The sequence below is a fragment of the Pieris brassicae genome, chromosome 5, assembly GCF_905147105.1.
Source record: "Pieris brassicae chromosome 5, ilPieBrab1.1, whole genome shotgun sequence".
Taxonomy (NCBI): Eukaryota; Metazoa; Arthropoda; class Insecta; order Lepidoptera; family Pieridae; genus Pieris; species Pieris brassicae.
The window spans coordinates 21,682,997-21,827,175 of record NC_059669.1 but is presented as its reverse complement, the minus strand read 5'-3'; the positions used below and the strand labels follow the sequence as shown (position 1 = coordinate 21,827,175).

General features: G+C 34.1%; 2 protein-coding genes across 5 annotated transcripts; both read left to right on the top strand.

Annotated features, from left to right (window-relative positions):
- Positions 1-61,440: 61,440 nt before the first annotated feature.
- On the top strand, positions 61,441-119,148 carry LOC123709382 (rho guanine nucleotide exchange factor 10-like protein). 4 transcript variants are annotated; one of them, XM_045660681.1, is made up of 14 exons: positions 61,441-61,905; positions 63,968-64,071; positions 78,671-78,773; positions 93,723-93,933; positions 100,980-101,156; positions 106,658-106,817; positions 107,723-107,952; positions 109,625-109,747; positions 111,621-111,767; positions 112,328-112,526; positions 113,448-113,656; positions 114,635-114,892; positions 115,849-116,025; positions 116,712-119,148. In XM_045660681.1, exons 2-14 carry the CDS (start codon positions 64,017-64,019, stop codon positions 118,311-118,313), a joined length of 3,651 nt encoding a protein of 1,216 aa, XP_045516637.1. In that variant the 5' UTR covers positions 61,441-61,905; positions 63,968-64,016; the 3' UTR covers positions 118,314-119,148. The 4 variants fall into 4 exon arrangements, with proteins under 4 accessions (XP_045516637.1, XP_045516635.1, XP_045516636.1 ...); XM_045660679.1 differs by lacking the exons at positions 61,441-61,905; positions 63,968-64,071 and adding an exon at positions 66,195-66,270; XM_045660680.1 differs by lacking the exons at positions 61,441-61,905; positions 63,968-64,071 and adding an exon at positions 76,407-76,525.
- A 7,730-nt stretch (positions 119,149-126,878) lies between these two features.
- On the top strand, positions 126,879-132,792 carry LOC123709565 (4-hydroxyphenylpyruvate dioxygenase-like). Its single transcript, XM_045660972.1, has 9 exons — positions 126,879-126,884; positions 128,303-128,386; positions 129,362-129,466; positions 130,022-130,237; positions 130,523-130,623; positions 131,081-131,185; positions 131,826-132,033; positions 132,375-132,614; positions 132,680-132,792. Exons 1-9 carry the CDS (start codon positions 126,879-126,881, stop codon positions 132,752-132,754), a joined length of 1,140 nt encoding a protein of 379 aa, XP_045516928.1. The 3' UTR covers positions 132,755-132,792.
- The last annotated feature ends 11,387 nt before the right edge of the window (positions 132,793-144,179 follow it).

Here is a 144,179-nt window from a genome sequence, read left to right as displayed (position 1 = left end):
ATGTAAAATTAGAAGCATTTTATATACATTCCTGTTTTTGACATAAGTGTACATTGTGTTACCTATGTGAATAAATGATTTTGAATTTTTGTATTCATCCCTTTGGAGTGGACTCTTAGGAATCAAGTGCACAGACGCTAATTAAAGATTTAAGTTGCCGCCTCGTAGATAGTACTGGTGACCCCAGAGCTGGTGCTTTCAGTGCTGCAGCGCATTTACTCCCATAAATCTGTTTTAGTTTTTCATTTATCAATTTTTAATTATTATAGGTTTAAAATATTGTAAATACTGTATATTTGTACGTATGTAGTTTTGTACTTACACTAATAATAAGCTTCTGATAAATGTGTAATGTCATCAACCGGACCTGTTTTGCCCTAGAATCGTGAACCTATGAGAAATTTCAAACTTATAAAAAAGTCCATTGAAAGAATTATGTAATTGGCCTAGTAATTCAATCACAATCCCGTAACGTTTTTATCATAGGCACCAAGGAGAAGAAGTAGTAGGGCGCCCTAAAAGGTGGATAGAAGAAATAGAAAGGTTGGTATCGAAAAGAGAAAATCGCCATGGACCTAGAAGGCTGGAGAAAGGTTTACCCGTGATGGTGATCCGCTAAAAGCCGGGATGTTAGAGAAAAAAATGTACACTGCAAATCGAAGGTGTATATTCTACTCTTGTTTAATGGAAAATGAACAGGATTTTATTATTATTAAATATTGTACTTGATTAATCGGGTTTGATAAAACTTGAAAAATACAATAGAAACACCTGCTATTCTCACACTCATTAGGTAGTTTATCAAGTACAATGCAGACTACTAGAATGGCGTGTTGAGAATGATTCACGTATTCACTATTTTCTAAGATTTTCTTCACATGTCTAGTTCTATTTTGTTGGCTGCCTGTTACACCGAACTTCGTTTGCCAAGTTCTTGTAAAACTTTCTTTTATTTGCATCGTTGATTTATTTAAATCTGGAATAGAGGATCTAATACAGTGAAGGTAGTGTTTTGAAATTTAGCGTGAAATATCAGTGATAGTTTTTTTTTTACATGGGGCATACGGACGCCGATGGCCATCCATGGACACTTTCATGAGAAATGGCTGAGTGAGTGCTTTGCCGGCCTTTGAGGAATTGGTACGATCTTTTCTTGAAGGACCCTAAGTCGAATTGGTAAGTAAATACTTCAGTGTGGAGTTGGTTGCAGTAGTGTAATATTGAGAAGATAAATTTAGGTAGTTATGTGAATTGGCATACCATTATGAGCTTAAGGTTCTATGAGTTAAAGGTGATCCATTATTATCCATGGGCAGCGGCCATCAATGTCGCTTGCAAAAAATACAACAGCTGTGCCACACAAATTAAACACTGTTATCACCGAGCTTTAAGCATTGAAAAAAAGTTTTACGTCGCCAAGTTGCTGACAGCATATCCCCTATGTGTGTATTTTAGGAATACAAAAAACTTTTGTGAAGAAAAGTATGTAAATTCCAATATTATTAATATGGGAAACAAAAGTTATAAAAATATACAAAGCTAATAAATCTTAACTTTACCGACTACACTTTTATCGCACTTCACAAGGAAGAGTGTGTCTAAAGCTTGAGGGAGCGGAAAGCGTTTAGACATCAACAAAATAACGCACTACAGTTATAGTTCTTAAAGAATTATAATACAAACTAAAATACATTTTGTAATTAGGTTGAAGTCACTTGAAAACACATCACAAGTTTTATTATCATAATATATATGCCTTACCCGTGATTTCGGCCACCTTCTTCGGTTTGTGAAACGCCCTCGGTGTTAACAACCACGAGATTTCTCCAAATTCTCATCACGTCTGCGCATTGTATGGCTGAATTATGATGAAATTCGTCGTCGGCATATGATAGACAGGTGAATCCGTAAGCAGAGTTAGGTACATATTGGTGGCCTAATTCTTGCCCGAGCACAATAAATACCATTAAATAACTTTGTATCTGGTTTTTTATTGATTACAAGTCTGATTATCAACCGATAATTTTAACAGAAATAGACAAATTTATATAAATTCAAAAATTTTAATAATATAGAATATAAAAAAAATCTTTTATTGGTAACTACTGCTTAACGAATTAAGTATATACGTTGAATCATAATTGTCCACTATTTACCAAGAGCCTTGGATCGATTGATGTATTTAATACGAACTTAAGTTTATTTTACAAAAAAAAGTAATGATATATAATACAGACTTATTGCAAACACATTAAACATATGAAATTCCCGCTACGCCAATTGCTGCGGTAGACTAACAGCAGCTTACGTTACAAGCTTCTCACAGACGCGAAACAAGACTCTAATGAACTGTCTCTAGACGGTTAAAGAAAAAACTGCTCATTCTCAAATTTTCTTTTATATTTAAATCTATATATTTAATATATTAAATAAAAAAAACAATTATCATATTGTGGTGTCGTTACCATAATAGTTATATGAGGTCTCTTTGCTATAATTATTAGTCTAATCTAATTATTAGTTCACTAATGCCAAACGAATTTGTATGAAAATGGTCACGTGACAAACCGTGAGCTTGTATTCAATTACTTATAATAATTACTAGTAAGAGCCCCACAAGTTTATAAATTAACAAATGCTATGGCTTGGCTACAGATATATTATATTAAACACCTTTCAACATTAGACTTGAAATATTCGCTTTTCTAGGAATTAGCATAACGATCGTACGATACTTAGTGGCAGATGACAACTGACATTGACATTTATAAAATGACTTCTATTGTTATGAATGTCAGAGTCATAGATGTTTACAAAATGAAAACTTACAATTAAGAAATGTACTTAGATATAAGTAGAAAACTAACTAACTAAACTAACGAAAATAAAAATAAATGAGCGTACCAATTCCTAAAACACCTTCGAGCCTTCTAGCCTTTTATAGACAAAAAATCATTTAAAGTTAATCACTATTACTATATATTTAATTAAAAGATATCATTCTTCAAACCCTTGTGGTTTTTTATTGCACCAACGGATGAATATTTAGTTCTCATATAACGATTAGAAACAATTAAATAATTTCGTATTGTAATTTATGTTTAGCAAAGCAGTTCTGTACGGTGTAAAGGAGATTAGATTCGCGTGTCAGTTGACGAATGGGCTGAGCTATGAATGCAGGATTAATGGTAGGAGTGTTGAGCGTGGACGTCACGAAACGGATTTCTGTCAAAGCTGTCGGCAACACTTGCGCGGGATGCTCACTGTGAATGAAGATTTATGAAAAAATATTGCTATCTTCGTTAACAACACTATGAAGTGATTTGTAAAGTGTACATACACTCGTTTTAGAAGTTTTCGTTAGGCATACGGAATTTTAAAGAAAATCCACGGTTGATATAATACTCAAAATAACTTTATTCATATAGGTAACTAAGTACACTCATGAACAGACAGAAAAGATGAAAAAATTATTTTAAATTTACATTTCCTACCAGTTAGCAAGTCAAGGGTGAACTGGAGCAAATCAATCCCAAGGATTAGAATCATATAATCGTCAAGTTTACAAAAAGCTTTATTGATTAATTTACGTTCAACGAGAGTTTTGAATTTATTCAGTGACAATTCTCTAATTTTGCTTGGCAGTTTGTTGTAAAAACGAGTACAATTTCCATATAAGTAGTAGTTTATCTTATGGAGCCTGGTTGGTCGTACGCTTAAATTAGTTCTGTTTCGAGTATTATACTGGTGAAAATGTTTTTTTAATATGTTTTATATTTAAGTTCTTTTAAGAATAGTACATTTTAATTGACATTTACTAAGACATTTCTGACCTTGAGTAACAGCTGAATAGTTACTTGTTGATATAAAATACTAATCTATGGTAATATCATACAGTTGAAGTTTCATAGCATTAATAATATTTTTTATCAGACGTCGAGGCATTCTCCCTTATCTGTGGTTCTGCAACTGAGCGATTTTTAAGGCAGTTTTTGCCACCACTATGTGGAACCGACTGCCCACTGGAGTACCTATTTTCGAAGCAATTCAAGTTAGGGTCTTTCAAGATAGGAGCGCACCAATTGCAGTGTTTTGCATGCAACACCAGGAACCTTCCAAGTTTATAGTCGGCTTTTAAAGAAGTGATACCTTTGTTTGTGAAGTCGTTACGGTTCGGAAGTACCTAAATGGGCAGGTAGTTCTAGTGATTGTACGCAGCAAGAAGTGTCTTAAAAAGCGCTATATAAACGAACGAACGAACAAAGGTGAATTTCGAATTATATACTGACTGATAAACTTTAATTTACACTTATAAAATATATGAATTAATTTTAACAGAAATAAATTCAAACTCGTCGTATTTTGATATTTATACTGAATTTCAAATAGCAATAAATAATGTATTTCTCGGCCGACATGTCTATGTTTGTAACTGTCCATTTAATCTATTTTCGTCTGCCCATTGACTAGTGTCTACCGGACCCAGAATCTGTGATCGTTTATCACGTAGCTGTCCAGAAAACCATCTATCAAGCTCATTGTCCTTAACCGCATTGGAAACAAAGTGTGTATAGCCAGACATATTTCTGGGTATGTTTTATTAACAATTGTTTATAAACAAGTTATTGTTTATAATTATAATATAGTGGATGGTCAGCCTTATGTACTTGATATGGTTTGCTTATCATTTTATTGTACTAGATTAACGAAATAATTCTCTCAAGTCGCATTTTCGTCTTGAGCAGTGTCCAATAATTCAAACTTCATATAAAAAATGCTTGACAACTGGATTCGATTGATTGGCATTCTAGAACGCGGGCTTAAGTATTTTATTAACGTAGGCAAAAGCCATGGTTCTAAAACTGGAATTATAAGTGCCTATTTATTATATGCGTTAAATAATATTAAATAGTGTTTTATTTGTACCAAAAGGAAATTATGTTTTAATTTTTATAAATCAATTTTAGATATTCTCGTAAATAGAGACATCTAGCGGCATGGTTTAACTCTACGTTACAAACTATTAGCTATGAGATAATAGTTCGTGATAAGTCATTATAGAGGCAAAAGATGGCGCTCTTATCAATCTATTTATGATTATTAAAATAAGAGTGTTTTTATGGTGTACTATATTCGTAATAGAGGTCGCTAGTAATTTTTAAAATAGGTTTAAAAAAATTGCGTATGTTTCTAGGGGCATATATTTTCACCATGTATTCGTTAAGGCAAAACAATTGTTCATAGTATTGTCGTTTGTTAAAATAGCTTTTACACATTAAGAAAAACACAAAACTTATAGTTATTTACATAATTCTAAATTTTAAATTTTTACCGACGTTTCGCGTACTTTTCGCGAAGTTTATTATAAGTTTTAAAAATAATACACAGCTTTAATCAATTCAAAAAGTGGTTTTCTTAAATCAATTGTTCTTAGGACAGTGACTGTTAGTATGATTGTTTTACGATATTAAACTCTAAGCTATGATGTTTGTTATAACTCATAAGAGAAATCGTATGCATATTTAAGTACTAATATACATACAAAAGTTTGCTTACATATGTATTAAACTGATCATTCGTAAAGTTAAAATCAATAAATATTAAATTCATTTCTAGTTTTGATTTATTATTTTTTAGAACGTTTTAAACTGTCAGTAGGCTTACATGATGCCGTCCATAAACACTCACTTTGCCAGAAGGAAGGAATTTTAATAACTGCTACGCTCTTTTCTTGTGGACCCTATGGCGAATTGGGTCGAAAATATAGTATTCTTTGGGTTCGTACTTTGCCTCGTCTTCGTCGTCGTTTGAAGCACACTATTAGTCCCTGTGATTAAAAATAGCAGTGAAATTCACAGTTAAATCACTGTGAAATTATTTGCCAGGCTGTGGTCACGGTAATTGGTTAATAGCCGTGACCGCCGCAATCTTAACCCGTTAAAATAGTTTTATTTTCCCTAACAATCGTGTTAATATCATAACTGTTTCAACGTTTTAAAGTTAATAATATTATGGAAATGCATAAGGGCTGTGCACACACACACAAAACTCAAAAAAACTTCAACTTTTTAAAAATAATGTTATACAAAAATATGGGGCAAAAGGGCAGGAGGCTCATCTGATGATAAGTAATACCTCAAATGGACACTTTCATTGCCAGAGGGCACGCAAGTGCGTTACCGGTCTCTTAAGAATTGGTATACGCTCCTTTTAAGCCCCTAAGTCGAAATGGTTCGGAAATATAACTGTTTTTAAAATTAGCAGTTATACAGCGCAGAATGATTTCATCTTGATTATTATAATATGTCCGTCCATAGTAAAATAATATGCCACTATTGGCAATAAATATGAGGCAATTCAACTTCTCGATACAACGGGAAAAATACTCCTAAAGAGAACTAAACCTTTTGAGATAATGAACCTAGTGTAGTGAATATAAGTGCAAGTGCGGTGTCTCGGACATACGAACATAGTGTCAAAACAATATAGAAGACTAAGACTTAAAGAACATAACTTTAGTTTAAGTTATTCACTGGTATTGTATAAAATTAAGTCAACATAATATTGCTTTAATTATCGTGATTGTTATTCATGTAAAGTCGCACTTATTATTGAAATTTATTCTAGAAAAAAAAACAGCACAAAATCATGATTTTAGTAAAAGATTATCGGTTAAAGATAAATTCGGTATTTTTAGCAATTTTCGGGGAAAAAAATCTACTAAAAATGGTTCTTACGAAAAATAAATATTAGTGTAAAAATAGTGTAAAAAAACATACCCCATTTGTGGGTCTATTATCTGTGGGATACCTAATGATCCTTTGTTCATTATCTCTTGACACTACCGAGAAATGCAATAAAAAATAATTAATGGTTCTCTTATCTGTGCTTGTTCACCGACTGTTATCTCTTGTCTGGTACAAGTTTTGATGCCTCATCAATACAGAAAGATGTATTTATTTATTTATTTATAAAACCTTGCCAAAGCTCGCGTAACGTAATACAATATATAATTAAATCGGAATACGGAAAATCGATTTCAAAGTCATGGGAGCAACTTTGGCTATCCAGCCTAGCCTGTTTATCAGAATGTTCAATCTGGATATGGGAAAGTTTCAAAACGCGTTCTTCTGAACGTAAGGACAAATGGGATGATGGGATGGCTGGGGTATCTAGAGGGTACACGAAAATTAAATTCAGTTGAGAGGTTAGGGCAATCATCATTGTTAAACATCTTAAATGCAAACGATATATTAATTTTCTACGATTCTCCAATGACAACATCCTAAAGTGCGCCAACGTGGTTTCGTCTGGTGGCAACTCAACAGTAAATATGACTTCATTCTAACCCGCTCATCTCATGAACTATTTCTTGATAGGTATATAATGTTGCACAAAAAGTTTTATTAATTTTTTAAAGGCTGGCAGCGTACGTGGGCGGGCGGTATCACTTATCACCAGAACCTCCTGCTCGTATAAAAAAAACCGAATGAACGGGAGTGAATCTATGCTTGTAATGCATGTTTTTCAAAGACAAAAGCGTAACACCACAGATTATAAAAAAGTTTGTTTCTAATTCTTGTAAGTTTAATTAGCTTTTTACAACATCTATCAATCAATCCAAAATCAATTTGTATGTTTCTGTTCTGGGCCATTGGCTTTCATCAACTAAATTATGTCAAACACATTTTAGGTTAAGTGCATCAGTCGTTTCGTTAAATTCCGAGTATTAATCATAATTGACAGTGACTACACTTGTACTCGATATAACTGGAAATGCTAATTAGAGTAAAATCACAAATAATTAAAGATAAATATACAATACTAAAAAAGTTCGTTATATTTGCCGCTAGATCGACAATGACATCGTAAATCTACGTTTAGGTATATTAATAATGATAATCCAGTTGAGTTGTAGCCCTGCAGTGTGACACACTTTTCGTGGCCAGTAGGAGCCATGTATATTAGTATTGGCAGTTAATAAAAATAAACCATTATAAGGGGAATAATTTGAAGTCATGCAGGCTAACTTAATAATTTATTGAAATGTCTTAATAAAATGTAATTTATATATCTAGAAAACACAGTTCAAATGTGTCACAAACTTAGGACATTTTAAGATTCCTTAGCTAAAAGGACCGTTTGTTAATTAAAAAATTGCGATTGTCGTCGTTACATCGAGGTTTGTTACATGCTGGAATGACGTGGAGTGAAGAGAGTTGTCCAAGACCGATTAGACTGATTTTCTACACTGGATGGATCTTTCTTCGACCCATAGATAAGTTGGCAACACATCAACTTTCATACGGGTTGCCTGACTAAGATCGCTTTTATTTTGACCGCCGGTTGCACTACGAATTTTATTCCAAGTCTTATTTTATTGTGTGTTACCAATACATCCGATGTATTGGTGTGGTGTATGTAACCACACCAATACATCGACTCAACTCCGCATACGGACTCGCCTGTCTACCTACGTACTGCGAAATGGAAAGCGATGCGAACTTGGAGAAACTGATCATGGTTGGTAACGGAGAAGGCATAAGCACGTGGGCGTTCACCAACCAGATGGACCGATAAAGTTTAAAACTCATCGTTCTCAAAACTGTACACTTTCATGAGAGAGGCCCTGGACAGAAATTGGTGGAAACAGATACTCCACTCCAGATGATTGTGATCATCACAATGCCCGGATAAGTAATAATAAATTTTACTATTAACTTCTCGTAACATACAATTTTTTTCGTTAATAATATGATGACATTGAAATGCAAAATTTATAGCAGGACAACCCACCCACAGGTAACCTTAAACAAAATTTACAAGTTATCCATGAGTTGACATGAAATCTTTTCTATCGTCTTCCGATGGTCAACACCTACTACATGACTCACAACTCACGGATATATTTTTGGATAGTTTGACCTTATAATAAAAATATTATAAACATCGAAGGACGAAATGTCCTAGAAGACGTAGGAGGATTGGACGAGACCTTTTCGAAATGTAGGCATACGAATAACGTCAACGAATATCTTAAACAGGACGACTTGCTATGATAAATACCAGATAAATTATTAGTTTCTGGAAGCACAGATAATTACCTATTTAGCTGCCAATTGGAGATGTGGCAAACTTTGTGTATCTTGTCTTAGAGGGTGAGATTCAGAAACGAGACTAAGCGTGAACTAATAGCGGTATGTCAAAACCTTATACATTTTTGACGTACGGGAAGAATGTTACCCTAAACGTACGACCCTGAGAGATTATTTATAAAAACTAAATATTATAACGAGAACATTGATCTTGTATTACTTTATCTAATACAGTGCCTTCTGTCACGACATCAACCGCATTGATTTGTCATCGCATGAATGATATAACAGAAAAAGATTTTTAAATTCGAACCAGTAGTAATATGTGTTAAAAAAAATAAACTCTCCTGCAAGCACCAATAAGCTGTTCATAATAAATTTTCATTTCATGGATATTATCATTTCGATGTGCAATTTTTTTGTATATGTTTCCAAAATTTACCTAATACAATCTTCACACATCAACACTCAATCCTCTGAGAATATTAATCAAAAGAAACTCAATTAAAAAAGTTAAGAAAATCGTAACTGGGTATATTTTATTGTTATGTTTAGATATTAATTAAATATATATTATATTCTCATAAGATGTTGGATTTAATAATGATTTTACAATACAATGATGCACATAGACAACACTAATTGTATTTGTACATTGACCTCAATAGCTTAATAACTATAACCCATGACACAATTAAGTGTATATCTCACATATATTATATAGGTATATATATACGTCCGGTAGTTCTGTCAGCACGTGCGAACCAAAATAACCGCCGCGATGCTGATCACGTCACGCGCCCATTCATGTTGACGTGATGTTAATGTTCTTATATAAGCTTATTAAAATTCGTGAACCTTTAACGGCTTTTTTGGCTGACGTAATGCCTTGACTTTGATCTTTGAGCGTACGTTTCTGTGCAGGGGAAGCAACATTAATAATAATAATTGTTAGTCAGTAAAACACTTAATAGTTTAGTGAGATAGACCACAAAATAAGTATAAAAAACAACCATAATTTAAAGGTCACAAACATTGTGACACATGTATCTTCGTGTCAGTACAGCAAAGGACAGTGTTTTGGGTTAATTGTAAGTTGGTGTTGGTGAAGCGTTGGTTTTTGTGACTGGAAAAACCTGGATAGTTAGTGTCATTATATTATAATAAATCATTAAGAAAGCAAATGCAAGTAAGTTTTTACATTTAGATCGATCAATTTATCGATCGATAGGCTTGAAACAATATATATTTTTTTACAAAAACGATTTTTAAATGGAGTATTTTCTTTTGTTAAAATAGCTTTTACACATTGAAGGAACACGGTTAAAAAGTGTTTTCTTTCGATTCTTAGATGTGTTTTAGTCGTATTAATGCGTAAAACAAAGTTTTTTTTTCTGCTGTTTAGTAGCAGAAACTAATAAATGAACTAACTAACAGGCGTATAAAATATTAAGAAAACATTATCACCTTTTCGATATTTTCATTATCCAGAGAATGATAGACCACAAGTGACCACTCTTAATTACTGAATAAGTTTATTATACCCACTCTCCTTTATGTAAATTTAATTTAGCTATTGTTTTCGTGGCCTACAACCTGCATGACTAAAGTTCCCATCTTTTCACTCAAAGTGAATGAACTGATTCATTGTAACTCTAGTTTACGAAGGCTTAAGAGGGGCAGGGGCCAGGGGGAATGATTCACCGAATAACGAATTTCATGTCAATGGAACAGGTCGCCCACTTGATACAGGTTATAGGTACTTATTTTTTGTTTAGTTTTTGAATGTACTGTATGCAAAGTTACTTTCTATAGCTTTATATACTACAAAATAAAGTCTGAAATTTTTGTTTTTTAGCATTTGCATTTGTTAGCATCTACTGATACACATATATTGATATAGTATAATTTCCGAGAAAGTTTTAAGTATATAATTTATTATGGTTTCAAATAAATTACCTGAAATATAACGATTATTCGGTGGCAATTTAAGACGCGGGCAAAGCTAATTAGCTATGTGTTCTGTATGTCAAAATCATATGTTTTGACATACGCCGTCATATTTAGCGTTGTTTCGATTTTGAATCTTGCACTTAGTTTGTATTTATCGTTTACATTTATTATTATGGATATAGCTCTTAATATTTGTACTTGTATATAGCTAGCCTACTGGCTTAAAAAATTAGAATCAAAACAGTGTATTAGATATAAGATAGTTACTTCACAAGGGTTTTGTTTAAAATTGATCACCTCAATGTACTGTTTAATCCGCTATATTCGCAAAGAATTCGAAAAAGAAGTGCCTGAACTCCTAGGTTGGTTATTGCAGACAGATTTTGGAAAATTCTGCTTCTGCCATTCTATTAGATTGATAAATGATCACGAAACAGGTACATAAATCTGAGGCTCAGACCTAAAAATGTGGTAGCGCTAGTTATGTAACCTAACATCTATTAAGTTACATATATATTTTAGTTATTAATTAGAAGCCAAATATTAGCAATCATCACACACTTGAAGCCAAAATGAGCCCTTTAGTTATCCCGCACTCATAAATTGTATTATAACATTCTCGATTCCGATTATGTCCTATAGGTCGACTACACTTATTTTCTTTACATGTAACAGAAACGTCACTTAGATTTAAGAACCCTTCAAGAAGTCAAGTTAGATTTTCTTCATTCAGCGTCGCAACCCAACGACCTATCTTATGTTAGTTATATGTTTTAAATGATTAAAGCCTGTTGACACCCAGCTTCAAACAAGGAGTTTCTTTTAACATACATTGGAACAGCCCAACAACAACCGCAGCTGCAGAAGAATATGCAACACATGGAAACGGTACAGGCCTCTAAAAGAAATAGTTAAAAATGAAACAATTCCCATGGCAATGAAAAGCAAATTATATAATACCGTTTATGGATGTCAAACTTGGCATGCGACGAGAAAACACAACCAAAAACTAGTAGTTTGTCAACGCAGCATGGAAATAAGTATGCTTTATATAGGACTATGGGATCGATGGACAACTTCAAAAATAAGAAAAAAAACGTTTTACAAAAAACAAATGGAACTGGACTGGACATATAATGAGGACTAACAATGAAAAATGGACAAAGGATGTAATAGAGTGGTACCCGAGGAAGGGCAAAAGAAAACGAGGAGGTCAAATTAAAAGATCTACCAAAAGGATGGAGAAGGCCTCCCAAGGATAGAGAGACGTGGAAACAATTGGGGGAGGCCTATGTCGACAGACAACCTGACCAAATTGGTTCATAATAAATTTAACCTCCAATGACCGTAACTCACTATTAATTTTTTTAATTTTTATAGAAATAATAAGCTTGTTCCATAACAATCGCTCTAAATACGTCAGTCGTTTGCTCTATCGAGACAGTCCGATTTGATTCGGTGAACAACTGGGTAGTTGAAATAGATTATAATATTTTACTTTTACCTGTCATCTGATAATTAAAATAAAAGTAATCGATTAATATCAATGATGAAATGAAAGTTGTATTAAAGGTAAGGTGTTAAAAGTATTAAGTGGTAACTTGTGTAAAAAATTACAATATAGAACATTCGGCTAGCGAAATTGCACCGGTGTCGTAAAGTAAAGAAAAACGTCGAGAAACAAGCCTTTGACCCAAAAATTGCCGCGTATGTCAGAAACAGAATGTTTACATAATTACCTATAATAGATAAACTAATCATGAACCAGATACAAATATTTACTGAAGTGTGTTGTGTAAATTGTGTGAAAAAATCGGTGATAAATAGACTTATTATTATTCGCTCGCATTAATCTCATCTTAGTTACTTTATTAAAGTATGTTTATTTAAATAAATACATCATACATTTTGACTCATACTGCCGATGATAATATTAAAAATACAACCAAACAATTTCTATGTATTCTTAGAGCTTCATTAATGAAACCATACAAAAATTGGTTAGTTAACATATATGGGTATTATAAGTTGTAATTTTTTTTGCGATCTAGTATTGTACATCCCCTTTATGGTAAAACCTTCCTATATATTTATTTTTATTATTTTCTGTGTTTTCTCAATGCATTGTGCAGACCTAATTGTCATGTTTTATTGTGAGTTATGTAACCCAACATTAGTTATGTTACATATATATTTTTGTTAAAAATTAGAAGCGTAAACAAATGTAAACATTCATCGCACACATCGGCCTATATAGTTTGTGTAGTATAATGTCATTTTGATTTACGAACTCTTAGATAAGCCAAGTTTAGTAATATTACTACCCTTAATTTTATGTTACTTTTAAGCTCATATATTAAACAATTAAAGTCAGCTGTTACCCATCAAACAAAGAGTTAGGTACATCTAAAAGCATCTCCATACAAAAACTGCCACCAAACTTCGTGGGGCGCCTATTAATTTCATTATTATTGTCCTGTTCTTGGTTCTTATATGTGGTAAAAATTTAATAAATAAATTCATATTAAACCTCTTTAAAGCGTCGTGACAAATCAATCACGACTTTCTAAAGTCAATACAAACCCAACCCTACGTGTGATTGTTCAATAATGTCCCATTTCCCGTCCTAAAATAGCGTTCCAGAAAGATGGGGTTATAACTAACAGTAAAAGCAAACGGTCTGAGAGATTCTTAAAACTATTACGGATGTAGACATAACGATCGGACACTTGTTTGTATTGTACATTTTAATGGAGTGCAGAGCAGTGTCAACGTAGTTACGCGATTTTCAACCCTGTGTTCTCCAACCCCTTATAGTTAAGATGGACATCGTCACAGCCATGAATTAGACTACGCGTGTCAAGCGTAAAAGCAAAAATATCAATGTAACTCTTAGAAAGCTGGTGCCATGAATCAGAAAGGGTTATAGCCCGTTCAATATTATTAATAATAATAAGACCTGTTTATTTCCAATTGTTTATATTTATATTTTCTTATTATCTACTCGTTGTCTAAACCTCTTCATTGATCTGAATCACATCTCCCTCTCCGACTTTCCCTTGGTCATCTCCATATAGTTATGTGCGAAGTCAATCTTTTATCTGTACTTCTATTATCTATTATTAATTGATAATAGTAAACTCTATTGAGTTCGAACATTCTGATATAACCAATTACAAATTTTTTCGTTCCATTTCATTCTCAATTCATGCCATCCCAACAAATCAGGGTCCTTCAAGAAAATAGGGTACCAATTCCTAAAAGGTCAGCAACGCAATGGCGGCGGTATCACGTAACATCAGGTGAGCGTCCTTGCCCGCTTGCACTTATAAAAAACATTTTAAAACACACTTGTTCTGTTAGTGCTTCTCGATTACTGGAGATTGGCCATCAGTCTCTTGAAGGGTGTCTTGTCCTGTGTCCACGCCCTTACGTTTCGAAGCCATGTTATCTTCCTTCTACACGCCATTTACCCTGGATTTTACCCATTATAATTAATTGAAGTAGGTGGCCCACGTACGCAACTTTTAAAACATACCATATGACTATACGAATGGGACTATAGACATAGGGCTTCGTGTACACGTTCATTTTTAAAACGAATAAAATTATATATGTATATATAATACTTCTTTTAATGATACTTTTGATTTTAGTGGTGGCAATTGCAAAAGTCATGTTTCTCTGTGGTTTTTGCTCGGCGTTGTTTTTAACTTTTACTATACAATATAATTTATGTATAAATTTAGAAAATGTCGACATGTTTCCTAAATAGTGCTTCACAGCGTGGGTAGCAGGACCTTGATATGAGAGAGGGCAATGTATGAATGATCTTACTGCATCAGATACTTAGTAGTCCTGTGTTCTATATCAGCCTTAGTGATATATATTATAGCTTGGTATGAAGAAGCCTTCAGACTTTAATTGATATGCACACTTAATAACAAAGACAGGTATTTCTAAGTCATAAAAATATGAAATATACGGTATTTACAATATGCTTAACCTACACAGTAATAATAAGTAAAAAATTAATAAATTAAAAATTAAAAGGTTTGGTCCCAGTGTATCTTGCGTCGCCGTATAGGGATACGTATTCGTTGAGCGTGGAAAGGATACAGGTGACCCCAGACTAGCTCTGAATTAAAAATATCTACTCTAAATATCGAAGAGAACAAAATCAAAGATGGAGGAAAGTCCGCCTGTTCTGTGGATTTAAATTAAGTCATTATTACAATTGTGTTTTATTTGGTATTGTATATAAATACTCAATTCCTTGTATATAAGTCCAATGCTAACATCTTAATGACATTATCATGTTATTTTTTAATTAATGTACATAGCAAAATGAACCGCATTGCGTGTATATTTACAAATGCGGATAAAATTCTTCCGTGGTCTAGTGGTCGAACATGCAACATAATATTAAAAACGTATTAACTTGTGAAAAATTATCACTGTAACTAATTGCAATATTTTAACTACTAAGAACTTTTTTGTCCCTTTCTGTCAAATTGTCTTTCTACTTAAGTACAAACGAGGCAATGAGATTGATATTTTAATGATACTTGGGTGAAATAGATAACTCTCAGTATAATTTTTTACCGTTATTCTTAAAATTATAGAGATTTTATTATACATTATTCTACAGTGACACTAATTTATATATCTGTTTATCATTATTTCTACATATACTTGTTATATAATATCTAAACAATTATATTATACACAAAAGCCAAAAACGGAATACACAAAAAAAACATAAAGTTAAAACACCATTAACAATTATTACTTATACTAAAAATAAATTTAAATAAAATATTACTATATTACTGACGTGGTATGAAAGCTGGACATTGATCGATTGTGGAAAGCCTGCTAGAGTCGATTTAAACTGTTTTCGCACTCTTTTACTGCTTCGTTTGGATTAAATTAAAACAATTGTAAAACTTTTCTTAGGCCTTGTGCGATGTGTGATCTTTTTATTGTCTATTTGTCTACCGTTCAGCTGTCCTGTTATAATTAATATAAAAGTCACACACTCGCTGACACACAAACACACCCACCCACATAGACACCGATATTTGTATATTATATTTTACTAGGGTAAGGCCTTGTTAATTTTGTTTAGGTTTTGTAATTTTAATAGAAGCTGTTGGCTACCTAAATAAAAGAAATAAATAAATTATTTGTACTGTTCTAGAATACACCTAACACTATAATTATATTTTGTTCATTTTCTCACTTGTTACTTATGTAATTCTTATATATAATACTTTATCTTCCTTGTTCAGATATTTTTTATATTCAGTTTATTCATGTATTTATGCAGAAATGTATAACGAGGAAGGCTATGCAACAAAATTTTCCACTCTAAGTCACACACGCAATAAAGGTAGACAAAAGAAAAGAAAAAGGTCTACTCCACAAATATGAGGCCCATGACGTTGGTAGGAGATAGGATGAAATGGGAAGCAAAGAGAGAAGAGACTAATTTTTGAGGCATCATCCTGCCCACTGAAGTATTTTCGAACCAATTCGACTTAGCAGCTTCAAACAACGTACCAATTCTTAAAATACAGTTAAAGCACTCGCGGGCGCTCTGGCATATGTCTAGTGTCAGATTCCTGAGTATAGAAGGAGGTGGTATCACCTAACATCAGGTGAGTATCATGCTGAATATAATATGTACCATGTTTGTTTTCATTAGATATAATGAACATAAGAAATGCTTGAGTAATGTCGTTTCTAAATAGGTTAAAGATGATTAACTCACGACAATGAATTACGACACGTTGGAACAACAAATTTAATTTTTAACTATGGAAACACGTATTGTTTATGGGTTTAGTGTCTATTATTAATAGTGGCACTACAATCGAAGGTTTTTGATATTTTTTCAAACAGTGAACACCCTGCGGTTGATTTTTAGATTTGAGATATGACAGTTTTCTCACTGCCCCAAGAAAGACAATTCCAGCTGTGATTTGAACGGACGACCCCAGGGTTGAGACTGGCTTAAGCCACTAGGTGTATATTCCTTAACTTACATCATCTCTTTTTTTGAATGACTTGAATCCGCGCTTTCTGTTCACTGAAACATCATTGACTATTACGATCTAGCCTAACTTAAGACTGATAAGTAGTCTAACCTAATTTACTAATGAAGAATATAGAATAAAATTATCTTCTTCCTTACATCATCAATATCATCATCATAATAATGAAATGGAAAGCGCATTCTTGCTGGGACTATGATACTACGTTCCGGACAATTACCAACGCCGGAAACATAACCTTTTTGCTGTGCATTAGACTCGTATTGTCCAGCCTCACCAAGCTCCCATTCCCAGGTTACTCTCGCAGCTTCGGTTTTCTCAACCCTTCGCCGGGGAGGGACCTTATAATGAAGCGTATTTTATGATTTAAGGGCATACTTAGGGAGGATTAATGGATAGCAAAATGATTTTGCAAAGGTGCCTTCATTATATATAAATTTTACAGAGGAATCTCGATAACTCAAAAGTCACGGGAACGGCAAAAAAATCGAGTTAACGCGTTTTCCACTGAACAAGAACATCCAAATACATATGATTTAACTGCTGAAATTTCGACTTACAAAGGCGCGACTTCTAAGTGTATTTTTTGGATTTGTGTTTTTTTCGACTAACTGAGGATTTCGACTTAACGAGTTTCGAGTTATCGAGATTACACATAATAATTTTCTCTTAAAATTTGGCCATGTATGGGCTGTAAATAATCAAAGCGCTGTGAGCGCAAAATTGAAAATTATTAAAAAAACATATATTGTAATGCATGTAAAGATAAATATAGAGAAAATCCGAAAATACATTTCGTTCAAAATAACTTACACTTTTATGAATCATATTTCTAAAGATGTCAACTGCGCAATTCCTAAAAGGCACATTCGTTTCCCCTCTTCCTATGGACAGGTACTTATAAACATGAATAGCGTGTGTCGGTCACGAAGTCCCCGGAACAAGGGGATATGGTTGACACAGCAAAAATAATCTAAATGAATACGGTAGATAATACAGTAGATGGCTATTTCCACTTATTACCTATTTTTTATCCACTTATTTACATTATTTTTTTCCACTGTAATATTATGTTCTGCAATTACTTAACTACGTTGAAGCACCTTTGAGCTTAAACCATTTATTGATATCTGTTTCTTACTTTACTACCCGATGGAAACTGCCCAACGTAGGAAGACAGTACATATTATGAGTTATCAGATTTTAGCCCACGTATTTGTTCATTTAAATTATTCTTCATACAAAATAATATTTTTCCCTTACTGTTTCTTTTGAAATATTTCTATTTGGATCGCATCTCCGGTTAAGGAGCTCTACTTCTCTCTTTGATCCTCTTTAAGCAGTAGTTTGGTATCTACTGTCATAACAGTAAGTTCCAGGCACTGGACTTGACCGACAAACCACGAATCCGACAAAGCTCTGTATGGCCACGATTACTCACGCCGTTCAACGTACACAGAATAATAATGACAATTTACAATGACTGCTAGTTATACAAAAATATTGAAAAAAGAACATCCACAGTTATTTGAAATTAGATGAATCTTACAGAAATGTTTTGAAGTCATTTAATATTACAACAATTCTATTTGCTAGATATATTAATAATGAGTGTGGCTTAATAAAAATAAATGGGCATTGTAGTAGGGGGACATCAATTCTTCAAAGGCCGGCAACGCCCTCGCGAGTCCTCTGGCATTGAGTGTCCCTGGGAGGTGTCCTGTTCTTTGCCCTCTGTTCTTTAAAAAAAATCATTAAAATCGATTAGTTTTTATAGTTTAATTTATTTTTATTATTTCTGCGTGTTTGTTATGTTCGACTATAAGAACTTGATACATTCAAAATTGTATTTACTTTTCTTGTACCAATGTATCAGTGTGCCAAGTGCTGGCAAGCTTTTATAAATAAATAAATTAGTAAATAGGTGAGCTAAGAATACTTGTTCGTACGTTCGACACCGGCATCTATACCTGCTGCCAAAGGATGTGGGCCAACGGTGGCGCTAAAATATCGGATATGTTTATACATCATACTGACCGTGGCGACGTGGCGTGGCTTTCGATCTGCGCATAATGCGACAAAAGATTGTTAGCCTGCCAATGTTCTCTCTCTCTCCATTACTGGAGGTGTTCTGGAGGCCTTCAGTGTAGTGAAGCGTATCGTTTTCTCCAGCTGAAAATGCTTTTTTCTATGTGGGGATATGCGTTACACATATCCTCTCGCAAATGCCTTGAGGTGGAGGGTTTTGTGGGACTCACTATTACCTACGTACTAAAACCTCACGGCACCAACATTCGCCCGAGGCAGGATATGGTAACAGCGGATCTTCTCCTCCCGCAACGTGCTAAGCCAATTCAGTTAGCCCAACGGGTACAGCGAAGACTCAAGAGTTGAAGACAAAGTTGAGGACAAGAAAGGTTGCATGTGAGAGTACGCATGTAACTTGATTACGTTATAAAATTTCTAAGTAAACTGTTGCTCGTAGTTATTAATGAATTAAGTAATAAATCTCCAAAAAGGGCTTATAATTTAAAGTCATAAACTTTATTTTTTACAAGCGTATAATAAACATTATACAGTAAGTACTTTCACTTGCTAATAAATTATAATCGAACGTGTCAAATCGTAAATTGATTGGAAAATTATTTTTATAATCTATCATTTGTTTAATGTCGTTTAATTCAGTTTCTAAAATTGTCACACTTTTACATCATCATGCATACATATTTTAAAAACAATATCCAGGTGTCCGTGTGCTCGGGATAAAATTTCTTTGCTGGATCTCATGGTATTTTATTTTTATTTTATTTATTTATTGTATAAGTGTTCTTAATATAAAGGAAGTTGATGTGGTGGAAACACAAACTGTGCATAGTTTTTCTATCCACCAGGACGTCGAACATTTAAATCATTAACATATATATATACTAAGGCCAGTGATATATAAACTGTAAATTTATAACAATCAAACCATTCAAACGATTTAAAATTGCACGTAAAACGTCATAAACAAATCTAAACACTGACGCGCCATAGATAGCCGATGCGAGAAGCCTGTTCTTGTCGAGAATTCTCATTCGCATACAGGAAGAGTTCCTATATTCGAATATGTATTAAATGACGTATATAGCATAATTTTTGTTATGCATAATTTATAAATGTAGTATTTTTTTTAATTTAAATTTAATATTGTTTCTTGTTATATTAGTAAGAAGTGTAGCTGGTATCGAGTTTATTAAATTTGGAATAATGTCTAATCTATCTAATGTTTAAAAAAAAAAACTATTATAGGACTGGTATTTTATTGGAAATTTGTACAACATAATAATAACATACATTTAAAACCAGTGACTCAAGTTTTAAACAGCTGATCGAATAAAGATACGAATTATGCAAAATACGTTTTCTAGTTCGCGTCTTCCCACATAATTAATGTTGTGACTCAGAGCTGAGGTCAAGAGCACGTCAACCTACCTGATGTGTTTGCGTGTGCCTTACAAAAATACCAACACATGAGTATTCCTGGCAAGACGCCTAAAGAATGCCGTTGTCCACAATTCCGTTGCAAATACATAAACTCCCTAATTAAAGATAAAACATTACTATATCAACTGTTAGAAATGGTAAATTTTTTTTAGTTTTAATGTCAAGTCGATTACATTTTATTCCTTTATTTACATGTTACACTAATTTAGAAATAAAATACAATTAAAATAATTAAAAAAAGGAGAGTTTCGGCTTTCGAGCAATCTCTTCGTAAGGAAAAGAAAAATATATTAGATGAGCGCAAAAAGTGAAAAACTACAAATGTCAGTGGCGCTACAACCTCGTTAGGCCTGGGCCTCAGATTTCTAAATCTGTTTCATGATTATTTTTCAATCTAATGAGCAAGTAGGTGATTAGCGTCCTGTGTCGACTTTTTGGGTCTAAGACCTGTCGGTTCACGATGTTTTCCTTTACCGTTCGAAAGAATGTTAAATGCGCACATAGAAAATCCATTGGTGCACAGCCGGGGAACGAACGAACGTACGACCTCAGGGATGAGAGTCACACGCTGAAGCCACTAAGCCAACACTGCAAAACTACATAAGGCATACAATTTCTTAGACAAAGCAATTAAAACATATACAGATATAAACAATAAAAGGGACTATAATAATGAACACATGAGAATTGATCCAATGCTTTCATTTGCTTACAAAATATTCAATATAAATATTAGAATTATACAATCTACAACACAACCAATATGCTAAATTATATGATTTGATATTATTACCGTACTCTCTGAAAACTGTAGTGAACTGGAACGAAGTTTGGCCCTAATTTTCTGATGTTAAGTGAGATTCAACCTATTGGAAGGCGTGATTCAAGAGCTGATGCTTAAATAAACCAAAATATAGGTGATTGAAGATGGCAATGACTTCCAGTCCTTCACTGTGTAGCTAAAGAATTAGCTAAGCTAAGCAAGTACATAAGAAAATATTATTTAGTAAAAAAATTTTTTTTTACATTTTTATGAATTCCTCATTATGTTTTGATGCACATAGAAATAAAATTCCTTATATTAAATAGGTTAAAGCATTCAACACGCACGAAACACGCTAAACATATAGTAATACTCTAAACTGTATAGTATTTGTTAGACATCCAAAATGCGTTTAAGTCTTTCTAGGTCCAACTAGCTAAAATCGATTTCAACCCACTAAAACAGTGTCGTTCTAGTTATCTTAAGTGCAGTATATTGTTAACTGTTAGTAACGGTTACAGCGTTAATTAACTTTAAAACTAAAATAATTATTAATTAAAATTTAATTGTTTCAATTTGCTTTAATTTAAAGACATGTACAATTTTAATACACACGATTAAAATCATAATAAACAGGAACATACACATAACATTGTGTAACTTCTATTTATAAGTTACAAACATTTAACAGATTGGGAAAACCGTCATATATGAACTAACAACAGCAGGTCAACACTGCTCTGTATTGTTACGTATAAAAGTAAAAAAAGTGTATTATATATTCCGTGGTGTACCTGAATATGTATATAAAAACAGTTCTTCAATTTTACTCCGAAAACATAAAAATATTTTCCTTTGGTTCTATTAACCTGGTTCTCAGATATCTCCATCGACAAATAGCTTTACTTTACTAACTTACTGAGTAAGTAGGTGATACTATGCCTGACACACGCCGTCGACTTTTTGGGTGTAAGGCAAGTTTCCTCAACGTACGATCGAAAATGCACAAAGACAGAAAGTTCATTGGTGCACAGCCGGGGATCGAACCTCATCGACCTCATGAGAGTCGCATGCTGAAGCCTCTAGGCCAATACTGCTCTTAAACAGTTACAAACTAAACTAAATTATTTTTTAAGACTGGCATCCCATCCCATGATATCAGCAGCTGAAAAAATTCAACTACCGAATTGTCAAACATGACAGTACGCGAGTCCAGCCAGCCAGCGAGCTCCGATTCCCACACTGCCCTGCTGCTTTTCTTCTCGGCCACATATCCGCCTGATGAGTACCTGATGGACGATGGAGGTACGTACGTAGGAATAGAAATAGTATGTTATCTACTTAATCAGTAATGGATATAATAAATTACAATTTCCTCCGTTAATTAAGCGGCAATTAGTGTGATCACAAAATGAAATAACGTTCGATTAATTTCGTTCATAAGCGATGTCAATTCTCACGGTATTTCGGCGCTCACCCACGCTTCAACTTTCATCTCGAGCCCAAAGCTGCACGTGAATAGGAAGACTTTGTAAATTCATGAATGTCAAACCAACCAACTAGTGGTTTCCAACTCGTATCGGGAAAATTGTTAAAGGCTGCATTAACCCTTGCATTTTGTCCTCCATAAAAAGTCCTACAGATTCTAATATCATCTAATAAGAAGAAATCCCTATTGTAATTATGGAGGAAGGCAGATTCGCAGTTCACGCATCTTTGTTGTACTATGATATGATGTTGTATTGTTCCCTTGAGTACCGTTTTCCTTGGTCTCCGATAACAGTTCACCTTATCCGCTGTGTGAATTGGACATTCCGGTCCTACAACGCAGTAGAGGTCCACAAATGTATCTACAATTTGCGCTGGTAATCGAAGCCGATACATTTAGCTCCGGCCGTCGTCGGCCCCTTCTATGCACGTGGGTTTACAGTTCAAACGATGGTGATTGCGAGAATCAGGGGTGAACCTCCGAAACTGGAGCGCCGAAGATTACGTCGCAAGATAATCAAATGTCGAAAGATTACTATGAAATACTGTTACAAATACCACATACATATGACATTATGAAACATAAATTATGTGACAAAATTGTGAGCTAGATAATTTTATAACTGAGGAATAGTTTCAACAATCTCTTTTCCGTATTTCAAGATAAGAATGCTGTTGTGTAAAAGTTGCTGTTGGGATTTAAGAGGAGAAACACTATGCTCATACTGAATCTTTATTAATCACTTCAATATTATTGGTTATAGAGAGACGGTTAAAGGACTGGCATTATGATCACACCTTACGCAGAGTTTGAGGTTCTCCTGGCATGTAGTGACACATTACACTCACCCATTGAGTCACATGCACCCACACAATCACGCGTGTTGAAAAAACAAACAATAATTTGTCACGGAAGACTAGGGAAGTTTTACGCAGTTAATAAGGAATAAACAAATTTTTATACAACTGATGCTGCCCATGATCCTGGTTGGATGACCAGGACTATTATCAACGTCAAGACCTACCATGCAGCATACCAATATACATATATAATTTACCTTTACATTTATGGTTACAACAATGAAAAATAATTTAAGGCGTCTTTTAAACAAATCTGTCTTGTTTTCATATATGTTTACTATTTTGACTGAAAGGGCCGAAAGAGGCGCCAGTTAAATGAGGCAAATACTGATTAATTTTATTAACTATACGATTTAACGTATAGTTTTTACCAAGTGCATCCATACGGCCAACAGTACTGTGGTGAACACAGTTTATTTATTTTATGTACAAATTTGTACCAATTGGTTTATTATACAGAAAATTGTTCATGTCAATTACGTACGATATTAAAACACCGAAACTTTCATAGTATTAGGTATACTATGAAAGTATTGTCTACTTCTATATTTATATATTTTTTCTAAACTTTTTTCGGTGTTTTAATATCGTAAGTAATTGACTGTTTTCGGTCTATTAATAAAACGCCGTAAATTCAAAGTAAATACAAAAAATATTCTATATATTTAATTAAATACCATTTCTCAAGAATATTTTAAGCACGTGCTAAACATTAAAAAACTTTCTCGCTTAAAATACTACTTGTGTATCGTTATTTATTGTTGACATAATAATTAATAAGATGAATAAATTTAAATAAATTCTCGATCGTAAATTAGTATCAATTTGATTAAAAGCAGCGTTTGAAAGAATATATTTTTTTTTATAAATGTATAAATAATACTGGTTACGCGAAAAAGCCTTCATGACCTAAGTATTAAAAAAATCATAAATATCCGTTGCACCATTTAAGAGGACTTGGACAGTTTTTTGAGATATTTTTTTTTGACATATTTTATATTTATAATGAAACCATAACTAGTATACAACAATTATTAAAAGTTTCGTCCCAGCTGCCTGAATGAAAGATACAGACACATAGTTTAAATATTCTATTTATCAATATTTTATGCCATGTGTTACATACGACTGCCAGACTCATTATCTCAGAAAGATCTTTAAAGTTGAGAACATTCCAAAGAGGAATGCAAAGAAGCATTGAGACGTCGCAAAAGAGCAGAAGACAAGAGATTAACGGCCAAATTTAAGAACATTATAAAGAAAAAAAAGGAAAATGAAAGGCTGCCGGACCAGGTACGTGAAGAGAGATAGCCGGTTGAAATGGACAAAAATTATGACATAATGATCCACGAGATGGAAAAATGAAAAGAGAAAGACAGTTCAAATTCAAAAAAAATCAAAAAATACTTGTAATAAAGAATTTAAGTGAAAGAGGAGATCAAGAAGAACATTAAAAAATAATGGAAGCAGCTAGTGTTACATTACACGCTGATGAGCAAACCGGCACCAATGTATTAGATTAAGCTAAGCTATGTAACTAAAACAAATGTATAGATATTATACTCGATGTCAGCAATAAAGGCTTAGTAATAATAATAACCATTATTATTATTAATGCTTTGTAGATTAAGAATATTGTAAATACCTTATACTCGTAAATTGATTATAATATATTCAACGGATTAAATATACTTTATTTTTTAATTAAATGTCTGATTATACTAACGGATAGACGTTACCTTGTCTTAACTATGAAAATTGATTACGAATTGGTATAATTAACTTAAAATGCTTTATGACATACAACATTCTTTGTTTGTTTTTCTGGCACGTATATAAATAGTTTTGTTGGTATTCCGACATGTAAAAAACATGGATTTTCAAGATTAATGCCACAAACAATTAGCGACTCTAATTATTTTATATGTATTATATTAATATAATAACTCCGATCGAAGATTTTTTTTTTTTGTTTGCATTCTGTCAATGTTATGTCAAACGGTCAAAGGTTACGTGAATAAAGTTTGAATTGTAAAAGCGCTATGCACTGAAATTAAATTGCTATTGTAACAAAAGTCATGATTACTTAATATGGTGGTTAAGTATTCTTAAATTTTTCTAATTTTACGTAACTATATTCTTATGTTTTTCTTTCATAACAACCTTCTGACAATAACAAACATAACAAAAAAAAAAGAATTAGCAAAATCGGTCGAGCCGATCACGTGATGATTACCAAGGGAAAAAAGGATTAATTTATATATATATATATAGATTACCTACCATTTTCTAAAAATAACAAATTTTAATTCATTTCAAAAATCCATTGAACAAACTGTTTGTAATATTTTTGAATGACTTTCTTGTAAGGGCAATGTGAAACCAGTTCGGCCACACATCACGTCTCGAGATATTTATACAATAACTAGTTTGAAGGACATTGATCAGTCTTATTGAGATGGTATGTTTGTTTTCGTTTTTTACTATGTTATTGTGGTCGAGACAAGTATTTCTTTGTTCACTTTCATCGAGCTTCCTCAGTAGAATATTAAATTATATTTAATGGTTTATTTATAGAACGATGCAAATTACAATTTCGTTCGGTTAATTTGGGATTTGATGGAGTAGTGATGGCCTGATTTGAGCGTGCGACTCCGATATCTGAGGTCGTAAATCCCCGGCTGTGCACCAATGGACTTTCTTTCTATGTGCTCACTTAACACTCGCTGGAACGGTGAAGAAAAACATCGTAAGGAAACCGGCTTGCCTTAGAGCCAAAAAGTTCGACGGCGTGTTATACAGGAGGCTGCCCTACTTGCCTATTATACTGCCAAATGATCATGAAACGTAAATATTTCTGAGGCGCAGACCTAAAAGGTTGTAGATTAATTTGAGGCTTAAGGAAACGTTTACATTAGGGAAACTTAATGTGTCTGGGTAGGTTCCATATCTATGTCAACATCCTTGTCTTCAAATATAGAACGCAAATATTATGCTAAATTATTACATGCAATCTGCCGCCATCTAAAATCAGGTCAGGTTGTATGCATCGATTGCTTCATTTGGAATATGTTGTAGACGAAGTATTTCTCTTGTAACAAATTTGAAATACAGCGTAAACTCCATGTACCGTCCCTGGATTTAATTAGAGTCGAAATCAATTGGGTTGGATGGTTTAGCTTGTCTTCTATACAATGATACACTCTACATAGCATTACACTTGCTCTCAATAACGACAACAATTGACTAATAAAGTACTTTTTATGTTGCTAAAATTAGTAAAAACTGCGCAGCTGTGTGCGTTCTTATGTCGCTTTATTATCCTAGCCCGCAATAAACTCGACTGTCGGCATCATGCATTCGAACTTTCTTAGGAATTCGTTCTTTTGTTTTCAAATTTGGCTTGCTTTCACGTGTAAACTGTTGTTGACTATGACTAATCAGTAGGAGTCATGGATTATCTATACGTTTTTCTTTTCTCCGTTTATCGCCAACTCTCTATAACGCCATAAAATGCACAATACCTCAAGTGTCGTTATATAGAGTTTACACTGTGTATACTAATTGTGAGTAATTTGTATTATGTTAAGCTTACGCAATGCCTCCCACGTGTTATTAAAGTGATTGTAAAACCACAGGTGTACCCAAAACAATGACGATAAGGTTATATTATATAAAAGTTATGGATTCACACGTAAGACCTAAAGAAAAGTAACGCTTGATTAAGTATACTTATAATTTACCTACAAGCATTGTCAAAAAGTCACTAATATTCACTATATTCAAGTAAAATAACGGTAATTAGAATAAACAGACATAAATCTGACACTTTTTATTGCTGCACCTATCCAGAACCTACGATTTACAAGGACATATAGGCGCTACACATGCCTGCTTCAGCAAGTCTCTCAGGGACTAAGGACTGTCTGTCTAGAACAGTTCTTTTCTATATTCTTTAAAGTCGCAATTCTAATGCTTTGAACTCCTACTGAACTGTTGAGTCATCATAGCATCAGCCTCTGTAGTATTCTCCCTTTATCACACACACATCCAGCCCTATAAAATTTTCTTAGACATCATTTTGATGATGAGATTGATAGAATGTTTTATAAGTTTCGTGGAAATATGAAATTTGCTTCGTAAACAATAGCGCGTAATACTTCAAAGATTTATCTGTACGAATTGATATCACTTTGTGTGCATACATATCTTATTTTATTCAGTTTTACAATTACTTTTCGTACAGACAATTGCCCACAAAAGTCAAACCTTTGGGTGATTCGTGAATCCTAAAGTTATAAAATTTTACAGAATGTATTATTAGCAGTTTCATTATTTGTATTCTGTCTTTTTTAAAGTGTTATATTGTATGTTATGATTAATAGTTTTAATCTAAAATAGCAACGCTCTCGTTGTCTGGGGACACTGCAAGCAAAAACGCGCCACGAACATACCATCCATTTTAACAAACAGTTTCGGCTATTTTCAACTCTTAACTTCGTTATGGATAATACTCTACCTTAGAATTAAAGCTAGCTATAGTTATAGCTAGTCGAACTTTCTTAAAATACTAAGTTACCGATCATCAAAACTCTAAGGTACTTTTAGCAGACAGACTTCTAGAAGCTTCAACTGCAACACTAACAATAAACAAAACAATAACTTAATTGTTATTAAACTTAATTGTTAGCTAAGGGGCTGTTCTAGTATTACTTTAGTAAATTTACAGTAAGCTCAGTAACAGTTCATAAACGTATTGTTTTGTCTCGAAAATGCATATCGTTTTCGAGCATAGGCAATGCGTAGGTAATATGTGTGAACGAATAAATAATTACTGTTGACGTAATCACAAAATACGAAAATCAAAGATCCCTCTATAGTGCTAACGTAATAATTAAACGGCCCTTAATTACGTGATAACATAAGACAGAAGACCACTTAAGTAGGGACGGAATAAATTAACCGACTTGGTATTACATGGATCGCACAAGTTATAGCGATAGAATTGAGCGATTTTTTTTTTAAATGTAATAGGAGGCAAACGGGCAGGAGGCAAACCTCATGTTAAGTAATACGCCGCCCATGGACCATGGCAGTTCTTTAAAAGTTGCGAGACTTAGTGGCTCCAGTTATGTTTACTTGTTACCCATTTAAGTTACCTTATTATACTGGAAGTATTGAAATAAATTCTTCTTTGGGTGCCTCTCTGATTTGGAAGATTTGTGCGTGAGAGGAGTCATTGTGTATTGTGGCATTCGCGTTTGGCGGGGGTAAGGATAGGGCTCAGCTGTTACCTGCCGTCGCCCTTGGGCGAGCTGAAGTCATCCGTCAGGTTTTAGTGGGTAGGGTTTATTAAGTCTGAGTATCACATAATCCCTGCTGGTGTAAAATACCGTAGGGATATGAAAAAAAAATCGGTGCCTCTCATGTCTTGTCTTGTACCAGATGCATCAACCCTACTGCCGTCGCAATATCCATCCACTCTCTACGAAGCCATGATTTTTCCTTCTACCAACACACCGGGATAACCGGTAACTCCAATAAATTAAAAATGTGTCCAGTAATCCTCCCTATAACCCAGCCCACGTTATAGGAAACCGGATTTTGGAAGAATTCTCGTAAAACCGTTTTTTTATAACAATTCAAAAATTGGGAAAACGAACTTTGAAGCAGGTGCAAATATATGCAAAATTAATTATGAAGTTGATAATTAATTATAAATTTCACACTACAGAAATATAACTTAAGAAATCTCCGCGATATATGGGTGAGGGAAAACGTGTTATTAGGGGGATTTACTGTATATTGCCACAATTTTCATTCACTTTCGTATTCACATGCTGAGACTCATCTCTTAAATTAACAAATGCACAATATGAAAGTCCATAAGTGGAATTCCTCAATCCAATCTCCGCAACAAGGACATATTGTACGAGTAATGTATTAGAAATTTTTCTCACAATACCTCCCACCGGTTAATCGTTTGATAAAATAAACTTGATGAATTGCCAGAAATTATGCAAACAGCGAGTAGGTTTAGTTCGCACACTTTCGCTGAGACAGTTTGTAGTTTCGTCATCACATGTGATACGCGACCAGTTTTAAAGAGCCTTCATCTCGCTATGTTTGATAGAGTTGTACGAGTATGTTAAATAGACACGGGTCTGATTATTATGGTCGGATGTTCGACCACCCAGAGCGGTCAACTCTACAGTATTAAATCAACTTACTTATTGTATCTTCTTTGTTTGGGCACTTTCGTTCAAAGATAATCATGGTTAATGAATCGCTATTGTGTATTCTTTAATAAATTTTAACTGAAGTCGACATTGTATCAATTTGTATAAGCGTAAAATCTCATGAAGAATTCATGAGATTTTAGGAAATAACACACATCATATCTCGAGATTGTAGATTTAAATGTTTCTTTTAAAATAACTATTAGTTTAATATAAAGTTATTAGTTACGAGCTCTTTCCACTTAACCGTATTCAATGTAGAATACCATCCGCATCCGTCGTTCCACAACTGAGCGTTTTGCTAAGATGACTGAAGTATTTTCAAACCAATTCGTCTTCAGGTGATTATAGAAAAGTGCTTACCAGTTTTTTAAAACGCCGGCAACATTTGCGAGCCTTGCGGCAATGTAAGTGCATCACTTAACATCAGATGAGCCTCCTGGCCAGTCAACCCCTAATAAATATAATATAAGATATATATATATAATACTCTAAAAGTCCGTGAGCTTATTTATCTATATTATATTTAATTCCTAATAAATCAATATTCCCTATTCCATTATTAAAATAAAAGACCACACAAAAACGTCAATGTTACACGGCGATGTCAATAAACATTCATCATTTAGCTTCACAACGTTCAAAATCACGATTTTATCATTTATTTTGACACGCAAGTGTTTGTATACGATGTTAAAATGTTTGTACAACGCTCTGCGAATATTCTGCTGTGCTAATGTTGATATATACAATGTGTGTGATAAAGCTGCTTGTTGGGTATCCTATGTTTCTTTAAATACACATATTAAAAAACATATCTATCTATCCAAATATAAAATAAAGTCAACTAGTTTTTTTTTTTTCATTTTTTAAAACTAATTATCATATAACTCTTCGCTACCAAGGAAGATGCTTATTATGCATATATGTACTTCAATCTTCTACGACTACATTCCATGAGATATAGAATTGTCTTTTGTTAAAAGCTATCGTTTTTACACATTAAGAAAACACTTTTTAAACGGATTGAAGCTATGTATTATTATTATAAACTTATAATTATTTGCATAATTTTAAATTTAAATTTTTCCGACGTTTCGCGTGCTTTATAGCGTGCGTTGTTCACCATGTTTTCTTATTTCCATGGGATACCAAACCACCTGGTGTCGCCGCAATCTCCAAAACTATTAAATTTTATTCGTATTGTAAGTAGCTGAACTATCCGTTCGCAAAGATTGTCCATGAACATCATGTGTTCGGGGTGTGTCATTGGGGAAATGAAGCTTCTGTCAGAGCCACGTTCGTACCTGGATGCCCAATACGCCGGACAGTCCAGCAGTATGTTTGTTCAGAGTTGTTATCGCAGGACCATGTTGCCCTGGCCGAAGTTTAAATCGTTTTAGGTATTGTGTAAACGAGCCGGTTCTTGTCATCATTTGGACCATTCTATGTATGTGTGTACATAGTCAAAACAAAATTTACGTCACGGCTAGAGGCTCCAATTAAGGCCTCATCTATCTTTGCATTAAAATGAATAAAAATAAGGCCAAGGTCAAAGCGTAACAAACTCATTTTCGCATGAATAATGCAAAGATTAATAGTTTAACTAAATATTGTTACATAAAACTTGTCGAAATACGAATACAGGCGTTCACAAATGATCGCGGGAATGTATCGAGACATGGACAAATAAATTCGAGGAGAAAGTAATTTTTTATGGAAAAAATATATTAAATGTTCTTTTTATACGTAGTGTGTGGAATGTGCTGCTTTTGTCCTGTTATATTATGTGTTACCGAGATAAAAATATGATGTATGAAACATGTTTTAGTGGTGCAACCTAATGTTAAAGTTCGCAAACTCTGCCACTGCATAATGGCGTGCAAATTTTTCTTAAATTGTAGAATAGTTAGTCAATTATATAATGAGTCATATTATTATAGTCAATTCTTATATTATTTTGACACAACACCATCACGTTATTAATATATATTATAACGTTATCAAATTTATATTAATTATAATGTTTCACGCAAATAATTATTAATAGAATAAAAAAAATATTTTGTTTATCGATTAATCGAAGACGCCTGGCCTGGTCATCTTTATCCAATGACGGAATTCCATAAGACTATATGGCATTTGACTATTTATTATAGCGACTTATGCATTCACACTCAGACTCCATACACATATACATATAACTATTACGCTTAAATACACCTTTAAATTTTAAAGTGATATATTGGTAGCTAAGTCTTTGTAACATAATTGGGTGTTAAACTGTTATAAATTTTGTATACATTAATAATAAAAAAAACCTTAATTAACAACAATTAATTGATTTAAAAAAGGCAGACTAACGGGGAACACACAACATACAAAAAACACAATGAAAGAAAGTATAACAATTATAAAAGAGAAAATATATAATAATATAGAAATAAATCACAAGAAACTATATTAATATCGATTAAGTACGTATCTATATAACTAATTCATGACTATATATAATTTATACAATAATATCTCAACTTAATGGCGACAACCGTGAAACAAGATATAAATATAATTCCAGTTAAATTTAAGTTAAGTAAATTAGCTAAGCTGACGTCAAATCCGCGCTCGCTTCATAAATTTAAAACAAAGGTATCAACTCCGACGTGGATTAAGTTCTAAAACGCCAGATAAAAAAATTATATTATTTGTGAACATATCGTGAGGAAAAAAGTTCTGAGATCTTAAAATTGACAGCGAATGTCAGACACAAAACAGTGACCTATTAACAGCTTAAGAGAAAACAAAGGGAAACAAATTTCGTACCTTCTATAAACTGAAACGCAAAATTGCTTACTTATTTGGAAGTTTTGATACTTAACTGTGTAAATTTTTTTTAAATAATTATTATGTCTTTAGAAAATATTATTTCATATGGTTTATATTTACAATTTACATAGTTATTTTCATTTGTAATTGTCGGCTTGCAGTACACGGTTGACTATTATTTATATTTTATTCGTGCATAATATTGTATTTACTTTTTGTTAATTTCATTAATATAAGTAACCAAGTAAAACAAAAATAACATCATACTGCTAACACAAATTAATATAACAAAAAACACCTAAAACCTAACTAACCTTAAAACATACCTATTATTAAGTCCCATTAGGCAAATATATATCCCCTTTAAATAGCTAGACTAATTCTTTGTCCGAGGTAGCTGCCAGCTCTCTGTGATGTCGACTAACCTTTTTGCTATTTCCATAAAAAGCCTTATAACTGGAACCCCACGGGCCAAGGGTTTCCATACCGAAAAGGACAAAATCATATTCAGAGCCCAGACCCCTGTATTTTCATACTTAACCTTTTTCATTGTATATTCGCGAATGCTTGGTGGTCTCATGTATTTCTTCGATACGAAGAGTTCCTCGTGAGTTGTGTTCTACGATATTGTGAGGAAGTTGCATGTATCTGGTAAGCGCTGTCATAAGTTCTCATGTCATTTTCACACGTGTATATCCTTTCTATAACATAGTTTCATAATTTCATTTTTGAGAGAAAAAATAATGTTTAATTCTTAAAATGATACGCGATTTTGAATGTAGAGTCGAGACTTCCTTTTACTGTGTAGAGATTTTATGGATGATAGCTAGCTGGTTATGGTAATGGAATGCAGTAATCAAGTTTTGTACCATATAACGCCCGCAGGTGAGTTGCGTCAGTCGTAAGACGTATGCGCCGGCGCACTACCTCTCACTTAGGGCCCATTCAACATTTAGAACATAATTATATGACGTATACAGTTTATATCTACAGTATTTACGTCTTTATAATTATGTTTTCATATTACCGGTTATTATATTTACTGTAAGGCTGTCTTAATAATTGAAGTTACTTTTTTATCCTATAATCACGGCAAAGGATAAATGTATCTGGTTAAATTGTACACAAAGTTGATTACTTTGAATTTTTTTTTATTTTGAACCTGTGAAGTATTATGAAGTCCTTGGTCATCAAAGAGATACTTTTTTTTAATGTTATAGAGGACAAACGGTCAGGAGTCTCACCTCATGTTAACTTATACCGCCGCCATGGCCTCCTGTCGGTTTTCCCCTTGTTATTTAACAACTAGGGCGGCAACGCACTTGCGAGCCCTCTGGCATTCAGTGTCCATGGGCGGCAGTATTACTTAACATCAGATGAGCCTCTTTGCCCATTTTCCCCCTGTTATATAACAACAACAAACATGCCGGTAACGCACCTGCGAGCTCTCTGGCATTGAGATATACTTAAAATTAGATTTTTATATAAAAAAAAATACTTAATTGTCTTTTACATACCGTAATTTCCGCTGTGAATTAATTAAATTTGTATATCATATATTGCTCTACTTAAATTATTAAGTCAAGGCCTATCCTTCCTTTGTACAAACTTTACATTGTTTAATTAAAATAATTGTTTACTCGACATTCTAAATAGCAGTTTATGATAAAGTAGATAAACTATATATATTTGTATTTTTTAAATAACTTTTTGCTGCAATAATATTTTACGTTAGTGTTGACTACTTTGTGATAGTCATAATTGCAAATCATTTGGCCAATCTTATTGCAAACGCTTTTAGGTTTTTCTTCAAAATCTGGCTGAGTTACGTGACATATGTTATTATTTAATCAACAGTACAATAAAGAACAAGATCAAGTGTTGTCACAAAATTTTTACTACTTTCTTCTCCCCAGAATTTCATCGGATGGGTCCCATCCAGTGATAGGAATTGGAGTCTGCAATTATCACTTATTCGGTGCAAATTGAAAATCGGCATGTATTGGCCCCTCGAATCATGACACATGTCAGTCAGTTGCTAATCTATAATATTAAAACGTAGTCAAAGATATAAAAGGCCAATAGTAATGTCCGCTGAAAATTCTCAGAAGTTTCCTGGGCAGTTTGCAGACTTCACGGAGCGACCTCGGAGAATTTCTGTTCGTTTGGAAGCCACAGCCACGCATTCTAGGACTAAATGGGTGACTGATTCCTCTGCGCTGAAACAGCCTCTGAACAAGAGACTCTCTATCGAGGCTAGGACAAAGAGATGTTCATTAAGAAGACAGAGGCTCGTAATTGTCTCTAATAAGCAATTACTATAATAATGCCGTAATTCCCGTTATAATAGGTCATTAAGACAAATGAAGAAATCACAATTACAGGTGTAGAACATATAAAAATGATAAATGTTTATCTTTCAATATTCGCTAGGCATCATTTAGCACATACGAAATTGTTTGCGAAGCTTCTTATGTTCGTATCTCCTGATCATTCAAGTAATGCTAAGAAACGATTGTTTCCAATGTTTATGGAAACGTGACGGAATTCACGTATTTTTAATTAAGAAAGTTGTTTGTATAATATAATTGATAATACTAAAAGCTTGTAAGCATTAAAATTAAATAGTTGGCCAGTATGGCGATGTTTCTGGTCAGTTCTCCGATTTACTCCCTTGGTTTGATAACTTTCATTTGTTTTTGAAGTAATACTTCTTTTGGCATCTTACGGAAAAATGGTGAGAGTATTTTTTTACGATTCGCGACACCGTCGCGACACCGTCACAAAAAACCGACACCCTGAAGTTAGCTATCGTCAACATTTTAGTTTCTTCTATTGTTAGTGTAGTTTTTTCTACAAACATAAATAAAACTTTTAAAAAGATTTTTGTCTCGTTACGCCAAAGAAGTGCGTACATAACACAAAAGTTTTTTTTTCTTCAGATTTTTATGATTCTACACATATATTTTCATGATTACAGCAATAGACATACAATAAATAAGTAGTAAAACATTTATTATTATGTATTAAAAGTAATTAAGATATGTCAATGAAAACCTTTCCTCAATTTGGTTATTTTTTTGTATTTGGTTTTACGCTTGTACTACATAAAACTGTATTTGCGGATATTAATGCGAATTTTTGACCTTGTTTTAATAGACTTCCGCTATAACCGTGGTAAAACATTTGAACGTCGTATTTAAATAAAAATCACAGTTATCAAGAGAAACTCATCAATAAAAATTGGGTGGCATAGAATTCTGACGGGGCTCATCATCAGGTTTGAGACGGTAAGTGATGGGTGGTGATATATTCCAACCACTTTTAAGTAGTAGAGCATTGCCAAGGAAATTTTAAAAATTATAATTTGGATAACAATCAAACTCCAGTCAACCACGGAGTCTAGGCTTGAAATTCGAGACATCCATGAATAAAGTCAATAAATTCATTTGTCCATGACACAAAAAGTTAATTTGCGTAGTATTAATGTCATATGCACGACAAAAGTCACTAAAGTAGGCTTACACGCCTTTTACCGTTACCTGACACAGTGCAATAGACAATAAACAGAAGCCTAATTAAAAATGTAAGTGTTACCTTGAAATAAACAATAGCTTAAGAGGCAAATACGTCGACAAGAATCGTAGAAAGTAATTGTCTTTGTTAATCTTTCGTACTAAACTTAGCAACCTGTTAGCAATATAACATTGGCTATAAGGGTGGCAGCCATCTTTGTTTGATAGTTATTTGTCAAGAGCTTTTATTGAATCACAAACACATGACACGATCTTTCTTTGTTATATGTTGTTGCTGCGCACGCACACGTGGAACCAGCTCCCCTACTAAAGTATTTCCAAACCAATTTGCCTTAGCGTCCTGCAAGAAAAGATGGTACAAATTCTTAAAGATCCGCACTTGTGAGCCATCTGGCTATGTGAGTGTCCATGGGCGTTTGCCTTCTATTACAATAAAAAAATGTGTGCGTGTACTAGTGTACACACACACACGTAAGAAGTGAAACTTCTTTATGATCTTATTTGTCGAAAAATGATTTACTATATGCAACTTTACAGAAATTGGTTAGATAAAGTTAAATGACGTAAAGTTTAACAAAAAGCTATGATAGACATGAAGACAAATAATACAATTATATCATTTTACCTTAGTAGTAACTACTAAGATTTTTTACAGAATTTCATTAATTGTAATAGATTTTTAACTATCATTCTTATCCTTAATATATGTTTTTGTTACTAATGGCTTCGAATCTCTTCGAATCAACCGTGGTAGGGCGTTTTCCAACACCGATAAAGAAGTTTCACATCAAAAAAATATTGTTATTATTTATTATTAAATGTATTTTTTCCAATCAATATGATCACAGATTGACCAAAAACTAGTTTGGGACTCATGCTGTCAAATTTAAAAGTTTCACAATAAGGCGGTTCTGGTGAGATTTCATCTCTGTGACATTGGTGGGTTTATTTATTTGTAACCTTGACCTTGGCGGCAGGTTTGCGCATTGCGAAAATTAAATCCACCATTTCGATGCACCCACTGATTCTGCGCGGGCGCCATTTTGATCGCGAATTGGGACACGCCTGACCTTTTTAGTGGCCTCTTTAAATTCAAACTATGATTTTATTACGGAGTTACGAAGTCGAATTTAATGTAAATTGTTTTCTCGTTACAGAATAAGCGATATTAAGAAAAATATTCATGGATAAGTACTTTATACATAAAATATTACTACAAACGATTTATTTATATTTCTAGGATTAATACCTGCCAAGTTTATTAATAGTATTTCTCAATATCTACATACATCATTAAAATACTAGTAAAACACCGAATGTACCAGGAGCGATGTAAAATGATTATTTCAATCCTGTTACATTTTTAACCCCCAGGTTGTAACTTCGCTATAATGTATGCGTGATCAGAAATTCCAGAGTAAATGGCGTGTTAGTAGAAGTAATCATGGCTTCGCAACGTTAGGGTGTAGAACGGTATTGCGACTGCGGAGAGGTTGCTACATTTGGCACAGGACCAGACACGAAACTGAAGGCCAATCTCCAGTAATGAAGAGGCACCAAAGCAAGTGATAGATCATAAACATTTGTTTTTTTTTATTTCCTAAAAATATGTAAATAAGTTTGAAGTTTATATAAATTTAATTACGACTGCGTACTAAACTGTTTCGTATTCAATAATTCATTTGACCCTGATTACACAACCTCCAAAACGTTCACTGTATTCAATTGATTGATAAATTGACACGAATTAATAAACAAAATCAATCAAGATAACATGATAGTGCTAACTGTTTAATAGTAACATATTTGAATTACCTAATTGTCTGTAATTGTGCCATGGCCAGACATGATCCTATACTGATCGTACCAAATGTTTAATTGATATTTGTCTGGCGGCCTTGTGTTGTATTTCCCGAAAAAGTTAACTTTAATAGCGTATTAAGAGATACTACTCTTGTAAACCGTATAAATGTCGGATAACTATTACTTTCTACTATACTTTAACGGCGGCTTGGGAAATAAAAAAGGACAAATTTACATAGACATAACATTTATGAAAGACACACACAAAATAATAATAATAATCAAAAAAGAGAAGTAAGAATTTTTCATAAGGAACAAGCTACATTATTAGTGTGTGAAATATGTGTGTTGTAAGTGGCCCTGGCTCAGCATTATGTTGTGGAGCAGACGTGTTCCACAGCGCTGGTCATCCTGCCAGAGACCACAAAAGTTATTTGGCGCCTCAGCCGCAAAAAACGTTGATTAAATTTTCATTCCAATATTTATCTTACCAGGGTCTATCTATATACGGAAATTATGTAATTATGGGTCTTCTGAAATTCAGGAACGGGACAGTGCGAACTATGATTCCCGTATGTAAATTTAATACATTTTAGACGTACTGGAGAGACATATCACTAAGTCTCGTTAAGTCTTAGGTTAAGAAATTGTTCAATCGAGTAAGACATTTTTTTTAATAGAACATGGATCAAACGGGGTGGAGGTTCAACTGATGTTAAGTGATACCATGGACAATCTCAATGCCATAGGTCTCGCGAGTACGAGCCTTTTAAAAACTGGAACGCTCTTTTCTTGGACGTTAAATTTGTATTGGTATAAATATTAATTCACAATTTTATTAAGCTTGTTAGTATAGGTATAATGTCTTATAATATAAGGATTAACTTTAACAAGAATATATATGAACAGGAAGAATTCGTACGGTAACTTTCGAACCTCAGTCGTTGTTCGGAAAATCTAGACTTTTTTCCCACAATTGTGACCAGTGCCAATTCAATAAAAAAAATTAAATAGCCCTACAACCTTTTTAGGTCTGGGCCTCACATTCCTATATCTGTTTCATGATCATTTTGTTAATCGAATAGGCAAGTAGGTTATCTGACGCACGCCGTCGACTTTTTCGGTCTAAGATGTTTTCCATCATCGTTCGAGCTAATGTTAAATGAAAGAAAGGTAAACATACATAGAGTAAATCCATTGGTGCACAGCCAGGGATCGAACCTACGACCTCAAACCAACACTGCTCTAATTAGGGAATGCAATCCCGATCTCGCGAGATCCCGTGTAATTTTTCGGGATCAATCCCGAAGCATAATATGACGAGATCCCATTCGAGATTGACGGGATTGGGCTGCAATGGTCAGCGATTCTACACACATCAGCTCGGGACGCTTCACGCGACATTGCATATTACATAGGGTACATTGTAATGGACATTAGATGCCGGTTAGCAGATAGCACTCTTGAGACACTTTAGAAGATACTCTTTTTTTAGAAGTTACTTTCAAAATCACCAATTTTAATCTCCTTGAGCTATACCTACTTTTGTTTTGATTATGTTCATGTAATTAAAATTAGTTGTTTAGTTCGTAATATTAAAGGATAAAGGCTTTTGTTTCCTTTCAAATAATATTTTATTTTAATTAACCTCACTATCGCAAACATGCAGTTTTCATCGTATTCAGTCACGTGAATTTTTTTTTAAACTATACGAGATCCCGAAAATTTCGGGATCCCGCTGGATTGATATTTCTAATCCCGCGGGATCTCGAATTCACGATCTCGAGTCGGGATTGCATTCCCTAGCTCTAATACAATTTTAAGTGTAAAAAAATTTATTGTAATTACGTATGTTACGTTAATTAAGGTCCTTTCGTTACAGCACCCTCCTACCGATAAAACAATAATATTACCATATCTTACATAACAGTCGAAAGTGGTCCCATTCTTATAGGCACTTGTTGTTTATCAAGATTCCGATTGAGAATGTAAAAAGTTGTCTCGATTCTCCTAATTTAACTTCGATTACATTTGGCAATGCTTCAATGAAAAATAAACAGTATATTGTTTATGTAACGGTTCATATTCGCTTATAACTAGTTACTATCGAACGGCTTTTTCATCAGCCGGTAGGACATGGTTACTTTGAATAAAGCTTTAATTTTAGTATTGTCTTTTGTTAAAATAGCTTTTACACATTAAGAAAGAGCTTTAATTTTTCTTGACCTAATTGTTTATTTATAAGCAATCTTGCAGCTAACACATATCCTTATAAATGAAACCGACAACATATAAAGACAAAACTATTAAACAAATGAAACATAAATCATATATGTATTTAAAATGTTTGAAACATCTCCCGTACTACTAACGAAATAATTGATGGTTGACACACCCTGATGATATGAACCTAATGACAAAGTAACGAGTATATCCGCAAATATGAAGTGGGTGACTGAATATTAAATGTAAACCAAGGGACAATAGCGACGCCAACTAAAAAATAAGTTGTAGGAGCAATCAAGATCACACTTGTAAGAAAAACTTCATAAGTTCTTCATAGCACTAAATAAAATCTGATTTATGTTTTAGAAAGAATTTGATATACGAAGGACAGCTGCTAATCATTGTTGTCGCCGCACCCAGTCTGCATCATGTGACGCTTTGTTTAGCAAAACAAGCGCCGAATTCGCTTTCAATCAACAATGATCGAAAGTTCGTCCTGACCTTGAAGTAACGAGAGTCAAACGTGACTAGATCATAAAAGTACACAATGAAATCATTCGCGAATATGTAGTGAATAAATAGTGAAAGTTAATTGCAATACAACGCCCACATTTTCTTATCACATATATGCATAAATAATATAAATTGCCGACATTTTATATCGCGATAACCACAGTCTAATCAAAAAGTAAAAGTGACATCCAATTGATTAATACTTGCGGTAGGTATCTATTAACTTTGTCAAAGTTTAGTTAATGAACTAAGATATGTCTTAAATTACAGAGGTTAATTTAAGACACCTGTTATTTCATTAACTAAACTTTAGATGGTCTTGAATTCTAGATAATCTATATATTAAGCTTAAATTTATTCCTTAACACTTTTCTTTTAAGAGCCAAAATACAGATAACCCAATGAAGAAAAATAAGTACATTTCATTTATTTAACAAAGGTAAAATTCATTACTAACGACTTTGTTTTAGCCTTAATTGTATACAATATTTAACTTTTATTTAAGTTATATTAATGCGCTCCACCCCTGAAGTCAGTAGTTATGGCAGATACACATAAGTTTGTTGTATAGCAATAAATTTGTTTAATATATCTTATATATATATACTTGCCTATCGTTTTCATTTCAAGGCTCCTTCTGACCATTACAGGTTAAGAATATTGTATATTATTAGATATATAAACAAATCATGAGCAGTGTTAGGTCATCCCAGAGGTCGTAGATTCGAACCCCAGCTGTATACCAATAGGTTTTCTTTCTATCTGCGCATTTAAAGCTTGAACAGTTAAGGAAAACATTGTGCGGCTTGCCTTAGACCCAAAAACCCACGGCGTGCGTCAGGCACAGAAGGCTGATCACCTACTTGCCTATTCAATTAACAAATTATCGTGAAACTGAAATCTGAGGCCCAGACCTAAATTGTAGCGCCACTGATTATTATTATATAAAAGAATATACATAATGTTACGTAAAAAAACCTATTTCAATCTAAAGGTTAATGACTCAAAATGTGGCCGTCATTGTTTATGAAACTCTCGCTACGAAGCCCTTCAACCAATGAAGCCATATGAAAGGATTTTCATCACGAAATCAAAAGCTCTCTGCTAATTGATTACGATAGATCCAGGGGGAATTTAATAGACGAACATCAATTGAAATTATTTATTTGTCTTCGAGCCTTCTGGCAATGTGGGTGTGTCCATGGGTAAAACTTAACACCAGGTGAGCCTCCTGCCCGTTTGCCTCCAATTACGAAAAAATAAACAGATGACACTAGGTGGCCTTTTAGACAAAAGTTCATATTAGAGCCTACAATTGGGGATTATATCAAATTTTTGATATGATTAACACAAAATACTGCTGTAGAAATGGACGGAAATGACGATTGTTTTACTAAACGGTTACTCTACGGCCTCATTCCGCTACAATGCTAGTTCTTGATGAGAAACTTCTCGCTCTGGACTTTGCCCTCAACACCAAGTTGTCACCGATTTGTAATCATGTATTCAATGCGAAATTTCATCACCATGTAAATTGTAAACTTTACACATCTTTGGCAATAAGCAACAATAGCTAACACTTAGGTATTACGAACAATGGAAAATATGTATGTGTAGATTTTAATTGCATATACAATTATAAGCATTTGTTTTTCTTGTAATTATCTGCTATTCAATTAAGTGGGGTTGTTTGCAATCTCGATAGATAATTAAAGTATTTATTTGTTCATTTCTTTTGTACCAATTCACCAACGAAGATTCATTTAATGGAAATTGCGTTAAAAATAAGAATATTAAAATTCAAAATCATTTATTCATTTAGGTAGTAACACAATTTACATTTATGAATGTCAATAAAGAAATATAAATAAAATGCTTCTAATTTTACATTTACTGCCAGTTCTCAAATAAAGGGCGTAGAACGGAGGAGAAGGACTGGCAATAAACTCTCCGCCACTCTTCTTGATCTCCGAGATCTTTGTTTTACAAAATGTTTGTTAGTGGCTGCTACAATTACGCCATATTCCACATGACTTAAGTAATTAATTAAAATAAAAATATAAACTAAAAAAAAATTTTTTTTCTCTATTTGGCTCTCTTGTTGGTTTCAATGCTTTAAGTATTTAACAAATAAAATTAAATACAATGGATTAAATAAAGTATGTAATAATAAAAAAAATCCAATTAATAATAAGATTAATTAAATAATAACTTTAACAGCTGCTTCAATACAATTAATATTAAATAATTTATTTTATATTCAATTTCTTATAATGCTAGATTATCCAGTGTACAGTGACTTCACTTATTTTTTTAATTTGCAATTTATTTAACAGTATAATAGTTTCCCTACTTATTAATAAGTAAGTAATCTCTATGACTATCTTAATTTATAATGATCGATTCAGCTTAAACGAAAAACTAATTTATAATCTAGGGGCCAGACTTGGCTTAACGCGACTGTATTTTTTAATAATCTAAAAAAAATATAGCCTATGTTACTAACGGCTTATGTAACATTCTGATAGTGACAGATGTCAAACAAGGCTCATGTAGAAGTTCGCTGGAGTTTCATGCCTTCGTCGTTGATAAACCCGCACTGCACAATTTGGATCGTAGTTTCTTGTAAAAGCAGCAAAAGATCGTAACTCTTCCCCTGCTTCCATCGTCCCTTGAAAATTTAATGTGGGTTCATTTAAGCGACCATTAATAGAATATCTCTTCACATTAGGTGGGATTGTGGCAAAATAAAGGAATTTTTGAAGTAGGTCCAGAAGCTTTCAATTTATTCGTAAGAAACAAAAAAAAAATGATTCCTCATTATAATGTTATAAATAGGCGATTCGACATATATACGAAATGGTTCAAACAGGTTTTTCCGATATATGCAAAAAAAAATAAGTTAGTATATACATCCAATTCTGCTTAAATTATTGCAGTGATTAAACCGTTTAAAACGCCGAAATTGTTTAAATTTGTGGAGCGTTTAGTCCGTGGTGTTTTCACACAAAATTTGTTTGATGATTTCTCATGGATCTATGACTATTAAGATCGATTTAATCAATTACGTGAGTAATAAAATAAATTGAGGTCGACGACCGACGTGTACATATACGTCGATCCTCGTAATCGAAAGAAAAACGCTCGGAGCCTTTTACCGCCTAAAGGCATATAGATAGAAATGATTTCTCCGTAACTTATTACGTAACATCATTTCAATTACGATTTTAATAGAAACAGATAAATACCAATTTGCTATTCTTTAAATTCGGTAACTTTTACAATTCACGTACGTCGTCGTCGAAAGTGAAATACTGAATATGTAATGAGGAAAGTGAATGAGATATTGTTTTTTTTTATACGGGCAGAAGGCTCACCTGATGTTGAGTGATACGCCGCTCATTGACACTCAATGCCAGAGGGCTCGAAAGTGTGATGCCGGTCTTTTAAGAATTGGTATGCTCTTTTCTTGAAGGACCCTAAGTCGCATTGGTTGAGAAATACTTCAGTTACCTGGCCACATAGCGGTGGTGCGCAGCAAAAAATTCCTTTTTTTTAACGTAACTACATATTTATTTATTTATTGTATAAGTGTTTTTAATATAAAGGAAGTTGGTGTGGTGGAAACACAAACTGTACACAGTTTTTCTATCCACCAGGACGTCGAACATATTTAAATCATTAACACACATATATATATACTAAGGCCAGTGACATATAAACTGTAAATTTATAACAATCAAACCATTCAAGCGATTTTAAATTTCACGTAAAACGTCATAAACAAATCTAAACACTGACGCGCCATAGATAGCCGATGCAAGAAACGTTTGAACAACTAAATGAAATTAGATGAATGCTTCACGTTAATTTTTTTTATTAGTGTTTACATGTCAGAGAGCAGCACAGTGCAGAGAGGAATGGCGGGATTTGTAGGCTTCCCAAAAAAGGGCACACATATACCTTATGTCAATCACGCCAAAGCTTACGTAGAAAGATAAATCAGTTTATGTGTAAATGTATCTGAAACAAAGGCTATTATTGTTATTAGTGTTAAAGAAGGCCTTTATAATAGGAAAAGATAGATACCAAAAGTATCTGAGTTAAGACTTTTATTATTATTATTAGTGTTCTAACAAAATTCGTCTGTCCGTTTAATTGCTTTCCTGTAGTGATTGAAAGAGATACATTTGTGCTTTAAATAAGGCTTAATAAGACCTAATTTAAAATTGTATCTATATTTGAAGCTCTGTTGCAGCTGCTGAACGCATCATCATCATCATCGAAGTTCACTCTAAGCCTGGTGAATCTAATATTAATAATGGAAAGAGCGTATTAATTATTAAAATGCCGTCAGCGTACTTGCGAGCCTTGAGTGTGTGCCCATGAGAGGCGGTATCAGCATCAAATGGACTCACTGCGCAGGTGTTTTAAAAGGCTCTAGAAGGCTTTCCCGCTTAAGTAGGATGTTAGTGATGAAAGAACAAGTTAATAAAAGTATTTTACTTTATTCACCAAGGTGGAAATGCCGTATAACTAGAGCTCATATCGGCAAAACTAAAGCTATAAGTTTTACCCATATTGTATAAGCGTTGTACAAGAAAAGGGTTTTTTTATTGGAAAGTGGGGCAAACGAGCTCGGTAGTCATCGCCCAATTTAGTGCGTGTGTTGCCCGCTATTGAGGGAGGAGTTCTAGGAGGAGTAAACAATTGGAGGTCTTATCCCCCAGGGAAGACCCCCACTGGGAGTCCATTACACATCAATATTTCGCAAATTAAATTTTATTTCCTCTATGTTGCAATAGCATATGAAACCTGTCACTTTCTAGGGTCCAGCCAGGATATACTCTTTCGTCAGAATAGCAATTTATCTCAAAGCCATCAACGTGAAGTCTATTTATCAACGCTGCCATGTCGACATGCTTGTATTCAAATTAGCGGATCGTGACCATCCTTAACAATAAATGTTGTGGCTTGAACTTTCACCTTAGACCTATTATTATACTATTGGTCTATCAGACCTATTTGCCTGGATGGTGCCAAGATAGCCCTTACGTAAGTTTGGTACGTAAGTACGGTTTGGTAAATGAAAAGTTTAAGTGAAAAGTGAGACAGGTGATTAGTATAAAACACTTGCTATTAGTTTAATAAATAAATAATTACTTTATTCATGACATATAGGTGTGACAAAATTCATGTATCGCTAGTCCACACTAGGGAGTCCCTGTGTTGTGGCTAACTAGATAACAATTATTCCATGCATATTTAAAACAGTTTTTCGAGAAAAAGTATTCTTAGTGTTACAACAACAATGTGTGGATGTGTGAATGGGTGCGTGTGCGCATGTATTTGAGAGTAGCTAAGACTTGTTATAAGTATGCGTTGTGTCTGTGTTAGTATTTGGCATCTTTATATAAGAAATATTGTAATTTTTTTTTATAGAACAGTAGTAAACCGGGTAGGAGGCTCACCTAATGTTCAATGATTCCGCCGCCCATGGACACTCACAATGCCAGAGGGCTCGCATTGACGGCCTTTTAAGAATTGGTACGCTCTTTTCTTGAAGGACCCTAAGTCGAATTGGTTCGGAAATACTTCATTGGGCAGCTGGTTCCACATAGCGGCATTCACATGGCTCCGTATTTATTAAGTATTGTATTCATATTAAGATCCTTGTGGATACTTTCATTTTTAATATGCCATGGTGTATGGACAATGTCCCGAAACCTTGTTCTGAATCCGTTGTATTATTACTAAATTGCTCTTCGCTGTACAGCCCCAAAGTTGAATGCTTTTAGTCCACACAGGCATTATCGCTTTACTTGAGCGAGAAATACGATAAAATAATTAAATTATCATTACAGTATCGAGACTTTTTGTCTACCAAATAGCGAAATTCCTATAACCAAGTACTTTCAGAGAGAGACAAAATCTCTTTGCGACGTGACCCACTAACGCCAAAGGAATTTGTATGGTCGCGTGTGTTAATATCGTTCCCATACAAATCAGTTTGTCTTTAGTAAGCCCTGCCGTAAACTTTTTCTCAGGCCTCAAAAACTAAAAATAATAAATAAATCAGGCGCTACAACCATTTTTAGGTCTGTGCCTCAAATTTATGTAGCTGTTTCATGATCATTTGTCAATCTAACAGGGAAGTAGGTGATCAGCCTCCTGTGCCTGAGACACGCCTTTTTGGGTCTAAGGCAAGCCGGTTCCCTCACGATTTCCTTCACAGTTCAAGCGATTGTTAAATGCGCACATAGAAAGAAAGTCTATTGGTGCACAGCCGGGGTTCGAAGTGGAAAGTCATTTGCAGTTTAGATTATTCAAATAAGATAATTAAATGCCGGCAACGCAATCGTTTCAGTTATGTCAATGGTCGTTAAATCTGTTTGGTTGTATATCTTATGTTTAACCATTAAGTACTAAGCCATCTTTCACCGTGAGCACGGTCTTCACTGTGTCAGTTTTTACTGTTAGAATGCTTCACCTAGTGACATTCACAAAACTGTTTTATGTGCAAAGGCAATTCTTTCTAGTAGTTTCCTTTACGACTACGTTAATGCAATATTGGAATTCGTGTTTCGTATGCAAAGGCAACGACCTTGTTATCTCCTTTCTAGCACGTAAAAGGTCTAACTAACTTGTGTAGGGATTACGTCACAAATATCACTCCTACTTACCATAAAATATAGTGGCGTTACCCATGGTCTTAGATATAAATCCAATCTGTTTCGTGATATTTTCTGTTACACGTTGTTGACTCTCTTTGTCTAAGGCATACTGTTGTTATGATGCCTTTCCTTAAGGCAGTTTTTGTCGTGCACCACCTCTATGTGAAACCAACTGCCCACTGAAGTATTTCAGCACTGCCGGGGTTCCCACGTTTAAGACACTAGGACATCACTGTTATCAGAAACCGAATCAGTATATAAACGTAAAATTACGTCATTAGAACAGATTGCCTGAGAATTACCGACTTGTTTAACTCGTAAATACATAATTTAGACGTTAAAATAAACAAGAACATTGCACTGATGTTACTTATACGTAACATGGGTTAGTAGGTTCAGGGTTATTTTTATTCAGACCGAATAGATACTTGACTCTATCGATCAAGTGGAGGAGGACCTGATGCAGCACAGCAATTGGCGGATGGTGGCACAGGGCAGGGAAGGACAGGCGCTGTAAGATTCTCATGTCGGAGGCGAGCTCACTTTTTGGGTAGCAGAGCCAGCGGTGTGAGTGAGGGTGAACATATACTTAGTAGGAATAAAACATGTATTTCATACCCAACATATCATGACAACAATCATGTCAATAATTATTTTTGACTTAAGCACTAGTTTGATGTCAGCAGAACGCAGATACGTTGAGAATGCTTTTTTGTTTCACTAGGCTACGACTGGAGTTCCTTTTCACAACTGAACCAACCAGTTAGGTATTCTATAGTAAATATTGGTTAGGTATTTCGAACACACAGCACATATGAGATCTGTCTAAATGGTTAATATGGTAATGAGGTGATTAGCGTTCTTTGCCAAAAGTCTTGTACCTATGTAAGCGAATTGAGTAACCGTCATTTAGCCACTGAGCTAACAACACGGCAGTGAGATGCCGTACTATCGTTACATTACGCTGTAACAGTACAGCTTTACTACTATTAAACACACACCTAATGTTTTACTTCGTTTAATGTCTGCCTAATTAAACACGAGGCAAGTTTCAAAAGCATACAACATTAACTTGCCTTTCCCGCAAATCAAATATCAACTTCTCATTTCTACGGTACAATACCAGTATATGACAGAAACGAACTTCAGCGAACTAGTATGTATCATATCATATGCTGTCATACACTTCCACGTATGCTCCTGGAAACTACCAGAACCAAGCTGCGGCAGAGCTGAAAATAAGGGCAAACAGTTTTGCGTCTAAAATTAAATCTAAATTATATACCAGAACCAAACTAATTCTGTTCTTGAGCTGGAGGCAACCCTGCAATTAAACTTGCAGATTACCGAAACAAACAGAGTACAAGCAAACTGGACTGAAAAAAAAACAAGGAGCGATCAGGATTGTATTCTGTATTCTAGATGAGGGATATTTTATTTTATATAACGCGGCAAACGGCTGGAGGATCACCCGATGTTAGTGTCCCAGAGACACTCTCAAAATCGCTCAGTGGAACGACGGACGTCGAGGTGATACTGGTGGAATTTCGTATTCTGCCTTAACGTCCGACTATGAAACTCGGCTGCAGTTGTAAATCCTAACAACTTCTTTGAACACTCTTCGTGATAAACCTACGTGGTAGGACCTGAAGTCAGTAAATCAATACATTATTAATCCCTCCACATCCTTCAGTCTTCTTGTTTAAGCTGCCGAATTCTTAAAGATTGTGCAATTTAAATATCGAATAAGCCTTGACAATGTCTTCTCATAATATTGCGTTTCTACACGATGCTTCGACCATCAAAAAACACCTAACGTAATAAACTAGAACCGTTAGGGTCTGCAATCAGTGTTACCATCTAATCTGAACGTTGACAGCCGGTACTTTAAAAACTTATCTCTGACGACGTGTGTGGCATTCCTCGCATTCCTTTCTAGGAATACTTTGATACGCACAAAATCTCCAATAGATTCAGAGCTCAGCAATTATGAGTGCAGTTAACGAGTTATAGGATATTACAAAACAGCTATCTAGACGGTGATTTTTATATTTTTTATTTTGTATAGAACAGGGAGCAAACGGGAAGAATGTTCAACGCCAGAGGGCTCGCGAGTGCGTTGCCGGCCTTTTAAGTTAGTACGCTTGAAGGACCCTAGGTCGAATTGGTTCGGAAATATTTCATTGGTTAGCTGGTTTTACATAGTGGTGGTGATCAGCAGAAACTGCTTTGAGAAACGCTCTGTTGTGGAACGACGGACGTCTGATAAAAAAAATAATTTAATATAAGCGCTGCTGGGACTCCAATGTCTTATATAAACCATGTATTACAAATCAGGGTATGCATTATTAAACGTTTTATACAAATAAAGCAATCAGAGATCTACATACTTATAGTATTGTACCTTAGAAACCATTTTTTTTATTTATCTTTTAGTAAGTAGTAACACTCAAAAGCACTATAACAGGTGTAAAAAGTATTTTTTAACACGTGCCACTAGTTATGTAACCTTACATTAGTTACATATATATATATTTTAGTAAATAATTAGAAGCGCAAACCAGAGACAATTATCTCACACTTGAGACCAAAAAGATTTAGCTTTCCCCACCCCTATAAATTGCAATATTACATTCTTGTTTCCAATACTGTCCTGATCGACTGTAGGTATATTCTTTATACGTTACATAAGTGTCACTTAGATTTATGAACCCTTGAATAAGTCAAGATTCTAGCGTCCCAACCCTACCCCTAATGGTATGTACTATCGTTAAACTTAACCATAACAATCAAATATACAGTAATTACAATTTTCTTAACGTATATAGTAATAAAAATAAAAAGTTTGGTCCCTGTGGAAGTGTACCTTCAACGCTGGCAGAATTTCCTCGCTATACTTATTCGTTGAGCGAGGAAAGCACCAGCTCTGGGGTCACCAGTACTATCTACCAGGCGCGAACTTAAATCTTTAATTAGCACCTGTGCACTTAATCCACACGGCCCAAGAGTCTCTACTCCAAAGGGAACAAAATCGAAAAAAAATATTTTACTTATAAGCTCAAATTTTAAACGATTTGAACATCCCTACAACCAGTATTACCTAACTTAACAGGATAATAAATAATTCAAAATTATAACAATCCTATTCATGGAAAATCGAAAGACAAAGATTGTCTTGCTCTGCTATTTATGAAATCTTTCACTGACCTTATCGGATCGTTCAATCATTCGATTTTTGTTTCACTTGTCAAAATACAAGTACAAATAAATTGCATGCAGCTTTCATTATTTTCTCCATACATTTAAGTATAGTGAAATTAATTATGCATTTTATATGTAGTTTCTTAATGTTTTGAGTTTATTATTATCCTAAAATCATTGATGTGTCAAATGGAAAAGACTAGTTGCCCACGACACAGGGACTCTTACTGTGCACTTTCTCTTTTAACTTATCTTTAATAATGTGTAATAAATATTCTTCTTCTACTCTTAGAAAGTCTGAACAAAGTCTTCTACAGGCGGCGGTACCACTTTATATCAGAGGGTTTTTGCCCGTTTGTTCGTAAGGAGGTTAACCTCTCGGGCACGTATTACACAATGTATGGAAATAATTAACGGACAGCATAGATTTACAGACATTTTTAATTGTCCGTTGATCTGAGAAAAGGTCTGCTTCATGTCAGTTCCAATACTGTAAGACAGTCTTTTTGTAAATATTTTAATCTTTTACTGTTAAACGTTGTGTTGATTTTTGTGTGTATATGATATAAATGTAAAATGTAGCTGTTGCATTACAGATTAATCTGATTACTAAGATACTTTGTTAAAAAAATGATTTTGTTTGATTATAGATAGGCAGACAACTCTTTTGCTTTAACCTATGTGTGAATTTTACCCGTCAAAAATAATTTATGGTAACAGCTGCGAATCTTGTGCATATTCACGTTGAACGTATCTACGACATTAAATTTTCGCTCGTTGTGAGCACGTTACAAGACAAATATTCGGTATGTCAGCAAGCACCGAGTGTCACTCGGCTGTCGGTTCTTTGGAGAATCCCATTGAATGTTATATTTTGAAGTTGGTCAATAAAATCGGCAGTCTCATAGTGTATGCCGATTTAATTGATAAGGTGCTAGATATAGGAGTATTATACGCATATTATTAACATTTACATCAAGCGAAAATACAATTTTAGTCGCCACATTTAAATGATTTCCTCATGATATTTACCATCAACAGATGCATAGCAATTATTTAAAACGCACGACAGTGAATAGCATTTATTTTGGTCAGCCCTTGGTTCGATTTTGGAACTTTTTAAAGAAATATATAAATGTAAAACCACGATTACACTTACATGAGTTTTAGAAGGCTTTTAATTAAAACCGGATATGCTGTAAACAACAAGTACCGCTTTTGGAAATCGCAATGAGCAAAAAATTGTCTTACGTCGATTACCGCAACTGACCTGCGCCGGTTGAAAGCAAAGAATACATCATAACCATAATCAAGCCATTGAACTTGCAAGCTTAAACAAGAATACTTTCACCTGGGATCAGGCTGTTCGGATATTTGACTATCAGATTTGTACTCTACAACTTCTAATACGAATTGTGTATACGGGTAATAGTTGAATGAAAAGTTTTGTGAGTTGAATTAAGTGATGTAATTATATTTTTTTACTCTTTTTACTCTTTAATGTATCTTTAATAATTTATTCCTGTTTAGTTTTGTTTTAATAACTGTGTATTACATGTATTTTGCACTACTTGCCTATCTTATTTAATACATTTATTTTTTTCTTTACTCACAGTGGTTGCCTGGAAGAGATCGCTCGTAAGCGATAAGGCCGCCAGTTGCCCTCCATTTGATTTAATTATGTTAATTTTTATTTTTATTTTGTAGTGTAACGAAGTGTAAATAAATAAATAAATATATATAAAAAACAATGGCTATCTTCTTAGGCCTTCGATTTTCTAATAGACCAGCAATATCAGTCTTCGCCGGTTACCTTACGACGCGAGGTTTTCTTTCCGACTCAGGTTTTATGAATGAGATGAAGAATATGATTAGAGTATCATTCTTGGTTTACCGAACAGTGTTGGCCTAGTCACTTCAGTGGGCGATTCTCATCTTTAAGATTCGAATCCCTGCTGTGCACCAAGACTTTCTAGTCTATGTGCGGTTAAGGAAAACATCGTGAGGAAACCTTGCCTTGTCGACGGCGTGTGTCAAACACAGAAGGCTCATCATCTACTCCCTTTTTAGATTGACAAATGATCATGAAACAGATACAGAAATCAGATGACATAAATGATTACAGCGCCACTGGATTTTTATTTTATCATTTTTCCAATACTATTACATCCTATACAAAAGCGGGAAAGAAAGTTATTTTTATCTCATTAGCAAATAACGATGGTGTTTCCGGTAAAACGTATACTCATTGTCTTAAGTTTCGTAACACCGACCCACGAACTTAAGTTATCTAATTGTTCTGACAGTGTACTTTTTTTGTTATTAGATAATATACTAACGTGTTTGTCAGCCATTCATAAAAAAATAGGCTTGTCGTCCAAACTCAAAATTTCTAAATTCTGAATCCATTGTTAATTGTTAATTTTCATTTATGAATGTGTTTTGCGTGAAGAGCATACTATAACTATATTATGGTATACAGGTCTGACTGGTCAGACTGGCAAACTATTGGCTAAGATCCAGAACATACATTCCAGAACATGGAAAGCGAGGAGACCTTCAGGCCAAGAGGGGTCCATATCCTAAGGCGACTACCGTATTACTACTAACATTTAGGATAATATTAATAATAGCCTTTATTGCTGTAAAATATTTATCCTAGTACATGAATTATTCATGTTATATTAATCGGCAAGCCGGTTAATTAATATTTTCCAGCTTGTTCTTGGACATAGGCCTCCTCTAACAGCTTCCACTCTTCTCGGTGTCTAGCTCTACGTGGCTACGTAGGGTACATAGGGCCTGGTACTCTACTTATATCATCTTCTCATTCTTAATTTGTCTTCCTCGTTTTTTTTAAGCGCAGAAGCCATTCCGTCGCTTTTTTCGTCCATGTATCTTTGTCTTCTGTCATAATATGTCCTGTCATTTCCATTTCAATCCTTTTTGGTTGGAACACTCATTTCTATTTTGACACACTCCTAGTTTGTTTTCTTGTTTATCAGTGAGTGATGAGGTTTGACATGCGTATATCAGACACGGTAATATACACGCATTAATAACTTTTCTCTTGTAAAATATTTAAGTTTCTATTATCCATTACTTCTGACAGTGACTAACATCACTACTAACTATATTTAAAATGGGAATTAAGGGTATGGAAATGAAAGAGGCTTTATTATTATTAAACTAGTTTTTTTAATGTATCACTATTTTATGATACTTTAAATTTCCATTTCAAAGGCATAATACCTTGTTACATAATAAAGTTGCCATCATAAAATTATAGTAATCTATAGCCGTAGCTAGCCTATTCTACAGATATTTATTAACCTTTGATATTCATAAATAATATTGTTATGATACATAATTATCATTACTTTAGAAATTTGTAGTAATAAATCATTAGAAAATTCTTTTTTATCGTTTCAACTTACCTGTGGTTTTAGACCGCTTAATAAATCTCATCAAAATTAGTCCAGCCGAATTATAAGAAAACTATTAAGATTTCTTTTTGATAGGACATAAGGGCAGGTGGCTCACCTGACGTTAAGTGATACCGCCAGCAATGGACACTCAATTCCAGAGGGCTAGCAAGTACGTTGCCGCCTTTTTAAGAATTGGTAAGTCGCTTTAAAAAACGCTCACTTGATATCGAGTCATAACGCTCAGACGAGTGGAATTGGTGGTGTATTCTACCGTCCGATGATGAAACTCAGCTGCAGAGCTTCTAGTCAATACTATGATAGGGTCGCAGATATCTGTATCTATTTCTTGATCATTTGTTTAACTAATAGGCAAGTAGGTGAAAAGTCTCCGGTGATGTTTTTCTTCACCGTACGAGCGAATGTTAAATGCGCACATAGAAAGAACGTTCATTGTTGCATAGTCGGGGATCGAACCTATTGTTTTAATATTTAATCTATTTCTTTGTTTTGTTAAAAGGTATTTATTAAAATGGATTAGTGATGTTGTGTTAGCCTTCATAGTTCGCGAATGTTGCCGTAGATCTGTAGCGGCTTCTATTGATATTGTATAAATTGTGATTTAACAATCAATTTCATGATTAATACGGTATCAGTAATTAATTGGCAACAATAATAACTTTATCTAGCTTTCTTGTTAAGCTCAACGATGCAATAAAAATTAATAGCGCGCTTTATGCTTTAATTGTACAATAATTGGTTTCTTAAAATGGTAATCTTGCTTAACATAATAAATTTTTACCGATAAGGTCTGAACATGCATACAACAATCAACAATATGTTTTCGTGTTCGGTATTAACATTGTAATTAATAATACATACGAAATTTTTCATTTTTGTATAGTGCAGAGAAATTAATTGTTTATCAACAGTCGGAGACGTCAAGTAGTGTCTAACAATCTTATTCTGTTTATTATCCAAATGTCATTTTCTTATATTAATTAACGAGTCTGGCCATAGTTACTATTACATAAAAACTTTTCTTTTTTCAACTTTTTAATTATTTTGAATTCGGAACACGTATATTATTTTAAAAACTTATGTCGATTTTGCGCCATTTCACATATTTTTTTTGTGTTCATTATCAAATTACAATATAGAATGCGAAGCGCTCACAGTTCTTAAGAATCTGCTGAAACGGTCGGAAAGGTTCAACGTGGTCATCATCCTGCGTCGGTGACGGTTTGGTGGGAGGAGTCACAAAACTACATTTTTGTGAAAAAGGAGTGAAATCTTCTGCCAAAATGTTTGAGGATACAGTCTTGGATCATGTTGTAAACCTCTCAGCAATACACTTTTTAAATATCCAAGATATTTTCCTGCAGAATCCTGCACCTGGTCATAAGGCACCGGCCAACGTACCGGGCTTTATAAGAGCTGAAGACTGGCACTCATTTAGCCCAGACCTTGACCTTAAAGCTTTAGACTCCAAATTATGATCAGTTTTAGAGGACATGGCCGGCACTAAACGACCGGCGACATTTAGTATCTTAAAATTTTTTTGGAGCAAGCACTGGCAAAAGTACTGACAGTACGTAAATCCATAGTTTTGTGGCCAAACAGATCAAAGGCCTTTATAAAATACAAAGGTGGCTTTTTCTAAAAGAATATTTTTGCTGAGACATTACAATACTTCATTAAAAAAAATGCTTTTCATTTGTAACAGAAGTTGTGGCTGGACTAGGTAAATATGGATGTTATTCATTATTTGATATGAAAATACTATCTATATGATGTTAGAATATATTAAAATTTTGGATGGCTTTCTAATATTTTAAACTATAAGTATAAAAACAAACGTCAGCTATTGACAGTATGCGCGCTGCATTATCAAAGACGCCTATGCATTAATATGCATTTATAGATATAGACACTTATGTTTTTGAATATTTAATTATATCAATTAGAATTCCATATTAAAAATGTTGCGACTAGAACTGAGTAAAACTAGGAAATTCCTTGAGAGATTTCGGATAGGAAAATATTTTCAAATAACCTGAGTAAATAAATAATATTTTTAATATTAACTAAAATGCAATTACATTAATTAGTAATTGCATACCTGAATGTTTAACTACAGTAAAGAAATACCAGTACATAACAAATTTCGTCAGAAAACCCTACAGGCGATATAACAGATACAAATGTTCCCTATATATTATATGTATGTTATACTTAAGTCTGTGTTTGGCTTTTAAACTTCCCGATTCCCTTGCCAGCGCGATCATAATAAAATCAATACAAAATCACTAAAACAACAATGAGAAAGGTGTATCGACCTTTCAGTTGATATTGTCAACATTATGTAGGGTTGCCATGATTTTATTATATCATAGTCTGTGGTTGAGATTATCTATATATTGAGGCAATCAAATCTATTGTAATAAAACATATTAATGTTTGAATCTGTATACATTGCCGTATCTAACGTTTATCTAACTAATCATTAATTACTGCATCTATTAACAATATTGGTAGATTAACGAAAAATATTGTACGTTAAGATTTATATCGATTTTTGTTTTTAAACCTTGACTGATCTATTGTCTTATAAAGTAGTGTTATTTCAGTTGAAATTAATTATTAATTTACCATTGAAAACTCGTTGCATTTTGCTTTTTTCGTCTATATTTATTCCTTTTAATCAAATTTATGGCAACACCGGATCAAATGAGCCGTATAGCCATAAACCTATAACAAATAACAATGCTCTCCCATTGATATACACCATTCAATTCGCTAAACTCCCTTTAATTGGCTCAATGATTTGTATCCGGTACAAATTGTCAGACTGAACTTCATTGAATTTGAATTTATAACACTTATCGTTATCATGTAACCGTAAAATCATTAAAAAAAAATTAACTGACACAAACGTGGATTGCATTATAAGTTTTAAGTAATTACCGCTAGACTACTCCATAAAATATTATCTCACACACTCACTCCGCTGCCTGCTGCTCACCTGCTGCAGCTGAATCTTAGCGATTGGCGGCAGGTGGGACAGGACAGGCGCTGGAAGATTTCTGATTTCGGTGGCCTAAAGACTTTTTGGGTCGCAATGCCAGCGGATTAAATGTGAAAATATTGTCTAGTAAAATTTTATGTTAGCATTATTAACTAGATTTCTTTCCACTCTACATTGCTAGTGTTACCAATAAACTCCCTTTAAATGACCTCAAAAGGCGTATTCTTTCGAGGAGCTTTCATGTGAACATTAGAAATTACCAATAGCCCAGCTCTACATTACGGTTTCAGAAACGACTCACCGCTACCATTGACTCCCGTACGTCAAGAAGATATTGGATATCTAGAGTCATAGTTTGCACTAAGTTGCGTTTTCTCAGAGTCGAATTACATACGGTCTTAGCTAAGTCTGACTGAAACTTATCCTAAAAGTATAGTATGACGCATAGTCAACGACGGTATAAAAATCTAAAATATTATTGATAATAGTATCCGTATTCTCAGAAAATCAATAAGGGAGATAAGAATCATATGAAAAAACTTTCAAAAGCAAGAAGCCGAAATCGTCAATTTTATGTTCAGACACAATACATTTGTATTATGTGCGTTATTGTCACTCAAAGTGTTCGGTTAAATATGCTAACAACAATAAATATACTATATATATTATATGTTACTCAGACATCTAACTTACATTACCTCTCAGAGTAAAATAATTGTTGGTTTAAAGACATTTATTCTCATAACAGACAATAGTCACTTACATGAGAACTTTTATACTAAAGATAAAATTGATCACGTCGTGGGTCATTGAAGAGCTTCAAGGATGAATTAGCGAAGTAGAACTTGGGTAGACTTTCATTTACGTAGAGAACTGGGATCACTCGAGAAATGGTCTTTTAGTCTTAATTTAAATATTGCCAGGCTGTCTGCACTTTTTATGTTTTGTCGAAGTTTATTATCAGCACTCTCTCAATGTTGTTTTTTTATCGTATTTGGTTCTTTACCTAGGAACGATTACAATATGAGGGAATTTTAGAAATCCGTCATGTTATGTTTGAGTTTAGCTCTTATAAATGTACAGAAATATATCCTGTTTATATTATAATACTCTCAGATCAAATGAGGCGAACGAAAAACACTAATTTCGTTTTATTCGACTGCTTAAAGTGAAGGTTAATTTCAATGTCTCTTTATTCACTAATCCGTAATTAATTGCACATAAAATGATTACACGAAATTAATGTTTCGCCAATTTTATTACGAATAAAGTTGTGAATAAATGACGTTCTAAAGTACTTAAGGTGTCAGTGAATCGGCGGAAGTTACAGACATTTTAAGCGTGACATTCGGTAACACTCAAAAACAAGACACAATTAGCTTACAATGACTATATTTCGTAGAGATTCAGCAGTCTGTGGCAAATTTTAGCATGTGGAAATAGATAGTGATAATGTAGCAACATTTTGATAGACTTCAATCATTATTATGAATTTTTTATCTGTCAACTTGACATGGGAATCTCACTAACCGTGGAAAATCATTAAAGACGTCAATTTTGTAAATACTATTATAAGTTTTTTAAAGTTTGATATGTAATTACAATAATGATCCCACCTTTATTTACCTAGCCAAATAGCTATATTTAAATAAAATTCTTTTTATAGTATGTTTAATTTTAACAAATCAAATTATAAACAATGGGTTTTAGATGTTGCCATCTTTAATCTAAGCACGTTCCCTGGAGGATATCCGTTAGAATTCAGAATACACTCGCGTGTTAATAGTGCTTAAAGCAAAATTCAAATATGGAACTTTTAACACAAATAATCGAAAATACAGAATAATCTGGTAATCATGATAACATCAGCATAACCTTGATGGTTTGAAGTCTCCGGCAGTTCGCTTCACAAGAAACTTTCTGTGGAATCGACTCCCAGTCGACATTTTCCCTAGGAGATACGTCCTCCAATTGCTTAAAGAAAGAGTATGTACCAGGAGCGGCTATTATTGTTTTCTGGGCGTGCCGTTGGCTCGTATGGCAATAAAAATAAAATAAATAACAATATGCGCGCTATTTGTACACCATTTAAAATAACGTAAAAAACCTGTGTTTTTATACTATTTTTGAGCTATTTACCTAAGTACCTAGTTGTTAAAACTGTAAGCAAATTCGAAGTCGCATTCAAGAATTAAATGAAACGTTCAGCGCTAGCTAAATAACATTATTAAATGACAAATAAACAAACAATAAATTACAGTGTATATTAAATGATAAATTGCTAAATACTCGGCCGAATCATATAGAATACATATGTAATATAAACATATCCAAATTATGAACATATGCAATTAAATTATTTGCAATATGGTTCATTAAGCCTACCTGTAGTGCAAGACAAAATGGATAATAATTTCCGGCGGCATTCATAAGCTCAAGGACGCACCCAGTCTGCGCCCCACTTCCGTTACTGAATCGGGGTAGAGCCGAGTTAAACAAAAACTCAAGCAGATGGGATGATACGAGCAAATCAGCTGTTTACAATATTTTTAAAGTATCTGTACATACCTTCATATTTTGTTGCATTCAGCATTCGTACAATTCGATCTGTTTTGTTTCTTTAATTACGTAGTTTATATACTCTGTGGCAGCCACAGAGTAGTTTATATACTATAAACAGAGTCTGTGCATGATTTTAATCTATACAAAGAGAAAATAACACAAAACAGTTTTTATACTAGTAGATTATTGGATTGTATTATTGTGCGGAACATAATTTTCTATTTTATTTTCTGTTGATCGTTGAAGTATTAACTGAAGTTGTGTAACGTGTCTGTAAATAGTACAAACAAATATATATTTTTTGTCTACAATATGGTATGATAGAATTATCAGAACTAGAAAACATTGTCAATGTAATACCGATTGTATGGTATCGAAAATGCGTAAACAGTATTATACTGTCGAGACGCCATTAATCGTCTCATTACTAAAGTAGGTAATATAGTTTATTGAAAGTAGAGTTTACAACACGGAATGCTTCCCGGTTCGTGGCCTGCAGTGGCGATACGCTATGATCAACCTGTCGCATTCTTCACTTTCACCAGAATTTCAAGCATTTACTCATCTTCCGACAAAGTGTATGTAATTACAGGGGTTGAGGCCTCCCTTTGCGGAGAAACCTTCCTTGATAGATCGATGATGAATGACTTTCTCGAAAATTGAACGAAAGTGTGTCGTGCGAAAACTCTTGTTTTTTGCATGGAATTCACTTGCAGATTTATGATCACGAGTGCACTTTCCTTTGAAGAAAATCATAACTAAAGGATTAACAAGATATGTTTGTAGATGAAGTTAATTTCGATGAACGAAAACGAGACTTGTACAAATAGGGTGTAGCTATGATACAAACAGTACCTAATATGTATTTCCAATATAAGACATTTAAAATAAAAAATAACTGCTTACAGTTTTAATATTCATTGATATTTAATAATTATTATTATATTGTTTTAAACGTTCGTCAAAAAATTTAAAATTTTACCCCTGTTTTTTATTTATTTAAATAAATAATAATACAATAAACTTAAAAAAAGCATGATGCAGCCATATTGTTACTAAGCTGTCTTACTAACACTCCACTAATTAAGAAAATCAGTATAAACAATGAAATGTAAGTGTTCATAAGTGCGTAATCGTATGTAATCTATAATAGAAAAAAAAAACATGCAAACTTAAATTCGCATACGTAAGACTTTCGGTGTTTAAAGATCATATCAAGTGAAGTGAGGTTAATTATTAGGTTACGACGTTATTAGTACATAGGTACATAGGTTTAACATGTAGTTTTGGACCTAATTAATTATGTAGTCCCAATCTTATATTGTCGAGACTTGACTTGCCCTCGAGTAATTAATTAAAGTCTGCTAATTTAAAGGTGTCGGTAGTAATTACACTAATTATAACTACCAATTTCTAAAAATATAGTAGGTACTTAGCACTAAAATTTAGTAGCGGTAAATATACACATCTATACATCCGGGCTTTTAAACCGTCTACATTTTTTGTTACATACCTACAACATCTACCGAACAAAGAAGTAAACATTTCTTAGTTTTGTATAAATTAAATGTACTTAATCGAAAAATAATGCACATTGCATTTTGAATCAAAGCAAGAAACGTAAAACAAATTACTGCACGTCGAGAATCGAGACAGCGACCGGGGGGCGCTGCAAGCGCGGCCCCTCTACCCGCCTGCTTCCCGCATCACACCCGTATTGAAGCGAGAGGCGATAGCTTGCCAGCTGCGCGTTCTTGCTTGTGTTTTTCGGATGTCGTAGTAGAATTGACGTTTCTTTCATAGTCTTTTGTGTAAAACAAACAAATAAAAGCGTTTTTACATACGCGTGTGAAAATTTCCCGATGACATTGTTTAAACATTTTGAATCAAAACATATTACCGTTGTGGACGTTTCCAACCGTACCAGTGTGCATTACTCGGATTCCCAGTGTATTTTGTCTCAGTGAATAAAACCAAGAGTGGTGCTATTTTGAGTTCCTGTCAGGTACCGTGGACACTAGTGATCAGTGATTGTTGTCGTGGCCGGTTTCCGTTGTGGAAACTTTCATAACGTGCATATTTCTGTGGGTAATGCTTTCCTAGCGAATGCGAGCCAAGCCTGCACGCATTCCTCAGGGAAGCAAGTGCCGGCAATAAGTATTTTACGGTGAGTAAAGCGCGCTTAAGTTCATCGTACTTTGACCCAATATTGTTGAACGTAACCTGTGGTTTGCATGTGAAACCGATGTTGATGTTGAATGCAGTTTGAAACGATCTTGGATAGAAAATTATAGGCAGGATATCTGGGACAAGATTTGATAGCAATCTATTATGATCAACCTTTGTAACAATTCCCCACTCCATTTGTGATAAAGGATATGCATACAGGAGTTTCTTTTGTACATATTGTTAAACTCATTTAAATGAAACAGAAATTAATGTCCTCCACATTATAAAACCTGAACAATCATCATTTTGTGCTTAGTTTGGAGGTCAATGTAACATAGAATGATGTTACTTAGATATCTCTAATTAATGATCTTATAATTAAATGCAAAGCAAAAAGTTAATAGTGACTAAAATTTTAATACCATAATTTTTAATTCAATATAATTCTGTAAATAATTTCTGTGATAATTAAAATCAGATATAATCTAAACTTGTGATACTCAATTATCTAATATATCATAAATCTCATTTTAAATTTGTATTTACATATATATACCTACTAAGGTATGATATGTATTAAAAAAATGCTGCCATAAATAACAAAATAGCTTTTGTAAATTACAACTTAGGTTTTCTAACTTTTGTTTTTGTAATTAGAAGGTTATGTGCATCCAATGTTATGTTGAGAAAAACATCTTAAAATAATAATTTATGACATATTTGATTAATCATCTTATAAACATATGTATATTGTTTATATTTATAAGTCAAATACAATCAGGGTTCACCTATTATGATCACAAATGTATATAATAGTCTTCTATGAATTAAACATGACAATCACTATTATATGTTCAGTATATTGTTATAGTTGATACACTTTATACTTCAATGATATTATTTGAAACAGAGTACATGAACTATTATCATAATAGGTCAAGGTAGTAAGAGTTAGAAGTTTTTGAATTTTTAAAATTTTAAGTAATTTTGGCATTTAAATATTTAAACAAAGTGAATGACTTACACCTACACAAAAAAAATTCAATATTAAGTAGCTCAACATTTCTATAATTTTGTAATTATTAATAAAATCACCAAAATCTATAGATAATTTTATATATAGATAAACATAATTAGAAGCAATATTTTTTAGTTCAATTTTCAAGATTTAACAAACTTTATAACTATTTCTTCTCAATTTTGCAAAAACTGTTTTTATATAGCCATTGTGTAGGTAAAATTCTACAAATTAAATATTAATTATATTTTTATGTCATTGATGAACTAAAATTCATGTAATTATGGTGTTGACATATTTTTAAAAGGGAATCATGATATTATTTCTTATAATTTTAATAATGAAATATCATTATATACTATTATCATAAAATATCATTAGGTTAACACTTCAGAAAACAAGCTTTCATACTATTCAAGGTTAAAGTTAATTTGGGTGTTATCTTGTTATAAGAGAGAGTAAATAAGAATCTAATTTGCATAGACATTTGTAGATCTCTTTCTCGTTAAAATAAATCAGCCTTATTGCACTGTTTAATTTATATACTTATATACTCATCTGTTATTTTTGTTACACACTATAAGTAAATTTTATAAAGAGAAAAATTTGTATATTAGTTAAAAGACTGCAATAATAAATTTGGAGGATTGTGTTGCAATTTATATAATGTAATGTTACTGTTTCAATTGCTGTTTTTTAACATTTACTACGACTTAAGAACTGAACTCCTGTAACCTGTATGGTTTTGTTTAATGAGCCATATTCATACATTTTCCTTTTTAATTAATTTTATTAATAATGATAATCATAGTGTGACATTTGGAATTATTGTGAATAACATCTGTTTTGTAGCAGGCAAATACTAACTGGCAGTGTCAGTGACAGAGATTAGATCTATGTGGAATATATCCAACAATATTAATTATACATTTCTTAAGTACTATAGTTATTATTATTTGTATTTTTTTTTAATTATTACACTTATGGCGACTTAAAAATAAAGTATATGTTTAGTTTTTGACAATGTACCGTTCTTTTACAGGGAAGCAGGAGGCGTGGGTGGCGGGGCCGGCAGCGGCGGGCTGCTGGCCATGAACGCCACCCAGGTGCAGTGCGAGCCACACGACTCGGTCGTACTTATAAAATGTAAGTGACATTTTTTCAGTTATAGTTAAGTTATAGTAAGTTACATATATTCAGTCTTTGTAAGCCTTTTTAACGTAAATAATTCGTCTAATTGTAAACCTCTTCTTTATCAACTGAGTTGTTTAAAAAAGTTTTAACTTGAAATAAACTTTGCTAGAATTCTGACAAGTGACTGATTTCCGCCATTTAATTAACACAAGGGCAGAATTTATGTCATATTACGGTTGGTTTACACATTGTGATTGTGATTTGTATGATTTCCTATATTTTACGATTTGTTTCTCTATTGTAACATGACAACGTTAGCTATATAATGTAATTAAAAAGCTTTATAATATGAAGCTTATGTAGCTAATGCTTTTTTTTATTGAAATTGATTTTTTTTTAATCTGTTCAGACTATACAGTATACACAGACATAGAATTATACAAAAGCGTGCATAAAACTACGAAATTAATACAGAAATATGCACTGCGAAGTGGATTAATTATACAATGATTTAAAAATTTCTCTTTAACTGTTAATTATTAAGTTAGTTGCACTTTCTGCGTTATCTAAGGCTAATAGCCATTAAATTTGTAAATTTTAGTAGGAAATTGAAAATATTATACCGTTTCATTAAGATCCAATTGCTAATCTGGAGAATCTGTGTATATATTTATATAATAAGTTGGAATTGGTGCTGGTTGATGCAATACGTGGAATGCTTCATATCTCGGGTAGGTACGAAAATATATCATTGCATAAACATTGCACATCAGGTATGATAAGGTTTTCGAATTTGTTAAATAATAAATTGCTTATTTACAAAGAAAGTTGTATATTAAAATTGTTATATTATATATAAAAAAACCGCACAAATATTCGCGCATTCAAATGTCATAACAATTATCACGATGTCATATGAAAAGTTAAGTTATTTATTTTTGTTGTATTCAGTTGTCAAAACTTACGGTCTAAATACTCTTTCACGCTATAAAGCCACATTCCCTTAAAAAATCTAATCCCCCCTTCCCCCTTCCTCTTATTAATTTGTTTGTTTAAATTGTGAACTCAATATTTCCGTGCTACTTCTTCTTCTACGCTCTTGATTTAAGAACTGGCGTTCAATGTAAATTAAGAGACATTAGACGTACAGTAGTGTCTAAAAGCATATGGATAATGATTTTTTAATACAGATACAAATTTTTGTTATAACCCATACTGATATAGATTAAAATGCAAGTGAGCGAAGGAGAAATAGAAGTATTATGGCGAAAAGGACAGTCAAGCCGGTAGAAATTAAGCCTTTGGTAAAACTCCCTGAGTATTTGTCGTGGCATTCATTTGTTTGAACAATGTTAGTTATGTGCGTTGTGTTCCTTGGGTAGAATGCCTGGCGAACCCCGAGGGCCCATCTTAAGGGCGTGTGAAGGGCTGAGGTGTTTTTAGTGGGTCGGGTCTCGCTACCCCACTGAATAGCAGAGGGATTTGAGTGTAGACCCAGCCCCACAGTCCCCGCGTCAAGCTCGATATCCTTGGCGCGGGCCTGCGCAAGCGCATTTTCACCTCATACAAAAAAAAATGTGCGTTGTGTTAATACTCTGTCAAACGTTTGAGCAAAGACTAAATGAATTTCATGATCGTAGTACGATAGCCATTTCCAGGAATAGTTGTTTATATTTGTCCTCGTATGCTCTCCCGTTGCGGCCGCGCATCAGCGGGAGTCGTGTTTACCATTAACGCTTATTTCGCACTACGGTACGAGCGCAATTTCATCGCGAGACATTAAATTCTGAATATCTCCTGCCAAAACGCGTTCTTCTGAAAGGAGGCAGTGTATGGCCAAGTCTAAGACAACCTTATTCGAAAACATGGACTAAAATAGATCATCGTAATTCTAAGAAGCTTTCCAAAGCTTATTAGTAAAGCGCTTTATTGCTGTAACAGTTTGAAGTTTATAATTATTATACGTTCCCTAAGGATTGTTCACGGATAACTGTTGTGTGGTAGACTTTTAATTGTCTCTTCCGCCAGCAGCAGGCACATTAATTGACGGAATTATGTTAATAAGCTTAGTTGAAAACGGTCTTTACAGCGGATTACACGTAATGCATTCCAGTGATAGTGTGTGAAAGTGTATTATGCAGTTTACGTTGGTGATCGTTGTAAACAGAGTTCAGCTATGCCCGCTCACGGAGGAACCGCTCAAACGTATAGGTCAGTCAGTATGAATGGAAATTTATGTAATACATATTTATTGTAATTCCAAGTGCATATGTTGTTAAGGAAAAGAGATTTTCCGTGACCAGTGAACTTTTTTGTTCCATGTCCCACCTTAGTCTTTCTAAAACCTTTGCCCTATGTAACATACATATTTTTTATTGTTATTTGTCATCGTTTCTTGAAGTATGTGCGAATGGAAATATATGGTGAAGTTGAGTAGTTTATGTATCCATTTTGAAAGATCGATTTAAATACCTTCGCTCGCTAAAAAAATCGAAACACGGCCAATTTTTGACACTTTGAATTCATTTTATGTCGAAAATGTATATAGAATATGATTTTGAAATTTACACAATATATTTTATCGCAAGCCAAGTAATGCATTTCAGAAAAAAAAATGATAAAATTACATTAATTTAATGTTCTAATAACCAATGTTATTACGAGCCGGCGCTCCTCAGCGCTCCAGCTCTCCATTGCGTACCGCAGTCCACCCCGAGACACTGACACAGTAATTCGTGCTGGGATAGGGTCTTACGACAAATAATAAATAAATAATATGTTAAAGGAAGAAATTATTTGGTAATTTTTAATAACGAAACACAATAAAAGGTAAAAGTTCAAAACAATTAAAAACTGAAATTCTAATTCCGCATAATTTTCATAAATTTTCAAATAGCCCCTTAACAATTAAATTGCCCCTGTGAGGTATGGTCCCTCGTTGGACATCACGGATATAGACAAACAGTTTTTTTTAAGAAAGTAAAAAACAAATTATATTAACTGTCTATTATATCTTTGGTTACTTTGTCGTTAAGTGTAACACTTCACTATACAGCACAAATTATACTCAATTATTGTTGTAATGTCTTGATAAACTAAATCTATTTTTACATTGTTAATAGTCGTGTTTTATATTCGTATAATAAGAATAAATCACTATCTTTTATACGTAACAAATTTTCACATTACAATAATTAATTTCAAAGGGTAGTGTGATAATTAAGAGATGCACTTAGATATTGCTCCATTATCACCAAATGGTAATGATTTATCTGTGGGCCGTTAGTGAAGTCACCGGGTTACAAACCCAGGACCCTAGTAATAATAAACGTAAATCGATGGCGCTACAAGCTTTTTTAGATCTGTGCCTCAGTTCCATATCTGATTCATGATCATTTATAAACCTCATAGGCAAGTAGGTGATCGGCCTCATGTGCCTGAAGCACGCCGTCAAATTTTTGGGTCTAAGGCAAGCCGGTTTCCTCACGATGTTTTCCTTCACACATTCTATGCGCATATATAAATAAATTCCATTGGTGCACAGCCAGATCGAACCTGCGACCTCAGGGATGTGGGTCGCCCGTTGGAGGCATTAGGCCAACACTGCTCATAATAAAAAGCCCATATAATTGCCATCATGACAAAGAAATAAGATTGTTTACATTTTATACATTAATTTTATTTTGTTATCCTAATCCAAGCTACCTTCAGTGCCGTCGATACCCCTTGCCCCGTATAGGCCTCCTCGAGCTTTTACCAACTGACTCTGTTTATGGCCTTTACATATACTTGTCTTTTTGGTAACGAACCCAGGACCTTAAACTAATTAAATGTACGTGACCAATTGAGCCACGGATATAGTTAATGTGTCAAGTAGTGTGTATTGTTTCTCTCAAAAGTGTTAGGAATAAGCTGGATTCAATAGGAACTTACTACGCAGAAAAAGTTTCAGTGTGAATATTACTCACGAATTTTGTTATTTTAGTAAAGTTTTTTTAACGATTATAACCTATAAGTGTTGAAATAATGGTAAACCTGTTCTAAAGCTATACAACTTAATATCAACCTCAATTAGTTAATGGCCTTTCTTTGTAATAAGTGTGAAAGCTGTCAATATGATTTACAATTTATGATAGTGAAAATGTGGATAATACCGATTGTTTTGTGAACGCATTGAGCAACCAATTATAACTTTATTATAAGTGACGGACTATATAAAGCTAATTGAACAATTTCCATCAACGATTGCCCTTTGCCTAGTCGACAGCAGCTGGAGTTGATTCAATTCAAGATAATAGTCACATCCATTGTCTTAAAATGTACATTATATATATACTTCATTACGCAATTATACATTGTGTATTGTGGTTGACGATCTGACTTATCAATCCTCTCGTGGGTACAGTGATGTTCTTGTTATTGCCGGACAATACACACAGGACAAAGATATGTTGGAGATCAAAGGAGGCAATTGCGCTTAATCCCTGTTCGCTTTTAGACCTAGTTAGAATGCTTAAGGGCTTGTAAGAGATATAGAACTTTTATTGGTGTTAAATCAATGACCCTCGTGATTAACCTCCTGTGCCTGAGACACACCGTCGAGTTTTTGGATCCCGGTTTACTCACTATGTTTTCCTTCACCATTCGAGAGAATGTTAAATGCGCACATAAAAAGAGAGTTCATTGGTGCACAGCCCGGGATTCCATCTACGACCCAGAGATGAGAGTCATAATTCTATTTCAAATGTTGTTATGATATGGACGAAGGCCTCCTGCAACCCTTTACAGATAGACTCAGGCTCTATTTTTGCCAATAGTCTGCCAGTGTTTCCTTCTATTTCTATTAAGCCATCAGCCCACCGTCTTTATGACCTGTCCACTCTACTTTTACCGCGCGGTCTATATGTCGCAGCCAGCTCACTAAAAGGCCATTATGAACCTAGCCTCTTAACTTAACAGCCTAGTTTAACCAGCGGCCTGAATGATATTCAGCCAGTGACGTTTCATTACTTGTCTAGTCTGTTAATTTAAATTTAGTTCCACATTCTGCCACTTAAAACGAAACACTTCAAACTGTCAATGTGGCGTCGGCACAATAACTTTGCTGGTGTTTTCCAAAGTTTCATTAAAAGACAATCTACGAAAGACAACTACAATGGAATTGTTGTGACAATAATAGCTGTGACTGACTTAAGCAATTTAATTTATAAAGAAATATTTTTTATGTCAGATGTTTCATCGTTTTTATATCTGCCACATGGTCATGTATCTGCCATATGCAGTCGAATGGCCTACGTATTAGCCAGACAGTTAAATATTGTTACAAACGCCACGTCTATATTTGTTTCAGGCCGCTAGTTAAACGGCGCTATTTAGTGAAAAGGCTAGGCTGTTAATTGAACGGCTTATTTAGCTTGCTACTTATATAGTGCGGCAAATAAATAAACATCAACTTGTGAGAATGCAGAATTTGAATTATTAACTTGGCAAATTGATAAATACGAGCCCTAAATAACTTGCCCTACTAATGAAAGGCGGTGCAAGATAAGATAAATATCCAAGTATGGATTGTAATCCTGTTTATGTCTTTACCTTCGCGTTCACCGTGACCCGTTTAACGTTCGCTTGAGGAATATAATCTATACTAATGTAGCTGAAGGATGACTGGGCGAATCTCCCAGTAATTTTCGATTTAATGTCGATAGTCCATTTATCGCGGAACACTGGTGGTTCTAGAACATAAGTTTATGAAATAATTACAGCGCGGGGCATTAGTAAGCGAAAACATATAAAAGTATTTGAACAGTATATATATTCTAGCAAAGTTGGCCACAGCGTGCGAGTCTCATACCTGAGGTCGTAGGTTCGATGCGCGGCTGTGCACCAACGGAATTTATTTCTTTGTGCGCATAGAATGTGTGAAGGAAAACATCCTAAGAAAACCGGCTTTGCCTTAGAAGAAGACGGCCTGCTTGCCTATTAGGTTAACGAATGATTATGAATCAGATACAGAAATCTGAGGCCCAGACCTAAAACGGTTGTAGCGCCACCGAATTATTTATGTTTTGTTTTTATAAATATATTTGAGTTTATTAATATGTATAGCTATTTAATTAAAAGCTTGTTGTAGCTGTGCTTTTCAGCGGTTGGCGGCGTTTGTTTGGTTAGTTATTTTTTTATTTTTTATCATCAACATCTGATCATAAGTGATACCGCCACAAATGGACACTCAGTACCAGAGGGCTCGCGAGTACGTTGCCAGTCTTAAGAATTGTTATGCTCTTTTCTTGAAGGACTCTAAGTCGAATTTTTCAGAAATACGTCTGTTGGCAACTGGCTATTAGCTAAACAGTGGCCATTCACGAACGTTGATAGGTTTAGAATAAAAAAAGTATTTGAATATCAAAAATGTTTTGTTAAAGTCTCGATAAAACCTAGTGACGTCAGTTCCTTTGTTTATAAAGCTTGCGTTTTTGTACGACCTAGTCGCGGATTGAATATATTTATTAAAATTACTACAATAGATACTTTATTTTACAGAATAATATAATAAAATCACAATATGTTTCATTAGAAAACCGCTGCTTAAATGCAATCATAACAGTATTGTTTAGGAACGCGACAAACAAAATCTTTTTTACTTTTATATGCAATAAAAGTAGTTTTTCAGTTTGATTTTTATGTTAGTTAACGTAAGGCTATCTGATAACTGACTGAATATACATTTATTAGCCGCGATACCTCAACGTTCTCTCGCCATATGCGTTGTTTGCTCTCGATGTACAGAGCCAGAGCCCAACTTGCTTTGCGTTTTTTACATCACCTTGAAAAAAGTTGTCATGGTTACGACTTTGGTGGTAGCCAAACACGCGAATTTTTTAAACATTACTTACGCTACTATTTTCAAGAATTAGGAGTGTAAAGATAATGAAAATGAATGAACATTTCCAAGTAATTACAAGACATTTGCGTTCAAGACCTTCCGCTAAATGTCGTCTATTCGTTGTGGTTGGACTTTGTGATGTGTTTTTATACAGACGTCATATACACGTCGAACGCAGTAAATGAGCAATAATGGTAATGTTGTTTGGGTAATTTTGTACATTTAGTTTTATACCTAAGGAAGGATAACTAAAATTACTTAGCACCGAACAATATTAGATTACAAGGCGTTTTGTCGTACTGGCCACATTCACCTCAAATATCTCCTCTTTAGTTAGGAATTCCAAATTCAAATTCTCACAGATTTTACTCGTGCATTTGTTTTTCGAAAACCATGATTCATTTCATTTCACGGGTAAAGTGTTTATATAGCAATGGTACATGCTTTGATTGATAAAATATTTTTAATCCAATCATTACAAAAGTAGAATATACAACTTAGATTGGTTTATAATTTTTTTCCTGTTATCCTAATATACTAGCTTCCTTCAGCACCATTAATCGGAACTCCGTCACGGGTAAAGGCCTCATCCAGCTTTTTCCAAATATCACTTTCCATGGTTTTCCTTCTCTATTCGCTTACTGCTAACGTCTGTTCTGAGTGAATGCTTTCTAAATTGAGTTGTTTTTTGTCCTTAAAGTAAAAGAATAAAGAAGACGTAAATGACGGTCCAGAATACAGATTTTGAATTTTTGAACTTTTGTTTATAATTTTCTGGCTGAAGTAAAATATTGGTGACTAACATGCCTGCTCATGACTCTCTTGTTTGCTCTTTTAATGTTCCTATGGTTATCTCGCTCTTACAACTTGATTACTAACATTATTGAAAATGTTGATATATTTAACAACAATCTTTCTACTTACCGTAATAGTTACGGTTTATCATGTTCTTAATGAGGTTATATAGTTTTCAGATTTTTAAATTCTAACGATTATGCTCTAATATCATTGATGTGTTTGTGTGACGTCATATTGCCTGTATCTTTTAATGATGCATAATATTTTTAAATTAATAAATATTAGTTTTATTTGGCGTTTAGTCGACAGCTGGAAAGCTTTTTCATAAATTTGTTCAATAGCTATTTGATACACGTTCCTGTTTCGTTCATAGCCTTAGGTTTTCATACATATGTATGAAAATTATGTATTTTCATTTTTCTATAGTTGTCTATGTGATTTTCTATATTTATTTTATTATCTAATTGACTTTATTTGATGTACATTATATAATTGTTATTTTTTTGTAGGATACATAATATGTTAATTTTCTATTAAAGTGATTTTAATTTTCTATTAAAGAAGTCTTGATATATTTAATATTTCTTAACTATTTGATTTTACTTGACTATCCCGCCTTGTGTCATGGTTCTATATAATTTGTCTATTGTGACACTGTTGTAGCATATATCAAATAGTCTTTGTTTGATCTGTCTTTTTGAAACAATTGATACATCTGTTTCCTGATCAAAATTTCCTATCCCTTGACATTATTTTCCGACAGTAGAATTGTATTATTATTAAAGCTTTTTTAACATACAACAATTGTTTAGTTGACATTACTAAGTATAGGTTTCCATTTCCCTTTGTCCTCAGCAACATTCGTCTAACTTTTCCCTGATAGTTTTTCCCTGCCGTACAAGTATACGTAAGTATTATAGGGGGGAAGGGAGAGGGTTTTTTGATTTCTTATTTGGTGATTACGTCAACAGTAATTATTTACTTTTTTTTACATATATTACCCACACATTGTCTATGCTTGATAACGAAATGAATTTTCGAGGATTTTACTAGGTCCTATTATTTACAGCTTTTATTACTTTTGCTGATAAGAGGAATTGGGGGGGGGGGATGATAATTTGCAGTAAATCTGCTTACGTAATACTTGAATGTTACGTTACGTTACGTCGTCCTATAGATTAAGGTTCAAAGATTGGTTGCTCCGTACTGTCTTACGGGACATTTGGTTTCTTTGAAACATTTAACCTATTACATTTATCGCTAACGGAATCATGTCAACGACATAAATCATGTCGGTTCATGGTTGCCCGCCCTATTTGCTGTATTCTTATCAGAAACTGCAACATTATGAATCATAAAGATCTCGAACAATGAGTGTATGAGTGACGGGGCGTGTTTGCGGTGCCTCTCATCTCGAACCGCTAACACAGAAAGATTGCTTGGGTTGATTCGTTGCTCCAACTGCATTTTACTTTCTGTATAAAATATGTGGGAAATACAGTTTAAGTAAAAATTAAATAATTTAAGTAAATTTGTTCAGAAGTTGAGTTGAGTTGTGGAAAGTGAGTAAATTGAATGAGATATATAACAATTATAGTAAATTTGTCGAATTACGGATCCACCTTAAACATCACCAAATTTTTTTTCCTCTCGGCAGTGGTGTACTATGCAATAATGTGGTATGCTCACACGAGTCACTCAGGCTGGCGCATGCTTTTTATCCATAGAATTGAATTAAAACATGATGACTTGTGAAATTAATGAAATAATGTAAAAAAAATTGGTCAAACCTAACCTTTCCTGATCACAAACGCCACTTAGATTTTTTTAAATCCTAACCTAACCTACTTCACTGGGACCCACTGGAAACTGGGACACTATCATTTACATCATGCATGTACTATTATCTTTTAATTTTTCTCAATAAGCAAGTAGGTGATTAGCCCACTGTACTTACGCCGTCAACATTGGGTTCTTTCATGTAATAGGAGGCAAACGGGCAGGAAGCTCATCTGTTGTTAAGTGATACTGCTGCGCATGGTCACTCACATTGCCAGAAGGCTCGAAAGTGCTCGAAACCTTTCAAGAATTGGTACGCTCTTTCATTCAAATACCCTTAGTCGAATTGCTTCGGAAATACTTCAGTGGGCAGCTGATTCCACATAGTGGTGGTGCGCGGCAAAAGCTGCATTAAGAAACGCTCAGTTGTGGAACAACGGACGTTGAGGTGATACGGATGGTAATTCGTATTCTGCCTGTAATGAAACTTTAGCTGCAAGTATTGTGAAATGCACATAGAACAATCCATCAGAGCACGCACTGAGAGCCTCAGAGTTTGAATATGAACGCTCCAGCCACGACTCAGTGATTGTTATCGATAAGATTCACTGAGAATCATTGTTGTCATAACATTGTACTTCTCGAAGATTCCACGAACACTTTTAAAACAAAACTACATGTAAGCGAGCTATTGGCTGTTGTAATATTTCGTACTGTACAGATAAATACATTAAGAATCAGCTTATTCGTACCAAGTTTCACTTTTCACCTGACCCACAGCGGGTGTGTTCATCTAATCAGGCTATCAGTGCTTGTATTAACGTGTGGCCTCGATGTTCCATATTGCCTTCAATGTTTCGAAATGATATTGATGTTAGGCTATCTTTGTATGATTCACTTTCATATTCCAACCATCATCTAGTGGTATTTGGTACAGTCGACTCTCGATAGTTTTAACGATTCTGGTCCTTTGAAAAATACTTGATAAAATAAAATTAATGTTAATCCTCTCTGTGATTTTCATGTCGAAGGAAAAGTATCTTACTTGCCAACATGCGATAAGCCTGGGCTTCTCTTTGCTGTAATTTGTGTTTATCATTTATCTGACACTTGTTTTTTTTATTCTTTGGACAATGATGGACTGATGATTACCGACATTTTTTTTAACATAACATTTATTACTAACGAAACAGAAAATAATAGTAATAGTCAAAAAAGCCTAGAAAAAGTTACATTTTAAGTGTGTATGTTTTGTGGTTGTAACTGGCCCTGGCTTAGCGTTATGCTGTGGAGCAGACGTGTTCCAGAGCGCTGGTCATTCTGTCAGAGACCACAACAGTTAGTTTTTTTTTTTAAATTATAATTCGTAAATTATTTTATTATTGTATTTAATTGTGATTACACAATAATATGGAAATAATAAATCACGAATTTTTACTATAACTCGTGGCTATTGAAACGCTTGTTATTTTTAACTCTTGGTAATTTGAAATTTATCTTCTGGATGAGTTTCACGCTGTCGAGTTACGACTGTATTTATAAATGAATAATTATAAATTTAGTTGTTTCATAATATTTACATAATATTTTTTCCTAATAGTAATAATTTATAGAACATCTTAATACATACAGCTCAACGTTAGGATGCGACTCAGAAACTTGACGCGAACTAGGACTTCCGTATGCCAAAATGCAATTATTGATGTACTGAAGCCAGACATAGCGTTATTCTGAATCTTACCGTTAATATTTCATTTGTGTTTATTATGGCCCATTTTTTAACTGTTTTTAACTACTGCTAAGGCACTTGACGGTCATCTTAAAGTATTAGTAATAAAAACTAAATCAATGTTATTGCATCCTTGAAGTCTTTTGTCTGTTTCCTTGAGGTAGTTGAGAGTTCTATAACGGTAAGTATTTATATGTGATGTGGCGGTGATTTAAAAAACATTCCAATTGCCTTGTAATTCATTCTAATTGCTTTCGTAATTCGAGTATTGATTCAGAAAGAACCTGATAAAAACGAGTAGTATGTGTGTACACATATATATTATCTATAAATAAATATATGCTTGTCAGTTACTGTAAATAAAATTGTGATATAGATAGTGGCGCTACCAAAATTCATTGTCAATATTACTAATTGGCCATTACTAAATATTATTTGCATAAATTTAATATTTGTTAAACTATTATGATAATTTTGCTTGCAAAAAAAGGGTTTTTAAATTTGTATTTAATGTGACTTATAGTTAAATAATTTAGTATATATATTTAATATATTTGTCAGGTTGAGAGAGTCATCCAAATGTAAATGTAATAAGTTGGAGCTTACCACGGCTGTATTTTTTATATTATTGGACTTTAGCTTATATACATTCTTGAACACACCCCACATACAGACCTTCATTACACCCTCACTCTCACATCATCACACGACACAGCTGAATACGTATAATTTATTATTATTACGTATTTAATCATTTTTATTGATTATTTCCTTTCGTAAATGATTGAACCTTTTTGTATATATTATGTGTTTCATATTTGGCTATATGTTTTGTTGTATATAATTTATGTAAAATTACAAATTATTTCTGATGATTTATTTTATTAAAACATACAAAAATACAATTTTTTCCTTCTATATATAATTGTATATTATGGTTATTTTTTCATATATATACGCCATTAAAAAATTATATAAGTAGAAATATATACAACTATTGAAACTATTAATTATATTACCGTAAAATAAATTTAACTACAAGTTTCCGAATGTTATCGCATTTGATGCTCATACATGTGATTGTGTGTCACCTACATGTGTGTGTTAAGATATTCGTTTAGTGATACATGCCGATGTTTAGAGTTAACATGTGTGTATTGTTCTGTGGAGTGTAGGTTATGAACTTAGGGGCAAAGTTGCGCAACAGATTGTAGAAATGAAAACCAGAAAATGGGATAGAATAAAATTTAGACATAGACTGATAAAGAAGTGGAAATGTATGTATTTGTTTTGTATGTACCTCTTATATATCTATTTACAATTATGTCCATGCTTTATGCGACTGCTATAGATGAACAATGACATTAATATAAACGCGAATTTATTATATATACGTTATATATGCTTTTAGCAATCGTCATAGTTTTGTATAAATTCCTGCGTGTATATTTTTTATATTCACGCGAGCATAGTATAGGTTAGACGGGGCCTTCGATTGTGTCGTTAATTATATGCAAAGTCATACATACTTTAGCGGATGTTAGGTATTGAGTGGTTGAAAATTATAATTGACTAATTTTGTATCACAAAATTTTTAGAAAACGTGAAGCGAAATCGTGATATGCCACCCACAGGCTGGTGTCAATGTTACAAAGCATATGTCATCATTAAATTATTATATTAACAATAAGAACTACATTACTGGATGAAGGTTATAATTTATTTAGCTTAACATAATTTAAAACTATATAATTATGTTTTAAACTTCACCGGCCGCTTTCTATACTCGATTTATATTCTAAAATTATTTTCAATCCAGATTTAAGACAGGCAATGGCTATCCCTAGTTTTGTGACGCTATCACAAGACAAGTTATGAGAAAACGATGAACAGAGAACGTTCGTTTCAAATCACAATGTAAACTGAATTTTTCATGAGACAAGCGGACTTTAACACTGTCGTAAGACTGATTTGGTTTTTATCACGTAGCAAGGTTATTTTAATTGCTTCAAACTTAAACCCAAAATAAGTACACTAATGAACGCAAGAAAATAATTTAAATTAATTGTAAATTAAAATTTACTACCAGTTTATAAGTCAAGGGCGTAGAGCGGTCAAGAAGACCCAAGAAACTTTGAGCCACTCTATTTAATCGCTAAGTTTTGAGTCATACAAATTGAGAGAAACAAAAAGTACAATTTTTTTTAAATATTTTATTAATCAAATTAAGTATGTACAATTGCTATCTATCTGTAAAATAAAAAAAAATGGCGGAGTGTTTATTGCCAGTTCTTCTCTTCTGTTCTACATTCTGGAGCAATCAATCCCAAGGATTAGGTTTTTAAATATTCGTCAAATTGATAAAAAGCTTTATTGATTAATTTGCGTTTAACGAGAATTTTGGCTTCCATCTTTAATATAATATATTCAAATGAATTTAAATGGTCTAATAACGAAATAGTAATATATATGTATGTTTTTCTTTAATGCTTCCAACGGTTAGGGTAAGTGTTTTTGTGATTGTCTTTGACATTTTATATGTCTCATATTCAATTATATCCATATGTATAATTCTATATTGTGTATATTTATTTGAACTCCTCTTAAACGGCTGGATCGATTTGAATGTTTTTTTTTTGTATTAATGACGCCCTAGATGGATTAGATTTACAACTTTCATACATAGTGTAATATTGTAATCGCTTGTAATATCACCCAGGACGTCTGTCGGTAGTATATATGTTTCATAATTGTTTATAATAGCACGAATTTTGAATTTAGGTATACAGCAATCCTCCCTATAACGCGGGGTAGACCCGGAGTGCGTTGTAGGCATATTCTCGTAAAACAGTTTTTTGAACAATTTAAAAAGGACTAGGACACGAATTTAATAATTTATTAATTCATTGACCCTTATAAATTTCAGATTACTGCATTTTACCTGCTTACATTTTGTTATGTCTATACGTTAGAATTTTATTTGTTAGAAATTATTGTTATTTAAACATCAGAAAACACTTATGTCTGATAAAGATGAATTTACGGTCGTTAATGTTAAGAAAATGGGGTCGAAGGTAGCTTGTCGAGTAAACAAAATAATTATGTAATATAAACGACCCCTGACGATAATAATAATTTATTGAAAATTACTGTAAACTATTTTCTATCTATTCAAAAGAAATAAAAAGAACCAAAGAACGAAACTGAAATACAAAAGGTATATGTATTGTTTCGTATATAATATACACTATAAGATGTATCTATCAACATCATATCTATTTGAAAACGTGATTTTTATTTAAGGACACGATCTTTACAAGGCAGTTGAAATTTTATATTTATTATTCATGCCAGCTCTTTTTAACCAGTCTGGTCTATGACTCAAACGATATAGAATACTGCTGATAGTCAAGTATTTTCAGATGAACATCGATCAGCGGGCGGCAGCTGGGAGGAGCCGGTGAGCGCTGTTAGGAACGCTCCTTTGAGACGCTCCCAACGGCTCAACTCCACGCTGGACTCAAGGTAAAGCATAATGTTAATGTTGGCAATATCTGGTTGGTGTGCAGAACTAGCATAATTACTTATATGGGGACTTGACTGAAAGACTAAACTGGTTCCATTGCATCGTTTTTCTGTCTCTTTCCATCACAGTAATAGTTGAATTAGTGTAGACTATTTTGTTTTTTTGTATGAGTTTGTTACGATTTTTGTTTGAAAGAAGGACTTCTTTCGTAGTAGATAACAAACTCGTCTTTAACAGCAAAGAAAAGATTATCATTTTAATATAAAGCTTAAAATATACATTCTTCAGATTCGAAATCAATTGTTATTAACGAAATATTGACAAACATTAATTAGTGTTTCGAAGAACTCAAAAATTTCAATTATCGGATGCCATCAAAATTTCGCCCGATCCGCCTTGACGTCTGGTATTCCACGACAGAGTACACACTTAAGGCACTTTTGTCATCACCTGGTAGTGGTGAAGGGCGTACTATGTATGACCTTAAAGGGCCGGCAATGTCCCGGTGTTGCAGTGACGGTAAATCTCTAACCAATCATTATATTTAAAACACAAAATATTTGTAATTTAATTTAAACAGGGACTGAATAAACTTCTACCTTAAACAACTGTTGTATAGAAGAACTGCGTTATGACAGGTTTTCAAGTTATGTTTTTGATGGTATTTACGTGAAATTCAATATAATTCACTGCATTTGTGAAACAAAAGAAGTTGACTAGTAACAGTTGAACTAAGTAAGATTGATGACTATTCCGAAATTAGAATCAATTGCTATAGGGGAGCTTAAGTGTTCCAACGTGCTGTATTTTTTGTATTTATTGTACTTGAATCCCCTTAGAAAGCGTGTGTTGTGTTAAAGTTCTGTCACGTAATAATAATCCAGTCGTGCAACCCTGTAACCAGGCCTCAGATTGTATTAGATCAGCCGTCTGTCTGGCACAAGACTTGGATTTGAGATGCTGACTTCCTGACCGTTTTCTTCACCGCCAGAGAAGTTAGATGCGCACATAGACTGAATGTCCATTAGCGTCTAGCTGGGCATAGAACCAACGCTGTTTCAGACCAGGTAGAATTCCCCAGGGCTTCTTAGGACTGACAGAACGACATATATAACTAAAAAAAAAAAATCATATAGCTAACACAATGTACATTTATGAACGGCAAACAAATATATTAGTTAATTTTACATTTACTGCCAATTCTCAAATCAAGGACAGAGAACGGAAGAGAAGAACTGGCAATAAACTCTCCGCTACTTTTTTAAATCGTCAAGTTTTTTTGTTTTACACAATGTTTGTAAGGAGTTCCACATGACATCTTAAGTAATTATTGATAATAAAATAAATTAAAAATAACGATTAGTCTCAGAATGTCAAAGATCCTCTATCAGCAGGAGGCATGGTGAAATAGGAGCACGCACTTACAATCTCGTGGGAACAACACGCAAATACATAGTCGAAATAACTAACATCTAAGAGACCTTATAATGGCAATGCTAATAACTGTTACCCCATAATGCGGAGGTAGAGGATAGATGATACGGTCTGCTCCAACCACCAGAACCACAACAGACGTGTTGCGAATACTTTGGAGTTGATACTTCGACTTGGAATCGTTCCATCCTTGGCGTCCATTTGCGGAACCGCTATCAGCGATCTCTAGAACTAGGCTAAAGAATTTTTTAACCAATACATTGTGGAGTTAATACAATTTTATATACGGCTCTCATATTCACGATTCAATTGATAAATTGAACAGTATTCCCGTAAAATGAAATAGTTACGAATAAAATGAAAATATGCAAGCCAAATGTACGTGTACGAAAGGTGATTATAGGATTGCCACACACGTATGAGATAAGCGTGGCTATATCTTAGTTGATATTATGGCTAAGCTCATAATCCTTGTGATATTTTAAGCTAATTCAAAAAGCGCTTCGTATCATTAGTGTTGGAATTTGTGTCGTCAGGGCTGGTACAAGTTTATTTTTAAGCTCAAAGCACGGTATTGTTCGGATGCATCTAAAATTAAAGTTAATGATCGTCACTTTTCGAAAGGTGATGGCAAAGAAAATATGTTTAAGCTCAATGCAAAAGCACTAAGTCGTTGTTCAGCAGCTTCGGGTCTTTTAAAAGAGCATACAAATTATTAAAAAGCCAGATGCACTCCTGAGCTTGCTGGCATTGAGAGTGTCCATTGGCGGTTGTAAAAGGTGTATCATCGCCAAGCTTCAAAAGATGGCAAAGTAGAATAGACATTTTTAAGCTCAAACACTGGATTTTATACTCTGTTATTAAGATAAAGCAAGAAACTTAAAAAGCTATATTGATGCGACTTTTTAGGGCTTGATAATGGAGGTTTATATGGTTAATTTGCGTATAATATTGCTCACAAGTAGAATTTTAAATTTGGAAAACAATTTCTCGGCTTATTTGAAAACGAAAAACCGTTGCCCAACCTTTTACTTGAAATTGGCATAAAGTTAAAATTATGCCATTAAAAAAGAAGAAAAAAAAACGAAAATACAAGTGGTAGCCCTGAAGTAGTGACACAACACACTTCCTCTGCTTTGTGGTGTGGTCCTGTCGCGCTCGACAATTATTAGCGGCCGTCGCGTCGCATAGTCAATTAACACAAATTTCCTGTGTACTGAGGGCACTGGCTTCCAGTGACACGACTCCGTGGAATACAGTAGTTTTCCTAGGAAATTCAGTAGATTTTTTCATTTTTAATCTGATTGCAACATAAAGCCTCTTATTCTCGGTGTAAACACATTTTGAAATTTCGAGTTAAAAGGCTGTTATCAGACTTATTCAGTTAAGTAAAGGATTGGAGTGGAGTGAAGGAAATTTTCTGTATGTATATTAACAACGCCAAGCTAAAACATATACCCCATAAATATGCCTTGAGTAGCATCGTCGAATATTCAACGCATCATCATCATTTTCATCCAGTGCGCTTTGCACTGGCCTCTATGATTCGACTTTTTAGGGGTCTGCGGACTGCGGGTCAATAAACACATACGAGAGAGATAATCTAAAACTTGTGATAGTCCGCCCAATATTGTATATGGAGAAGGGACAATCTCAAAATAACAGCCCAAAATAGGTATTTTTCGACAATCTGGGATGTGATTTCTTTTTAAGTAACTGTATGGTTGATCTACAGTAATAAAAATCGGTTTGGTGGTAAAAAAAACAGGAAACTGCTGTATTTGCTGTGGGTCTGAAAGCACTATGAATCCGCAAGTGAGCGTTCACCTCGGAACATCTAAGCCTATGTTAACACGCGCTATTGTTTTGCTTTCCAAGCACGTTTAATTTACTTAGAACTTTACCTTATAATTAACGGAATGTGTTAAGGCAAGATTTTCGTACGTCAAATGTATTTAAATACATATGAAAATGATGTTTTGTTTCCCAAAGACTAGGTTCCACACGATGCCCAGCTTACGTGTAAATTAACTATACCTATAGAAAACAAATATTGGTATTTGAACACACAACCTTAGGGTTGGGATTCCATTTACACCCATTACCAATAATTGCCATAAAACATTCCCCTGGAGTCTCCAATTAATGTCAAATATGAGACGACGTTCTTTGTAATTTATAACCCTATTCTTTTTGTTATGACATTTAAATTGATCTTATATTCCCTTGAAATATACCTATCATCATCGTCATAATTATCATCATCACCATCATCGTCTTCATCATTATTAATGGCTATAAAGCCCCTTGTAAATATATTTCTATTCTATCTTGTGGTTCTATCGTCAAACTTCGAAAATCAATTGTTTCAATGTCCTTGACAACTCCATCCAACCATCGCAGCTTCGGTCTACCGGCTTTTCTAATGCCACCAGATTCTGAGCTTATTAAGGATCTTGGGGTTCTGTATTCCGTTATTCGAATGTGTCCAGACCACTGGAGCCCGCTTTTTATGAATTGGATGGTGTTGGCGTCGTCAAACATGGCCAAAGAATGCTTCGAAAAATCTTCCTCTTTAAATAAGGAGATCAAGCTCGTCCTTTTTAATAAGGACCCAAGTTTCAGGAGAATAAATAAGAATTGGTCGCAGCAGAGTTTTGTACAGAACAAACTTGGTATTTCGGAGAAGTTACAATCGGAAATACTAAGGCCAGAATAGCAACGATTTTCTATATATTAGGTCCTTACATATGAAATTGGCGTTTTGTCGTACTGGCCACTTTGACCTTAAATACCTCCTCTTTGGTTAGGAATTTCAAATTCAAATTTGTACAGCTATTTACTCATGTATCTGTGCTTCGATGACCGTCATTCATTAGTTTTTTTTTTCTGTTTGCGTCACTCATTTTACAAAATGGGATTAAGTTTCCCATTTTCGCAGTATCGCATTATTTACGAGTACGAGTTCCGCCGTGGCACTAGTGCTGCGGTAACGACTCGAAGGGTGAATGATGTCTATGGCGGTCATGTTGCAAAAGAAAACACAGTTCGTTTTTGGTTCCAACGTTTTCGTTCTGGAAATTTCGACCAAGCAGAACAAGCCCCGTGGACGGCCTGACACCGTTGATAATGAAGTATTGAAGACTATAGTGGAAGCGGATCCATCGCGGGTCGTGTAAGACCTTAAGAATGCGTTAATATATTTGAGTCTGGCAGAGAGTTGTTATACAAATGTATCCGTGTTAGTATTTGGAACCCCAGTCATACCAAAGTATGACACAAAATAGTTGTAAAATCATAAAGCAATAAGCATAATTTTAATACGTTTTGTGTGTTTATATCTGAATTGTTTGACTATATAATATCACTAGTAGATACGTTTAACCATAGATCTATCTGATAGTCTCGTATCTGATCCACGCAGGATCTTAAGGCAAAGTCATAAAAGGCCATAAAAATTGTAGCGTTATTGGATGTGTTAGAGGACTAACGATGCTTGTTACTATGGTTACCATTCTTAGGTACCAAACACGGTGCCACCTAGTCCACGTTTTATAAGGTTTAAGATGACTCGCGATGAAAGTAATTCAACAAAGGGTGGTTCATTATTTACGCTTTCCACTTTGACCCATGAGTGTCATTTTGTATTGTAAAATTGTGAGTCAAATATTGACTATAGTGAAAGTGAAATTGATAAGTTGTGAGTAATACAGGAAAAAGATTTTTTTATTATATAATACGAGGAAATTATATTTAACTTTGTGTTATGAAAATTCTATTTATGTGAACATGTTTTGTTAAGTTTTATATAATTCACATACCATATTATTTGCAGGAGTAACTAATGTTTTTTTTTATTTTATATAGCTTATTTTGTCTAACATAAATTATGTGTTTAGAACATAAAAATAATAAAACTAAACACGTTAATAATCATTTATGAATGGTGTTGTGTGATGGTGTGAAAGTAAGGGTGTGTGTGTGGGGTGTGCTCATGATGCAGGTTATTTAGCGCTTTGCATATTCTTAATACAAGGAGCATAATATTTTCTAATAATTTAATAACACGATGTACGAATAACGTACCTTAATTTTTTTCAGTGTAGTGTAATACTTTGAGAAATAGTATTTTGTATAAGTCTTTGAACCTAATAAAATAAATATATAATAAAAAATACATTGTACCAATTTACCCAGAAGTCTCATGAATCATGCTATCACGTGTCAACTGTCAAGTTAGCTAATGAATAACGCAAGTATTATGAGAAAAATGTTTAACGTTAGAAAACGAAAATTTTACGAAATATGGTCATGTTATAAAACTAATAATATCAAAGCCACTTTAATTTCATATTATTCAAAATGACACACTTAGTCTACGTTAGTCGTGTTCTGTAGTAAGTTCTATTTGGTTCTTTTTTTGCTTCCTCCATCCATTTGTCCCCTAAATTCTTAACTATGTCGTCAGCCCATCGCTTTTGTGGTCTTTCCACATTTATTTTCAGGCAGTCCATCTCTATCTGTACTAACAGAAGATAATATTAGCTAATACAAATTATTAAAAGTTTATACGATGTTTAAAACGGTACAAAAATAAATTACTAAATGTTCACATTCTCATCTGGTGTTAAGTGAGATGTGGCCTGTTAAGGGTACGCCTGTCCAGGAGATGCTTTTTTTATCGCCGCTTAAATAAACCCACATGATACTGTATAGGAAAGATGGAAGGATGCCAGGAGTTCCACTCCGTTGCTGTTTTTATGATACGAGGAACTAAATCGTGCAGCGGCATCTAGAGATGTCGACAATGAAGCGGTGAAACTCCAGCGTGCTTCTAGATGAGCGTGTGCTGTTCTAGGGAGCATACTACGAAGTGAAATCTTTAGAAGACCGAAAGCCAGGCAGCTGATTGCTAAGGCGATGGTCAAGACTCTTGAGTTGAGATTCAACGGGTGAATCGACGTCTATAATTCACCTAGCCCGCTTCTTAATAGCATCCAAGGCAGTCCAGATGACATTTGGAAGCACCGCTACATATACTATATTCACTGTTTAATGTAAATAAATATTGCTAAAATTAAGTAAGGAGGTCTTATACAAGGGCAAACAACTACTATCACTGGTTTTAGTAAATTTATGCAAGAAAAAGAATGTCAAGGCAGTACGCGTGTTCTGATAATGACAATTTGTAGGTGCGGAGTCATTACTGGGCCCCCATTGTTACAATGTAGGCTGTAATTTTAAAGACGTAGGCAATGAGTGTGATACACTTTATTGTTGACTAAAACCTTATGAACTTGAACAGCTGTTGGAAGTCGTGTTTGAAAATGGAGTTAACACTGTCTAAAGTATATAATTTTTATTATTACTTACTACACTCGTTCATAGTCACAAAATGTTACATAAGATTTTTGTACCAAGGTTTGTTGAAGTATTTTATAATTTTTCGGACCTGTAGCTGATTTTCATCATCAGATTTCAAGGCAGAATACAAAATACCAATTTGACGTCCGTTGTTCCACAAATGAGCGTTTTCTAAGGCAGTTTTTTGCCGCGCATCACCACTATGTGGAACCAGCTGCCCAATGCAGCTGCTGAACCCATACCCAGACTTAGAACTTTCAAACAATTGAGGGTACCAATTCTTAAATGGCCGGCAGCGTGCTTGCCTTTTGACAGTGTGAGTGTCTATGGGCGGGGATATTACTTAACATCAGGTGAGCCTCCTGCCTATTTGCCTTCTTTTAGATAAAAATATATCTAAAGAGATATACAATATATGTTTCCGGAATGTTACTAATAGCAATCTTAGAGTGACGCATTTCATATAAAGTCAAGGAGGATGACCCCTATTTAAATGATAGTTAATACTAAAGCTTTGCTATTATTATTTGTTCTAAGGTCCTAACCTTTAAAATGTGTTTTAATTTTTCTTAACTATAAAGTCTTATTGTATGCCTTAATTATAAGTGTGGTTTATGTGACGGAGAGTATTGATTGAACTAACGGTAAATGTAAAATTTGAAACATTATGTTTTTATAGGTGTACATAGATGATATTTTAATTTAATCGTAATCTCTAATATTCAGAGAGATAATTATTAGGTACTAGGTAATGTTATTTAAATTAATTGTAATTATAATTAAAATACTAGAGAACATAAATATCGGTCATCTTGTTTGTACATAGGTTCCGAGGTTGAAACTTTGAATTTCATGTATACTCTGAATTCGGTGTTATTGGTGAAGCATTTTAAATATATATAGTTTAAAAGTCGAAAGTTGAGGCCAGATCGCAGTATCATATTTAATTATACGATAAAATAATATCATAAAGGCTATCATATTTCAGTTAAAGGTTCTTATTGATACGTACGTTTTAACGTGTATTATAATATATTTAATAATTTTATTAATGTGTATAACGAAACTCAAACGATGACGCGTTTCGACATTCAACTATAACTACATGATGTATTTGTTCAAAAAATCTTTGTTTTACCTATAATAGTTGTACGTATAGTTGTTAACTCTTTTTATTGATATAAGCTTGCCAACGTTGGTAACAATTTTTAATATGACAAGCAGTTAAAGGCAAACATTACGTACACGAAGAGACAATACAAACATTAAACAAAACAAATATTATCCAAACAAAATATTTAGAATTAATGAAACTTGCTAAATAACTAGTACATAAATGTATATTTTTAACAAATTAATAGTATTTTCGTCAGTCTTGTCTTTGAGACCGGTATGAGTCTGATGTTGAAATGTCAACCTAAAATTTAACATTGCAGGTTTAGTACTAAATTCCTAGTGCTAGTACACACGAAATTGTCCCTTATAAACCAAAGCACGCGGGCTATCAGCTATACAGAGTGCCTTTCTAAATATTTGTAAAAGCTAATAAGATTTTAATATGTAGGCGTGATTTAGATTGAACATTTCATTCCCAAATTCCGATTTCGTTATGACTAATGAATTACATCTGTGTTGTAACAGATGGTAAAGTTGACCGAATGAACTATAATAATAATAATAATGCCAATGTATGATAAACAAATGTTTGGCCCTCGTGTTGAAACGGATAATAGTAATTTAACGGTAGAAATTTCTAAAGATTGTCTGAAATTCTTAAAGATTTTAGGGAGTTTTGTAATGGTGCATAGACATATTATGTTGAGTTTAACGTTTATAAATTAATTACTGGAATATTAAATCTACAATACACGCCTTTTCCCCGAAGGCATAGGCCTTCGATCTCTACTTACTGCCAGTCATACCTCTCTCGTTTCATACTTTTGTCGGTTTTGACCTGTCCCTGGATTTGTTCCAGGTATAAAAAAGCCCTACCCGTCCTGACTTCACCATCCACGGTTGCCTTGTGTATCCCTCTGTAAGACGCTTCTAATTTATCCGTTCTACATCAAACCATCTAATCATTCTCTTTGGTATTCATGTCACTACGTTCTCCTTCTTAAATAAACGTCTAAAATATTATTTCCGTAATTTTATATGAAATATATAGTTAATACTAGTGAAATTTTATCCTTATGAAGCTAGAAGGTATCTCAGTTGTGTTCATCATCAATGGTGTGCGTATTTGAAACTTCAAAAGTAAATCTCAAACCGAGCAATTTGAGCGACTATCAGGACCTACCGAAATTGAGGATTGCCACAATTTTTGAATAATCGCAGGATTTATGAGATATGTTTGTTTATCAATTGTTACGTTACTGCCTGTTGTTTAGTACTGTCTGTTATCAGGAGTGGTTATAGGTGACACAGTTTAAATAAAGAGATGCGTTCATAGACAGTAAGACTCATAGACAGTTTTGTTTACTTCAGTTACTAATAAGTTCTAGATAGAGATATTTTCCACACCAATTTTTCTCTTTCCGCTACAAAACCCTTCAAATTTATCGTATTATTTATAACTCTTATACTTAAGGTCCTATAACACCAGATACACACTGAGGACGCAATCTACCCCAGCGTTGCGTCCTCAGCGTGTCCATCCTGGTCGGTATCGCCTCGTATTTCACCTAGCTCCAAGTCCTTCCGGCTCTTTTTTCTTTTCCAGTGTATGACCTGGATTATCCATTCACATTTGCGTCGCGTCATCTGATGGCTATTTCGAGTTTTATTATTACTCTACAGTCGTGCACTCTTTTCGCAGTTCGCGGTTATGATCCGGTCCGGTCCGGTTGATGAATTTTTCCTTTTCGTCTTATTCTCTCAAACTGTTATTACGCTGTGGTGAAAAGAGATATATGAGGGAGTGAAACGGTTGGTTAATGTTACGGATGGCAACGCCTAGGGCTTTTTTGTTGTATTATCAGATTTCCAACTATACATATAGTGATTTATTAATATACGCTTCAGTTTCATGTGGTGACCAAAATCAGCATATTTAATATTGGGAATATTAACATTTTTAACTAGTATTAAATCCGTGTTGGTGTGGTGGCTTCATTGTGGGACTCCCATCCTTGGGATCGTAGTGAACTTTCTGATTATGTGCGTATTTAACACTCGCTATGGTGAGGGAAAACATCGTGAGCTAACCCTTAAAACCAAAAAGTCGATGGCCTGTGTCTAGCTCAGAAAGTTGTTGATCACCCACTTGCCTATTAGAAATGACCACAGATACAGAAATCTGAGGCCCAGAACTAAAAGTGACAGACGTGAGACTTATCTTAAATTATCGTGATTTATGTGTCTTTTTTTTTACTTTCTATTTTTAATGTATCGTCTTAATAAATGTGTATAACATGTATTTTTGCACTACTTGCCTGTCTTATGTAATTTAATACATTTTTATTTTTTCTTTACTCACAGTGGTTGCCTGGAAGAGATCGCTCGTAAGCGAGAGGCCGCCAGTTGCCCTCCTTTTGATTTAATTATGTTCAATTTATTTGTTTATATCGTTGTGTAAATAAATAAATAAAAGGTATTGGTATATACGTGAAACATGGTAATAATTTTAGATAATTTATGTTCGATTTGAAGTTGGTATTTGGTATTTCGTGTGACATACCAATAGAGCGTGGGCGATTCACACCACTCAACAGTAACTGTTTTCTCAAGGTTTCACGAAACTTGCGACATAGAATTTATTAACCTGCCTCCAATTAACATTTGTGTTAACTTTGATAATGGTTCTGGGAACCTTTACAAGTATTTGTATCTAGATAGTTTTATTATTGATTTGATTGCAATACGATGTATAATTTGACCGTTCAAATCGTGATAATAGATAAAATCTGTTCAAATGTATTTATGTATATACGGAGATTGAATGAGATTTGACACAGGCAGAATTTGATGGGCAAACGGGACACCCAAAAGGTCAGTCACCGCAGCCCATGGACACCCATTGTAGTGGGAACGTTTCCGGCATGAGGGAGGACGGGTTTTTAAACAATAAAAATACCCCCCACTGGGATTCGATTGCACAGTTTGCTAGTACGAAAAAAGGAAATGTATAATGAAGCGAAATATATATATATATACAGATTTTCAGGGATTTTTGTGAATTAACTAGGAGAACGGCTGAATTATTTATAATTTATCTGGCTTAAAGCTATTTCTATTATTATCCGGTAAAAAAATTGTTTTCTTTCAATGTGTAAAAGCTATGTTAACCAAAGACAATACTAAAATTTATCTTTTCATTTAATTTATTAAAATAAAATTATCTGAGTACAGTATATTTATTTAAGTAAACTCTAACGTGAAATAATCCCAAATCGAGAGCGTAGACGAGAATTCCTGGTCACCTTATAAACTAATATACGTTAATAAAAATTTCTATCAATATACTTTTCACATAGGTTTATAAATGCACACCACACACACACACACATAAAACCGCTAAAATTTCTAGGAACTATAAGGAATATATATCGTTATAATACGTAATTCTTATTCCAGTCTCGTTTCACGCAGCTAGCAATATAACCTTGGATGATGTAATCCATCTGTAATGTCTCTACGATTTGATCAAATGACAAGAATGAATTCTGAAATATAGTAGAACATTACTCATATTGCATACAATTGTATATCGCCGGCACCGAATATATTCATAGACAACTGTTTGTGTCGTCTTTGTTTTGTGTAATTTTGTTTGATTGTCTTTTGTCAAATATTAGCTAATACGTCCTTGGTAAGTGCGGAGTGATCACATTGTTTGAAATCACTTCACACCTGAAGTCAGAATAAATATTGTTTATAATTGATTTATTTACAACATACGTTTACAATATTCTTAATATACAGCAGTAATAATAATAAATACAATTAGATATAACGTTATAGTGTTGTAAGCTCATTAATCTGTTCAGTTAGTTCTTGTATACGAATGTAGTTCTTAAAATAGTTTTTAATATACAATCCTTTGAACCTTTTTAGATATTAGTTAGAACCGAAATAAATTCCGAGCAATAATAATACTTGTTTTTTTTATTATATATGTATATAATACAAAAGTTACATGCTCTCATTGACTTTGTAGGGTCAGCGCTTCAAGCTGACAGCTTTTCAGAAGAAAAACACTTTTTGAACGGATTAAATCTATAAATACAGATAAAACAACTTTCTCTGCAGCTGTGATACTTTTGACATTCAACACCTTTTGTCTTCAGTCACCGTGACCAGGCACGCGAAACGTCGGAAAAAATTTAAAATTTAGAATTATGTAAATAATTATAAGTTTTAATAATAAAAGCTAAAAGCTAAAAGTAAACGCTATTTTAACAAAAGACAATAGCTTTTCAGAACTCAAACATATCTCGGGGAAAAGACCGGCAACACACTCGCGATCCCTCTGGTACTATGTCTATAGGCGGGGGTATTGCTTAACATCAGGTTAGCCTGCCCGTCCTACCCCTGTTCTGTAAAAAAGTCTGAAAAGGCAGCATTCGTGAGTCGGTCGAAGAAAACTTTTTTCGACTTTGCAAATATTATTACTAAAGTCCTTTCGTTTATTGGCTTTGGTTAATTCTTAAGAATTTTCAAAATCAGTTTACTCTACGCATCACACTCAAGAACTTTACCTCTTCATAATAGTATGGGTAAAAGTTTATAGTCCAGCTGTCCTTAGAGTCCCGAGGAGAGAAGAAAAAAGCGTACCAATTCTTAAAAGTGGCAACACTCGAGCACTATGGGCATTGAGTGTCCTTGGGCGGCGGTATCAAAAAAGTTACCTCGAAGCTTTAGTAAGATTTAAAAAATATTATCAGCTTAGTTCCAAGTTTTTTTTAATGTAATAGGAGGCTCAGCTGATGTTAAGTGATACCGCCGCCCAGGTACACTCATATTGCAAGAAGGCTCGCAAGTTTCCACTCCGTTATAGGGATTTATATATTTTTACGTAGTAACATTCACCCCTCTTAAGATTTATATAACATTAGCTGTCCCGGAAAACGTCTTATATATTATTTCCAGGGAACATTTTTTTTAGTTCAATTAAAATCTACTATAATAAAAAATAGGGGTTGATCGCAGTGTGGTGACAATTAAGGGTTGTATGTATTTTTGTATGATGTATTATAAAACAATGAAAAGAAAAAAAAATCTAAAAAATAAAACTTTTTTTTTGGTGTGGTCACCCCTTATCACTTAGGGGTTTGTAAGATAGATAGTAGCCGATTCTCAGACTTACTGAATATGCATAAAAAAATCATAATCATCGGTCGAGACGTCTCAGAGGAGTATGGGAACGAACATTGTGACACGAGAATTTTATACAGGGTGTCCCAAAAGTGGACGTCAAGTCGAAATTTTCTCATAGGTAATACCACACCAGTTATCAGAAAAATTAAAAAAATAAAATAAAATAAAATAAGTCATGTATTTTCGAAGTTATGGAAATTTTCCTTTTATTCCAGAAAATGCACACCATGTGACAGTTTTTTCATTCCTGTTGTTACAAATATTTACTTTTTGCCAATTTTTTTTCTCTTACGTCATCCCGAATAGTGTTTTATGATCCTAAACTCTGTGCTGATCACTCCAACTTTTAGAAAAATGTCATTTTATACCGTACCAAGTTTTCAAAATTAATTTTCGCACTACTTCAACTGATCGTCCTGAAAAAAAAATGTATCACTCCAGTTTGGCAAGTAGCTTTAAAAGTTAGTGCAGTTACCAAGGATTCTACAGTGGTATAACACTGAGTCCATTATTTCTTAGATTTTTTTTTTGTTAAACAAAGTCTGTTTTTAACAATATCTTTGAAATTACAACAAATGATTCTAGCGCACCCAAAACGTTCCTAATGACCACAGTGTGGTGTGACGCAAATGAGTAAAATAGACAGTTTCTTTTTTATGATTAGATTTATTACTTTTTTTATAAAAGATGTTCAAATTGCCGTCCTTCAGCTGCAATACAGGCTCGACATCTCCTTAAAAAAGTTCGTGAAATGAAGCGGGCAAATCGTCCATTATTCACAAATTCTACTGCTTCCGCTATTCTCTGTCTAAACTCTTCTACATTTTGAATCGACTTGGAATAGACTTTTCTAGTTTTAGAGCAATATTCACAATCCCAGGTTTAGATGAAGAACAAGAAAGTCTAACAATCCAGTTTCTTCAGTCGTACCGCTATAATTTATTTTGATTTCCAAGCTGAATTGATTTTCTTCCGCATTAATTGTCCATATCCTATCCATAATGATACATAATGAAGCATAATTCGTTTGCTTCGCTTCATTTGATGTTTGAAGCTTTCATAGGCGGATCCATTATTCCTTTTGAGATTTTCGCATTTTCTTTTCCACTTTCAATCAAGGTCGTTACGGTTAAACATGGATAGTTATGTTACATATGAAATAGAGAGTGGAGGGTTTCCATCCAGAGCACTCTCTAGATTTATACGACCCATTTAAGTTGCTATAGTATACGGTTCCTGGGCCATGGGAGGATTCTAGTTTTACTGCCAATATTAAGCACTCGCGTACAACAATAGAATATAAGGGAAAAAAGGTTAATTGTTATGAAACGAATAAATGCAAAGTAATAGTTGCAGAGAATGTCTACGTCTGGCTATACTCTCGGGGCGTAACTCAGACGCTTACCACACTATAAGGTTATATATAGATTTAGGAAATAGCCACGCTTATAAAATTAAGAAGAAAAGATGATCAAAATGTACAGCCTTGGCTCATACAATAGAGTAACGTTTTGAGATTTGTTGATACTCATGCCTTCCCCTAGCCGAATTCTGAGGTTCACGATTAGCCTGTGTTGGTTCCCGGGGTTGGTGTAGTTCCTGTTTTTTGCAGCAGAAGACAGGGCTTAAAGTGTTACCTATTTGGAGAAATATTTCGAAGTTTTAAAATTATATTTCAAATTATAGGCGTAAAACGCATGACCGATAATAAACTCTCTGCGTTGATGGCTAAGTTTTTTGTTCTACGGGATGCTTGTAAGAGTACAGCTCCTTATTTATATGTTTTATGGAGTACATAATATATTTATTTAATTTGCACTCCGTGGTTACAGAAGCACTGGACAGCTTCGGAATACGCTGAGCCGCGCTCGTGAGTTGTGCGAGCGATGGCGCAGTGGAAGCAGCGCGCCTTCGCCGCCCACGCCCGCCCCGGACGACGAAGGCGGAGGGCGGCTGGCGCGATGGTTCAGCGTACGACGGGGTTCTACACACCAATATGATATGCACACACATGAGACAGATAAAATGCCCAAGTTGCCAGAGGTATGTTTTTCATTATTTAAAGAAAATTAAATATTTGTTGATGTATTGTGAGGAAATGCTATGTAAGCTTTTAAGCTGGCTAAGGCACTACTTTAAAAAGATTGAAAATTATTAATCGAATCCATCATCTTTATAGTAACCTAATAATAATAATTTATTTATCCAAGCAGACAATCATAAGTCCATGTGCTTATTATTGTGTTAGTTACATTATTCTCCTAAATATTATATTAGTAGTCTAGCTATAATATATATTTAAAAAAAATGAACCAAATGTACTAGCAATACCAGAGCGCAAAAACGTATAATAATATTTTCTTTATATCTCATTATTTGCTGTATGTCATTTTTTACACAATTTGCTTGGTTGTAAATAACCAACGTGAACCATTCTGGACTTCATTCTTATTATTGGAAGCAGTTCGTGGCTATTTATAAAGACAGGTGTGAAATCTTTTTATAGAAACCCGGGAATAAGTTGTTTATTCTATAGGAATTTCTGGAATTTAACGTTTCAAAACCATGAGGTCGCAAGTTTGAACCCCAGTTTTGTACAAATTTTTACATCATATTGTGAAGAAAATGTGGCAACTGACATGTTCAAATTTTTACATCATATGGTGAAGAAAATGTGGAAATATTGCTGATGAAAATTTTTTTGAATTTAAATTTTAGAACTCTTTGGTAACCTAATGTATATACTGCATTGCATTCATTTGTCATTTGTTTTTGTGTATTGGCGGCAAATCTAAAACTCTTGTTAACCTAAGGAAGAATGGGCACACTGCTTTTCTCAGTGGTTCCATCGAATGTGACGTACACATCGTCATCGAGAGGAACGGAGATTACTTCGAAAAACAACAAATCTGGCCAGTTAGAAACATTGGTGATGAAAACTTTTTTGAATTTAAATTTTAGAACTCTTTGGTAACCTAATGTATACTGCATTGCATTCATTTGTCATTTGGCCCACTTGGGCCCACTGCTTTTCTCAGTGGTTCCATCGAATGTGACGATGTGTAGAGAGGAACGGATATTACTTCGAAAAACAACAAATCTGGCCAGTTAGAAACATTGCTGATGAAAACTTTTTTGAATTTAAATTTTAAAACTCTTTGGTATACTGCATTGCATTCATTGGTCAATTGGGCCCACTTGGGCCCACTGCTTTTCTCAGTGGTTCCATCGAATGTGGCGATGTGTAGAGAGGAACGGAGATTACTTGGAAAAACAAAAAAAAGTATTGGCAACTTTCTACATTAAGCCGTTTAGCCTAGGTACATCTCTGATTGCTCATTCACTCCGCCGGCTTTGCGACCCAAAAATTGAGTTAGCCTCGGAAATGAGAATCTTCCAGCGTTACCTCCCTGTCCTTGTGTTACTTCCCGCCAATTCCTGGCTTTAAGCTTCATCTCCCGATAAAATCATACAAATATCACATCATAACATACACATACAAAGATGAAGGAAAACATCGTGAGAAAGCCGGCGTGCCTTAAGTAGACGGTGCGTGTCAGGCACAGAAGGCCTACCTACTTGCCTATTTAAAAAAACAAATCATCGCGAAACAGACACAAATCGGAGACACAGACCTAAAAGGCACTGGTATTTTTTTATCCATCTTAAATAGTGTATGCCGTTGTAAATATCTAAGCATAATGTATGTACATAATAATTTAATTATATGCTGCATATAACAATAGATTTTTTTTAAATCTAAGTACCGACCTACATGGTATTCTCATATCAAAGCAATGTATACATAATATTGTAAAAACTATTTTAAAAGTATGGAGTTTTTTGCTCATTCTTCTCCATATCAAACCTTTGGGAAATATTTTTAACTTGTAATTTTTACATTCAAAAGTGTCTTTTTAATAGGCCTAATTGAAATAAATGATTTGACTTGAACATTAATGGATATAATTACAATATAATATCTGTAGGGTAACATTTTGAACGATAAATGTTAAATGTATGAAGCCAATATAAAGGGCTGTGGAGCAATACTCTTCAAAATTGTATAGGAACACTGCGCCTCTAAATTTAACTGGGCCGGTACATCCCACAGTTAAACTTGCATACCAAAGCTTGTGCTAGAAACGCATCAGGCAAAAACACTAAATATGAAATTTTCTTTTTAACAAGTTTCTTCGAACTGTCCAAGGGCGGCGGTATCACTTAACATCAGGTGAGCCTCCTGCCCGTTTGCCCCCAGTTATATAAAAAAAAAAATACTTTTGGCAATGGTAACTAAGGCAACTAGTATTTTTTTATGTTTTAATTTTGACTTCCAAAAGTGCTTTTAAATAGGCCTAACTGAAATAAATGATTTGAACCTTAGACCTTAATTCGTTCATTTACGCACAAAGCCACAAAGGTGATATATAATATATTTATATATGCAGTAACAGGTAGAAAATGGTCCGAATGCATCATCAGATAAAAATTCATAACATTGCACAGAATCGCGAAGCCGGTTCATGCATGACGGTAACAGGGTCTAATAAGACAAGATCAGCATTCTTCGAATAGATTTATATGTGCGAAGTTCATGCCGGTACTGTTAGTAATGGGATTGTTAATCTTATTAGATTACATGTAAAGGCTAAAAAATTTGTGATTTTTTACGGAGGACTTAGTTAGGAGGAGCTACATTTTAAATTATTATACCAATCGAAATTGTCGAATAGTCGTCGTAAAATATTGACTATTTGTTTTTAACTGTTGACTTGTTAATTGTAAATGGTTAGTGGTAAAAATAGTATACAAGAACAGAGTGTAAGTAGTATTATGTTACATATCCTTGTATGTAAATAAGGTTATTTAATTATATATTAGTCTCAAGTTGAGCTTTATCATAATGTTAAATTCTACAGAGATTATTTATAAAAAAAAGGCGAGTAGATCGTCGTGTAAACCTTGCGTAAAACAAATGACACTTTAACGCTGGTGGAACCAGCTGCGCATTGAAGTCTTTCCAAGCCAATTCCTTCAAGAAGAGACCGTACCTTAAAAGGCCGCCACTTGCAAGCCTTCTGGTAATGTGAGTGTTCATGGGCGGTGATATAATTTAACATCAGATCAGCCACCTAAAAATCTTCAATTCCATTACACATCTTATCATAAATTGTCGCTTAACTAATACACAATTTAAAATTACGATCTAGTCTAACTTAAAGCGAGATTTCGATGGCTAAAACCTCCGTCCCAAAGCGCGTTTAAACGGTATATCTCAATAAAGGTTGGTAACTGTTGTGCATATAGCATAACATTTTGCATTGAATTTAAAACAGATTCACCTTATTTTATTAACATTCGTAAAACCCTACGGTCGTTGGCATTTGAGACTCGTACGTCTTTTCAATTAAAATAGTATGATTCATTGAATGATCGCAGTCAATAAGATGCCGTGACGAGTCTGTGTAGTGTCCACTTCCACGCTACATGTACACAATTGTAATTTTTACATCAGTATATTTTTAGTTGTCATGTGTAACGTGCATGTGGTAAAGAGTGAACTATGTTTTGTGTTAGAATTCTTCATGACAAGGCACAGTATTCGATGCTGTTTGACGTAAGTCACTAGGGAGATGTGTTTGATAACAAATATTCATACAACTGTTTGATACTTACTAATGGTAATGGCGTCATGTACGTTGGGGGTTTTGAGTCGCTAGTTGCAGACTTTTAGACGCTTATAATCTGATACTAGAAGAGGATTGAAATGGAAATGTGTTTAAATGTAAATGTTTCTAAATTACAAATACGCATTTTTATAATTATAATTAAGCCTCATAAATTCCATGAAACATTAATCCATCATTACAAAACAAAAACATTTAATATACAGAAATAACTAAATATTTTTCCAAGTATCTATTAAAGATAGAGGCCTCCTCAAATTGGCTTCATATCTCCTCTATCTTGAGCAGTTTTCTTCCAATTTTCGTTGTTTATATTATGATGGCAGCATGTTTAATTCCTCCGACTTCAAGTCTGACTGCGATTGTGGTATTTCATAATACCGAATGACGTCAGGCACGGTTACGACCGGTTTATATGCATTAGTTACCTCGTGCCAACATTGAGAAAAATATTATCGAAGTATAGATTTTACGGTTAACATGCTCTTGTCTTGTTTGCAATTATAATTATTCTCAAGGCCGAGATGTAATCTTTCAACGATTGTGCATTCAATCTATTCTAAAATCTTATAACAAGCACAACTTGGTTATTTATTTAAAAGTTCTACACGTTGTATGAATCAATGATATCACATATTTTACACACACACATAAATTATATTAGAACATAAGCAAGAAAATACAAATAATAACTACAACTAAATAAAAAAATCCAACCTCGTGTAGACAAAATCAAGTTAAATAAAAATATTATTGTAACATATATCAATATTTTCATCAATGTTAGTAATCAGTTGTAAGAGTGAGAGAGCCTATCACTGGACCATTAAATGTAGCAGATAAGCGTTTGTATTTGTATTGTGTTTCTAATTAAATTATACAGAACTTTATTTGTAAGAGGCTGGAATCCCTGTGGTAACTGGTCACAAGCCTTCCATCGTGGATAGGAAAAGGAGAGTACATAATACAAGCATCCCCAGACATGGCGGTTTCCGAACTTTGACATATGGGTTATATGTCAAAAACCTACTGTCAAAATCTGCTACAACGACATCGAAGGGAAACTCATATTTGGTCGTAAAAACTAATAGTAGTAACAACCGATGACGTTGTTATTAAGTTCTTAAGATTTTGGTCAATATAACCGGTATATTGGCTGTATTAGATTTTGACATACACATGTCATGCTTAATGCTATGTGTTGAATTGTTCTTACTTAGAAATAAAGCATGCAGGATTTATATGACCGTTGGTTTATGCATGCACTACAAGTACAAAGTCTGCCGCATGATAAAACAATTATATTGATATATTACGAGTTAAATATTTGCGTGCTTAGCTACTTTCGCCATCAGGAGAGACTCAAATAGACTCGGCATGTTGGTAATGTTAAGGAGGAGTGATGGCTGGAGAAATCGGAGGTGATCGAGTACCCTTTGGTCAGACCAAATAAAGACAATTATTGGTCTCAACATCCAACAACATGGGTAAATCTTACGTAATTGAACGATACCCTCCTCGATTTAGAAAGAGGTTGTTTTTACATTTAAAATTGTGAATGAAAAATAGGACTATGTGTGTTAAGACAATATATTGATAAAAACATTCAGCCACACAAGAGAATTAGTCAACAATTATTCATGCGGTTACGATTTATAGGGAAACTAGATTCCATTGTCATTGTGGTCCGCAATTTTACGTACGACGCATGGCTATAATTTAGTGATGTCTCAATGGGAATTCGGTGACAATATTCAGTTTAATTGTGATTAGTGAATATTTTATACATGTATCAATTTTATATTGTGTTTAAAACTATTGTAAGTAATTTTTGTAGCTGTATGTTTTTATGTGTTGTCAATTTAGATGTTCGACTTTTCTGTTTGGGCATTATTGGTAATTAAGTCGGTTGGTATTAGTATTGTCTTTTGTTGACATAGCTTTTACACATTTAAAGAAAACACTTTTTTTCCGGATTGAAGCAATGTAAACTTATAATTATTTTACATAATTTTAATTTTTCGCGTGCTTTACAGCGTGCGTGGTCACGGTGACTGAAGACAAAAGGTGTTGAATGTCAAAAAGTATGACAGCTGTAGAGAAAGTTGTGTTATCTGTATTTATTTTTACCCGGAGTTGATATCAACTAAAAGATGACGGGTCTTTGCAGAAATGGCTCACGGTGTCCTCCATTTTCGCTGATTGTTGTCTTGGGGTCGGTTGATAATATTTATTTTCCTTTTACATACAAATACTAGGAATAAATGCTTAGTGTTAAAGAGTCTTTGAAATCGTTAAAAAAACCCAGTAGTTGTTGACGTGACGGCCAACTGTACTGTTTGTATCAACTAACAATTTTAATTTATTTTATTTTTCTTGTACCAATGTGTGACGAGCGTCGGAAAGCTTTTATACACACCTATAGCAATAAATGTATAAGCCAAGAATGACAAAAAAAGTTTTGAATTTGTTTCGTTACGAAATCTTTTGGAATATATAGATTACTGTTAAAATTACAACACTGTACTGGTACCGAAGCGTGGGACGTTTTTGATTTTTTTTTATATTTATAAAATTGTTATAATCGTTTATATAATTATTTTTAAATACGTGTTAAATACATGTAACGAGTACATCGTTACATGTATTTAACGCGCAAACACGTTTAATAATTACTACTAAAATATTATGTACACACGAAAAGTAATTAAATCTTTTAATTATAAGAAGGTAATCGCATTATATACAAATAGATACATTTCGGTGGAACGCACTCAAAGTTTCTCCATCCACCGAAGCGTCGACATTCATTACTGTAATGTTATAATAACGAAAAACTAAATCTCTACAATTAATGACACGAAATTCAATATCAAAATATGTCTTTGATCAAAATAAAATTTTCTTTAATTATTTAATAAATCCGTAAATGATATATGTTATATTGTTGTTTATAAACTATAACATAAATTATGAATAGGACACCTTACCGTAGAAGATGTGAGGAAATTTTAATAAACGCTGTGACTTTATTGGTAGTCGTATATTTTGTTTATCAATGTAGTCTGATTTAGCTTTGTCTATTGTTAAGTGTTTTCTTTTATATATCATGAAGTAAGAAAGTAAGTCTAAGATTACTTATGAATAAATAACTAATGAACACTTCATACAGACCTACTCTTATTGCTTCCATACTATGTATTATTTTAGTAAACGGTTATTTTTATTCGACTTTTGGACTACATCAATTCGATTATATTTATAGTATATGCATGTTTTGTCTGTTGGCAATATTTAAGACAAAACGGAAGTGTCTTGTCGGAACAAGCAGTTCTACCCTTAGGGACATTAATAAGACTCCCAAATGTCAAGCTCACGAAAAAATAATTCCTATTCCAGCTCGAGGAGGATATGTTCTCATGCGGGGGCGAACTGCGCGGCGGTCGGACACCGCCACCTACCCTGGGTCCACCTCCGGATTCCCTGACACCAGTGCAGCTCCGACGGCGTCACGTGGTAGCTGCTATTATACACAGCGAGAATTCGTATGTCGCCACACTTCAGAGACTTATCATTGTGAGTATATTTATGATTTTCACGTATCAGCCAAAAAAGTACCTACAGTTTCTTTCCATTTTTTGTCATCATTTCTTGAAGTATGGCAAATGGAAAAAATATATGGTGGAGTCGAGTAGTTTATGTATCCATTTTGAAACATCGATACAGGATTTAAATAACTTCGCTCGATAGAAAAAAACTCAAAACATAGCCAATTTTTGACACTTTGAATTCATTTTATGACGAAAATATATATAGAACATGATTTTGAAATTTACACAATATATTTTATCGCAAGCCAAGTAATCCATTTCAGAAAAAAAATTGCTAAAATTACATTAATTTAATGTTTTACATAACTAATTGTTATTACGAGCCGGCGCTCCTCAGCGCTCCAGCTCTCCATTGCGTACCGCAGTCCACCCCGAGACACTGACACAGCAATGCGTGCTGGGATAGGGACTTACGTAAAAACATTTAGAATAAAAATTTTGAATATCAAAAATGTATATACTAACCAAATTGTGCCTATGAGAAACCGAGAGCCGTTGGTAATCACTCAGAACGAATTTGCAGCGGAAGTACGCAGTGGTAATTATTCATGCTTTTTAATTGTTATGTAATTAACTAGAATTTTTTGACAAGGCATGATGGAATTGCGAAATACTTCACTAAAAACAACTTTATAAAAATGATTAATTTAACAACTATGCGGTATGAATGCTGATTATTATATAGGGTATAAAATCATTTAGATTTACGATAGTTTATAAGTGCCGAGTTCAAAAGTTCAGTGGATTGGCCTTCTGAATTTTGTTTTGTAATCAATATAAATAATGTTGCTGTTCGATCAGTTTTTATCTTTACAAAACAATATTGTTTTGTTACAATAATATATATATATATATATATATATATATATATAATATATATAACTGTCAATTAGAGTAAACATTATAGTAAAACTAAGTTTTGTGTATATTGTTTTATATTTTCTAAGAAAAACACTTTTTGAACGGATTAAAGCTATGTATTATTATTAAAACCGCCGCCGCGTGCTTTTCAGCATAACTGAAAAGAACTGAAAGCACTGAAAAGCTGAAAACTTAAAATTTAGAACTATGTAAATAACTATAAGTTTTAATAGCATAGCTTTAATCCGTTCAAAAAGTGTTTTTCTAAATGTGTAAAAGCTATTTTAACAAAAGACAATTACATTTTCTATTCAATTATTATATAACGGTTTTTCTTAATTTCCTTTTTGGCTATTATAATAATCTACTGGCACTACAGCCTTACTTAGGTCTTGACCTTAGATGGCTTTCATACCTTTAATATTTTTTTTATTTTATAGACAAATAACCTTGTCTGATACACGATATTTGGGTTTGAGACATGTTTCCTCGCGATGTTTGCCTTCACAGTAGGAGCACCTGCAAATTTCCATAAGTGCCGTGATTCGAATGCACGACTTTAGGGATGAGAGTCGCAAGTTTAAGCCACTAGACCGACACTACACTTGTTTATTCTGTAATTGTATTATTGTAACTAGCTTAAGGAATACTAAAAACAAATTGAAAACAATTTTTTCTTTGCTATAATCTAAGAGAGGTCAGCAGGTCTAATTACAAGTATAGCTAAGTTTTCTATTCTTTTGTTTTACGGGAAAGCTGCGTCAAAAAACAAACGAGACAAATGACCTACTTGAATTGTTCATAGATTTGCATATTAGGAAGTACATAGTAGCAACTGTGAGGTCGCCGTTTTATTAATTAGTGTCCTGTTTGCGCCGATAAACGCGTTATTATGCGGTGCATAAGGCAATCCGTTAGGTTTTATACGTGTTTTTTATATATCTGCCTTGTTGCCATGGCAACTCGTTATTGATTAATTTGGTCACTAATTTATAAATAAATGCGATTATTTTGTACACAGTGAGAATAGATGTGTTGCCATGGCAACTCGTTATTGATTAATTTGGTCACTAATTTATAAATAAATGCGATTATTTTGTACACAGCGAGAATAGATGTGTTGCCATGGCAACTCGTTATTGATTAATTTGGTCACTAATTTATAAATAAATGCGTTTATTTTGTACACAGTGAGAATAGATGTGTTGCCATGGCAACTCGTTATTGATTAATTTGGTCACTAATTTATAAATAAATGCGATTATTTTGTACACAGTGAGAATAGATGTGTTGCCATGGCAACTCGTTATTGATTAATTTGGTCACTAATTTATAAATAAATGCGTTTATTTTGTACACAGTGAGAATAGATGTGTTGCCATGGCAACTCGTTATTGATTAATTTGGTCACTAATTTATAAATAAATGCGATTATTTTGTACACAGCGAGAATAGATGTGTTGCCATGGCAACTCGTTATTGATTAATTTGGTCACTAATTTATAAATAAATGCGATTATTTTGTACACAGTGAGAATAGATGTGTTGCCATGGCAACTCGTTATTGATTAATTTGGTCACTAATTTATAAATAAATGCGATTATTTTGTACACAGCGAGAATAGATGTGTTGCCATGGCAACTCGTTATTGATTAATTTGGTCACTAATTTATAAATAAATGCGTTTATTTTGTACACAGTGAGAATAGATGTGTTGCCATGGCAACTCGTTATTGATTAATTTGGTCACTAATTTATAAATAAATGCGATTATTTTGTACACAGTGAGAATAGATGTGTTGCCATGGCAACTCGTTATTGATTAATTTGGTCACTAATTTATAAATAAATGCGTTTATTTTGTACACAGTGAGAATAGATGTGTTGCCATGGCAACTCGTTATTGATTAATGTGGTCACTAATTTATAAATAAATGCGTTTATTTTGTACACAGTGAGAATAGATGTGTTGCCATGGCAACTCGTTATTGATTAATTTGGTCACTAATTTATAAATAAATGCGTTTATTTTGTACACAGTGAGAATAGATGTGTTGCCATGGCAACTCGTTATTGATTAATTTGGTCACTAATTTATAAATAAATGCGTTTATTTTGTACACAGTGAGAATAGATGTGTTGCCATGGCAACTCGTTATTGATTAATTTGGTCACTAATTTATAAATAAATGCGATTATTTTGTACACAGTGAGAATAGATGTGTTGCCATGGCAACTCGTTATTGATTAATTTGGTCACTAATTTATAAATAAATGCGTTTATTTTGTACACAGTGAGAATAGATGTGTTGCCATGGCAACTCGTTATTGATTAATTTGGTCACTAATTTATAAATAAATGCGATTATTTTGTACACAGTGAGAATAAATGTGTTGCCATGGCAACTCGTTATTGATTAATTTGGTCACAGATTTATAAATAAATGCGATTATTTTGTACACAGCGAGAATAGATGTGTTGCCATGGCAACTCGTTATTGATTAATTTGGTCACAAATTTATAAATAAATGCGATTATTTTGTACACAGCGAGAATAGATGTGTTGCCATGGCAACTCGTTATTGATTAATTTGGTCACTAATTTATAAATAAATGCGATTATTTTGTACACAGTGAGAATAGATGTGTTGCCATGGCAACTCGTTATTGATTAATTTGGTCACAAATTTATAAATAAATGCGATTATTTTGTACACAGCGAGAATAGATGTGTTGCCATGGCAACTCGTTATTGATTAATTTGGTCACTAATTTATAAATAAATGCGACTATTTGGTACTATGTTTAAACAATTGGAATTATATCGGGGTCATCAATTTAGGTGTTTTAAATGTTGCGGGGTCACCTGGCAAAGGACTGTGTAATACTAATATAATATTTTATTGCGCGCGGCATGGAAGATCAGCGCTACCAACTACACACGCTGCATAGTCGAAATACAAAAATGACAACAAAGCCCTACATATATATATTCAAAATATTTCTATGTGTTTAGCACATTTTGCTCAACCATTTTTATGTCGCCACGAAAATGCAAAAAGTTAAGAAAAACAGTCTTGCGTTGCATTCCTTAGTGACATAGTCCATAGTGACACTTGACATTTGTCCGTAACCTGCGAAAGCATAAAAAGCCATAGATAATCTCTACGACAATAGACGTTCTATATTTGACCTTAAAATGTCAAAATACTGCTTCTTGCATAATGGTGTAAAGATAATTGGGTTAATAACTTGTGAAGTTGTTACTATAAAGTTTATAGACTTACGCAAATCAAGCCTGTGTACAAGAAATTCAATGTATTAATGGTTTTGTAGTAGTGGGCTGTTACGTAGCTGCCATCAAGTTAAAAGGCAACTCGAAACTAGTTTTGCTTCAGACAACAATCGTAGGGAATACAATTGTATCGGACGGGGAATTTTTGAAGTGAAACTTCTTTATCGGCGTTGGAAAAAATGTACCGTCACATTATTCCGTTACGCGTCACATTATTCCGTTACGCGTAACATTATTCCGTTACGCGTCACATTGTTACGTTACGCGTCCCATTATTCCGTTACGCATCACATTGTTCCGTTACGCATCACATTGTTCCGTTACGCAACACATTATTCCGTTACGCGTCACATTATTCCGTTACGCGTCACATTATTCCGTTATGCGTCACATTTTTCCCGTCCCTACTATTATATCTTTTGTCTAGTCCCTACCACGGTTGATTCAACATATTCGAAGCCATTATTAACAAAAATATATAATAACGATAACAATGATAGTAATAATTCTATTACAATTAATACAATTCTGTAATAATCTTAGTAGTAATAAGGTAAAATGAAATAATTTGTATTATTTGTATTCATGTCTATGATAATAAAAGCCTTTTGTTAAACTTTATCTAATTTAACTTTATTTAAGCAATTTTTGTATATAGTAGATCAATTTTCGAAAAATCAGACATCCGAGTGTGTTCCGGTTGTGGGATTGGTATACACTTCTTGAAGTCACATCGGGCTCACCAATTAATTTAATAAATTAATGTCTGAGTGATACGCAGAAATTTAAAAAAAGTTGTTAAAATAGTCGAACTATTACTCTAGGTAAAATTATTGGCTTGCAAATGTGTCGATTCCTTTTGTAGTAAATAAATTGAATGTTTGTAAATATATATATATATCCATGTTTACATAAATGAAATGAGCTATATTCAGAGATGACGCGTTGGCAAGTTTTTATTGCGTGTCAAATCTCTAATGTTATACGATTGTAAAATTCAAATAACATCTGTATGTATATGTCTGTTTTAAAATAATATATAATGTCTATGATAAATTACGAATATGTATGTATCTTTGTTTTGGTGGTTTGTTTGACAAACGTTGACATACACATGATGGTCGAACGTATAAGCCTACAATCAATTCATAATCGAATGTAGTTTCAACAGCATCACTAAATTACGACCATACCAAAATATATTAGCTTCTAAATATATTTACTTTTTTAGACGTTTTTTGTTACTTTGTATGTTATGTACAGTTCATATTTATAATTAATTAATAAAATTTTGAAATTTACTTTCAGGACTACAAGAAACCATTAGAGGAGAGCAGTCCAGCGATTCTAAATGCGAGCAAAATACAGACACTCTTTCACCGGCTTCCGGATATCCTGCAATGTCATTTACACTTCCGGACAGCACTTGCCGATTGCGCGCGGACATGGGACCGCGATGAAAAGATAGGTGAGGCTGAGATTTTAATATATAATCAATTATTGTGTATATAATATACTAGCTGACCTGGCAAACGCTGTTTTGCCATGTATATAATTTATAGGAAACATTTTTTTTTAGATCAATAAAAAATAATACTATAATTAAAAGTAGGGGTTGATCTTAGTGAGGTGTATGTATTTTTGTATGGTGTATCATAACATAATAAAAACAAAAAAATTACTTATCACTTAGGGGGTTGAAATATAGATAGTAGCCGATTCTCAGACTTACTGAATATGCATTAAAAATTTCATAAGAATCGGTCGAGCCGTTTCGGAGGAGTATGGGAACGAACATTGTGACACGAGATTTTTTTTAAACACTATGAAGTATTCACTGGTTGCTATTAGTAGGAAGATTACCTTTCAATTTAGATGTTCGACTTTTCTGTTTGGGCATTATTGGTAATTTAGTCGATTATTATTGATATTAGTATTGTTTTTAGTTGACATAGATTTTACACAATTAAAGAAAACACTTTTTTACCGGATTGAAGATATGTATTATTATAAACTTATAATTATTTTATATAATTTTAAATTTTAAATTTAACGACGATACGCGTGTATTTCTAAAGGATACAATTGCGTAATTGTCGCCCTTTGATGGAATATGTCAGAATGACACGTTTGTCAACTGTCACAGATTAGATATACCCATGTTTTGTTAATTGCAGACACAGATAACGTATCGTTAATCGGTTTTTGTGTGATGTCCATAATAATAAAACTTACAGTGAATGGAAACCAGCACATATATATACGTACGACGTTTGTTAGGCTCATATATTAACAGAGAAACGATCAAATGATATGAAGAAAGTAATTTGGAGGCAAAATTTTAAATTATTGTTTTTTTTTTTTTAATTTCAGGCGAGGTCTTCTTGAACGCGTTCTCAAAGGCAGTAGTGCTTGACGTTTATTCAGACTTTATAAACAACTTCTCCGTCGCTATGGAGTTGGCAAAAATGGAGTCGAAGAGGAAATCCGCTCTGGCTGACTTCTTCAAAGTGAAGCAGATCAGCGCACACGATAGACTCTCCTTCTTTGGGCTCATGGTGAAACCGGTGCAGCGGTTTCCGCAGTTCATCATGTTTTTACAGGTGAGCTTTTAATATAGCGCCATCTAGTTTAATAATGACGATACTATTTTGTTTAAAAGTCCTCACGAGGAATAATTTTGGCTGTTTTTTTTGGATATTAAGGCGAAAGGTGTTTTGTATATGAACAACTATTGTTTTTTTGGTAATGTAGCAATTATATAGTCATATGTGTTACCGCTAAGTTATGGGAAACATGAAGGGTAAATATGTTTATTTGGGTTGAGAGTTTCGTACATAAATGTTATATATATACATAGTATGTTGTGTAGTATATCAGTTATTATAAATAAAATAAACATTGTAAATATAACAACAAAAAAATGGCGAGTTTAGTTTGGAGGCGGCTGTAGATGTTAAATGAAAACTTCTGTTGAAGCTTTAATTGCTTAAAATAGTGAGAGGTAGTGGGGTTGCAACGCTGGATTAACAAAATCTAACTTGACTTATTGAAGGGTTCTTAAATCTATGTGACGTTTCTGTTATATATAAAGATTATAAGTGTAGTCGATATAACACACATACATACATAAAATTTATGAGTGTGGAAAAACTAAAGGCCTCATTTTGGCTTATCAAATGTTAGGTTACATAACTGGCGCTACAACCTTTGTAGGTCTGAGCCTTAGATTTCTGTATGTTTCGTGATAATTTGTTAATTTAATGGGCAAGTAGGTGATTCGTTTCCTATGACACACGCTGTCGAGGACTACGACAAGCCTGATTCCTCACTATATTATTCCTTCATCGTTTGAAAGCGAATGTTAAATACGCACTTCGGCAGAAGTCCATTGCACAGCCGGGGGATCGAATCTACGACCTCAGGGATGAGAGTCGCATGTTTATTTATTTATTCATTTAGGAAACAAAACCTACATCTCTAAAAGTATAAAACAAAAAAAAAAATTAACATATTGGATGTATCAACAAATAGTCTCACTGATAAAAAAAAAGATATAAAGCAAAACAATACAAATATGACAGCAGAATATTATTTAAGTAGACAATACAATACAAAATCTTTAACTAGACAATACAATACAAAATCTTTAAGTAGACAATACAATACAAAATCTTTAAGTAGACAATACAATACAAAATATTTAAGTAGACAATACAATACAAAATCTTTAAGTAGACAATACAATACAAAATCTTTAAGTAGACAATACAATACAAAATATTTAAGCAGACAATACAATACAAAATATTTAAGCAGACAATACATTACAAAATCTTTAAGTAGACAATACAATACAAAATATTTAAGCAGACAATACAATACAAAATCTTTAAGTAGACAATACAATACAAAATCTTTAAGCAGACAATACAATACAAAGTTTATAAATCAGGAGAACGACAAACATACTACTAGCCATAATAAAAACCTGTTCTTAAATAAAGCAGTAGAGGAGTAGCAGAATCCAAAGTAGAACACATCCTGTGAAGAGGCTCACGGAACCAAATGTTGGTTCCGGGAGTCGGAAGGTTAAAGGTTCTGTGCAGGCGTAGTGATCTGGTTTAAGCACTGTTCATTCTGTGAATAATTATCTAATAACGACTTAGCCGTGTATTAAACATTAAAAATTAAATTAAAAGCCATATTGGTGAATTATGTTCTTTAAGACAATTTTTTTGTCCAAATCTGACCACATACCATTGATTTTTTCAGGATCTCCTAAAACACACACCTCCCGGTCATGTAGACCGTGTAGCGCTACAACGCGCTTTGACGAGGCTCGAAGCGATGGCCGACGCCCTCAATGAGAGGAAACGGGAGGCTGAGAGGACTCAGGTAAGGATATTTTGTCATACGTAAAGGGTAGCTTTTGAAAAAGTATGGAAAGTATTCTAATACGTAGCTAATAATTTTAGATTCAATATTAAAGAATGCAATATAATATGTAGTTATTTTTATTTTATTAGCCTCAATATCCTGGGTCCGATTTGGTCAGGTCCGGCTAAAGCTTTTGTACCAAATTCGACCAAACGTTAATTTTTAATTCCTTTTAATAAAGTTTTGAATGTGAATGATTTATTATATTTTCTCGACTTTTCGGTCAACTGAACTTAACTATTTTTTGAACTGTTATTTAATTATCCGTTGATTGATGATTAGTTGAGTCACAGTCAAAGTCAAAAATCATTCATATAGGTAACACAATGTACACTAATGAACGTCAAAAAAAAAAAAACATTACATGCCTCTAATTTTACATTTAAAAAAAAAATTGTGTGACATAGACTGTCATTAAAAAAGTGTGTGCGTACAAAGTATACGTCATATGAATAGTGAAACTTTGAAAAATTAATTATTACTAAGGTAAAAGCTCCAATAGATTATCATGTACACAATATATGTATTTGTATATCTATATTCACACTGCTTACACGCTTTATACGTGCTAATGATAATATAAATAAATAAAAAATCTGCGTTTACTCCACAAGACAGAATTGCCATCTAAAGTACTAATATAACTACTAAACGAATACATCAACCAATAGCGTGTTAATTTCTCGATATCTCTTTCTCACTCTCTCTCTCAATCGCTCTCTCTCTCTTTTCATTGACAAAAACGCTGCACATATTCGTGACGTTTTCGTTAAAATTTTACGCGCCTTAAGAAATTTCACTTCAAAAAACAATTGGCCAGTTATTTCGTCATAACAGTACTAAAAACGTAAGACTTGTTACCAAATGGCCGGTAGTAATGATGTAATGGACACTACGATAGTTCGGCAGTTATAGGTTTGGCCCATTTGTATTGTCCATTTAGCTATTTCACTGATCTATGATCCATTTTACAATTTTACTACTCATTTTTGTCTACTAGCTAAGTTTTACTTGTTACTAAAACTAGTATATACAAGTTTATATAAATGCCTAAAATAGATGTACGAGCCAAAGCTGTACATTTTGCTCACTCAGGCTATCTTAGAATTATAAGCGTGATGATCCCTATGTACGTGCCAAGGTTCGTACATATCGATCACTTATAAGCGTGACGATTTCCCAAATCGTCGGAGTTACACCCCGAGAGCATAGCCAGACGTAGGCACTCTCTTCTACATACAGTTATTCGTTCATAGCGAATAACTAAATCATGGGAGTTACACCCCGAGAGCATAGCCAGACGTAGGCACTCTCTTCTACATACAGTTATTCGTTCATAGCGAATAACTAAATCATGGGAGTTACACCCCGAGAGCATAGCCAGACGTAGGCACTCTCTTCTACATACAGTTATTCGTTCATAGCGAATAACTAAATCATGGGAGTTACACCCCGAGAGCATAGCCAGACGTAGGCACTCTCTTCTACATACAGTTATTCGTTCATAGCGAATAACTAAATCATGGGAGTTACACCCCGAGAGCATAGCCCGACGCAGGCACTCTCTTCTACATACAGTTATTCGTTCATAGCGAATAACTAAATCATGGGAGTTACACCCCGAGAGCATAGCCAGACGCAGGCACTCTCATACATACATAGCAATTAGCACGTCATTATTTCGCTCATATTCTATTGTAACACGCGAGTGGTAAATATAGAGTAAATCAATAAATCTCTATTATTTGAAGCATCCCGTTGACCCAGGAACCGTACAATAGATTTGGATGCTTCCGTATTTTTGAAAATTAATATCTAAATTATTGTTTAGGCCTTTCGCGGTGCCCTCCGTCGCTTGACTCGCGGCGGTGTAGGGGCAGGTGGCGCTGGAGGCGCGGCCAGATTTGGGGCAGCGCGACTCCTCGCCTCGAGAGCCGATAAGCGACATCTGCTACGGCAGGACGATCTCTTACAACTGGTGAGTTTTTTTTTAAACTTTATACAGGAACTGGCCGGATCAATTGCTGCCATAAAAATCAAGTATTTTTACAACTCAAATCCTACAGAACATCATATGTATATCTTGTATGTCGCAGTAAAGTAGTTAAATCAGAGAGTTAATTGAATCTCTAGACAGTTAATTAAAAATCGATGTTCAATCAAGTCACTAGCATTTTGATTTAAATAAAGCATCGTCGATAACGTTTAACTATCTGTCTGACCGAAAGCCAGCGAGTTGATTAACAATGTAAACCAAGACTCCGCAATGATTATTTGATTTGTTATTTCGGTGTGATGATGAAGAACTGAGAGCTTGGAGTAAAATGGTTAGGTTAGGTTAGTCTTCTTGCGTAGGAACGTTTAGGAAATTCGTTTAACGTTTCGTTCTTCATTTAATTAACTGTCTAGATATTCAATTAACTCTCTGATTTAACTACTTTACTGCGACATATCTATGACAAGTGGACACGGCACACCTATGTTCGGTGATGATGCCGAGTTCACCGGGTCCTAAATAATATTTTTGCCGTTCAACAGGAATTCAATCAGTCGGGAACATTGACGAAATGCAAGCCGCGTCGCTTGCTTTTACTCAACGATCTGGTTGTTTGCGTGTCTGTGGGCGCTGGGGGAGAGGAAACGGAGAGACTTGGCCTCAAATGGGCGCACCCTGTGCAGGACGTCGAAGTACTCGATACGGGGACGTCGCCCACCCTCAGTCGAGTACTTGCTCAGGGTGAGTTTTATTTCATTTTTTTTGTGATCGTCAATTACGTCCCGTATACGTTTTCTGGTACGTATATATATATAGGTGTTGCCAGCTAGTGTAATGTGTGTTTAAATTTGATATTGAATATAATTTAATATTTGAATTTGACATGATATATAATACATATATTAAGGGCTTGTAAGAGTTTTCGCCGCTTTGAGAGGAAGCAAGAAATGAATATTATAAATTGAGCGTACAACTTCTTAAAAGGCCGGCAACGCATTCGCGAGCCCTCTGGCATTAAGAGAGTCCATGGGCGGTGGTATCCCGTTTGCCCATTTTATATACAAAAAAAATATGATAGCAATCTTCAAATTTTATGTATTGTTATAAAATATACAAACTCTTTCCTCAAAGCCCGGCAACGCACCCATTGGACATGAGTGCCTGGCCCTTAAATACTACTAACACATATGTACTCATACATAAAATTAATCTGGATTTTTTAAACTTTCAAGAGATCCACGGGAGTCTCTATGGGAGGAATGTCTCCCATAGGGACTCACATTTCCAGAAGGCTCGCTAGTGCGTCGCCGGCTTTTTAATTTTGTTTACAAAAATACATACTAACTCACTCATATGACTTAATGTCCTATAACCCCTAGATGGGGCAGTGGGCTTCCTCAGTGTGTCTCCATCGCGTTCGGTCTTGATCCTCATATTTCGATTTACCGCCTCCCGTCGTCTAACCAAACTTCCAGTACAAAATAATAACTTATATAATATTAAATACATAGTATACACAACATCTCTACTGTGAACTCACTCTGAGAACAATGCTCACAATGAACCCGAGTTCTTGGAGAACACTTGGCTCAGCTTGCTAGATGAAGCCAACTGAAGTCATCTTTTTTCCCAGTTTATATAAAAAAAACTAATTTCTCCCAGGCATGAATCGTAGCGGGAGTCTGCGTTCCAACTCCAGCAGCGGGACTAACGCCGGCGACTCGCTCTGCAATGAGATGTCGGCGTTGATGCACGACTACGAGACCGTATCGAGGATGGCCGATCTCGCTGCATCACTGAAGACGCCGTATGCTGAAGTTGCACCTGAAATGTTTAGGACGCTCCTGCAGAATATACAGCAGAGTATACAGGTTAGTTCAGAATAGCAGTTCACCCCTCTTTTTTTAGTTTTTTCCTTTATTAAGGTTGAACCTTGAAGAAGGCTGGTTAGCGATAAGGCTGTTCCATCGCTTATAATTTTCATGTTTTATGTTATTTGTTTTTATATAAAAGTAACGAAGTGTAAATAAATTAAAAATACTTCTCAGGCAGGTAAAACTGTGGGTAATTAAAAATAAATATAAAAAATTAATATTACTTTGCCCTATTGTCAATAGTTTAGCGTATGCCATTTTCACATTTTTATTCGTCTTTTTCACACCCTGTATATATCGTGCTTTTATATGGAAATATTAATTTTATATCGAACAAAAAACCACGTCATCAAAATCGGTCCAGCCATTTTAGAAGGAAATCAATTATATGTCCAGAATGAATCATATAATTCTTGTTCATATTTATTGTTAATTCTTTAAACACAGTTTTACCTGCCTGAGAAGTATTTTTAATTTAATTTATTTACACTTCGTTACCTTTATAAAAATCCAAATAACATAACATAAATCATACATTTTTCTTTATTTTTTTTCTTTACTCACAGTGGTTGCCTGGAAGACATGACTCGTAAGCGAGAGGCCGTCACTTGGCCTCCTTTTGATTTAATTATGTTTAATTTTTTTTATATAATTTATATTTTTATTTATTAACACTTCGTTGCAGTACGTAACGAAGTGTAAATAAATTAAATAACAATTTGGTTGCAGTACGTAACGAAGTGTTAATAAATAAATAAAATAAAATAAACTACTATAACGACATCGAAGGGCCTACTCATATTTGATCGTAAAAACCCATGACGTTGGTATTAAGTACCTGATACATAGAATTCATTTTGATTTAGGTCAATATCATATAAGTATGTTGTTCTAAACGATGTCGTAAAAGGCTTTGACTGTAATTTCCTTACGAACGAATGATTTGAGATGATACCAAGTTCTTTTTTATTCTAGAAAAAAGATGATGAGATGGCCTGGGTGGATTCCTGCTGCCTCCAACTCACAATCAGAGGTCGCGAGGAGCCAATCACATTCAGGGCCAACGAACCAGGGGCGAGGCGAGCTTGGGCGACTGAGTTGAGGTTGGCCCAGCTTGCGCAAGCGCGGGCCAACTGTCCAGCTTGGAGATTGCCGGCCAGTACCACCCCGCCTCATAAGATGCCCTTGTATGTGACAGCTGCGCCTGTTTACTCTTCGAATTCTCTTACCGAGGTAAGCTTTTATTAAATTAGTTTTTTTTTTAATTTATTTATTTATGTACACTTCGTTACACTACAAAATAAAAATAAAAATTAACATAATTAAATCAAAAGGAGGGCAACTGGCGGCCTTATCGCTTACGAGCGATCTCTTCCAGGCAACCAATGTGAGTAAAGAAAAAATAAATGTATTAAATAAGATAGGCAAGTAGTGCAAAATACATGTAATACACAGTTATTAAAACAAAAACTAAACAGGAATAAAATATTAAAGATACATTAAAGAGTAAATTACTTAGTTATCTATTATATTTATGTATTACAATTCACCGCATCATATAGAATGTTATATCTACAGTATATGTTACAGCTATTGTAAAATAAATTACAAATTTATTTAATTTCCCTAAAATCCTTTTAACATTACAAATAACATTGGAGTTTTAATTATAACGAGCAGCGGATTGAGGCCACATATATCAGTTTTAATCACAATCTTCTCAACCACAAATGACAGACCCAAGACCGTCCTACGTCTCATCACCAATGCTCCACTGTGCACCCAATCAGAACTATCCCGCGTACCTTGAATGCACCATCCAAATCCTCAAGTTGGGGCCACAACCACTTAAGGCATTTCCTCTGCTCTGATTGGTCGTACTTTTATTCGTTAATTAATGATTCCAAACTATGAAACGATTAAACAATAACATAACAAATCAAATCAAAATAAATGATAATTCATAATATCAATAGATTCTCAATAATTAAACCAAAGCAACAATAAAAATCAACAGTCATTTGACTCGATCAGAACCATTCCTGATAATCCGAGCATTTCCTGACACGTATCTATATCCCGTAAGTAAAATTATTTTGTATATAATATGTTTGGGTGATAGTCCTGTCATAAACCTGCGTCAAAAGCAATTTAGTACAATGATGTAACCTTAAAATAAATATTTGCAGGTGAAATGTGGCTGTTTCTACTCTAGTACGGGCTGCAGTAATGGTGGAACTCGTCGCCGAGCTAGATCTCTTCTGTGGGTCTGCGCAGGCGGCGGGAGTGACAGTCACGTTGCCGTGCTGACCCATCGGGCTGCTACGCTCAAAACGCTTGTCACGCTCGATCTGCCAGATATTAGGGTGAGTTTATTACAATGACTGTGTTCCAATCTCGCGAAACTATATGATGACTAGGATCAATTGGATGATTATTTTTTTAAAAGTATAAAAATTTATTTTGTTTTTACGATAATAATAATAATTATTTTTATTATGAAGATAAACAAACAACACACAGCTTTTACAGATTTGGAGAAATTACCTAACCGATTTTAAAAGAGTTCAAAGAGATTGCAATAATTCCACTTACCAGTCAACTACTACTTGGTTGGTGTAGGAGATAGTTCATTAGGGAATTTGTATCATATTTAGTAGTCTTATTTTAAAGAGTTACCCTTCAAATGTGTTCCTCACCACCACCTCCCCAATATTGCCTCTAATTTTAGCGCCATGTGTAAGCTTTTACTTGCCTCCTTCCTAAATCAATAAGGTAAAGCGTTTCCGTGGATCCCAAATGCTGTAGGCATAATTCAATGATCGCTCAATAAAAGAGCGTACCAATTGCTTAAAAGTCGGCAACGCGCTTGCTACCTTTTGGCAGTGAGAGTGTCCATCGGCGGCTTACTTATCAGTTGAGCCTCCTGCCCGTTTTCCTCCTGTAGCATTAAATAAAAGTCTTTTTCCGTGCATTCTGGTATCTCCTGCCTTCTCTACTAGTACTTACTAGTTAGTAAATGGTCATACTAATAATGTAATAACATTTGCAGGTATCATCAATAGAATACGCAAAAGGAGTGAGGCAAGTGACCACACTGTGCGGCGACACAGTCTGGCTCGGCACTGAGGACAAGAAAATCATCATATTCTCGGGTGTCGAACCCGAGAAGCAGGAGAAACTGAACGAGGTTCCCACGGTAGCGGCAGTCACGCAGATCCGGTACCACTGCGATTCGATGTTCGTGGGTCTTTCAAATGGAAGAATATCAGTGTTCAGAAGGAACCACGACGACTCCTGGGCGTTGCAAGAACCGATCGCAATAGAGCTCGGAGACCAACCGGTTCACTGCATTCTACCAGTCGATGGCATCATCTACGCGACCTGCGCCAAACGGGTCTTCGCCATCAACGCCCTGACAGCTGAAATCATGCGCATCATAGAGCTCAAAGGGGAAGGAGATCGCTCGGTCAAGTATTTGGCACATTCCGGAGTCGGTCTTTGGGCGGCTTTCTCAGATTCCACATACGTCAGCTTATACCACACGGAGACTCTGGAACATCTGCAGAATATAGACATAGCCGCCGATGTGGCCAAAACTATCGGAGCAAGAGAAGGCAGCAAACCGGCTCATGTGTCTTCCCTTTTGGCGGTTCAAGGTCTCCTATGGGTCGGAACCACCGCTGGTGTCAGCGTCACAGTGCCTCTACCAAAGTTAGAAGGTCTACCCTTAATCGGTGGCCACACCGCCGTCTCCTACCACGCCCACGCCGGTCCAGTTACATTCCTGCTCGCGCTGAACCCGGATGCAAAAGACGTTGACGTCAACGTCGTCAGACGAAACCTGTCGAATGCTCGCGCTCTAGCCGACACCGTCCACGAGTTCAAAGAAGAAGAGGAGAAGCACAAACTTGAACGGCGTATCTCCGAAGAAATGAGCCCGTATAGGCCGCAACGCGTCCAATCCGCTGTGATAAGAAGGAAGAAACCGGGCGACGTACGTCTGAGCAAAACTCTGCCAAAGTGCGCGAATCTCAATGCGTGTGATGTGTACGGACTTTTCGGTGATTTAATGTTTGTGAAGGACTGTGTGGGTGAATCTGACGTTAGCGGTTCTGGTGGGGAGACTTTACGACGGAGTGATCCTGAATTGGCGGCGATTCCATTCCGCGTCAGTACCTTGGACAGGCGGCTGCGAATGAGGGCGGGTAGACCGAGGAGTTTGGACTTATCCAGCTGGTCCGTTGACTCGCGGGCTTCAAGCCTATGCACGTCGTCCGGAAGTGAGGAATCAATGGCTCTACGGGGTGTGTCTCGAACTAGTTCTGGCGCATCCGGGGCAGCTAGCTTAGTGCCGTTGGCTGTGTCCACTCCGGACTCGGGAAAATCGAGCGCCTCAGAACGGTCAATTTCTAGAAGCGATTCGGCGAATCAGCCTGAGCTGAGAGCGAAGAAACCGGAAAGGAACGCCGTGAGGAGTTTACGTGGGACGGATTACATCGTGGAGAACAGCAGAAGATCGATAGTGACAATTATGGGTGGGAGAGGCTATGTTGACTGGAGGCAAACAGCTGATGCAGCAGAACGGCCAGTGCCGGCCGCGGATCCTAATCCCAAAGATGCTCATCTTATTATGTGGGAAATGCGCTTGTAATAATGAACACCATTTATAAACTTCATTCACGTAGAAAGCGTTCACCGATGACTCGTTTGAATGTATAGGGTGTTCAAAAAAGAAATTTTGACCTTACAAGTTATTTTTGATAATAACATGGAGATGGAATGTAAATAAATGGTTAATGTAGATAAATGTAAATATACTTCATTTCACAGACTGTAACGGCTGGCCTTACACACGAACAGTTAAATTAACCGTTGAAAAGTCAGTGAAAAGAGGATTCGAATGATTTTTTGTTTCCGCTAATTTTGAGTCGTTCCATACATTTGTGTTATTAAATGAAATATATGAAATGACTCGAATAAATATTTTCTCGGCTTAAAGGTTTGATAACGCCTCTGCGATTAGCTTTAAATTATTTTTCGATATTATTTAAGTCTAATTAATTGGTGCAGTTAGTTGTGATGGACTTAGCGATAATCATGTCACTTACATATATCAGTTGGGGTCTATTCTCGCGATTTAAGATAATCGTAGGATATTTGTCTTAACAAAATTTGATTTTGTATACAATTGAATTTAATATAATTGAGAATGAAGTGGGGAATTTTTAACACCATCTGGCAACACTGAGAATTTATAAAGGAACTGCATTTATGGAAACAACTTTAAAAAAATCACCACTTTATCTTGTTCTGTGGAATGTTTATGGGTATTTTTTTTTTAATGATAATCTTTCAAATTGTAGTGATTATTGTCATGAATTTGAATTTTCATTGGTTCGATTCCCGGGTGGTGTTAAAAAATTCCGCCTTATGTTTAAATCCAAATCGTTGCAACCGCCATATTAACATAGATTATTTACTGTTATTAATTACGGCCTTATTAGAAAACGTTGACTAAATATTGGTGTCGGCTGCCATGGCAACGGTTTTTAAATTGTTACCGTGGCAACGATCGGTATGTAATCCACGTTTTATAAGGATTAAGTTACTGTTATACAGCCCCTGGTTCACTGGCGCTTTAACGGCCTGTTTATATGAATTTAACTAACCGTTTAAGCGTTGGCAAGTTAACGGGCATTATTACGTTATAGTTAACTGTTAAATCAAGTTATTTAAAATCGTTGAACTGAGCACAAATTGATTCGAAATTCTATATCATCCGTCTCTTTCGTACTTAGTAAGAGTGAGGGAGACGGCTAGTGTCCTACACCTAGTGGCCTTATTTTTCAGTGTTATAGCATTTGTTTAAGCTAAATCGCTTTAAGAATTAGACTGATTTAAATTAAGCGTTTAAATTTAATATTTTACGAAAACGAAACGAGTTTTGTGACGTTGATTTTGCCAATCAAATGTGTGTTCGTTTGATCCGTGTATTTCTCATACAAATATTACACACTTTCTGTCAGGGCTTAATACTTTAATCTGGAACACAAATTCTAATATCTATTTATTCCTGAAATGTATAAAAAAATATTAAAATGAAAAAATCTCAATATTAAATTTCGTCTTCAGGTAAATGTACTTGATTTTTTAATAAAATCACAAAAAAATTCTTTGACTATGGCTTAGAGAGCGTTCATGTATTGCGTCACGCAGTTTTGGAGATTCTTGACCCCCCCCCCCCCCCCCATTAAACGTACCGTAACGTTTTCTGTATCCAATAGTAAAGCTCTTTATACCTAGAACTTACCATTATGTGGTGTAAGGTCCTGGAAAGTGGAAAATAATATTAACAATAACGCGGAATTCAATCCCCGCCCCGCATCGTAACGTTTTACCAAAGCCCCCCCCCCCCCCCCCCAAATTCGTTACGTAACACTTGAACGCTCCCTTATCCCCAATTCATGATCTTAAGATTCAATAATGTCATCTCTTTCTTTCAAATTGTGTTTACAATGAGACAAAAAGGGACAGACTTTAAGACATCGGAGGATGGAATCAGGTAATAATTAATCAAATAAATTGTTCACTAAATAATTATTCGCAACATGGGGATAGTAATACGAAAACAGTCGTATTGAAACGACGCGGTAAGCCTGCGCACGCGCAACTTTTAAGTTTTCTAAGTATTTGTAAAAATGTATAGGATGGATAGAAAATCGAAGAAAATGCATTACGTTTAAATTAAAAACAATTTTTAAATATTCATAAAAGCTGTTAAACACGCGATAATCGGAATTAAAAATGTTTTTAACTTAAAATCTCCGAGTCCGTGCCAAACTGTTCCGTTAATTCGAATGTAACATTCAAACATTGTTCAAATTTATGTCACAAAATAATTAAGGTGTAAATAAATTTAAGTTTATATGTATACACCGGTATATTGTCTTTTATTTTCTCCCACATAATATTTACAGCAATAAATAAGATTACGGTTAAGGTTTCCAAACTAGGTAAGAACCTGTGATATTCATAACCAGGATTCCATTCACAGCAAAGTCATATTGAGTGGTAACAAAAAGTACATACATAATTTATGGGTAGGCCAACAAATTTAACGTTTTAAATAAGGAAAGAAAAACAAAACAAAGCAGTCAACTAGTTAGAAGTTAGTGGAAATAAAGTTGTATGGGTGTGAGTTAGTGTTAGAAGGGTGTGTGTGGGTGTCAGGCAAACTATCTCCACCACGACTTGGAGCTCCCTACCATAGCCCAATGGATGAACTGATGAAATGATGGTGTCCACACGCCACTTTGACAAGGCTAAACACCATCCCAATCCGCTGGTGCGTAAAAGCATCAACTATTATCCCTTCCCGACAAAAAGGGCTCGTAGGAGGCCCCGACACGTTCTAACGGATCCGGACGATCCAATTACCGTAGCGCCCAAAAATAATAATAAAAATAGCCAATCACAGATTAGGGTAAAAAACCGCCTTCACCGGGGAAGGCGAGGACCTTTACTTCGCACTTCGCTCACTACAGTGAGCTTCCGTCCTGCCCTTCAGGCGATTGACCGCCCCGCGACGGCCCAAGCCGAGGTTCGAGTCTCACAGGAGACGCCCTTGCGCTAGCCGCGGGATAAAACGCCATTCTGGCCGAGCTACGCTCGCCAAAACAGCCCGAGCTGAGCTGTAAAGGCCCTTAAGGCCAACAGCGAGATTCCATTCTAAACAAAAAATCTGGCAAACGCCTGAGAACATATGTGAAAATATTTTAATACATCTAGCAGATTTTCCGTTTGGTCAAAGTTTTTACTTTGAAAATTTATGAACTATTTGCTCTACACTTTTAGTTTTAGGATGTATATTTAGAGTTTAGATAAGTTTGTATAACAAGTAAGGGCCCAGAAAAGGGAACGATCGCTGAGAAAAATTTGAAAAAGATGGGGTTGTACAAACGCTATATTTGCGACGTTTGTCCAACATAATTAAAAAAAATAATTAAAAAAAAGACAGTTACTCACCTAATCTGCTAATTATTATCTTAATATTTTTTGCTTGTAAATCTAGCACATTAGAAAAAAACTAGTAGAAGATGTTTAAAAATATATTTGCGCCTACATGCGTCATAGTTATTTGGAAATTCCTCGTCAACACCTATTTAAAATGCTTAATGACTTATTAATGATCATATCAAGCAACACCAAATTATAAGCAATAAGTTTCATTTGGCATATAAATAGTTAATCTAGTAATACATCATTCTGAAATCAACATTCGAGTTCACAACATGAAGACTATTGTAAGTAATATAGAATTACATGTAAATATAATATAATAGGTTGAAAAAGTTTCTTCGCATTTTTTAAGAAAATTCACAACATTTTTATATATAGTTTATTTACATTTAACTAAAGTATACTCTACATACTTTAGTTTAGGTTTAGGTTTTAGTTAGGCCCAATTTTTTTCTGACTGAATCTGACTACATATAACCCTTACAAGCAGTGGTGTAACTATACCATGTGGGGCCCGTGGCAATTTCTTTTGATGGGGCCCTATCAGTAATAATCGTCACGTTGTACTCAGTTTAATTTTAATAAACTTCGAGATTTTCAGCGTCAATGCCACAGTAATAACTCCTCTCGCCTAAAAGAGTTTTCTCTCCTCTCTAAGGTCTGTAGTCCGCCCGCTAGCCCAGTCCATAGAACATAATATCTCAATGCATTCATCATCTATTCGCTAGCTTTTCGGTGAAGGAAACGTGAAGAAACATGCATACATTTACAATGAAATAAACAATTTCTTGAGCTGGCGGCCTCTTGGGCAGGAGCCCTCTTGGGTCTGTGGCATTGCCAGCCCTGCCACCCTAATGTTACGCCACTGCTTACGAGTATTGTTAAGTAGGTATTATTAAACTTGTAAACAATTATTCGGAGTATGTTTGAAATGGAAATGGAAAAGATGGAAGTGGAGTTTTGTAAGAGCGGGTCGTCTAAAATAATATCACACTTTTTTAGATCCTTATCAATCTACTGTGCGCTGTGGCACTGAATGCTCAGATTTTGGGGTTGGGTCTAGGTTTGGGAAGACTAGGCATGGGTCTAGGGGAAATGGGAGGTTTTTCAAATGGCGGAGGATATGGAGGCCAAGGCTTTGGTAGTGGTGCCAGTGGGATTGGCAATCTGGGCTATCAGAATTCTGGTGTTGGCAATTATCATAATATTGCTCATAACAACAGAGTGTCTTCTGTAAGTTTTTCTTTTCTTTTCTGGTTACAGTTTTAGAATATAAAAACAATTTTTAAGAAATTAGGAATACAGAAGACCTGCAATTTTCATTTTATTTGATAAACCATTTTTGATACCTTGCTTTCCCCTGAGATTGCAAAAACCTAACCGAAATAGGTAAGCATTATTGAATATAAACATTATTTATAATTTTTAGATAAATCAAGTGGATAACTCAGGGTATCATAATATTGGCGGTGGATCAGCTGGGGCCAACGGTGGCTTCACCGGAAATGGTTTCAACGGATATCAAAATGGCGGATCGGGATTCGGAAATGGTTTTGGATCCGGATACATGGGGCAAGGGATGATGATATAGGATTGATCCCGATGATATTGACGAATATATTGTATCAAATAATTAAGAATAAAACAAAATATTATATATAATTATTATTATACTCGTTATAAAATAAACATATATTAATTTCAATGCAGTTAATTTTATTTGTATATAACCAACAACTAAATATTAAGATGCCAACGCCTATTCTCGCCATGGAGTAGAACTAAAGATGACATTCAGAACCGAGACTTAGCGCGAATCATGACGTGTGTATGTTAAAATACAATCAATTTTTAACGTACGGGAGTCTTACCTAAATATGAAACGATGCAATGCGATTCAACTGCTTTTTTGTCACAGCGTAAACACAGTTTAACAAACAAGGATTGCAGTATTTTACTTAAGATTAGACTGATAAATCTTTATAAATAGGGGGGAATACTTGAGTAACAATAACGAGACGAAGAGGCGCTTATTGGTCCAGATAACATAACAGATAAACAAGATTTTTTTGTGACGGTAGGCATACGTCCTGTAGCCTCATCTAATGTTAAATGATACCACCGCCCATTGGCACACATTGCCAGAAAGCACGCAAATGCGTTGCTAGCCTTTTATGAATTGGCACGCTTTTTTCTTAAAGGACGCTTTGTTCAATTGTATTATTGCTTGTATTTGTAATGCAATTGTATTATTATTATGTAAATATTATTCGTATACATTACGATAACTTTCCTTTTAAAAATCACATTTTCATAAAAGCTTATATTGCTTGGATCATGAAACTGATAGAAAAATCTGTAGCCCAGACCTTAAAGATGTTGTCGCACCAACGACAGTGCTTTTTCATAGTGCTTGATGTCGGCTTGAAATTGCAAGATAATGACTAAAATTGTTTTATAATATATACGTACAGAAACAATTCTGTTGTTGTGAGCTCCGAGATTATCCAACAAAGTGCTATTAAAACTCGTAGATTTCTTTTAACCCAAAACCAATATTTTATACACTTAATTCATAACACCATATTTACATTTCTTAAAATAGATCAGGCCAAAAAGGTTAGCGCACCTACTGACATTAAAAAGATAATTGGTAGGTAACAAATTTTCCTTATAAATTTAATAATTCAATATATCTGATTCTGCTTTCTTAAGCAGGTTTCATATGAAAGTGGAAACTGAAGGAATTCTTAATTATATAATTGAATCACTTGTTAAAACCCACTTATTATGTAAATATATGAAAAAATGTTTCAGCTTCCTCTAAACTAGGGTAACATTATGTAAATTACAATTTTCTTATATGTGATTGACCCTCTCCGGAAACGGCCAGAAATCCTATTTCAGTCTACTGAAAAGTTCTCTAAGACGTGGAAAAATCTAAAAACATTGCAGTCGACCCATCTTCGTTACAATATAATAAACATTATTTATTTATTGTATAATAGACCTTAATATAAAGGAAGCTGGTGTGGTGGAAACACAAACTGTACACAATTTTTCTGTCCACCAGGACGTCGAACATATTTAAATCATTAACATATATACTAAGGCCAGTGATATATAAACTGTAAATTTATAACAATTAAACCATTAAATTGCAACAAACATTGACGCGCCAAAGATAGCCGATGCAAGAAACCTGTTAATGTCTGATTAGCATAATTTTTGTTATGCATAATTTATAATTGTTTGATTTATGTAATAATTGCTACGCGAATAGTAAATTTTATTATAAATGGTTTGTTAGATACATTTCATTCGATCAACCAATTCATAAACCTCCTGTTTCAGCTGGACCTGACAATTGTTCAAGTTAAACTAATAGAAATAACAATTTTCAAATATAATGAAACACAAACTCTCTCTGTTCAATGATTATAAATGTGATACTTAAATATTATACAGGTCTTGACAATATAACAAAATGTACACAAGATTTCTGAAGTATTTCCGAACCAATTTGACTTCAAGCAAAAGCATACCTATTTTTAAAAGGCTAGCAACAAACTCACGTGCTCTCTGGCATTGAGAGTCTCCATTGGCGGTGAGATCACTTAACACCAGGTGAACCTCTTGCTTGTTTGCCAAAAATAACACAAAATTTGTAATCCCACTTACACCACCACCAAAGACTTGGCTTCAGAATCCTCCTCCACTGGCAAACCCGCCTATTCCTCCTAAACCCAATCCCAGCCATTAACATGTATGTGTGTATAAGACACACCATCGTTTTTTACGATACATAACTTAATCCTACTAGTTACAAACAAATACAATACTTTTAGGAACACACTCTACATCCAGGATTTGTCGACGACTCAACGAAGAGGTCGTGCGTGCTTCACATACTTCTCCAGCACTAGACACATCTAAGTCATTGTTTGATTTGATTTATGTATTTGTTATAGATTTTCTAAAAAAACTGAGTTGGACGTCCCGATCAACAATGACTTTAAATTCTATGACGTATGTCATGAGTTTACTGTATTTAATTTTTAATTTTTTTATCATCTGTCCTAAAAATCCACAATATTGAGTAGTTGACGGGAAGATCTCGTTCGACAGCGACAAGGCCGACAGCGCTGTTCTTTTAAATCAATTATGTCAATTTTGTTATGTTTTTACTACCCTTTGTTAATTAATTAAATAATGAAACAGGTATTATATATTATTTTTTATCTTAACGAGACCTTAAGCGAGGTCCTCTTAGCCCCAGCCCCATTTCAAATTATAAATATCGCATCTCAGTTGATACAGCTCCGTAATTCTGCTATCTTTTTATTTCTTAGTACCAAACTTCCGCAAACGTTGACATGAATTAGTTTTCTAATATTTACATGACTAAAGGAACAAAAATATACTTTTTGATAAATAATTCATTTTTATGTAACTAATAAACAATAATAGAAAAGTCTAATGTCCTTCCCTCGTGTAAAATACTATATATTTTTTTTATATTGTCATCATTCCGGATCCAAAACCATTTCCATATTGTGAACCACCGTTCTGAAATCCGTTAAATCCATTTCCACCATAACCGGCATTGTTCGTCGCTGATCCACCGCCGATGTTATTAAAACCAGAATTTTCAGCTTCGTTTATCTAAGATAAAAAAATTCTGTATAAGCATTAATTTCTACCAATTTTAAGATTAATGAGCCTTTTCAGCTGTTTTTTGCTAGATAACGTAAAGTAACTATTAATTCTACTTAAGGATGTAACTTTACTGTGGTGAGCACCAACGTTGTGATAGCCACCTGCTCCAGCGTTCTGGTAACCGTGGCTTCCGATACCACTTGCGCCACTGCCATAACCCGCACCGCCATAACCGCCACCTCTGGCGTAACCTCCTCCCATCCCTCCCATGCCGAGACCACCTAGACCTATTCCCTCCATGCCTAGACCACCTAGCCTACCTATGCCAAGGCCAGACCCTAAGCCTAGTCTTCCCAGACCAAGACCTACGCCAAATGTATGAGCATTTAGTGCTACAGCACAAGACAGAACGATGATTACCTGAAAGAATTATTTTTTAAAATCTTGATGTCATATTTCAGCATCAGTCTCATGACTAGAATAGACCATTGACTGTCGTAGGTACTGTTGTCCCTTCTTCAATTCTGAAGTTTTAAGCATGACGGTTTGTTTACAATGTTGATCTACACCGTACAAGCCGGTTTAATTTATTAATTAAGCCCATTATATTATTTGAAATTGGATTTATAATTTCGAATTGAATTTAGTTACGATACACTTCATGTTGTTAACTGTTGAGTAAATCTGCGTTAATCACATCATGAGGAAACCGGCTTGCCTTAGGCACAGAAGGCTGATGACAACTATTAGATTAACAAATGATCATGAAACAAATACAGAAATCTGAGACCCAGACCTAAAAAGGTTGTGGCGTCATTTATTTTTTTTATTATTTTTTAGCTGTAAGTTTACGAAATGAATAATATTTTGTAAACTTTTAGTCAATAAAACTATCCAAAATGTGTCGAATTATCGAACTATTTCTTCATTGAAAGATTATGTACGTATTTTGACTTCCGTAAGCTAAAACTCGACACCGTTTTGACGTACGGAAGTCAAACTTAGCGCTAAGTCTTAATATTAACACCCTTAGGCACATTATTATTACTTTTCTGTCTAATAGAGAAAATTATGTTGTGCAATAGATTTCTTTCTGTTAACAATTATATTAAAGTTAGGTGTTTACTCAAATATAATTTGTTTAATTTATTTTTATTATCTCTTCGTGTCTGTTATGTTTGGTTATAAGTGCTTGTCACATTAAAATTTGTATTTTATTTTTCATGTACCAATGTATCAATCAGACTGCCGAGCGATGGCAAGCTCTTATAAATAAATTAAAAAACTATAAATGTGCCAGTCGTTATCATATGGAAAAGAAAAATACAATTTGTAGTGTGATCTTTATATCGTGTTTTGTTAATAAAATTAACGTAATTTATATGCATAAATACCTGATTTCTGCATTTAATATAAAATCTTTTCCAAAATATTTTGACATTAGTTCAACCTCGACTTACGATCTATAAGGAATAGTGAATAAATAATATAGATTGTATTCGATATGGTGAGTTTTATGGTTTATAATTAAATAAATAAATGTTTATAATTAACTAGTTATAAATTAAAAAAAATCGTATGTTAAATATTAAGAAAGGCTTGCTTCTCTATCAAGACAGACAACTGTATTTCGATAATAAAATTTATATAATTCAACATAATACGAAAAACTTACTTTTAAAAATGCACATTTCCTAAAAGTTATATGTGTTTGTTTACTTTAGTTTTCACACAATTTACGGCATCTGTCTGATAAAGAGTTAATATGGGATGTATTTTTGTCAAATTGTATATACGCTATGATGAAAATGGGCAGATCTGTTGTTGCTTAAACAGTATTATTATATACGTATGAATGACGAAAGCAATGAACAAATATAATGCTCTTAAAAGATGTTAACCAACAAAATAACAGGAATTTAATTTCCATTTTTTTTATTTTAATAATATTAATATTTTCAGTTGCCATACAAAGGTAAAAAGCCTGAAAACGGTCGTTTCGTTGCATTTCATCACATCACATACTGGGTATCAAATGCCAAGCAAGTAAGTAACATGTAGTTCTTATTAATTAATAAGAGCATTATCCTCCAAGGTCGCCAATGGAGACACTGAAATGGGTGTCCATGACTGACCCTTCAACATCAGTAGCGGACAATCCGTTTCACCAGCTTTTTTCCAGCTCTTCTTATAACAGTGTATAGTTTTGAAAACGACGAGTCTTTCAATCGTCTGTCCTGTTTGATAAACCGCCACGTGATTTTGCCTTCTGTGTTATCAACTTCGATCAGTTTCTCCAAGTAAAAAATATATATATATTATTACTCTCTTGTAACGCAACTTATAGTGGTAGTGCTTAGTTAACAGTACCTTATGAATTGGTTTCTTTAAATCTGTATAACATTATCTATTTGAATCAAATCTTTATAATAAAGCACGTACTTATTGAATAGTATTAAACCACCAACGAAATGTTTAAACATTTGTTTCTATATTTTATTATGTATTTGTATATTTCAAAAGTAACTACGGAACTGCTTAAGTATTGTGGATGTCCGAATGGAAAACTAAAATGTAAAAAAATATTATAAGACATTTTGCTTTGGCTTGGAGTACATGTATATTGTATAAAATCGCGTAAAGTTGATAAAATTGTCGATAGCTACAGTAGACGATAGTGATCAGTTATATCACTTTTCAAAAAAGTTGTAATCGATTAATATCTGGGCCTGAGAATTCTTCATCTATCTGTGATCATTTATATCTAATAAGCCAGTAGGTGATCCTTCTTACTCGCTTGACACACGCCGTTAACAATTTGATTCACGATGGTTTCCTTCATCGTACAAATGTGTACATAGATAGAAAGTCCGTACGTAGCCGGGGTACGAACCTACGGCTCAGGAATGAGGCTCGCACGTTGAAGCCACAAGCCAGTCTTCCTATATTTCTTAGAAATTATGAGTAAAACTGCTTAGGTCTCTTAACTTCGCTACGGCTTTTAACTTCGACAATTTTTAGGCTGCGAGCTACTACGTCACCCGATTTGGCTTTGAACCCCTGGGATATCAGGGCCTTGAGACTGGCTCCAGGAAAATCACGGCACACGCTGTCAGGATGAACAAGGTTAGTGACATGGATAATTTTAATTGGGTTTAAGGATTTTCATGCGTAAATAAATATTTGTTTTGATTTCAAGTCTTTCACAGCATACAATTGTATTGACATTATAACATATAGTTGAGTAAACCTAAAATATAGGCACGCATATATCCTTAAATCAGTCGTTAACAAATCGGGCATTAACTTTTATAGCTGAATTGCACGATCGCACATTGTAATTTAGTGAGTACTTAAAGATGATTTGAAAGTTACGGTAATATTAATGGCATTTATGATGGAAAATTATATTCTTATTTTTGAAATTCCTTATGTAAATGTAGATAAATTTAACTCGTACGTAATTCATAAAAAAATAAGTCAAATTGCACCGTTTGAAAAGAAGTCATATGATAAGAAGATACCATATGTTGAGACGGCCAGGGACGTCGAGTAAAAAGATGGGCAGATTGTCGAAGAGCTAAAATAAGACAGGCCTTTGTCAAAAGAGAACCTGACCACAAAACTGGTTGCTAAAAAGATATGAATATTGTATAGTTAAAATAATGCAATAATTTACAGATTGTGTTCGTTTTCCAAGCCCAATATGAGCCAGAAGAATCGAAACTCGTTAACGAGGTGGCTTATCACGGGGACTTTGTAAAGGATGTGGCGTTTGAGGTGGAGAATTTAGACTACATAGTGGAGTACGCGCGGAAACAGGGCGCGGTTGTAGTCAGGGACTTGTGGGAGGAAAGTGACGATCATGGTGTTGTCAGAATGGCTAAATTGAAGACGGTGAGGACCAATACTTGTATATAATTATTTGTAATGGGGGCTGAGTTCGCGTTGGCGATAATAAATATTCGTTTTCTGTCCTGGCTTAATAATAAAATTCGCGCCATCTATCTTGATCTTGTGTTTTATCGGACAAGTAGTTTGACGGACCATTTAATTGGCCAATAATAGAACCAAAAACCTCTAGAGTAAACCGATTCAAACGAAAAATATACTATGTTAATCTATCTAATTTAATAATAAGATTAAACTTACGATATACCTACTGAATTGTTTGATTTCTAGTATGGAGACAATACGCACACTCTAATAGATAGATCGAAATATAAAGGCCCATTCCTGCCTGGATATCAAATGCTTAACAATGACCCGATACAACAATTTTTGTAAGTACGGCATTTATTTTAATTTATATCACTACATGTTTAAAATAAAAATTACTATTTAGATAAATAGTGTATAAATACGGTTTAAACAAACGAAATATACATTGGTTCGGTGGCTGTTGATACCTTTGAAGATATATTAAGATTATATATCTTTAACTCATCTAAATATAAAGAAAATAGGTTGACAAAAGTCATCGTAGGAATAAGGAAACAATTGACACATGAAAGGGAAAAGTGACAATCCACACATAGAAAACAAGTCCATAGGTTGAACCTACGAATGAGAGTCGTAAGCTGAAGTCATTTGGCCAACACTGCTCTAATTAATTAATATAATTTAAATTGGCAAATATACTAAGCCTTATGACAACTATTATAATACTAAGTATGCATTACCCTCGACAAAAGTTATAAAAGTCTTTCACGAAAAATTACAAATATCATTATATTACAGGCCAAAAATTGGAATAAATTTCATTGATCATATTGTCGGTAACCAGCCTGATAATGAGATGGAGTCAGCAGCATCATGGTACGAACGGTGTCTTCAATTCCACAGGTCTGTTTTGTTCTATGAATTTATTCTGGTGTCATTATAATAAAATATAATATTGTCTTCGCTTTGCGTACCTATACCTTACACAAGAGAATTGAATTGAAAAACCACGATTGCTGAAAAGTAGTAAGTAAGTAAAGTAAAGGCGTTTTCCCAAAAGGGGTCCATACAAACACGAAGCAATGTAAATAACAACACACGCATGCTTTGGTTGCATATAGAGGTTTTAGGTGTAATCCCCGCCGATACAATAACTACGTTTCGTTCATTCGACAATTACGACCAATATCTTACCTTACAAAATTATCAATGTTATCTAAGAAGTCAGTCCCAAGCCCAGTTTGTACCAAGAGGTACCTAAAGGCTTAGCCTCTGATTTATTCATCTATTTCGTGAATTTTTTTTGCTAATAGGCAAATAGGTTATCATTTGTCTGTGCCTGACACAAGCCGTCGACTCATCGATCTAAGGCATGCCGATTTCCTTATGCCACAGCATGAGGAATTCAGTCCTTCTCTGTAGGAGCAAAATTTATTTGCGCAAGAAGATATATAAGTCGATTGGTGCTCAGCCATGATAGCAACGTACGACCTCAGAATTGAGAGGTTGGGTTAAGAATACTATGGCCTTTATTTGTTTTTAGATTTTGGTCAGTAGAGGACAAGCTTATTAGTACAGAATACTCAGCTCTCCGATCTATTGCTATGGCCAACTGGGAGGAGACAGTGAAGATGCCAATCAACGAACCAGCTGTCGGGAAGAAAAAGAGTCAGATCCAGGAGTATGTAGAGTACCACGGAGGCGCTGGTGTTCAACATATTGCTTTAAACACCGAGGATATAATTACTGCAGTAAGGATAAGAATTATATCCTTTTTCAGATGGATTATTATAAAAAAAGATGACCAGACTTCCAATCCGATAAAATAACAGTTAATCCATATAGAATTTTTATAATTTGATTTGGGGACTTTCTAAACCTGAATATTGGATATGTATGTATGACATGTCTACTTGAAAAGTTGGTTTTCACTCTAGGCGGTCCATATTTGGCCAGATTTAGTCGTCCGTTTCCTAAAATAGTAGGCTATAATATCCAGTACTCATTCAATTGTAGTTTGCGCGTGTTGATTCAGTAGGTCTTGAAACGACTTTAGACTGACCGGAAACTATTAAACAAATATATTTTACAGATAGAAAATCTCCGTGCACGCGGTGTAGAGTTCTTGTCCATTCCTTCAGTGTACTACAAAATTATCAGAGAAAGTTTGAAGAGCAGTAAAGTGAAGGTGGCGGAAAGTATCGACGCACTAGAACGTCTCAACATACTCATAGACTACGATGATGATGGCTATCTGCTTCAAATCTTCACTAAAAATACCCAAGATAGACCCACATTGTTCTTAGAAGTTATACAGAGAAGAAACCATAAGGTATGATTATAGACATACATTCAGTCTATTTGAAAGTTTTAATATTAACGTTCATTTTGTTTCAGGGATTCGGCGCCGGCAACTTCAAAACACTATTCGAATCTATTGAGTTAGAACAAGACAAACGTGGAAATCTTTAGTACCAATGCAATGTCTTCGTTTTATTTTTTATAATATTAAATAAATATGAAAAATGTGACACGTTTCATAAAAAAATGCGCTGCACTTTTAATAAATTAAACATTAGAGAGACGACAGGCCCCCACTCGCCCATACGTATTTGAACTATTATCGGAAAAGTGGGTGCCAGCCTCTCGCGAGGTACCAAGAGAACTAGAAAGGATCCAAATCATCCAAATATAGTTAGGTCCCGCACAACCAGCGGCCGAGAGATGAGAAAAAAAAATGTTTGATAGTACCTTCTTTAAGCCAAGACACTGAACTACTCTGAACCAGAGCCGAAGATGATTGATGATTCGAGCAGCGTTTTAAAAAGTTTGTACTATTATTAGATTATTGATTATTTGATTAGAACTAAGTGAACAATTAATTTTGAATTCACGTTCGCACTTCAGATCAGATCTTGTGTTCTAATTTTTTGCATCATGTTGCCACTTTCATCCTGAACTGAATATAATCTTAAACTTTCAAGCAATCATTTTCTAGTAATTTTAAATGATCTTATTTTCTATCTAAAAATTAGTTCACCTTCAACATAACCTTTTTAAAGAGATGAAGATATAGTACGAAGAAGCGGTGACTATATTACTAATCCTACCACTGAGGTAGTCCTATAATTTAAGTTACCTGTCTTAAACAGTTAAAATTATTAACTGTTAGTCATGCTGACTAGTGAACATATGCTCTATTCCATTTGACTATGCCACATCATGACAGAAGGTGGTATTGTTATCACTTATTACGTCCTCTTAGAATTAAATTATACAAAAAAATAAGTTATCTTTCATAAATAATTTATTTTCTTTCTTGTCATTTATGTAATTTATATACAAAATAGAAAAGCTAAATTTCGTAATCCCTATAGACAAGACTGAATAACAATTTAAATTATCATTCCTTGGCTACCGGATCCAAAACCATTTCCAAATTGAGAACCGCCGTTCTGATAGCCGTTGAATCCATTCCCACCATAACCTCCATTGGCCATCGCTGATCCGCCGCCGATGTTATTAAACCCGGAATTTTCAGCTTGGTTTATCTAAAAATAAAATGACCTTTATAAGCACTAATGAATTTAGTATTACATAATCTATAAATAACAAAAAATAAACCCAATGTAAATCTACAATATAAACAATAATTATAAATAATTGATTTATACCATATTCTACATTTTATTTCCTTTATTAGAAAGAAAATATTTATAATATATACATCGGAATATTTATCTAACAACAGGAACTTACGGATGTAACTTTATTGTGGTGAGCACCAACGTTGTGATAGCCACCTGCTCCAGCATTCTGGTAACCCTGGCTTCCGATACCACTTGCGCCACTGCCATAACCCGAACCGCCATAGCCGCCACCTCTGGCGTAACCTCCTCCCATCCCTCCCATGCCGAGACCACCTAGACCTATTCCCCCCATGCCTAGACCACCTAGCCTACCTAGGCCAAAGCCAGACCCTAAGCCTAGTCTTCCCAGACCAAGACCTACGCCAAATGGTTGAGCATTTAGTGCTACAGCACAAGATAGAACGATGATAACCTGAAAGATAAGAAGGCTTTTTTAGTTTTGCTTTAAGATTGAATGGTGCCAACCTGTATTTGATCAATGAAACAACCAGGAGATCAGTCTCGTATGATTAACACAAGCCTTTGATTATTGGGAGATAAAAAATAGACATGCCGGTTTTCCTACGATGTTGAGATTAACCTCAAGAATAAGAGAAATTAACCATTGGACCATCTCAGCAAATACAGTTAAATACTTACCATACACTTCATGTTGTTAACTGTTGAATGCTCCAACATTAATGATAAACAATTTCCAAAATGCATATTTATATAAAATTACACTAATTTGGAAACGCATTATCTAATAACGTTCGAATGGAACTATTAATAGTTGAAATGTCATTGGTGACGTAAAAACATACGAAAACCCTAATATTTGTAATGACGTCGTCATTTGGAAATTACAGTTGTAATTAAAATTCAAGCGTAATTGAACACGTCACACTGAAAAAATTAAGATGGCTTTTAACAATTAAATTTTCATAATAAATGCTCGACATCAATCGTTATAGACGAGGATTGATCAATAATAGGTAATAATGCGATTCATTTCCCTTTGAAGGAAAAAACAAATACTATGTCTTTTGTTAACATAGCTTTTACACATTAAGAAAACACTTTTTAATTGTTTTTTTTATGTAAATAATTATAAGTTTATAATAATAATAAATAGCTTTAATCCGTTTAAAAAGTGTTTTCTTAAAATAAATACTGTCAGGAAGTTCGATATAAATTATTTTTTATTTAAAAACACTAGTTATTTGTTTCTGTGAACTTCTATGGTTCAGTGTTGGAATGTGTTCTTAAGTATGGGTGGGTGGGGAAATTAACCAAAGTATAGGCAACTAGTAAAATTCCACCAGAACGTGACAAATGTGGTTTGCTAGTTTGACGTGTAACTTTTTTTCTGTATGTTCAAGTATAACTCCATTCGCAAACCGCTCTGGACAATCGACACGGCATGTAAATTAATTAAAAGAAGACGATTGTTATTACCCTATATCGATGAATAAAACACTTTTAGATTTAAAATAAACAGATGCACAGTGGAGTCAATATATACATTGTTCAGCTATATTTAGGAATATCACAGTTAGAGAAAAGTAAAAAATTCTGAACAAAGTTCGTATAACGTATTATCACTAACTCAACTCGGTGACCATTCGGAAGTATCTGAGAAAAAACAATCTTTCCGAAAACGGAAAATATCTCTGAATTCTGAATAAACTGATGAAATAAAAAACTCCTAAATTACTTAAAATCTCCATAAAAAGTGATTAGGAAAGTCCACGGTTTCAATTAGGCTTATTGTTATAATTTAATTTCATAATGACGTAATTATAGAAATAAGGGTTTTCATAGGTTTGTACGTCATTAATGACGATTCAATTGTCATTAAAAATATCTCTATTCAAACCTTATTAAATAATGCGTTTCCAAATTAGTGAAGTTCAATATAAATATGCGTGGAAAGTTATTTTTTTTTTTCATTAACGCAGATTTATTCAACAGTTAACACCATGAAGTGTATTGTAAGTATATTTAATTTTAAGTTATTAATTTAAATTTGTTGCATATAAACCCATATTTGCTATGTAATGTAGCCCATTAATCCTTAATTCTTGAGGGTGAAATCATAGCCCCATTCTATGTGTTTAATAGTGTCTGCTTGTGCGGTAAAGTAAAACTCAAAAATCGAAGGCGTGTATCGATGAGAACGATGCCAAAAGCTGAAAACAGGTTTCCTTTCAGGTAATCGTCATTCTATCTTGTGCTGTAGCACTAAATGCTCAACCATTTGGCGTAGGTCTTGGTATGGGAAGACTAGGCTTAGGGTCTGGCCTTGGCCTAGGTAGGCTAGGAGGTCTAGGCATGGGGGGAATAGGTCTAGGTGGTCTGGGCATGGGAGGGACGGGGGGAGGTTACGCCAGCGGTGGCGGTTATGGCGGTGCGGGTTATGGGAGTGGCGCAAGTGGTATCGGAAGCCAGGGTTACCACAATGCTGGAACGGGTGGCTATCACAACGTTGGTGCTCACCACAATAAAGTTACATCCGTAGGTATATTATAAATAGTTTTATTATCATGGTAATAACAGGTGAAACGGCTCATAAATTTAAACATTGGTAGAAAAAAATATCACTAAGTTAGAATTTCATTGACTTTGGATTTCAAATCGCTCTTAAAATAATTATTTTTTATTATTAATTTTTTGTTAATTGAGTGGTGACGAGGTGATTGATGCTTATACAGTTGTTTTATTATGTTAAGATAAACCAAGCTGAAACCTCTGGTTTTAATAACATCGGCGGTGGATCAGCGATGAACAATGGCGGTTATGGTGGAAATGGATTTAACGGCTATCGGAACGGCGGTTCACATTTTGGAAATGGTTTTGGATCTGGGAGCCAAGGAATGATAATATAAGAAGTTAATTATTACTGTTTACAAGGAATAACGAACCTCAGATTTTATTTTTGTATATACATTGTTGGGAATAAATTATTTATAAAACGGTACATATGTATTTCATTTTTTATATAAATCTCACAAAACTTATAAAGAAATACCAACGCAACTGTAGGTGTAGTTAAGTTAAGTTAAGAAAGAAAATAAATTACAGCAAAGATTAATTTAGATGACTTGGAGAAACAAAATTTTCCATTTACCTAGAAAATATATTAAAAAGACTTTTGTAGAGAAATTAGAAAAGTATCTGAAAGCAGCTAAAAGCCCGTCACGAAGAGAGAGAGAGAGTCATAGTTATAGTTAGTTACTCGGCTGGTCTGAGAGGATATTTTCAGCTGCTCTGAACATAGCGATTGACATAAGATACCTTGTCAGACAAAGCTCTGGAACTTCGTAAGAAGTTAAATATCTAGGATAGGTTATAGATGTAATTCTAGAATTAACACTATTACCCACTCCGAAGACTTGTATTAAATTACCAATGAATATGTTTTGTGATTTATTATTATAATATTCGCGGAAAACATAAAGAAATGTATCATGAAAATATGTATATGGGGGATTTAAATACATTTCTATATTCAGATTTAGGTAATATGGCGAATTAATTTGTAATATAGGTAAATCCAGTATTAACGACATCTACACTAAGCAGCTATGGATATGGCACATCTTAGTTTTATAAAAGTTTTAAATATACTTAAAAACAGTTATAAAGATATAAATATAATCTAGGAACCTGCATACACTCTGAGGTGCCTTTGCCTTCGTTTCCAACTCTCTGAGTTTGTGGGTCTCAATTCAGAAAACCACTCCAGCTACCTTGATTTGAAACCACAGCAGACTGATACCATTTCCGTCTTTACGTACTACAACATTCAATGGATGGCAAAAAAATACAAACCACAATTACAATAAAAACCTAGCCCATAGATGCTGCCGATCGATGGGACGGGGAGACTCGAGACGTTTTCAGATAAACAGCGTAGATTTAACCAGAAATCAGATTCGACATGCTTTGTATTCATGTATTTATTTGCATTCCATAAGGTTACAAAAGATGTTTATGAGTCTTAAAGCTAGGTACAATATTATGGACCCTGTTCGGGCACAGCAAAAGAAGGCATTACAAAACCTATATAACATAACTAATAGCAACAAGATGGCACATAAAATTTCACACTCCAGGCTAGTACCAATTACATAGAATAACATTTTTTTTTATTTATTTAATTTTGTATATTTAGGGATTAATAATCATGAAATTAAGCTATATTTTTATCTTCTAGGTACTCATTAACGCTATAATAACATTTACGTATTTATGGGGTTTTGTTCTGTGTCTCAGGTAGTTTATTATAAATTTTGATAGACATGACTAGTGGGCTAGATGCATGTATTTGTAATCGGGAAGTATTTTTATTCGACCTATAAAGTAAATAATAATGTTATTTACGTAGGATGTCCAATATTTGGAATCTTTAGATCTGACCTGAAACAACAAATCGATATAAAAGTAACTGCCAGTAAAGTTACCCGAAATATTAAGCAGCTTCAGTTTTGCAAAATCTTTGGGTCGAGACGTAAGATGGCTATGCCAACAAGAAGAAAAGTGGCTATGCCAACCTCTCACGAGTTTACGTAACTAAAGAAAACTAGATTGTCTCCAAATTATTACAATATAATTAGGTTCCGCACCATAGGCATCAGTGAAAAGGTAGATTAAGAACTTAATAGAATAATAAACTACACTGTTTAATGTAGATACCTTGTTTTGTACCTTCTTAAGCTTACTAAAGATACTTAATAGAATTCCTTGTGAACTACTCTGAATCTCTACAAATAATCGACGACCATTTACTGACCATTAGCTCGATAAATAATATTAGTTAATTCTAGTTTAGGTCATTCAACAAAACGTTTATTTAAATATTATTCTTGCATTATGTTGCCACTTTCTTCCTGAACTTAAATGATCGGTTGTGATAGGGTTTTCTGGCAATGTATTCCATACAGCCAGTTCTCCTTTAATATTAAGATAAAGGTATAGGGATATAGAAGTGAAGATAACAATATTTCTAAAGAACGTTATTCTGCCATTGGAGTTGTGGTGTATTATAAGTTAAAATTATTAAGGCATCTTTCTGGGATTTGCTGTAAAAGCCATACAAAAAGTTTTTTATAGAAATAGATAGTAGTGTTTAATCATTCGGGTTAGCAATACAATACGTAAGCTACTTAATACCTCCGACGACTACATAGTCAGGGAATTATCTGGAATTATGAGTTTAAAAAAAAGTTAAAATAATTAACTGTCAATTATTTAATATTGCGAACAAATGAAAACCTCTTCTTCTATCACATTTGACTGACTATACCTAACTCCATCAAATTGTTTTTGTTAGTACTTAAAGTTCTCTTAGACTTATGATATTAAAAATATTAAGTTGTCTTTCATAAATAATTTATTCTCTTTAAGTTATTTATATACAATATAAATGTCATTATTATTTATATTACTTATATTATCATTCCTTGGCTACCGGATCTAAAACCATTTCCAAATTGTGAACCGCCGTTCTGAAATCCGTTGAATCCATTTCCACCATAACCGCCATTGTTCATCGCTGATCCACCGCCGATGTTATTAAAACCAGAATTTTCAGCTTCGTTTATCTATCGTTAAAATACTGTATTAGCATATACTTCTACCAATTTTAAGATTTATGAGCCTTTTTAGCTGTTCTTTGCTAGATAAAGTATTTATTCATTCTACTTACAGATGTAACTTTATTGTGGTGAGCACCCACGTTGTGAAAGCCACCCGCTCCAGCATTCTGGTAACCTTGGCTTCCGATACCACTTGCGCCACTGCCATAACCCGCACCGCCATAACCGCCACCTCTGGCGTAACCTCCTCCCATCCCTCCCATGCCGAGACCACCTAGACCTATTCCCCCCATGCCTAGACCACCTAGCCTACCTAGGCCAAGGCCAGACCCTAAGCCTAGTCTTCCCAGACCAAGACCTACGCCAAATGGTTGAGCATTTAGTGCTACAGCACAAGATAGAACAATGATTACCTGAAAGAAAATAATCTGTTTGGTGATCTTTTATAGGGCTGTTGACACAAGTCTTCGACTCTTGAGTCACACACATGACGGTTTGCTTACAGTGTTTATTGAATCTCGAAACTTAGAGAAATTAACAATTCGTCTAAATCAACAAATTAAGATTTATAATTTTGAATTAAATACACAAACAATACACTTTATGGTGTTAACTGTTGAATGCTATAATTTTAATTATTAACAATTATCAAACGCATATTTATATAAACGTATCTACATTTGTTTGGGTTAGATAGTAAAGAAAGATAAAGGCATGTCTACCGTACCATGTTTCTTTATAATATTGAGATTAACCGTACAAGCAAGTGGTAATTGAAAAGAATCGATTGGTGCCTAGGATTTCCAGACATGACCTCAAGAATAAGAGAAATTAACCATTGGACCATCTCAGCAAATACAGTTAAATACTCACCATACACTTCATGTTGTTAACTGTTGAATACTCCAACTTTAATGATAAACAATTGCCAAAACGTATATTTATATACAATTACTCTAATTTGGAAACGCATTATCTAATAACGTTCGAATGGAACTATTAATAGTTGAAATGTCATTGGTGACGTAAAAGCATACGAAAACCCATATAATGACGTCGTCATTTGCAAATTATCGTTGTATTTAAAATGTATATTAACACCTAATCGAAGCCGTGTAACCAAAGACTTTTAAAAACTTAATTTAGGAATGAAATAAAAAGATGCATTGAAGATGGAAGATGCTATCTGACGCGCAAAAACCTTCAAGGCTGGGAGGTTAAAATGGTAAATGGCATGGCAAGCTTGTAAAAGTGGTTTAGTTTCGCGAAGATGGCGCTTCCACGTACAAATTCAGATTTGCGATGGCCGCCATTCAAAAGCTGGCTTCGAATTGATGACCATCGTATATATTCATTGGACATAGCCGCTAGATATTTTTACCTGTTTCCAGCGATTACAGAAACATCTCAGGAAGAGACTCAAGTCACTCTTTTTTTAAAGGATCAGGTACAAGATTATTTTACGAGGACTTCAGATTTAGAAAAAAGATATACAAACTACGTTGATATTAAGGATATTAAAATATAAGTTAGTTCTAATGATATTAAAGAATATCTTAGGGAATGTTTAAAATCATAAAAGATCGTTTAAGCTATTTTTAGACGACGGTTCCAAAAACCAATGTATAATGATTGCTTTTTCTTGTCTTTCATTTCTTTCATCTAAAATTGTAAAACTTGCCTTTATGATCGGATTACTACGGATTCGGAAGTACCTACAACGATTGACTAGCGAATTATGTCTTGGTACCGATCTAATAGTATCTTCATACTAAAATATTTATCGATACGAAAACATTCGACAATTAGAATCTCGAAATTGTTTATCTATAGTTTTCTGAGAAGGAACAGAACTTTCCGAAATCGGAAAATTTATTGGAATATTCCTAATATTCTAATTAAATGTTTCACTCCTAAATTACTTAAAATATCCATTAAAAGTGATTAGGAAAGTCCACGGCTTCAATTACGCTTAAAATTAAACTTTAATTTCATAATGACGTAATTATGGAAAAAAGGACGTCATCAATGACGATACAAGATAATGCGTTTCCAAATTAGTGAAGTTTAATATAAACATGTGTAAGGAAGGTTTTTATCATAAACGCAGATTTATTTAACAGTTAACATGAAGTGTATTGTGAGTATATTTAATTTAAAATTATTAATCTAAGATTGTTGAGTTAGTCCAATGGTTAATATCACTGATTCAGCATAAGTAATACCTGATTGTACGGTGAAGTGAAGCTCAAAAGTCGAAGACGTGTATCAGTCAACTGGTCTAAGATCATGAGAAATATGCCGAAATCTGAAATCAAGACTTAAAAATCTTATTATCTTTCAGGTAATCATCGTTCTATCTTGTGCTGTAGCACTAAATGCTCAACCATTTGGCGTAGGTCTTGGTCTGGGAAGACTAGGCTTAGGGTCTGGCCTTGGCCTAGGTAGGCTAGGAGGTCTAGGCATGGGGGGAATAGGTCTAGGTGGTCTGGGCATGGGAGGGACGGGGGGAGGTTACGCCAGCGGTGGCGGTTATGGCGGTGCGGGTTATGGGAGTGGCGCAAGTGGTATCGGAAGCCAGGGTTACCACAATGCTGGAACGGGTGGCTATCACAACGTTGGTGCTCACCACAATAAAGTTACATCCGTAGGTATATTATAAATAGTTTTATTATCATGGTAATAACAGGTGAAACGGCTCATAAATTTAAACATTGGTAGAAAAAAATATCACTAAGTTAGAATTTCATTGACTTTGGATTTCAAATCGCTCTTAAAATAATTATTTTTTATTATTAATTTTTTGTTAATTGAGTGGTGACGAGGTGATTGATGCTTATACAGTTGTTTTATTATGTTAAGATAAACCAAGCTGAAACCTCTGGTTTTAATAACATCGGCGGTGGATCAGCGATGAACAATGGCGGTTATGGTGGAAATGGATTTAACGGCTATCGGAACGGCGGTTCACATTTTGGAAATGGTTTTGGATCTGGGAGCCAAGGAATGATAATATAAGAAGTTAATTATTACTGTTTACAAGGAATAACGAACCTCAGATTTTATTTTTGTATATACATTGTTGGGAATAAATTATTTATAAAACGGTACATATGTATTTCATTTTTTATATAAATCTCACAAAACTTATAAAGAAATACCAACGCAACTGTAGGTGTAGTTAAGTTAAGTTAAGAAAGAAAATAAATTACAGCAAAGATTAATTTAGATGACTTGGAGAAACAAAATTTTCCATTTACCTAGAAAATATATTAAAAAGACTTTTGTAGAGAAATTAGAAAAGTATCTGAAAGCAGCTAAAAGCCCGTCACGAAGAGAGAGAGAGAGTCATAGTTATAGTTAGTTACTCGGCTGGTCTGAGAGGATATTTTCAGCTGCTCTGAACATAGCGATTGACATAAGATACCTTGTCAGACAAAGCTCTGGAACTTCGTAAGAAGTTAAATATCTTGGATAGGTTATAGATGTAATTCTAGAATTAACACTATTACCCACTCCGAAGACTTGTATTAAATTACCAATGAATATGTTTTGTGATTTATTATTATAATATTCGCGGAAAACATAAAGAAATGTATCATGAAAATATGTATATGGGGGATTTAAATACATTTCTATATTCAGATTTAGGTAATATGGCGAATTAATTTGTAATATAGGTAAATCCAGTATTAACAACATCTACACTAAGCAGCTATGGATATGGCACATCTTAGTTTTATAAAAGTTTTAAATATACTTAAAAACAGTTATAAAGATATAAATATAATCTAGGAACCTTTCTTTTATGCATACACTCTGAGGTGCCTTTGCCTTCGTTTCCAACTCTCTGAGTTTGTGGGTCTCAATTCAGAAAACCACTCCAGCTACCTTGATTTGAAACCACAGCAGACTGATACCATTTCCGTCTTTACGTAGTACAACATTCAATGGATGGCAAAAAAATACAAACCACAATTACAATAAAAACCTAGCCCATAGATGCTGCCGATCGATGGGACGGGGAGACTCGAGACGTTTTCAGATAAACAGCGTAGATTTAACCAGAAATCAGATTCGACATGCTTTGTATTCATGTATTTATTTGCATTCCATAAGGTTACAAAAGATGTTTATGAGGCTTAAAGCTAGGTACAATATTATGGACCCTGTTAGGGCACAGCAAAAGAAGGCAAAAGAATAACATAACTAATAGCAACAAAATAGCACATAAAACTTCACACTCCAGGCTAGTACCAATTACATAGAATAACATTTTTTTTAATTTATTTAATTTTGAATATTTAGGGATTAATAACCATGAAATTAAGCTATATTTTTATCTTCTAGGTACTCATTAACGCTATAATAACATTTACGTATAAGAAGTTTTTTTAGTTTGTTTGTAAATATATGTATCTTTTTTCATTTCTTAGTGTCTCAGGTAGTTTATTATAAATTTTGATAGACATGACTAGTGGGCTTGATGCATGTATTTGTAATCGGGAAGTATTTTTATTCGACCTATAAAGAAAATAATAATATTATTTACGTAGGCTGTCCAATATTTGGAATCTTTAGAGCTGACCTGAAACAACAAATCGATATAAAAGTAACTGCCAGTAAAGTTACCCGAAATATTAAGCAGCTTCAGTTTGCAACTGAATA

Excerpts from the sequence above, each read along its gene's own strand:
- LOC123709382 (XM_045660679.1), top strand. The coding sequence starts at position 66,195 with ATGCAGTTTACGTTGGTGATCGTTGTAAACAGAGTTCAGCTATGCCCG. Across the intron at positions 111,768-112,327 it reads AGGACGATCTCTTACAACTG|GAATTCAATCAGTCGGGAAC; the intron begins GTGAGTTTTTTT and ends GCCGTTCAACAG. Across the intron at positions 114,893-115,848 it reads CTTCGAATTCTCTTACCGAG|GTGAAATGTGGCTGTTTCTA; the intron begins GTAAGCTTTTAT and ends AAATATTTGCAG.
- LOC123709565 (XM_045660972.1), top strand. Across the intron at positions 128,387-129,361 it reads GGGTATCAAATGCCAAGCAA|GCTGCGAGCTACTACGTCAC; the intron begins GTAAGTAACATG and ends GACAATTTTTAG. Across the intron at positions 131,186-131,825 it reads CGGTGTCTTCAATTCCACAG|ATTTTGGTCAGTAGAGGACA; the intron begins GTCTGTTTTGTT and ends ATTTGTTTTTAG.